General features: G+C 34.1%; 3 protein-coding genes and 1 non-coding gene across 12 annotated transcripts; 1 reads left to right on the plus strand and 3 right to left on the minus strand.

The window, feature by feature from the left end:
- Window positions 1-24,982: 24,982 nt before the first annotated feature.
- Window positions 24,983-25,384, minus strand: LOC143248147 (uncharacterized). Its single transcript, XM_076496578.1, has one exon. The coding sequence runs from the start codon at window positions 25,382-25,384 to the stop codon at window positions 24,983-24,985; it is 402 nt and encodes a 133-aa protein (XP_076352693.1).
- A 3,208-nt stretch (window positions 25,385-28,592) lies between these two features.
- On the minus strand, window positions 28,593-28,672 carry TRNAL-UAG (transfer RNA leucine (anticodon UAG)). Its single transcript has one exon. It is a non-coding gene; the product is annotated as a tRNA-Leu (tRNA).
- Window positions 28,673-32,607: 3,935 nt separating this feature from the next.
- On the minus strand, window positions 32,608-90,334 carry LOC143249391 (glycogen phosphorylase-like). 2 transcript variants are annotated; one of them, XM_076499162.1, is made up of 19 exons: window positions 89,689-90,334; window positions 82,230-82,331; window positions 80,027-80,209; window positions 79,533-79,664; window positions 74,897-75,008; window positions 72,854-72,936; window positions 72,452-72,595; window positions 71,750-71,842; window positions 69,723-69,869; window positions 65,875-66,038; window positions 58,705-58,819; window positions 51,209-51,310; window positions 50,622-50,828; window positions 48,444-48,665; window positions 40,937-41,064; window positions 40,322-40,456; window positions 38,337-38,403; window positions 34,105-34,295; window positions 32,608-33,244 (listed from the first exon to the last, which is right to left on the minus strand). In XM_076499162.1, coding segments are annotated over exons 1-19 (2,574 nt in total). In that variant the 5' UTR covers window positions 89,935-90,334; the 3' UTR covers window positions 32,608-33,243. The 2 variants fall into 2 exon arrangements, with proteins under 2 accessions (XP_076355277.1, XP_076355276.1); XM_076499161.1 differs by having other exon boundaries at window positions 72,845-72,936.
- A 16,222-nt stretch (window positions 90,335-106,556) lies between these two features.
- Window positions 106,557-120,131, plus strand: LOC143249392 (serine/threonine-protein kinase PAK 3-like). Of its 8 annotated transcripts, none has more exons than XR_013027752.1 (9): window positions 106,557-106,821; window positions 107,474-107,590; window positions 109,106-109,209; window positions 109,832-109,861; window positions 114,241-114,437; window positions 114,747-114,884; window positions 116,534-116,633; window positions 117,371-119,033; window positions 119,626-120,131. XR_013027752.1 is itself a non-coding variant. In XM_076499167.1 (9 exons), exons 5-8 carry the CDS (start codon window positions 114,315-114,317, stop codon window positions 118,410-118,412), a joined length of 384 nt encoding a protein of 127 aa, XP_076355282.1. In that variant the 5' UTR covers window positions 106,557-106,821; window positions 107,474-107,590; window positions 109,106-109,209; window positions 109,832-109,861; window positions 114,241-114,314; the 3' UTR covers window positions 118,413-118,450; window positions 119,626-120,108. The 8 variants fall into 8 exon arrangements, 5 of the variants coding, with proteins under 5 accessions (XP_076355282.1, XP_076355281.1, XP_076355278.1 ...); XR_013027754.1 differs by having other exon boundaries at window positions 117,371-118,450; window positions 119,626-120,108; XR_013027753.1 differs by lacking the exon at window positions 119,626-120,131 and having other exon boundaries at window positions 117,371-118,450; window positions 118,837-119,619.
- Window positions 120,132-121,896: the final 1,765 nt, after the last annotated feature.

The following is a 121,896-nucleotide window of genomic DNA, read 5'->3' on the forward strand; positions in this document are numbered from 1 at the left end:
GTTCAGTATGTTGATATATATTGTGAAAATCTGCACTAGCCTGGTGATGATTATGTTGACAGCTACAATGATCAATCTGCACGAGCTTGATGTTGAGCATTTTGACAGCTAAGTGACCAATATACACTAGCCTGATGTTGACTATGCCAACAGCTAGAATGACTAATCTACAACTAAACTGGTGTGTCCTAACACAGGCTGTGCATCCTTCATGAGACTCAAGGCAATCTGAGCCCAGGTTCCCAAACCAGTTTACATAGCTAAAGCTGATCGACGACGCAGCCAAATCCTCGATAGCATTTACAATAAATCGAACACTAGCTGGAGATGAAATGTGAATATTTAGTGAACATGGTATATGATTTGTGAAGTATTTATGAGGTTTCATAATTGTTTCGCGAAAATTTTGAATCGGGTTTTTACTCTAAATCTGTCTCTTGCATTACTCTCTTCTGGATGAAAATAGAACTACGAGCGAAGGCATAGCAAGATTCAAGTAATCTTTCGTAATAACCGGGATGTATCTAATCAGGTAATGCTGAGCAACTTGTAAAATGTATTATAAGTGAGAAATATTTATTTGAATTTTATAACAGTCGTTTACTCAATGTTGTCAGTACTCTGAATTATAAGTAGACTTTGGACGTGTATTGATATTTTGAATTATTGTGTTTAAAGAGAACTATTGTTTAGTTACTAGTTCTCAAGAAAGATAAGATACCAAGATTTGTCCAACTTTAAAACGTGATTAATCGCACTTTCACCGTTCGAGCACCCCAACCGTTTGTTTTGTTTTTGTTTTGGAATTTCGCACAAAGATACTCGAGGGCTATCTGTGCTAGCCGTCTCTAATTTAGCAGTGTAAGACTAGAGGAAGGCAGCTAGTCATCACCGCCCACCGCCAATTCTTGGGCTACTCTTTTACCAACGAATAGTGGGATTGACCGTAACATTATAACGCCCCACGGCTGGGAGGTCGAAACATGTTTGGCGCGACGCGGTATACGAACCCGCGACCCACAGATTACGAGTCGTACGCGCATTATAGCTTGGCCATGCCGGGCCGCACCCTAACCGATACAAACACAAGGTCCATTTCGTCTTTATACACTATTATTTTGGTCAAAGTTTATTAAAGGCTTAACTAAAATACATGAGAGGTATCTGAAGGAAAATACGAGCAATATGGAAACCAAGTCTCATTAAAGTGAAAAAAAATAATGCTATTAATTCTTTCGGTGTCACGTCAGGTAGGAAGAATGAGTGACAGTATAATTGACTCTTATAATACATTAGAGTTTGGACTAAGATAACTCGTCGTCCAGAGCATGTTGCTGAGTTTCTGTTTTGTAAATAGAAATCATCTACATACATATATAATGTGTAATAATTGAAATGTTACTGTATTTTACCAAATATTAGTCTTATAAAGCACAGCGAAGATAGGTCACTTTATAGAGACTAAAGGTCAGTTTATATTATTGAATAGGGTAATATTAGTGCAGTGTGTTACGTCAATGCAGGTTGTGCCATGTTAGCCAGGCACGAATGGAAGGTCAATATCATAAAAATGATGAATATATATATAACTGTATAATGTTGTAACGTCAAAGCTACTTAGATTAAACTTTTACATTTTCGTGTTAATATCTGGAGTCATTCTGGAACGAAAAAGGATAATTTACATACATTTATTTACTAATTTTTTTGTGATGGTTATGAGGTAAGTCAAATTGACAAACCCCATATCAAAATGATAGAGAAAATAACAGACAAAATATAAAGTTGTATGAAAAGAAACATTTGAAATGCATTTTAAAGGTTTTATAGATTACACAAATAATATTTGAGATTCTTGAAGAATTGTATTTCATTCATAATATTAAAATCATTTCGCTCTGGCACTAGTAGCAAAATATCCCCGATATTTTCACCAACAAATATTTAGTAAACGTACTTCATTAAATAGTCTGATTTTGGGTACAAAAAATAAACAAACTTGTAAGCTTTACTGAAAATTTGCCAAATATTGTGAAGGTGCACAGACTGCATCAAAAGGTATGGTATAAATATTTAACTCGGATAAAATATACCGAGCCCGTCGCGAAAGCGTTAAGAGCTGTTTACCATTACAGTTATGAAGCAAAATCAACTACTGCATTAGCGTTAAGTCTATTTCATAATTTAGGTTCTTCCTCTAGAGGAACTTATCTTATATTGCACTATTTTCTGGTTTGTTAGTCGCCATTTGTACGGAATGTTTGTACATGGTATCAATTTTGTTTTAAGTCTTTTTTAGAGTTAACATAGTTAGAAGGTGTCTGTAATGCCTCTAAAATTTAAAGCGTTAATTTTAACACTGTATTAATAAAGTGTTTCTCATCTGTTGATAATTGTTTGTTCTTAGTGCTAAGATATGTAATACCCTCCCTACACTTTGTCCACTGTAGGGAATCGAACATCCGATTTTAGCCTTTTAACCATAATTATGATTTCACTCCGAATTCTATGCAGTAGGTAAAATTAGAGAAACCGAGCACTGTATTTATTTATAAATAGCTATTTGTGTTTTCCCTCATTGCTGGCCTCCCGCTAGTATATAATTATTCTGTGACACTAGTAGTATTATTTGTTCACGCTGCATCTTCAATGCATGTGAGGTTTCAGTTTGTAGGATAAGAAAGAACAGTTTACACTTGAAATATATTCCTTTCATTAGATTTTGAAACAACGTATGAGTAACATTAATTTTTTTTCATTTAATGTTTATATGAATTGTCAGTTACAAATCAGTGTTCTAGAATTTACTTATATAAAACTCACGCTTCATTACAGCCCAATATATTCTATGGAGATATTAATATATGTAAGGAAATTTTCAGACTTAACAAGTATCACACATACTGAAATATTTGTTAACAAAACTTCAAGACACATTAATATACTGTTTAGGAAAACATTTTAGTTTTATAAAATACTCACATTTACACACCTAGGTTAGTTTCATGATAAATTACACCTCATGAATATCAAGTCCTAACAGTCTGAATAACTAATACAAGTTTCCACTTGCATATATTATATAAAACTGTTTAATCATAGCCCAATATACTATCATTGATATATGCAAGTGAAATTACAGAGTTAACAAAGTATTACATATTTTGGAAAAAATTACTTAAAACCTTCAAGGTATATAAAATATACTATTTACAAAACATCTTAGTTTATAAAATAATGACCAATACCCTTGTGTAATAACACCTAATTATATTTTTTATTCTATCATATTATTATCAAATATATTACCATGAACGAAACTTAAGGAACATTTCCAAAAGTCGTTTGAGCTATTATGATCGTGGACAGTTTCTTCATTTAGAAAATATTTTGCCTTTTTGCTGGACACTAGACCTTTTAACCCTTATATTATTTCTACTATATCGTTTAAGATTGACGTGTTTCACCTTCGCCTAATATGCTATCATCAATATATGTAAGTAAAATCTAAACTTGACAAGCATCACACATACTGAAAACACTTATTACCAAAACTTAAGTTAGACTGTTTCTTTATAACAAATTCACCTCAGGCTATCTGCTGAATCCAGCGAGTGGACTCTAACCCCTGATTTTAGTATTATAAATCCGTAGACTTACCGCTGTACCAGCGGGTGACGACTTAAGTTAGAAAAAAAGTGAATTTATCCAAGATTTATCATGCATAATGTGCATACATTCTGCTTTTAAAGCTTTGAAGAGCAAAACCTGTAAAATTCTTGACAAAATATTTCAACTTTGTTAAGCCTTACAATGAAAGATGTAGCCTGCAAATAAAGACGATTTTCCCACATTTTATAAATACATAACGTATACTTTTATCATTAGAAAATAAACTTTATATCCATAATAAGTTACAAATAAGTATAACTTCGAAGAATACAACCCAAATTGTAAAATGGATGGTACTGATATTTCTTTTGTGTCTAAACAATTACATTCTGAAGAAGTTAGATTATGTATAGATCTTGGCAAATTAAATTTGTAAACAACAGTAGTTTTAAAAACAAACATGTGAGTTCTAAATCGAAAACAGAAAATAAATTTCTAATATACTCTAAAATTTTGAAAATTTATGAACACACATTTACACTTTTGTATCATTATGTAAAGTGGAAGAATAAATAAATTTATTTTAATTGACTTTTAGGTTCAGTGACATAATAATGAAGAAATGATTTTGGTTGGGTTTTTAAATTATCTTAAGGGCAAATTGCGACGCCAACTCGATATCCTTTGATATTTTGGAATAAGACAAACTGAAATATGTATGAATTATAAAATAAGACTGCCAAGATTATATTAACTTTCATACAAGTCTATTGTATTTCAGTTACAATACATGACTTAATGACATGTGTTCACTAGTCATATGCCAGTCAATAACCTCAACTCGAGAATTAACCTGTTCTATTTGTCGTGCAATATTTGAACATAATGAAGACAGGAATTAATATATTTCTCTCGCATATAAGCACAAACAGCAGTTACTTTAACTGTGAGAATTGTATTCTGTTGATCAGTCAGAAAACGGTCTAAATGCTGTGATGTTACGTCACTCTATCATTGGAACATTTAGTACTGTTAATATAATAGTAGATGTTTTCAATAGAGTGATATATTTGTAAGTTCTGAGATCTTATGACTCGATTCGTAATCTGAGGGTCAAGAGTTCGAATTTCCTTCATACCAAATATGCTCGAACTTTCAGCGATGGGGCATTATAATGTCACAACTAATCCCACTATTCGTTTGTAAAAGAGTTGTCCAAGAGTTGGCGGTGGGTGGTGATGACTAGCTTATTTCCTTCTAGTCTTACGCTGTTAAATTAGAGACAGCTAGGGCAGATAGCCTTTGTGTAGCTTTGCGCAAAATTCAACGAAACAAACAAATAAATAATGATCAAATACCGAGATTATTCTGATTAAGTTATTATTATTTCTGCCATATAACATAATAATGGAATTTTAATTTTATATTTTAAAATGTAACACTCTTATAAGATTTAAGAAAATTAGTAAAGTTCATTGTAGTAAGATAAAAGCCATAACACATTATTACATAACAGTTCCGTTACTGTCATAAAAAATCATGTTCTCATATTAGAGACGGAACAGTGTCTAGTAGGAATGATACGAATGTTACACATTTTTATACTAATGTTGTGATAATCAATAAAACTTAGTAAATAGGTGTATAAAGTGGAGCTAATTGCTAATGCTTGAGACCACTGGCAGTCTTTCTTCTCCCCTATTTTGTGTGACGAAGGTGACATGTAAAATACGGCCTGAAACATTTTCTTATGGGAGACAACCTAAATGATTATGCAGGGTAGCCGAACATGGTCACACAGTGGTACGAAAAACTGTGATCGTGTCAGCAGCGTTGCGACGGAAAGGATAAGAACCATAATCATAAAGAAATGATGCGAGACATCAATATCAAGAAGTTAAGAAAAGGATTAATCCCTTTCAATACAACTTTCTAATTTAACACATAAAAGCAGTGCTTTCTTTTATACGTTATTACAAGTGAGTTTCGTAACAGAATGCAGCATGTTGAATGTGGAAATTAAGTGATTATCGAGACATATATATATATATAAAGGAACTCTTTTTTTCAAATGTGTAGAAATTAAAAATACACGACACCATAGCCGAGCGGTCTAAGTAGCTGATTTAAAGCACCAATCCGAAAGAATGTGGGCTCGAATCCTACCGCTGCCATTCTTTCTTCATTATGCCACTTGTTAGATGAACAAGAAATGTGGGTAATAAATTTCGAAATAAGATATTTTTGGTGGGCCCAGTGGAAAAAGACTGTAAACTTTGTCGCCAAATAAACATAAAACAACTACCACATATCTAATGGTTTAGGTAAATCTCATCTGGACGCATAACATAGTGTTTCAATCCGTATTTTACTCGTCATCCTTCTTTACACAAAACAGTGTCATATTTTGGAGATTGCGATATGAAAAAAAAGATCAATTCATCACAACAGTGGTGCTGACAGTAAATATGTGCGTTTCTCTTATAGCAAAGCCACATCAGACTGTCTGCTGACCGTACGTCTCTGTTGGAACAAACTGGCATGCAATCTTTTACATCTATCTGTAGAATCGAACTTTCACGAAACCTAGCTTCAAAGAATGTGTTCCATGTGTAGAAGAATCACAAGAAGGCAGTTACAGCCACATTCTGTACACCACAAGTTTATTTTCTGTACCCAGATTTTAATGAAAGTGTAAAGATCAGTGAGTTAGGAAGGTACTAGAAACATTATTCAGTGTTTAGCAGAATTACTGCAAGAAAATCTTGCTCTTATTCTTACTCTCAAGGTTTTCTATAGAATCTCAACTTTATTTGGAACCATTAAGTGTAACATCACAATATTCCCGGAATTCTCCATATCTTTAAATACTGCGACGGTATTAGCGGCTTCTCAATCCGCGTTTTCCAATTTCCAATGAAACATTATTCCTCTATACTCAGTGTATAAATAATGACACGTTAATTAATAATAATGGAACAAAATGTAGGGTGTTGTAAATAACGAATATTTTGTCAAACTGTGTTGGCACACAGTCTGGTTGTGAATTCTACATGTTCCAGTTTTCTGCGTTTAGCTCACATTTACATAAACCTTTAGATATGTGGTAGTTGTCTCGTGTTTAATTGGCGACAATCGCTTGTAGCCTTGTTTTCCTGGCCCACCAAATATATTCTCCATCGTAATATTATAAACCACACTTCTTGTTCATCTGATTACTAGCATAATAAAGAAAAATGGCAGCGGTGGGATTCGAACCCAGCCCTTTCGGATTGGTGCCTGTGACCAGATTTTTTTTCTCTTTATTCATCTCACCTCAACGAGGGCGTATACACAGAAATACAACAAATAAAACAAATGTTAATGAATTAGCATGTAACAATATCTCAAGAGACCATCATGCTGAATATTACCACAAAGTAATAAAATTAGGTAAAAAAATAAAAGAGGTAATTGTGAACAGCAGGTTATCCACCAAATAGTACGGTGAACATTAAAAAAAACAAGAATCCAATGGATCTGGCATTGGCGACAAAAATATAAAGACAATGCAAATAAAGAAATAAAAACTTATCTTAACAAATCATATAAGAAATAACCTTCTTCACCTTGGGTTACCAAGATACCAGCATAAGAATACGCAGAATAAAGAAGCATTTAATGAGTTATGTAACAAACATCTATGATAATGGAGATAGATATGTTTATGTAAACGAACTTTAAACATGGAAATTAAATGAGTTTCGCGATGACTGGCCAAATGAACTGAACGAGCAGAACATATAACTTGTCGTGCCAAACAAGTAAGCAAACAGAAGATGTTCCAGCATCTCCTAGGTAACGAAGGATGAGATCCCACTAATTGGCATCTCCTCCAAACCCAGTTAGATATAGGACAACCAAAATAAAACGCCAATATTGCATATACATAGGACCACAAAGGCGTACAAAGGGACATAGGAAATACAGATGGTCGATGGTTTCCCTCGCCTGTGAACAGAAAGTGCACAACCCTGTGGGATGTCTGTCCATATGAACCAGCTTGACATTAGTGGTTATCGCCTACAACCACAGTAAATAATCCACAACACAAACATGAAAACCCACAAAAAAAGAATAAGTGATTTTGCGAATGAGTTTCTAATCTCCAGAAGGAACAATATCCCCTCAATAGAATGGAACAGGGACATAAGTAACAAGTAAACCCTTTAATAACCCACCAACTGCTTCAGGGATAACCCCTAAAAATGAACCCGGTTATCAGAGTGGCCCAGAAAATACAGGTCAACTACACGTGTGGTCGATGGTAGAGGAACCGGCTGGGTGGACAAAAACGCCAACCACTCCACAGGCAACGCCTCCTTGAGCATATTAAAATGTGAAACAATTGTACGGGCATTGGCCAACGTGTCAGCGTTCGTACACATTTCAATGACCGCCTTCACCGGAAGAAAACCTGGGAGCACCTCGTACAACAAATGTCGGACCTAAACCAAGCCTGCGTTAATAAATTCAGGAAAATAAAATGTTCGGTTCCGAACATCGACAATAGCAGGATTGAAAAACAGAGGTTCATCAAAACATGTGGGGAAAGAGGAGCTGGGACAAGCCCTTATCCCCAAGAAGAACCTTCCATGCATGAAACATTTCCTAAATATACAAAGGCAACAACCTCGCAAAACGTGGCAACATCCGGCACTGAAGAAACCGAAAGCCCAAACCGAGATTGCCACAACAAGAAAAAAGCCCAGAAAGAAGTTATCGCAGAGTGGAAGGACAAGAATCATCCAAACAACGCTGCAACAATTTCAAACGAAAAGCAAGTTTACGGACATTAACATCCACCAAATTGATACCCCCACAATCGTAACTCCAGATCAATATACCGTATGCCACTTTATGGATACTACCCCGCCAAATGAAATCCAGTATACATTTACGAAATCGAGCCTCAAACTGTGTTGGCAACGGGAGAATTTGCAATGGGTACCACAACACAGATGCCACCAAGGAGTTCAACACACGAGATTTACCCTGCCACATATCTTGCAGCATGACATCGAAATGGGTGTGAAGAACTATACCCATAATCCTAACAGGATCCTGGGAAATTCTCTATTCTCCCAGGACAAAGTCCGCAGAAGAGGCCAAACTCCCAACCCACAAACCCTGACTCTTGGTCCAGTTCATCCTCCCCCCAGTAGCTCTACCAAAAGTTTGGCATACGTCCAACACGTGCGGCAAAGAAATGGCGTCCCGTAATGTCAACGTGGAATCATCAACATGCTGATAAATAAGGGATGGCGTGGTGAGGAACACATCACCCCCAATACCAGTAATATGAACATTATGAGCTAACATATTTCGCAATGGTTCGACACTGAAAACGAAAAGTAAACCAGATATTGGACAGCCTTGTCGAATACCCCGAGTTACAGCAAAACCATTAGTGAGAAATCCATTAAACTTAACACAGCTAGAAATAGAAGTGTAGCAGAGACGAACCCAATGAACAAAAGTAGAGCCAAAACCCATACGCACAAGAAGTTGAAATTAATAGTCATGGGCAACCCGATCAAAGGCTTGCATCTGATCGAGCTTCAAAAAGATCCCACCTTTGCCAGTACGTGGTAAAGATTGCAATAGTAAAACGAGAGTTAACGGGGTATCAACAACGTCCCTTCCAGGTATACACCCGGATTAGTCAGCTGAAACTAAACTAGATATCACATTCGAAAGGCGTCGAGCCAGTACTTTGGCCAATAGCTTATACTCAGTACAAAGCAGCGTCAAAGGCCGGCTGTTAGCCGCCAACCGTCGATACCCCACTTTCGGGATAGGAACACAATTACCCCTGAACACATAGAATGGAGCAACTGTTGAGAGTGGAAAAGGTCAGACAAGACAGCAACAAAATCTTCAAAAAAGAGAGGTAGAAAACATTTGTAAAATTCCGACGCAAAACCATCCAGACCAGGAGATTTGCAATCGGTAAACTTTCAAGAGCAGCGAGGACTTCCGAAACCGTGAATGAAGCATCAAAACATATGAGCTTGTTCATGGGTGAAAGTTTTTTCAACAAAGGTGAGAACGAAATCGATATCGTCCTGCAGAACAATATCTTTAGTGTACAGTGCAGAATAATATTGATGCAGAACAGCAGCGATATCATCCACATCGGACACCTCCTCACCCCCATCAGTGAGCATGGATCGAAACTCAATTCTGCTCTGACGGACCTTTTCCATACGAAGAAAGTAAGAGGTAGACCTCTCACCCTCCTCAAAACAACGAATCCTCGCCCCTTCTATCGTGTCGTGATCCAAAGTCTCCAATTCAACTTCAAATTCATATAATTTTTCCTTAGACCTAGCAGGGTAACGTGACAATTTACGAAGCTCACGAGTAGTTGATGACGAAAGCTGACGTTTGCGAGATCGGGATGTCCGCGCTCTTTGAAGTGAATATCGCTGTTTAAGGGCACGGATCGCGCATTTCAATGTTGCAAACCAAGAAAGTTTATTAGTCCCATACACTGACCAACTACGACTTCTGGCTATTAACAGCGTTATGGCTTTCACATATTCGGCATCCTTCAACAGTTGATTATTAAAGTGCCAAAAAGTAGGACCTCTCACAATAGGCAACATAGTAAGTAGGTTCGAAGTTTAATAAAGCATGATCAGTAGCAGGAAACCACAATGCATGTAAACGTTGGATATTCCCCTGCAAGGTAGCTGAAAGCAAAACTTTATCAAGACGAGACGACATCAACTCACCATCAACAAAACGCTTCCACGTGAAACCAGGGTTTGTTCGCGATAAGAGTGAATGCGCATCATGTAAATCAAACTTAGTGAGGAACTGAACAAAAGCCGAACGACTGACATCACGGGAGAATCGAACAGGAAATCGATCTCGTGCCACATCCACCACACAATTAAAATCCCCTACAACCGCAATCCCGTGCAATCATCTAAAGTATAGGTTAAGGTTTGGAAAAAATCCCGTCGCTCGTAAATATCGCGAAGAGCATATACAGATGATAACTGGAAAGACAAAGTCTCGAAAGTTAATTTTAAAGTCAGCACCCGAACCACCCCATCAGAATTAACGAAAGTAGCATTATCCCTCAAAAACCGCTGCAACAAGATGGCTACCCCTTGTCGTCCAGTAGGAGAATTATTAACAAAAACAAGACCTTGCCAAAATATCAATACTACATCAAGAAAATCGTTAGTAAAAAACGTTTCCTGTAAACAAACAATATCAAAATGAGTAACAAAGTAATCCAGATAATAAGCTAGTTTGCCAACATTACGCAACCCATTACAATTCAATACTCCCACCCTGAGTAAATGTACCATGCAAAATACGAGAAAGAGGGACAAGAAGGCAAATTAAACTGATTCAAACACAGGAGTGAAAATAACAAAAGTAAAGAATTAAGTAAATATGCACAAAGTACAATAAAAAATGAAAGACCATACATACACTAAACTGAATCAACAAACTGGCACATAAAACTCATTTATGGCTGATCACCGCCTTCGCCTTTGCTCGAGATAACCGAAGTACTGGCATGTCCGACACTCGTTTTCGTCCACTGTCTTTCTTTGAGGAGTCTCCCGTATCCAACGCCACCACACTGGCATACTTCCAACGACGACGAAGAGGTAACTCCACATCGCCGGCGGTAAACTCACCACTAACCGTAAGCGGTGGGAAGTGACCATCGAAGCAGGGGGATGACTACTAGCCCGTTCCCTGGCCCCACCAGAAACCGTCGGTCGCCGAGAAGAAACATCCTCCACCACACTTTGAATAGCTGCAGCTTCCACTGAGTGGGGAACCTTCAAATCAACGCGTGGACGAACAGATAGTCTGTCAGCGTCATCTGGCACAGCACTAGAGTGAGCAGCCGTAACCTCTTCAGCGTCGTCACGAGAAGAAGGCTGAGGAACAACAAGCTTGTTACAACGTTGCCGGACGTGTCCTTGCCCATGACAATGACGGCAAATGAACTGGGTACAATCGCGATATAAATGATCCGCCCCCAAACATAAATTACACACTTCAGATTGGCGATCATGCTTCACCTCTAACAAAACAGCCTTGCCCAAAGGATCGAAAAACTTCACAACATAAGGCAAAGAGATACATTGTTCGCTAAATGATACACAAACATGGCGAATACCTAAATATATGCCTTCCATACAATAGGGCTTTTGACCTCACAAGCAAAATCCTTAAGTTTATTCAGTATAATATCATCATCAATATATTCCGGGACATCCATAAATGACACAGTAATAGTTCGTTTAGTTACACCATTAGCAGAACAATGTACCCCATTGACAACAAGACCAGCATCGATACCCAGGTCCACATCAGCAGGGGAGAACAAAAGTTTCCTCATAACCTTCCGACCTTGGAACAACAGCAGTAACCGATGCAGCACCAAACGTCGTAACAACAGCATGGATCACGTCCCCATGGCTTGAATTTGACGTTTCCACAAACACCGTGCGACGCATAACTTCTATAACCTTCTGGATGGATGAAGACATGTTCAAACAAATGGCAAAAATCACAAAAACTAGCAAAAAAATAACAACACGCACACTAGGCTTAGCTAAGAAACACACACTAAGTCTAACAGGAGCTCGAAAAACCACGTCTGCACTCGAGAACGAGAACCGGCGCTTTCCAAAATATTTCTTCCATAAAGGAAGAATAGCATCGGTGGGATTCGAACCCACGCCCTTTTGGACTGGTGCCTAAAACCAGCGATTTAGACCGCGCCGCCACGCTACCGTGTATTTTTGGTTTCTACACTTTTGGAAAAAGAGTTCATTTACAAGTAAAAACCTTTGTATATATATCTATGTATATCAATATCCATTTAATTTCCATATTCACCATAGTATATTCTGCGATGAAACACACTTGTAATAACGTATAAAAGAAACCGCTGGTTTTATGTGTCACATTAGAAAGGCGTATTGAAAGGGATTAATCCTTTTCTTAACTTATTGATACTGATGTCTCGAATCATTTCTTTATGATTATGATTCTTATCCTTTCCATCGCAACGCTACTGACACGATCACAGCTTTTCATACATCTCTGTGACCGTGTTCGGCTATCCTACACATTCATTTCGGTTGTCTCCCACAACAAAATGTTTCAATCCGTATTTTACTCGTCATCCTTCTTCACACAAAACAGTGTCATATCTTGGAGATTGCGATATGAAAAAAAATATCAATTCATCACAACAGTGGTGCTGACAGTATATATGTGCGATTTTCTTATAGCGAAGCCACATCACACTATATCCTAAACATACGTCTTTAAGAAAACAAACTGGCATTGCAAACTTCTTAGTTTATCCGTAGAATCAATCTTTCACGAAACCCAGCTTCAGAAAATGTGTTCCGTGTAAAGGAGAATCACGAGAAGGCAGTTACAGCCACATTCTGTACACCACAGGTTTATTTTCTGTGTCCAGGTTCTTAATGGAAGTGTAAAGATCAGTGAGTTAGGAAGGTACCAGAAACATTTTCCAGTGTTTAGCAGAATTACTGCAGTAAAACCTCGCTCTTATTTTTTACTCTCAAGGTTTTTTATAGAATCTCAACTAAAGATTTCCGGAGAGAAGGGTATTTACTGCATCATTTAATCTACTTACATCAGTATAGCAGTCGACAGCGTTTGTTTTGTTTTTTCTTGACGGTAGAGATAAATATATATTTAGATTTTATCGTGCTAGTTATCCGAAAGCAGAATTATGACAACAAGTCTTCATTTGCATTTCAGCGGGAGATATAAACCTTTTAAATATTATTCCATAAAACTGAAACAATACGTTAACACTTCATCTTGACAAAAGAAATATATGAAGGCAGTCAACACATGCAGTGAAGGACCTAAAGAAGGGTCCCTAAAGAAGTTGAGGATGATAAATGCTTATTTGGGTCTGGAATTAATTTGAAAAAAAAATCATACATTCCAAACTCTCCTATATTACTTCTGTTCCATGATTGAAATTAAATATTTTCAAACCTACATGATGCAAATACCGCAGATTTGAACCCCAACTTCTGTTTTATTTCAGATGAATATTATAGAGAGTGTGAGCACGTGATTTGATTTCCACGAAAATCGGTAATTTGTTTATCTCATATTTGAATTCGCAGTTTCATAAACTATTTAACGAGAAATCATATCGCGAATTACAATGTTCGTACAGCATATTTTAATTTTTAACGATACACCGTTTGACGTGATAGCAAATTTGCTATCGTAACCCATTTCTTAATAAAATGAGTTTACTTAGTATATTAGTATAGTGCCTTCAAACAAAAGTACGCAAATATATTTTCACTTTGTCTATTCAATACATTTTAACAATTATAATTAAATAACATCGAAACGCTTCAGTCGTTAGCATGAAGCAGTTATTGTCCGTAGTTTCTCTTTAAAAATCTTGAAACATTTTTTTATTATTGTTAGGAATATGAAAAATATCTATTTGACGAAAGAAGTAATTAATGAAAGAGATGTTTTAGTTCCAGTTATCTATTCTGACATGTACTGTCATTAATAATCGAGAAGTAATGTATCGTAGCGATAAAAGGCTGTACAACTGTTAGCGTTGATAGTTCAAGACAGATAAACTGTGTCTTTGTCATCAACTATTTTCATAAAACAAACCCTGCTACTCACATAGAAAATAACTTGCTTGGCTAAATAAAAACTTACTTCTATGTAAAACTAAATCAATGTCTTCAATTTGTACATCATTAGGAGATGATATATAAGAATGAACATAACTTGAAATAACAATCAGTTATTCCAACGAGTCGTTGAGACTACAAAATGGTAAATTGATTAATCAAGCATTACACAAGGGTTGAGTATATTATATTCAAACGGCTTTGGAGCCTCCCCACATTATAGTTTATATTGAGACACCCATTCTTGGATTTCTTTATGTTGCACTGTATCGTAATTTCCACTGTAAATGACTCTGGGGTGAAGCTGTCTTAACAAAAATATACCACTACTTCCTGCAGGTATGTCCAGGTGGTTAGGGTGCTCGAGTCGTAATATTGGGGTCACTGGTTCGAATCCTGGTCGCACCGAACATGCTCGCCCTTTCAACCATAGTGCCATTTTAATGTTACTGTCAATCTCACTATTCATCCAAAAGTTGGCGGTGGATGGTGATGATGTCTAGCTGCATTTCCTCTAGTCTTACACTGCTAAATTAGGGACGTTTATTGCAGATAACCCTCGTGTACCTTTGCGCGATATTCAAAACAAATAAACAAAAGATCGTACCGAACTCCACGTTCTGTTTTCGTATAAAGTACATGTAACATGAATACTCGTTTTCTTCTCCAGTTTCTTGAGGTACGACTGAAAACCTTATATTGGTGATCCCTGCCCAAATAAAGACGTGAATTTCTCTTATGCTTTGCATTGTCGTTTGAAACCATGAATAACTTTTTGTGACGATTCTCATCTGTTAGAAAACGTCGTACTTTGCTTAATGTGTGCTATTCTGTGTGTGAAAATAAGCACAAAGTTACTCAATGGGCTGTGTGTGCTCTGTTCACCAAGGTATCGAAGACCGGTTTCTGGCGTAGTAAACATACCGTTGTTCCATTGAGGGGTTAAAGGGTTTGTTAAACGGCACCCAAGTCCTAGATTTTATATATGTTTACAACCCTCCCTTACTAAAACAAATATGCTCCCAGTGTCACAGAGGGTGTCTATGGATTTAAACCTATATAAACCGTGTTTTGAACCGTGGTGGGCAGAGCACAGATGGCCCTTTGTGTAGCTTTGTGCTTAATTCCACTCAAACAAAACAAAAATCCTAATAATAGGTTGTCTGAGTGTCAATCAAGAACTAATCGATTACCTTCTTATTAAATTGTAAAAATGAAGGTTATAGCATGAAATGATTTATACATTTTACACAGAAGCCTTTGAAGCAATTCTTTGGGTTAATATCAAATATTTAGAATATTATATAAAACTCAATGACGAATGAAACAAATTTTGTTGACGAAGGTTAAGTTTGAAGTTAAGGCCAAAGCTACACAAAGGGTACCGAAATCTGCCCACCACGGGTATCGAAATCTGGTTTTTAGCGTTGTAAGTCCGCAGACATCCAGCCGTGCCTCTGGGGGCATAAAAATTGTTTATTTCCAAAGAAAAACAACAATTTTTTTAATTAGCTGTATATTTTAATAATGGTAAAACATGAATTTATTTGACTGTTTTGAGCACGATGAATCGAACCTTGGACTTAAGCATTGTAAGTCCGAAACCTTACTGTTCCACATGGGGACATGTGAAAACAGAATGCATATTAGTTGAACGAGCATGAGAACATGTTGTAACGCATTTTTAAACCAATGAAGATTTCTGGGGCACCTTAGAAGCGATTCAGTTTTTGTGACGTAACAAAGTAACCACCTAACGACGACTCCTGAAAGTTAACCTTTTCTGCTTTCCAGTGAAATATCTATACTCACATGCATTACTAAGTTTACAATTATTTTGCTTTTAAAGTACACTATGTTCATATAATATATATATTTCTTTTGATCCACGGAGGGTTAGCATAGATAACCCATTCTACAGCTTAAACTACAAACAAACAATATTTGATCCACATATTTTACAAGTTTACAAATATTTGAAAATCAAAGTTAACCAATATGTCTATATAATATATCTTTCTTTTGATCCACGGATTTTTGCACTGTAATGATGTCTCCTGTGTGTCTACGTGTAAAACAAATCCATTAATTCATAACAAATTTCAATTTGTCTCCCTTCCTCGAATATCGCCGTTTTGTATATTTTACTATAAAGAATAGTTAATTCTCAAATAAAAAATGACAGTTAAATATTTGTAACAACGGTATGCCAGTTATAAACAATGTTCAGTGGTTTGGAAATAAGTTTAAAATCTATGGTTGGAAAGAATGGAAAATTATTAAGGTTTTATAAATATTTTGTAATAAATAATTTAAATTACTGAAATAGATGTATTTTATAAATGAAATGGTTACATTTATTTTACGTTACGATCAAAAGAAGATGTTTGAGTTTGAAGGTTATCTGCAATCTATGAACATAAGTCTTAAATTTTATTTTGTCATTAAAGTGGTCACTTGTTCAGTGTATCAGTTATGGAGGGCCGACTTCAAGTAGATGTTCTTGACTCAGCTTGCTCTGCTTATACTTAAATAAGGTTGCCAATAAGTTAGATGGAGGTTTAATTGTCACCGAAATATTTGTTTATAGTTCTCGCTACGTCGTAATATTTATCTAAAGGATGGAGCATGGGTGTGTAATTAGAATAAAATTAACGTTGTTTCTGAACAATAACGTTCCTTGTTTCAGGATAGATCCTTAGAGCGGGTGGCATGTGCTCTCTGCGATTTCAATTATCATTTCTTTTCAGTTTTGCAGGGCAAGTGAGCTGATTACAAAGTATGTACAGAACTAATTCTGTCTATCATGATTTTACTTTTAAAATCTTAATTCATTGAGGGATAGCTGTTATGCCCAAGACTTGTTGCATGCGATAAATAGTAGTTAGTATTCAGACGTTAAGGGTTAAAGCACCCAACACTTTACCCCAAATTAGTCTTCCATAAAAAATGTCTCGTTATTCATTTGCATTTGTTGGATTATTTGTTAGATGGAATATCCTCAGCGCTTTTCAGTGATATGATCACAGAAATATTACTAAAAAAAATATACCATTTCTTCTGTATTGACAAACTATATAATGTAGTTTTACTTACATTTTCATTTACGAAACATCTAAACTTGAAATTTGTGTGAATTGAAAATAAACCATTATTCATAGTTCAACATTTTGGTTTTAGTTTTTGTACAAATCTTCTCTCTTAACACGGCCAAGTGGCACTCGACTCGACTCGGCACTTCATTAAATTCCTGTCCAAATAGTTTTACAGCAGTTTAAAACTTCTTTTCTTCCTTTAAAGATCTTTATTAGAATATCCTGATGTTACCATTCTCTTACTTGAATCTCAAGAGAAAACTAGCGTGAAAAAATTTACGTAAAACGAATCTTCTAGAAACCATATCAAGAATAGAAACTGTAAAATAACGTCTTCTGTTATTAGATCAATTCATACCTTTCACAATCATGTGTAATCCAATAAAATAATTTTTACTTACAGTTAAACATATCCTTTTGTCTTACTTTCACAAATGACATCAGTTGCTCTGGGGTAATTGGAACTTTTCCTTCGAGACTTCATATCAAGTTTTCTTAAACCTCGTTTATTGTGACTTCAACAAATATTTCACTGAGAGAGAGACGGTCATTCTAAAACTCATAGCTTTGTGTAAACAGGATTAGGAATTTCAATAAACAGGCGGTTTTTCTTCTCTTCAACGGAAACTGTCTATGTATATTATGAAATACCAATTGTAATTCCTATATTTAATAATTACTAAGTACAAATGACATAAGCGAGTCACCGTTTTAAAAATGTCTTAATTAATTTTAACTTTTGAAAAGCTATATAGAAGCTTTTCAAAATATATTCAACTTTAGCCTTTAATTACATTTCTGTAATTAAAAGTACGTGTTGTTTTTTCTGTATAATCTTAACGTTATAATTTAATTATATTAACTGGTTATAGTTTAATTTCATTATAAGAAGTATTTTATAAATTATTGTATCACCATAAGACTGATAACATGTTTTTACAAATGTGTTTTACTGGTACGATGCTAAGGTTTTGTATTTTATAAATAATGTTGGTGTGGTGTTTTTCAGTGTAGTTTTCACACAGTATAGACCTTAGTTTTGTGCCTGGTTTTTGAATAAATTAGGTATTAACTGGATTGTCATATTTTGTTAGTATTTTTTGCCAAATGTTGATTATTTTTCTGCTGATGTCGGGAATATATGATATGCAGCAGTGTATGGTTTCGTGATTTTTTTAATTTGTGGGATATATTTACTTTTGTTAGTTGATTTTGCTTTTTGTCTAGGTGTGTGTGTATAATGTTGTTTCGGTTTGTGGATGAAACTTGTTGATGTTGATGAAACATTGTATTATTTTGTCTAACTCGTTAATTTTATAAGGTGAGCATAGTTTTACGGCTGTTTTTATTTGGTTTCTCAGGCTATCTGCTGAATCCAGCGAGTGGACTCTAACCCCTGATTTTAGAATTATAAATCCGTAGACTTACCGCTGTACCAGCGGGTGACGACTTAAGTTAGAAAAAGTGAATTTATCCAAGATTTATCATGCATAATGTGCATACATTCTGCTTTTAAAGCTTTGAAGAGCAAAACCTGTAAAAATTCTTGACAAAATATTTCAACTTTGTTAAGCCTTACAATGAAAGATATAGCCTGCAAATAAAGACGATTTTCCCACATTTTATAAATACATAACGTATACTTTTATCATTAGACAATAAACTTTATATCCATAATAAGTTATAAATAAGTATAACTTCGAAGAATACAACCCAAATTGTAAAATGGATGGTACTGATATTTCTTTTTGTGTCTAAACAATTACATTCTGAAGAAGTTAGATTATGTATAGATCTTGGCAAATTAAATTTGTAAACAACAGTAGTTTTAAAAAACAAACATGTGAGTTCTAAATCGAAAACAGAAAATAAATTTCTAATATACTCTAAAATTTTGAAAATTTATGAATACACATTTACACTTTTGTATCATTATGTAAAGTGGAAGAATAAATAAATTTATTTTAATTGACTTTTAGGTTCAGTGACATAATAATGAAGAAATGATTTTGGTTGTGTTTTTAAACTTATCTTAAGGGCAAATTGCGACGCCAACTCGATATCCTTTGATATTTTGGAATAAGACAAACTGAAATATGTATAAATGATAAAATAAGACTGCCAAGAATATATTAGCTTTCATACAAGTCTATTGTATTTCAGTTACAATACATGACTTAATGACATGTGTTCACTAGTCATATGCCAGTCAATAACCTCAACTCGAGAATTAACCTGTTTTATTTGTCGTGCAATATTTGAACATAATGAAGACAGGAATTAATATATTTCTCTCGCATATAAGCACAAACAGCAGTTACTTTAACTGTGAGAATTGTATTCTGTTGATCAGTCAGAAAACGGTCTAAATGCTATGATGTTACGTCACTCTATCATTGGAACATTTAGTACTGTTAATATAATAGTAGATGTTTTCAATAGAGTGATATATTTGTAAGTTCTGGGACCTTATGACAAGATGTGTATTCTAAACGAAAAAGACATATCTGCCTTTTTACATGAAGTTAATTCGTAAGGAACATTCATGTAAATTCGCACAAAAAAATTATGTCAGACATTCACCAACATGATTAAATCTCCAAAGATTACTATTCAAATAGCTCCAGCGGTTAAGACACTCGATTCGTAATCTGAGGGTCACGGGTTCGAATTTTCTTCATACCAAATATGCTCGAACTTTCAGCGATGGGGGCATTATAATGTCACAACTAATCCCACTGTTCGTTTGTAAAAGAGTTGTCCAAGAGTTGGCGGTGGGTGGTGATGACTAGCTTATTTCCTTCTAGTTTAACGCTGTTAAATTAGAGACGGCTAGGGCAGATAGCCTTTGTGTAGCTTTGCGCAAAATTCAACGAAACAAACAAATAAATAATGATCAAATACCGAGATTATCCTTATTAAGTTATTATTATTTCTACCATATAACATAATAATGGAATTTTAATTTTATATTTTAATATGTAACACTCTTATAAGATTTAAGAAAATTAGTAAAGTTCATTGTAGTAAGATAAAAGCCATATCACATTAAAGACGGAACAGTGTCTAGTAGGAATGATACGAATGTTACACATTTTTATACTAATTTTGTGATAATCAATAAAACTTAGTAAATAGGTGTATAAAGTGGAGCTAATTGCTAATGCAGTATCTATTTCTATTAGCGAGAACACTGATGGGCCTGTGTTTGACAGCAGCCTCGAGATCTCTTGCACAGACTGCCTGTGAAATGTAAACAAGCATTCTTTTCATGAGTAAGGAAATTTCCTTTTATAACATACAAAGTCAGAAACAAAATTGAGTTTAGTCTATTAAATGTACAACAAAATCCTGAGTTGGAGAAATGTCCGTATACATTAGAATGATAGTGATAACATTTCTTTAAAAAAACACTTTTACCGACTCTTTATTACGGACTTTCTTTCTGGACTGTATGCACTTTGTGACTCACGTCGTTGTTGACGAGACCTTCTGTAAGGTACGTGAGTTCATTGAGTTGAGTGGAAATGTAAGAACGTCTCCCGTCAAAACACGATATCAGTCACCAGTGTTATATCATTTGTTAGGTTATTTAATTCTAGGTGTTGCATTCCAAACCATTACACTGCCTTCCCAAGCTTCATGATGGGTGCTATGCATTGAGGTTACCCTCTTTCTCCTTTGTTCCGTGGAGATACAACCGATCGTTTCGATCTAGATATTTTAAATTTGGACTCATATGTCCATAATACCCTTTTCCAATCATCAACAGTCCAGTTTTTGTACTATTTTCAGCATATTTCAGTCTCGTGAAAATATTTGGAGATCGAAATAAAGGTTTTTCACTGCCACACAACCAAATATTCCACTCTCGTTGAGACTTCTTGATACTGTAGTTCTGGACACTTTTCTGTAATTTTGGTACATGGTTGTTCATCTCATGCTTGAGACCACTGGCAGTCTTCCTTCTCCCCTGTTTTGTGTAACGAAGGATGACATGTAAAATACGGCTTGAAACATTTTCTTGTGGGAGACAACCTAACTGATTATGCAGGGTAGCCGCACATGGTCACACAGTGGTACGAAAAACTGTGATCGTGTCAGCAGCGTTCCGACGGAAAGGATAAGAACCATAATCATAAAGAAATGATTCGAGACATCAGTGTCAATAAGTTAAGAAAAGGATTAATCCCTTTCAATACAACTTTCTAATTTAACACATAAAAGCAGTGCTTTCTTTTATACGTTATTACAAGTGAGTTTCGTAACAGAATACAGCATGTTGAATGTGGAAATTAAGTGATTATCGAGACACATGTATATATAAAGGAACTCTTTTTTTCAAATGTGTAGAAACTAAAAATACACGACAGCATAGCTGAGCGGTCTAAGTAGCTGATTTAAAGCACCAATCCGAAAGAACGTGTGTTCGAATCCCACCGCTGCCATTCTTTCTTTATTATGCCACTTATTAGATGAACAAGAAATGTGGGCAATATATTTCAAAACAAGATATTTTTGGTGGGCCCAGTGGAAAAAGACTGTAAACTTTGTCGCCAAATAAACATGAAACAACTACCACATATCTAAAGGTTTAGGTAAATCTCATCTGGACGCATAACAAAGTGTTTCAATCCGTATATTACACGTCATCCTTCTTTACACAAAAGAGTGTCATATCTTGGAGATTGCGATATGAAAAAAAAGATCAATTCAACACAACAGTGGTACTGACAGTAAATATGTGCGTTTTTCTAATAGCAAAGCCACATCAGAATCTATGCTGACCGTACGTCTCTGTTGGAACAAACTGGCATGCAATCTTTTAAATCTATCTGTAGAATCGAACTTTCACGAAACCTAGCTTCAAAAAATGTGTTCCATGTGTAGAAGCATCACAAGAAGGCAGTTACAGCCACTTTCTATACACCACAAGTTTATTTTCTGTGCCCAGATTTTTAATGGAAGTGTAAAGATCAGTGAATTAGGAAGGTACTAGAAACATTATCCAGTGTTTAGCAGAATTACTGCAGGAACATCTCGCTCTTATTCTTACTCTCAAGGTTTTCTATAGAATCTCAACTTTATTTGGAACCATTAATTGTAACATCACGATATTCCCGGAATTCTCCATATCTTTAAATACTGCGACGGTATTAGCGGCTTCTCTATCCGCGTTTTCCAATTTCCAATGAAACATTATTCCTCTATACTCAGTGTATAAATAATGACACGTTAATTAATAATAATGGAAAAAAACGTAGGGTGTTGTAAATAACGAATATTTTGTCAAACTGTGTTGGCACACAGTCTGGTTGTGAATTCTACATGTTCCAGTTTTCTGTGTTTAGCTCACATTTACATAAACCTTTAGATATGTGGTAGCTGTCTCGTGTTTAATTGGCGACAATCGCTTGTAGCCTTGTTTTCCTGGCCCACCAAATATATTCTCCATCGTAATATTATAAACCACACTTCTTGTTCATCTGATTACTAGCATAATAAAGAAAGAATGGCAGCGGTGGGATTCGAACCCACGCCCTTTCGGATTGGTGCCTAAGACCAGCTTTTTTTTTCTCTTTATTCATCCCACCTCAACGAGGTGGTATACACAGAAATACAACAAATAAAACACATGTTAATGAATTAGCATGTAATAATAACTCAAGAGATCATCATGCTAAAAATTACCACAAAGTTAATAAAATTAGGTAAAAAATAAAAGAGGTAATTGTGAACAGCAGGTGATCCACCAAATAGTACGGTGAACATTAACAAAACAAGAAACCAATGGATCTGGCATTGGCGACAAAAATATAAAGACAATGCAAATAAAGAAATAACAACATATCTTAACAAATCATATAAGAAATAACCTTGTGCACCTTGGGTTACCAAGATACCAGCATAAGAATACGCAGAATAAAGAAGCATTTAGTGAGTTATGTAACAAACATCTATGATAATGGAGATAGATATGTTTATGTACACGTACTTTAAACATGGAAATTAAATGAATTTCGCGATGACTGGCCAAATGAACTGAACGAGCAGAACATATAACTTGTCGTGCCAAACTAGTAAGCAAACAGAAGATGTTCCAGCATCTCCTAGGTAACGAAGGATGAGATCCCACTAATTGGCATCTCCTCCAAACCCAGTTAGATATAGGACAACCAAAATAAAACGCCAATAATGCATATACATAGGACCACAAAGGCTGTACAAATGGACATAGGAAAAACAGATGGTCAATGGTTTCCCTCGCCTGTGAACAGAAAGTGAACAACCCTGTGGGATGTCTGTCCATATAAACCAGCTTGACATTACTGGTTATCGCCCACAACCACAGTAAATAATCCACAACACAAATATGAAAACCCACAAAAGAAGAATAAGTGATTTTGCGAATGAGTTTCTAATCTCCAGAAGGAACAATATCCCCTCAATAGAATGGAGCAGGGACATGAGTAACAAGTAAACTCTTTAAATAACCCACCAACTGCTTCAGCTATAACCCCTAAAAATGAACCCGGTTAGCAGAGTGGCCCAGAAAATACAGGTCAACTACACGTGTGGTCGGTGGTAGAGGAGCCGGCTGGGTGGACAAAAACGCCAACCAGTCCACAGGCAACGCCTCCTTAAGCATATTAAAATGTGAAACAATTGTACGGACATTGGCCAACGTGTCAGCGTTCGTACACATTTCAATGACCGCCTTCACCGGAAGAAAACCTGGGAGCACCTCGTACAACAAATGTCGGACCTAAACCAAGCCTGCGTTAATAAATTCAGGAAAATAAAATATTCGGTTCCGAACATCGACAATAGCAGGATTGAAAAACAGAGGTTCATCAAAAACATGTGGGGAAAAAGGAGCTGGGACAAGCCCTTTATCCCCAAGAAGAACCTTCCATGCATGAAACATTTCCTGAATATACAAAGGCAACAACCTCACAAAACGTGGCAACATCCGGCACTGAAGAACCCGAAAGCCCAAAGCGAGATTGCCACAACAAGAAAAAAGCCCAGAAAGAAGTTATTGCAGAGTGGAAGGACAAGAATCATCCAAACAACGCTGCAACAATTTCAAACGAAAAGCAAGTTTACGGACATTAACTTCCACCAAATTGATAACCCCACAATCGTAACTCCAGATCAAAATACCGTATGCCACTTTATGGATACCACCCCGCCAAATAAAATCCAGTATACATTTACGAAACCGAGCCTCAAACTGTGTTGGCAACGGGAGAATTTGCAATGGGTACCACAACACAGATGCCACCAAGGAGTTCACCACAAGAGATGATTTACCCTTAAGCGACAAAGAACGAAATTGCCAGGACACCAAGATACGAGATACCCTGCGCAAAACACCCTGCCACATATCTTGCAGGATGACATCAAAATGGGAGTGAAAAACTATACCCAAAATCCTAACAGGATCCTGGGAAATTCTCAATTCTCCCAGGACAAAGTTCGCAGAAGAGGCCAAACTCCCAACCCACAAACCCTGACTCTTGGTCCAGTTCATCCTCCCCCCAGAAGCTCTACCAAAAGTTTGGCATACGTCCAACACGTGCGGCAAGGAAATGGCGTTCGTAATGTCAACGTGGAATCATCAACATGCTGATAAATAAGGGATGGCGTGTTAAGGAACACATCACCCCCAATACCAGTAATATGAACATTATGAGCTAACATATTGCGCAATGGTTCGACACTGAAAACGTAAAGTAAAGCAGACATTGGACAGCCTTGTCGAATACCCCGAGTTACAGCAATACCATTAGTGAGAAATCCATTAAACTTAACACAGCTAGAAATAGAAGTGTAGCAGAGACGAACCCAATGAACAAAAGTAGAGCCAAAACCCATACGCACAAGAAGTTGAAATAAATAGTCATGGACAACCCGATCAAAGGCTTGCATCTGATCGAGCTTCAAAAAGATTCCACCCTGGCCGGTACGTGCTAAAGACTGCAAGAGCAAAACAAGTGTTAACGGAGTATCAGCAACGTCCCGTCCAGGTATACACCCGGATTGGTCAGCTGAAACTAAACTAGATATCACAGTCGAAAGGCGTCGAGCTAGTACTTTGGCCAATAGCTTATAGTCAGTACAAAGCAACGTTAAAGGCCGGCTGTTAGCCGCCAACCGTCGATACCCCCCTTTCGGGATAGGAACACAATTACCCCTGAACACATAGAATGGAGCAACTGTTGAGAGTGGAAAAGGTCAGACAAGACAGCAACAAAATCTGCAACTGTTGAGAGTGGAAAAGGTCAGACAAGACAGCAACAAAATCTGCAACAAAAAGAGGTAGAAAACATTTGTAAAATTCCGACGTAAAACCATCCAGACCAGGAGATTTGCCAATCGGTAAACTTTCAAGAGCAGCGAGAACTTCCGAAACCGTGAATGGAGCATCACACATATGAGCTTGTTCATGGGTGAGAGTTTTATCAACAAAGGTGAGAACGAAATCGATATCGTCCTGCATAACAATATCTTTAGTGTACAGTGCAGAATAATATTGATGTAGAACTGCAGCGATATCATCCACATCGGACACCTCCACACCCCATCAGTGAGCATGGATCGAAACTCAATTCTGCTCTGACGGACCTTTTCCATACGAAGAAAGTAAGAGGTAGACCTCCCACCCTCCTCAAAACAACGAATCCTCGCCCCTTCTATCGTGTCGTGATCCAAAGTCTCCAATTCAACTTCAAATTCATATAATTTTTCCTTAGACCTACCAGGGTAACGTGACAATTTACGAAGCTCACAAGTAGTTGATGACACAAGCTGACGTTTACGAGATCGGAATGTCCGCGCTCTTAGAAGCGAATATCGCTGGGTAGCACGGATCGCGCATTTCAATGTTGCAAACCAAGAAAGTTTATTAGTCCCATACACAAACCAACTACGACTTCTGGCTATTAACAGCGTAATGGCTTTCACATATTCGGCATCCCTCAACAGCTGATTATTAAAGTGCCAAAAAGTAGGACCTCTGACAATAGGCAACATAGTAAATAGGTTCAAAGTTTAATAAAGGATGATCAGTAGCAGGAAACCACAACATATGTAAACGTTGGATATTCCCCTGCAAGGTAGCTGAAAGCAAAACCTTATCAAGACGAGACAACATCAACTCACCATCAACAAAACGCTTCCACGTGAAACCAGGGTTAGTTGGCGATAAGAGTGAATGCGCATCAAGTAAATCAAACTTAGTGAGGAACTGAACAAAAGCCGAACGACTGGCATCACGGGAGAAACGAACAGAAAATCGATCTCGTGCCACATCCACCACACAATTAAAATCCCCTACAACCGCAATCCCGTGCAATCATCTAAAGTATAGGTTAAGGTTTGGAAAAAATCCCTTCGCTCGTAAATATCGCGAAGAGCATATACAGATGATAACTGGAAAAACAAAGTCTCGAAAGTTAATTTTAAAGTCAGCACCCAACCCACCCCATCAGAATTAACGAAAGTAACATTATCCCTCAAAAACCGCTGCAACAAGATGGCAACCCCTTGTCGTCCAGTAAGAGAATTATTAACAAAAACAAGACGTTGCCAAAATTTCAATACTACATCAAGAAAATCGTTAGTAAAAAACGTTTCCTGTAAACAAACAACATCAAAATGAGTAACAAAGTAATCCAGACAATAAGCCAGTTTGCCAACATTACGCAACCCATTACAATTCAATACTCCCACCCTGAGTAAATGTACCATGCAAAATACGAAAAAAGAGGGACAAGAAGGCAAATTAAACTGACTCAAACACAGGAGTGACAATAACAAAAGTAAAGAATTAAGTATGTATGCACAAAGTACAATAAAAAATGAAAGACCATACATACACTAAACTGAATCAACAAACTGACACAAAAAACTCATTTATGGCTGATACACCGCCTTCGCCTTTGCCCGAGATAACCGAAGTACTGGCATGTCCGACACTCGTTTTCGTCCACTGCCTTTCTTTGAGGAGTCTCCCGTATCCATCGCCACCACACTGGCATACTTCCAACGACGACGAAGAGGTACCTCCACATCGCCGACGGTACACTCAACACTAACCGTAAGCGGTGGGAAGTGACTATCGAACTTACGTCCTCCAGCAGGGGGATGACTACTAGCCCGTTCCCTGGCCCCACCAGAAACCGTCGGTCGCCGAGAAGAAACATCCTTCACCACACTTTGAATAGCTGCAGCCTCCACTGAGTGGGGAACCTTCAAATCAACGCGTGGACGAACAGATAGTCTGTCAGCGTCATCTGGCACAGCACTAGAGTGAGCAGCCGTAACCACTTCAGCGTCGTCACGAGAAGAAGGCCGAGGAACAACAAGCTTGGGACAACGTTGCCGGACGTGTCCTTGCACATGACAATAACGGCAAATGAACTGGGGACAATCGCGATATAAATGATCCGCCCCCCAAACATAAATTACACACTTTAGATTGGCGATCATGCTTCACCTCTAACAAAACAGCCTTGCCCAAAGGATCGAAAAACTTCACAACATAAGGCAAAGAGATACATTGCTCGCTAAATGATACACAAACATGGTGAATACCGAAATATATGCCTTCCATACAATAGGGCTTTTGACCTCACAAGCAAAATCCTTAAGTTTACTCAGTATAATATCATCATCAATATATTCCGGGACATCCATAAATGACACAGTAATAGTTCGTTTAGTTACACCATTAGCAGAACAATGTACCCCATTGACAACAAGACCAGCATCGATACCCAGGTCCACATCAGCAGGGAGAACAAAAGTTACCTCATAACCTTCCGACCTTGGAACAACATACAGTAACCGATGCAGCACCAAACGTCGTAACAACAGCATGGATCACGTCCCCATGGCTTGAATTTGACGTTTCCACAAACACCGTGCGACTCATAACTTCTATAACCTTCTGGATGGATGAAGACATGTTCAAACAAATGGCAAAAAGCACAAAAACTAGCAAAAAAATAACAACACGCGCACTAGGCTTAGCTAAGAAACACACACTAAGTCAAACAGGAGCTCGAAAAAACCACGTCTGCACTCGAGAACGAGAACCGGCGCTTTCCAAAATATTTCTTCCATAAAGAAAGAATGGCAGCGGTGGGATTCGAACCCACGCCCTTTCGGACTGGTGCCTAAAACCAGCGCCTTAGACCGCTCGGCCACGCTACCGTGTATTTTTGGTTTCTACACTTTTGGAAAAAGAGTTCATTTACAAGTAAAAACCTTTGTATATATATCAATATTCACTTAATTTCCACATTCAACATACTCTATTCTGTTACAAAACAAACTTGTAATAACGTATAATGAAACCACTGCTTTTATGTATTAAATTAGAAAGATGTATTGAAAGGGATTAATCCTTTTCTTAACTTATTGATACTGATGTCTCGAATCATTTCTTTATGATTATGGTTCTTATCCTTTCTGTCGCAACGCTGCTGACACGATCACTGTTTTTCGTACCACTGTGTGATTGTGTTCGGCTATCCTACACAATCATTTAAGTTGTCTCCCACAACAAAATGTTTCAAGTTGTATTTTACACGTCATCCTTCTTTACACAAAACAATGTCATATCTTGGAGATTGCGATATGAAAAAAAAGATCAATTCATCACAACAGTGGTGCTGACAGTAAATATGTGCGTTTTTCTTATAGCAAAGCCACATCAGACTGTCTGCTGACCGTACGTCTTTAAGAGAACAAACTGGCATTGCAAACTTCTTAGTTTATCCGTAGAATCAAACTTTCACGAAACCTAGCTTCAGAAAATGTGTTCCGTGTGAAGAAGAATCACGAGAAGGCAGTTACAGCCACATTCTGTACACCACAAGTATATTTTCTGTGCCCAGGTTCTTAATGGAAGTGTAAAGATCAGTGAGTTAGGAAGGTACCAGAAACATTATCCAGTGTTTAGCAGAATTACTGCAGGAAAACCTCTTATTTTTACTCTCAAAGTTTTCTATGGAGTCTCAACTGAAGATTTGCAGAGGGAAGGGTATTTACAACAACATTTAATCTACTTACATCAGTATAGTAGTCGATAAGTTTTTTTTTTTTTTATGGACGGTAGAGAGAAATATATCTTTAGATTTTATCGTGCTAGTTACACCAAAGCAGAATAATGAGAACACGTCTTGAGTTGCATTTCAGCGGGAGATATAAACCATTTAAATATAATTCGGAAAAACAGAAACAATACATTAACACTTCATCTCACCCACCCAATGTAGTTTCTGATGACACCATTCCACCATGGACCACCTAATGCAATTTGAAATGTCGATCAAAGAAACTATCTCAAGCGACATCTTGTGTATGTTCTCTATGACCTTGAGAAGGATTATGATACTATGTAGACGTACGGCATTTTTCGATACCTCCACTCATAAGGGCTTCAGGCCATTTACCCACTTTATCAAAAAATTTTTATGAAGTGGCGATTCCAAGTTCATGTGAGCTTGACGATCCTCTGTTCTTTTCCACAGGAACTTGAAGTCTATCAGAGCTGTTTCTTAAGTGTCACACCTTTTAGTGTGAAATATTAATGCCATCACCACAGCTTTGAACTGCCCTGAATTATTTATTGAAGTTGACCATAGCAAACGGTTTTACCTTTTCTTTCTCTAATACCGTTTGCAAGCACTTTTGTTGCCAACGGCACATTCCCTCGATCCTGAGCTCCACCTTAGTAATGTTATGCTTCCCCTGATCCCTGAAATAAAATCACTTGGAGCTTATCTTTGACCATAGATAACCTTCCTCCGACACATCCTGTGTTCATGGCTTGGCTCCACGCCAGTTTGCAGTCAATTTGGAGTGAGCAACGTGATAACAAGCTTTTCCACATCAAAACCTTCTATTGTTCTTTTGTCGTCTTGTTTTCGTAAGGATCAGAAAACAAGTTGTCCTGCCTAGGCTACGCACTGGTCACAATTTGAAACTGATCGTTTTCTCTTGTTTGAGCCTAGTGAACTCACGAGTGACAAGTCACAATAACCCACATTTTACTGTCGTGCCGTCTTTAAGACTCGAAACGACGGGACCATTTTAAGACATGTTTTTCCACGTGTTTACCACTGACGCCAGATTGTCATTAGCGATGTTCACAATGTCCACCTTACTTGTATTTTAAATTTTTAAGGGCCATGGCCTTTCTAATTCTATTTAAGATTTGTATTCAAAATTTGGCCAGTTATATTTTAACTTGATTTTTTTTACATGTTTTAACAATTTTACTTTTCTCTTTTTACTGGTTATATGGCGCAGATAGCACCAATAAACGCTAAAACAACAACTAACCTGGCGCTATCACTGCATATAGAGACTACGGTCCTGTATTAAATGCTCGGCGCTGCGACAGTTGGCAGTGGATTTGAAGTGCGCAATGTAATAACAAGCTTTTTCAAATTAAACCTTCTATTGCTTTTTAACCGTCTTGTTTCCATAAGTATAGGAAGGAGGAAGTTGTCCTGGCTAGGCTACGCAATTATCAGTTTTTAACTCATTGTTTTTTCTTATCTGAATATGATGTACCAATGTGTGTGGCCTTTATGACACCCGAGTCACAACAACCTACATTTTACTGTCGTGCCGCTGTTAAAACTCAGAATGACAGTGACAATCTGAGAATCAGGGTTCGAATCCCCATCACACTAAACATGCTCGTCCTTTCAGCCGTGGGGGTATTATAATATAACAGTCAATCCCACTATTCCTCGGTAAAAGAGTAACCCAAAAGATGGCGATGACTAGTTGCTTTCCCTCTAGTCTTATACTGCTAAATTAGGGCAGATAGCCATTGTGCATCTTTGCGTGAAATTCAAAAACAACAAAACGACAGCATCATTTTAGACATGTTTTTTTCACCAGTTTACCCCTGACACTCTACACCTAATATGCGTTTTTAAATTAAGGGTCAATGGCTTTTTTAATTATATTTATGTTTTTCCCCGCTTTTTTAAGTTTCTTTAATTTTTTCGGTTTTTCTACCGGTTGTTTGGAGCAGATAGCCCAATTGCTTTGCACCAATAAAAGCCAACCAATCAAAGAAAGCATTCCAAAAAAAGTTTGAAAAACACTAGAAGAAAACTAATTGTGCAAACTCTCACTAGGAAAGTATACATTTAAGCTTGCAAGTGCCAAATAAAAATCGTTGTAACAAACTCAACAGTTAATGAGCTTCTAAAGCCTTTCTAGAAGAGGTCCTATGTTTATACCTTCATCACTTTAACAAGACAAATTTGAAGTGACAGTCACTTGAGAATTCATTATAACATTCAATATCCTTTTTAAACAAAATCTAAGGTAGAACATAACCCAAGTTTCTTTGACTAATACAAATATCAGTAAACTGAACTTAATGAAATGTTAATATGTCTATTCAAGAGAATACTCACAAAAATAATGAAGTTTTTTCAGGTGCAAGTACTTAAAGGAAGTTGCTATGCATACAACTTGCCCTCTTATCGGTGAAGGGATATTGTTGCATGATGATGTCTTCATGTATTAGCTCACTTCATGATAAATACATGAACTTTAGGTGATAGTTAGCTTAAGGTTAGTGACATACAAGTCTCCTAAGCAGACACATGAGGGATATAGCTATTGTATAAAGGAATGAGGTATCTTTTTGAAGCTGGACATAAGAACTTTCATGTTCAATGTTGTGTCTGAGGCATAAGCTGCAGTTACTACTAATCTGCAAACAAGGTTTAGCTTCTCTGTTGTTATCAGATCAACTTTTCACATTGAAATTTGAAAACGTGGAGTTTGACCATAAGTTTAATCTTAAATTACACTAAAACCTTTACTCTTTATAGACCTACTGCTGACTTTCATGGTAAACAAGTGTCTTAGGTCACTAAGGAATTTCTTGTAATTGGTATTTTAAATATATACAAGTTTTTTTGCATTTTATTCAGTTTGTCCACGTTCGTTCATGATCACATCCCATCAATAAAGTGTGCCATACGAAGATATAATTTCATGAAAGTTTCTCAAAAATATTTTAGCTCATTGAGAACTTCCTGAGTTATACCATTAATTTTCTAATGTTTCCACACAAATGATAATAAACACTGCTGTTATATAATACATAATTTCTGGGGTATTATATTACCTTTATTTTCCTGAATCTTTGATGTACAGTTTAGTGCTACATTCACAGAAGCTGGCTTACTCCTTGACATTAAGTTTCAAAATTTTAATGACATATATTTTGTAACTACCTGCAAAATATCAAGTAATACCTTGATATATCCAGCATTTCAAGTAATGGGAAGAATAACGATTTTTAGTAAGGACAACCATCAGCTAACATCAAAAGTGGAACAGCCAAAGGGATGTATAAAAAAAAATTGTTGTTGTAGACAGAGAATCATAGACTTAAACTTCCTAAGAAACATCATTTGCATCAGTTTTATGAATTATAAATACACATAAAATAAAGTTGAAACAACAAACGTTAAAATGTTTTCTTAAAAAATAAAAGTAAAGCTTCTTCCTACAGTGAAACAACAATAACAATAACAACTTTGTAGTTTTTTGTGGCACTTTAAATTAATTCAGCTAAATCACCATAGCCAAACTAGTAGCCACAAGATCTCTTTCAAATGGTCATAAATAATAAAATCTATCATTATACAGGAAAACAAAATAAAACTACTTAAAACATCATATAAATTGGAATACTGTGAAAATGATGATCCTGTATATGCTAAAGAAACTCCTGCTCACCTGTAGGAGAAAAAAAAATACTTGCAACATTGACTGAAGTTTGTAACATATGAGTACAATATCTAAAAAGTTGTATCAGATTTTTATTTAAATTTTTACAGCAACACACTGTTTAAACCAGATTAAATGTTAAGAACTCAACTAAAATCAGTTCAATGGCCCTAAAATAAACTTTCGAACTAATTTACTAGATTCAACAAGACATTAAGGAAAAGAGCTAATTCTATTGAAACATCTGATTTATTTGTCTTTATACAGTTTCAATCTTAATGTTACCACAATGTTGCTTAGTATAGGAAATGGGAAAAACCTTTTTTAAGACCTCAAGAGTAAGATTTAATATGTGATGACTTACAATATTAATTATCTGTGAACCATCTAACTATAGAAATGTCAGGAGAAAAATACAATTCAATATAATTTATCAAATTTTAAATGTTTTGCATATTACTGACTGCAGACAAATAAATCCACACACAAAATAATGGTCACAGTTATAAGAAAACAACAAGTCCCATTTTGCACCTTACTTTATAAGCTCATATGGAAATATTTCAAACTAGTTGAAAAAAATCAATCTACTCATGATATCACAGCAGCTTCATTCATGTGATTTTATTGTTTAAATTAATACTTTATCTGATTCCAATGCCCCCCCCAAAAAAAAAAAATTCCATACCAACATATTATAGTATACAAACTTCATCTTTCTGATAAATAACCTCATGAAAAAAAGAATCACAAATTAGTGCATTTTTTAGAAAACAGTAAAACATTTAAAGATTCTGCAATGATTGAAAAACAACATATTATTGCCCACTTCAAAGGTAGTATTTTCTGACATTGTCAAAATTCCTTACTACTTCTTGTCATTAACTTTTTTTTCTGTGGAATTATCTTCTTCTTTGGGTTCATGAGGTGCAGGAAGTTTTTCCCAACTTGGTTCCACCCCCCAGATCTCCCTAGCATATTCACAAATGGTGCGATCACTAGAGAACTTGCCAGAGGAAGCAATGTTATTGATGGCCATCTTTGTCCACTCTTCTGTGTTCTATGGCACAATGAACAAAATGAAAATTTATCTATATTATCCAATAATTCCAATTAAGTCAATAAAAACTATTCTCACACCCCAAAACATTCATATGACAATATGTTATGCAATTTATAAATGCTATAATTTTCATATACTAAAAATATATTTCCACTCACAAGATTAGCTGTTCTATTCTGAGAACATTCATTTCTGCCCTCTATAAGCAAACTTTTTATTAATCATGCCACAAGCCTTCTGTACCTTCACCCTGCTTGTTGGTACCAAGTGATTCCCATGTGTTTATCATGTGCCTCTCTACAGAACTACCACCTTGAAGTTTGGCAGAAAACAGAAGCCCTGGAAACGAGTATGATGGAAAAGTGGCAAGTTGGAAGGGAGGAAAATACCTATTGGAAGTGTTTCCAGTATAGAAAAAGTGTAACTTCCTATACAGTATTTCTCTCCACTTCCATGATTAGTTAGAATCCCACATTGATGAGAAAAAGGAACTGGTGTGAGGGAAAAACAGATGTACCTCCTAGAAGCATCTGAAGGATACCTCTGTGGTTGAGAGAGTCAGATCCAAAGACCTAAAGAAGGGAACTGCACCACCTCTGATCCATGTACACTCTTTGCCCAATTGTGGATTGGATAAGAAATCTGGGCAAAAAAGGAGAGGAGCACACCTGTGTTGGGAAGAATGAAGTTGGAAAGTGATTGTAACTATGGAAAGGTATATGGTAAGTCAATCACACAATAAGAAAAGTGGGTAAACGAGGCTGCATCCCATGATGTAGAGTGGGGAAGGGGAGGCAGATCATACTCGGTAAGTCAACTACATCTAAAACCTCCTTGCCTCCATGGCTGACCAATCCCAGTGGCTTGGAATGGGTAAGTCATAAGGACTCTATATACTCCATTAGAAGAAAACAGGGTCTGTGAATGCATTTGAGAGCCTGTAGAAATATAGACACCCAAGACAGTGCAATGGGTCATCACAAAACCCTATTTTGAAAAGCAGACCAATCAAGGCCTTGCAGGAATTGGTAGTTGTCCCCTTCTGCTGTACAGATAAAGTATGTAGGCAGTACAGTCTGAGATGGGCTTAATTATGAAGCAAATGTCATGAATTTATTCATCTGCAAGCAATCTTGTAAAACACCCCATCTCAAAAGTGAGCATGCAAAGCCAGGAAAAGGAAAGAGCTAGTCAGCATTGCTTACAGTGTGCATTTACAATTAAAGAATACCTGGTCAGGCACTACTCACCACAGAGCTTGATCCATGTAATAAAGGTACGAAAAATGGGCCCCTGAAAGGTAAAAAAATATTAATAAAGACTTCCTCAGTGAAGTCTGCAGTACAGCCATAAGTGGAAGGCAAAAACCTGAGAAAGCCAAAACCATGATATTATGTAAATACTGCGAGAACGTGTGCTGATTGTAGGAGTTGCTCCAAAGGCCGACAGAGATGATAAGCAAGGGAAAAGATGAGGTGTCAGATTTGATGAGAGATAACAGCATAAAGCATGGTGGAAAGGGGACAAAGAGAAATAAGCCAAATGGATCAAACAACATCAATCTTGAGAAGGTTTATGACACTACATGGAGGTACACCATTTTGCAGGACCTCCATTCATATGGGTTGTGTGGCAAATTGCCCATTTTTATTCATAACTGTTTACTTGACAGATGATTCCAAGTCCATATGGATTTGACTCTTTCTGGTTCTTTTACACAGGAACTTGGAGTCCCTCAGAGCTGTGCTTTAAGTGTCACACCTTTAAGTATCAAAATCAATGCTATTATATGCCAACTTCTTCCTGCTGTTGCAAATGGACTTAATAACTTCCACATCTCATATCAGTCACTGAATGGCAGCTTCAGACTTCCCTCATTCACTTGTTAAAGAGAACAACAAAACCACAGCAAGCTGTTTAACCAATTTTTTTTTAAAACCTTTTGCATGCATTTTTGTCACCAAAGGGATCTACACCCCATTCCCTTGCTCCATTTCAGTGATGTTGTCCTTCCTGTTGTCACTGAAGCAAAGTTCTAGTAGTTCATCTTTGACTGTAAGCTCACTTTCATTTCTCATATAAAGCAGTTACATATCAAATGTACAAGGGCATTGAACATCTTCTATGTCCTCTCTTTCACCTCTTGGGGAGTGAATTGATGTTCTAGGTTCATGATCTCTTGTGTTTTCATTTGCTCCAAACTGGACTATGGGTCACTGGTTCTGCCAAGATGCCAAGATCTTCCTTGAAGATGCTAGACCACATTCATCATATAGGGTTTTGACTCTGCATGGAGGATTTTCACACTTCTCCAGTTCACAGTTTGTACACTAAGTTCCACAAATTCTTTATCCTCACTATTTGCAACATTCTTTACAGTATGCTGTTAAAGTTTGATCCTTATCACAGCTTTTCACCTGAGGTTGTGTCTTCTTTCCTTAGAGGGCTATACTCTTTTGGAATAGATGGTCTGCCATTCTTCCTTTTGGTTTGTCATTGGGTGGCATTGCTGTCTCCATTGATTAGCACATTCTCTACTGGCTCTGCAATTGCTTAGCATTAGTTCTCACTCTATTCTTATACATACTGAGAAATGGCTGGCCTATTTTTCTCTAACGCATATTTGTATCCAGTCTACCTGGATATCAGGCAACACTTGTATTCACGGGAACAAGCTTGCTGACACAACAGCTAAGAATAATTTGCTTTGGTACCGTTACCGCCGTGCCTATCCCATATATGGACTACAGTCCTGCACTGAAGGCTTGGCTTTGCACCATTTGGCATTAGACTTGGAGTGAGCAACATCATAACAAGCTTTTCCAGATCAAACCTTCTGGTGTTCTTTGGTCATCTTGTTTCCATACAGATTGGAAAGAGAAAGTTGTCCTAACTTAGTTATGCATTGGTCACAGTTTAATTCTTTATTTTTTTATCTGGAATTGATCCACTAACATGTAGCCTTTGTGACACTCAAGTCACAACAGTCCATGTTTCACTGTTGTGCTGTCTTTATAACCGTGAATGACAGCACCGTTTTAGACATGTCTTTTCTCTGTGTTTACCCCTGACACTGGACAGTGTCATTGGCAATTGTGACACTATCCAACTTCCTTGTGTTATTAACTTATTATGAACTATTGGCCTTTTTAATCAAAAATTTGGCTACTGTTTTGTTTTAACTTTATTTCTTTTTACATTATAATAATTTTACTTTTACATTTTTTACCTGTTGTTTGGTGCAGATAGCCCAGTTGCTTTGTGCCAATAAACACCAAATAACAACAACTTATTCAATCACAAACACAAATTAAGATTGAAAAACAGAAAAATATACAATTGGAAGCAGTGCCAAATGAGAAGAGATGGTTCAGTAAACTTGCACAGAGCTCTGGAGTTATATGCATCATGTGAATGTACTATGCTCCTTTACTGGAGAAATGAAGCATGATGATTTGCATAAGAGGCATGTTGGAATGATTTGATTCCAATAGGGGTGTGTGGAAGACTTGTGTAATAAAAAAAAGTTTGCATACAGGAGGCAGCAGCAAACTAGAATATAATAACCAATCTTGTGAATGGAGAGATGTACCCTATAAAAAATTTACATTGCTAAATTAATAAACTACTACACAATATTTAAATGTATATATTTACAGAAAATACCAGATGCTCCTCATTTTGTCTTTTTGAACTTCTTATTTCTTAAATAAAAGCATTTTCTTTAAATATTCTCTAAAGTTTTTAAAGAAAAAAGTAGTTGCATAATTCTTAAGACACTAATTGAAGCACAAACATAAACGTGTCTCTAATTCTGAAGAGATACATAGACTAGAAGGAAGGCAGCTAGTCAACACCACCTACTACCAACTTTCAAACAATGAATAGTGAGATTGAGTGTCACATTATAATGCCCCCAAAGCTCAAATTACAGGATTCAAGTCCATGACCTTCAGATTGCAAATTAAGTGTCCTAACCAAGCCTTGTATAAATATAACAGTATACCCAACATTATTGTTCAACAAAGAACAGCTTACCGTGTACATATCACTGACACGTTCTTGGCATTTGATGTAATCTTCATAATCAGCCAGTAAAAAGAACCTGTATAAAAAAATTCATTTGAACTTGTAGCAAGTTAAACAACTTTACGTTTTTGTAACATACTGTTAACTATACATAAAAGTAGTAAAACTAATTAAAGTGTAAAACCAAAGTTCAAATGATAACCTATAAAGAACATTAAGTTTCTAGTGATACTTCTTGATTTGTTTCCTTCTCACAATAGATATACTAAACTAAAATACAAGAAACTGAGCACAATTTACTAAATAGTGTCTAGTTTTCATTTTGCAGACTTCTTATAATTTGACTTAAGAGTTTCCATCATTTTGTATGTCACAAAATTCCCAACACTGTGATATTTGAGGGAGGGGCATAAAAATTACTTGTTTTTGTATTAGAATTTCACTTTTTCTTTTTTTATTATTGACAGAAAACTTCATTTTATACATATCTCAGTCTTGGTTGTTATTTGTTAAGATTTTCTTCTAAAGCATCATGTTTTTGAATGAAGTAATTACCACTTATAGTTATAAACTGTAACCACATAAATAAATAAATAACATATTTATCAGAATCCTGAGACCAAAGCTTTCAAATTAAAATCAGTGAATAAGGATTTTATAGAATATGACATCTGAGTATTTGCCAAGACTTACTATCCTCTCCAAACATAAGTTACCTAAATAAGCTTATCTGATATCATCACAGACGAAAACTTCCATACTTTTCAAAAAAATATATAGCTTAACAAACAATTTTCAGAAACAAAAAAGAACTATTAACCAATTTTCAAGTGGGTGGTTCCTTTGTTATTAATCACACTGATGTTAACAGTTTACAGTAAAGAGTTTACCCATTGATATATGAATTTTGCCTATAACTATTTTCAGTTGTTCTTCATTAGTAGTTGTCCCCACCCTCTTATGACCTCACAGCATGTGAAGTGAACAGAGACCTGTAATAAGAAACTGTCAGACTGAGAAAGAAAATGTACAACACATTCCATTGTTCTTTTGTACTGGAACTGGCCTAACACTTTTGAATAAAACCAGACATTACTTCTCACACTGATGTTAACAGTTTATAGTAAACTCTACCCATTGATACACGAATTTTGCCTATAACTATTTTCAAAGCTGTTCTTCATTAGTAGTTGTCCCCACCCTCTTATGACCTCACAGCATGTGAAGTGAACAGAGACCTGTAATAAGAAACTGTCAGACTGAGAAGGAAAATCAGAAGAAACAGCACCTGATTAACTGTACTTTCAAAGGATGATAATATCCTAGAAAATAAATAAATTTGTTTAGTATGGCCAGAAAAGACTTGTAAAAAAAAAATAATATTAAGCATGCTATTTGCAGGCAAGCCTTTCTAGAGCTATGCTGACAAATAAAGTTTGAACGTTTTTCTTTGAGAATTACACTAAACAAATGTTACAACATTACAAAATATCATTCTAAAATATTTTGAGTAAAAATTATTGAAATAAAATAATTACTTTTGCTTGCATTTTGAAAGCTGATATGAAGGGTGCACTCAACACTTTACTACTAACAACTAACTTTTCAGTACATTTAACAAGTTATTACTTAATTCAAACTGTTTAAATTCTCATCAACAACTAGTTTTAAAATGATATTAAAAACTGTTGTTCTTTTCATTTTATCTAAAATTACTGAAGAAGGATGAAGTTCCCCCTCAAAACAGGCTAACCTGAAAGATTGGCTCAAATAAATTAAATGCTTCTTGATGACGAAACATTACAAACAATTACATTCACTCAGCAAACAAATAAACTGAATGGGTAGAGACTTTTCAAACTTAAATGAATGAAAACAAAACAAACAATAACTAAGAGCTGAGAGAAAAAAAAATGTGTTTTTCTTCAATTTGAAATTAGATTTGTAATGGTTACATGTATTAAAATTTTGCTTTGACTAAAAGTACTTAATACCTGTCATGATTCAGGAGGACATTGGCTACATCTTTGAACTTGTCAGGACTGTGAGGGTTAAAGAAACCACTATTGATCTGATCAATACACTGTTTGAGCTCTGAATTCTTGTTGTAGTAATCCCAAGCATTGTACCTGTGATATGTAGGCATAAAAAATAATTAAGAGAGAGAAAATTTTATGTATCAATCTAATAAAATTCTAGAATCTTAAGTTACATCCAATTTTATTGAATCTAAACACTAATTATAAATTCCTCCTAAAGCAATTACTAGAGTATACAGTAAAAAATATGGCCTGATTGAGCTTTAATTAGGTTCCTTCAGCTTATCCAACTTCTCTGGCATTCAGAAAACAGTACAATAATGCATAGAGGCCAATCATTGAACCAAATCACTCTGCTAAGGTACACCCAAAGATAAGACAATCACTAGCATGAGACTAATGTAGTGGATTTATATTCAAGAAGCCTGTTTTTGAGATAACTTAAACCTTGTACCAACGATTTATGTTAATGCTTTGAAGCTGATATTCAACTGAATTACCAAGGTTCAAGTCTCAAGTAGAAAACTCCTATTGTGACCATTTTAGTAATCATACTTATTGCCAATTTACCCTTTTCTCTTCAGTTCTTCTACTTCTTCCACTGTCATGCCAAAAATGAAGATGTTCTCTGGTCCCATTTCTTCTCTCATTTCAATGTTTGCTCCATCTAATGTTCCACAAGTAAGAGCACCATTCAGCTGGTAGCAAACAAACAAAAGTAGTTTGTTTTAATTATTAAGTTATTTAAGTATTACATAACATATACAGAGAGTTACAAGGACAACATGGAAACAATTAGAATTTATTATCACTGACTAAAATGTCTGAAATAGGTGTAAAATTTCAAATGAATACCATAAACCATTAAAGTCAACAATACCTATGAAAAATAATAGCTCTTTTTTGTCTTGTTTCAATAATAAACAAAATTACATACTACAGTGCTGATTTTCAAAATTACATACTACAGTGCTGATTTTCAAAATTACATACTACAGTGCTGATTTTCAAAATTACATACTACAGTGCTGATTTTCAAAATTACATACTACAGTGCTGATTTTCAAAATTACATACTACAGTGCTGATTTTCAAAATTACATACTACAGTGCTGATTTTCAAAACATTTATTTGAAGGAAACTCCTTATCTACAAACATTTAATCCTGAAATAATGAACTGGGTCCAAACTAGACAAATATATTAAATGGTGAAATGAATACAACTAAAAGTAAAATAAATAAATTTTATTTTAATTGTGTTAGTTTTGCCTTTGCACTGCTAATGAATTAATTAAGTAATGGGTCTGTTAGGTTTCAGTGTTGAGAATAATAACAAAAGTCCACCTGTTAGTTTTGGGGTTAAGTAAACAAGGGTTGCAATCATATTAATCTCAGAATGTCCAAAGGAATCTAAACAGAACATATTTGATTCCTAATATCATGTGATTTACAAACAAGTTAGCAAAAAAAACATCACCAATATTATAACTGATACCACAAATTACTGGCATGCTTCCTATGTATTTTACAAAAAATTAAAGTAATTTGAATATAAAGGTACAATTAAAGGAAAACATTCTATAACAAAAAATCGTATTTTAACCACTGCAAAACAAAACAATGCCAGTACGTTATCATTTATGCATTTGCACTTAACAAATTAGCTCATAAATGTCACCCTATCTTCAAACATAAAACACAAAAATCAATGAATATTTATGAATCTAAGTTAGTTCTTTTGGTACATTTACAATTTTAAATGAAATAATAGCCACTTCATGTCATAACGCTATTACACAAATATGATATGTTTCACACTAACTTATTAGCAATAAAAACAGCAGTCTCAGACCTAATGATGTCATGCCCCATTTGGTTTAAGAATATCATGCAATAAAATAAGTATAACTTTTAAAAGCAACATACATAAAGAGTATTAGGATTAATAGTCATTTTGTTGTTTGGTTGTTTGATTTGGTGTTTTATAGCACAAAGCAGGTAGGCTATCTGCACCAAACATCCAGTAAAAAGTTAAAATTAAAGTAAATTTAGTAAAATTCATAAAAGGAAATTAAAGTAAAACAAAACAAAGTTAAAAAAAACATAAATAAATAGCATAAAACCAATGTTTACATCCAGTCTACAACATTAAGTGAAAAACTACAGTAATACAAGCTATAAAGAACTTTCTGTAGCATAATTGTAATTATCATAACTTGTCAGGAAGACTAACAGGTAAGTACAAAAACCACCATCAGTCACCTGAAGTTGGCCTTTCCAGTGCTGGTTCCGAGTTATTTGATGTTATGGCCATTTTCAAAAAATAAAGTAATAGAAGTTTTAAAAGACTCATAGCAAAATTTTAATAATAACTCGCCAGAATGACTAACAGGTAATTCAAACAGCAGCGTTAGTCACCTCAAGCTGGCCTTTCGAATCTTGTTTCGAGTTATTTAACATTAAGATCATTTTATAATTTGAAATCCAACGGGATGGACTTTGATTCTTAAAAGAGAATCACATTAAAAAAGATCTAATATATACATTAAAAAACTCAAATAGCATTAAAAAGATTAATAACCTTTAAAAAACTAAAAAAAACATTTCCAAGGTAGACAGTGTCACCATTACCAATAACACTGTCTAACGTTATGGACAAACCTTGGGACAGATCATATTTAAAATTGTACTGTCTTTGAGAGTTGTAACCACGGCAATAAAGTAAGATGTCGCTTATTGTGACCTACGTGTTACACAGACTACACACTGGTGCATCAGTTTCAGGTAAAAGAAAACAATGAGTTAAAAAACTGTGACCAATGTATAGTTAGAACAACTTCCTCTTTCCGATCCTTACATAAGCAAGACGGCCAAAATCCACTATAGGGTTTTATTTGGAAAAGCTTGTTTCTGCATTTCTTACTCCAAGTTGACAGCCAGCTGGCATGGAGCTGAGCCTTGAATACAGGACCACAGTCCATGTATGGAAAAAGCACAGCAGTGATAGTGCAAGAGCAAATAGAATTAGCTGTAGTGTCGGCCAACTCGTTCCTACGAATACCAACGTGGCCTGGTATCCAGAAAAATTGGATAGAAGTAGATGTTAATGAGAAATGGGCCAGTCGGTTTTGAATATCAGTGAGAACAGGGTGTGAACTAACGTAAAGCGATTCCATGGCCAGTAGAAAACTAAGCCAGTCAGTATAAATAGTGCAGTTTAAGTACTGCTTAGCTTCTATGTGATCCAAGGCATGAGAAATGGCATACAGTTCAGCAGTGAACACAGAAGCTGTAAAGGAGATTCTGCACACAATCACCAAACCACAATAAACCATGGCAGAGCCCACACAGTCACCTGATTTCAAACCATCTGTATAAATAGGAATGGAAAGATGGTTCAAAAGATGTTCAGGAAATAGCAGAAAGTATTTCCAATTGAGAGTGTCTGTTTTTCTCAGATGACTTAAAGACAGGTCACATTTAGGGACTGTAAGAAGCCAAGGTGGGATAGGCTGACCAGTGGATACAGCAATGTTATCCAAGGACAGACCCAATTCATCCAACTATGTCTGGATACAAAGGCCAAAAGGAGAAATGGTAGAATGTCTGTTCTGAAAACGTATGACCCAATGAAGAAGGAAAACACAACCCCAGGTAAGATGCTTTGGTAAGGAATGAAGTTTCGAAGCATGTAGTAAAGACATTTGAAAATGGCAGAGGTGCAGAGAAGGTTCATGAGACTATGTATAAGCTCTGAACTGGGGAAGTGTAGAAAGCCCCAATGCAGAGCCAAAGTCCTTGATGATGAATAGGGTCCAGCATCTTTATGGCCGATGGTCTGGCAGAGCCATAAACCATGTATCCATAGTCAAGTTTCGATTGAATAAGAGCACTATATATCTTTAGCATAGAACATCGATCCGCTCCCCAAGTGGTAGTATAGAAGACACAGAGGATGGCCAGTGCTCTTGTACATTTGACCCATAGCTACTTAATGTGTGGTATAAAGGTCAGCTTACGGTCAAAAATAAGCCCCAAGAACTTTGTCTCAAGGACCAGAAGCAGCACAACTTCACCGATACGGAGTTAAGGATCAGGGTGAATACCCCGTTGGCAGCAAAAATGCATACAAATGGTTTTAGAGACAGAGAAGTGAAAGCAGTTTGCTGTGGTCCACTTCAATAAACAACTGAAGGCAGTCTGTAGCTCCCGCTTATGTTTGACAACTGACATGAAATGTGAAAGTCATCGACACAGAGCCTGTTTGCAACAGTAAGAGGAAATTATTTAGTAATGGCATTAATTTTTATACTGAAATGTGTGACACTCCAAACAGCCCTGAGGGACTCTAAGTTCTTGTAGAAAAGAACGTCAAAGTGTTGAACCCACACAAACTTGGAATCTCCTGTCCATTAAAAAAATGTTAATAAAAATGGACAAGTGGCCACGTAACCCATACAAATGAAGATCTCATAAAATGCCATTCCTCCATAAGCCTTTTCAATGTCAAAGAATATTGATACAAGATGTTGTTGTTTGAGAAAGGCTTCTCTGACTGACATTTCAAGTCAAATCAGGTGGTCCATGGCGGAGTGCTGTTGTTGGAACCCACACTGGGTGGACAAAAGGAGGTTGTTTGATTCAAGGAAACAAACAAAACGAGCATTAACCACCCTCTCTAAGGTCTTACAGAGACAGCTCATCAAAGCAATTGGATGGTAGTTTGAAGGAATCTTGGGATCTTTCCGAGGCTTAGAGAAAGGCAGGACAATAGCCAGGCACCAGGTGTTTGGAAGAACATTCTCCTGCCCGATCTGGTTAAAAAAATCAGCAGAATAACAAGGGAAGCAGGAGATAGATGGTGCAGCATGCCATAGTGTACATCATCAGGTCTAACTGATGTACTGCCAGACCAATGAAGGATCAGTTTGAGTTCCATCAGTGTAAAGGGACAATTATAGTCATAGAGACAATCAGCTCGAAAGAAAAGAGATGATCGCTGTGTCCGAGTCTTGATGGCTAAGAAGGTGGAGAAAGAAGCAGAAGTTCTAGATACCCAGCAAAAGCTTTCACCTTGAGTACTGGCGATGCTCCAGGTATCAGCTACTTCCTGGCCATCAGAGAGCAAGACTGAGAGGGGGACAGAATTATATTGCCCACTGACCTTTCGAATCTTGTCCCATATGACTTTGGAACTGGCGGTAGAAGGCAGGATTTTACCATGGATGAGGATATAGTGGAAAATGTGGTTTTAGAAGGTTTTAGAAATATATTGAGCAGCTGCTTGTATAATACAGTCAGTTACTACTGCTACACAGTTGTCTATTGATGGATTACACACAATGGCAGGATAAAGTTCCGTGAAAGCAGTGAAAGAGGACCAGCTTGCATGATCCAGCTTCCATAGGGGGCACGTGGGTCGGGTGACATCGACCACGGCCAGTCTCTCTCAAAATTATAGGAAAATGATTACTGCCTCCTGGATTATTGTCAACCCTCCATGAAAAATGGGAGAATAATGAAGGGGAGCAAACTGAGAGATCAATAGCAGTAAAGGACTGACTAGGTGCATGAAAATAAGTAGAATAATCTGTACTGAAATGGGAAAGGTTGTGATCAGAGAGCATATGCTCTACAGAGCGACCCCTCCTATCAATATCAGCACTTCCCCAGAGGAAATGATGTCATTAAAGTCCCCCAGGATGAAAAAGGGAGATGGTAACTGTTCAATGAGAGCATCAAGGTCTGATTGATCAAATGTCTCTCTAGGCGACAGACAGAGAAAACCAACAGTGATGGTATGACCCAAGGAAACACGAATGGCTATGGCCTCCAATGGTGATTTGAGTGGCAAAGACAGGATGGGTACATGCTGATCAACCAACAGTGCCACCCCTCCATGCACTCATCCATCACACAGCCTGTCATTTCTGTACAAAGAAAACTGCCAAAAAGTGACTGTATTGACAAGTTTCAGAAATGTTTCCTGTAAGGAAAGACATACAGAATGGTAGGAAGCACTCAGTGTTTTGATGTCATCCAGATTAGAATGTAAACCTTAACAGTTCCATTGTATCAAGGTGGCCATTTTTATTTACATGTAGGCAAATTGGGTGAAGAATCCTTCTGGTTATGACCATGTCTTTTTTCCTTACTGTCCTTATTCGAGGGATGTCTATCGACCTCCATGGATTCTGCCCTGGGTCGATTGGGTAGGTCTTTGCTGTTGGAAGGGGATACCAGTGACTGAGAATGTAAATGAATGATCATTTTGCATCTTAATGTGTGAAAAGAAGATGTATCTGAGGAAATGACTGTACCTGGAACCAAAGGATGTGGATCTTGGGGTTTGTTGGAATGTATGCAAGAAACAGAGATAGGTGTTGAAGTTGCTTTATCAACTTTTTTAACCATGAAGGTCAAAAGACTTTTCATTTGTTTTGAGAACAATTTTTTGAAGGCACAGAGAAATCTGTCTGCACTCCCACTGTAGTTGTGGGATGAAGTGCAGCAGCATACATCTGAGATGAAGCACGTGGTGGACAACAACTTTCAAGCCTTAGGATAAGTAATGTTATGAATCATTTTCAAATGCTGCACCTCTTTTCCTTCCGTTCATTTAGAAGAATGAAAGTAGGAGGGGTGAGAGCCATTGCAATTGACATAATGAGGGTCCATTTCACACTTATAGGCATCATGGTCCTTGCCACTGCAATAAGCACACATCAGGGAACCACAACATGATGTCTTTGAGTGACCAAACCACTGACACTGGAAACATCGAGAGGATTTGGAATGTATGGCTGTACCCTGCAATTAAGATAACCTGCCTTGATGGCGGCAGGTGGAAGTGGTGATGTAAATATCAGAAGGAGGATATTGGTTGGCACTGTAATTCCTTCTTTGCAAATGGAGATATGCCTCATTGCAGAAACTCCTTGAGTGGAGAAACCAGCGAGAATCTCTGACTCGGGGGTGTTCTTCAAATCCCTCTCAACAATAACTCCTCATGATTAATTCAAAGTAGCATAACGTATAACCTTAAGAGATATATCCTTAATTGCCTTTGAATGCGAGAGGAGTTCACTGTGTTGAGATGTAGATGTTTCCACCAATATGTCACCAGACTGAAGCTTCTTTAATGATTTTGGAGAGCCAACAGGTCCCTTCAGTCCCTTCTGAATGAAAAAGGGAGACATTTGCCTCATAGGTTTGTCTGAAAGAGAATGTAGGATGAGAAAATAAGGTAAAACAGGTGTTACATATGTTGAAAATTGCTGCTCAAAATCTTCAAGATGTGGTCATTCACCTATGGACTGTTTTTTCACTATTTCATTTAAGATTTTATTTGGAGGATCCATAATAAAAAAAGGGAAATTTCAGTGTCCACTAACACCACCCACCATGGAGCCCTACGAGGGGACGCACTACAATGTCAAACAAGGACACTGCAGCAATGCCAGGGTTTTGTGAGCACTATACCCAAACACCAGCATCAGATACAATGTCCACAACACCTGTTGAAAATATCCAATACTGGTACTTGGTTGACCCTAGCCCAAGTGGACTAGCCAATTGACCCATCCCAAGACTGCCCATCTACAGGAATTCATGGATTGGACTCCTCAACCATCAGGATCCTCTCCTCCCCTTCATGGGTTGCCACGCATGGCAAACACATGGGTGGATGTTTAGATCCCAGAGGAGGTAAACTGAAAAAACAAAACCTTGCCTGGGAGATTTTTTTTTTTTACTTTATCCAAAATAAGTACTAGTAAAACTGCCAACAGCACAAAATTTTAAACCTGAACATTTCAGTTATAATCTAAAGATGTAAGTGATTAGAGGGGGAAATGGAATCTTAAAGCATAAAGAATGGTTTTTTAAACTTGTTATAGTAGCTTCACAAAAACCACAACATACATTGTTGGCAAAGATTAAGTTATACTCACAAAAAAAAACTTGAATACCACAGATGCACTGTTAAGTTTCATCTAAATCTTAAATATCCTATTTTCAGTTCTGATATGTAAACAAACAAACATTAAAAACCATAAGGCTTTGTTAATTCTTACCATGAACTTCATGTTTCCAGTTCCTGAGGCTTCAGTGCCAGCAGTGGAAATCTGTTGACTAAGGTCAGCAGCTGGGATGATCTTCTCTGCCAGGGTAACTCTGTAATTCTCTAGATAGACAATCTTCAGCTTGTCACCCACAACAGGATCATTATTCACTACACGAGCCACAGTACAGATTAACCGGATGATTTGTTTTGCCATATAATATCCTGGAGCAGCCTAAAATGTATTGTTATTAAATATTTAGTAATTTTAATTGAAGAAAATCTAATATGTGTATATGAAAAAAATAAAATTTTGTGCTGTTTATTCTTTATTTTAATTAATGGTAGTGTAACATTTCATAAAACAGTAGTTATTAACATGAGTGTGGTCGTATTTACTCCAATATATCCCTAATCTTCATTAACATTTTCCCAGATTTTTATAGCAGTGCATAAATTAGAATTGCTTGATGCATATGCTCTCTTCTGTATATAGTTAGTTATTTATTACACTTATACAGACTATTTTTAGACTCCATCTTACCCCTCTCCCTCAAACAAATTATCAATAAATTCAATAAATATTATCAAAATAAAAAAACTCCAAGCAGACTAGGCCATAGTACAAACATTATGTTTTTATTTTGAAAATTGCTATCAAGTGAATGACTGAGAAAATAAATTTTTTAAACTTTCAAAATTAATTTCCAAGAACCAGGTTTATGTTAAATGTTAGATCGTTGCTTACTGATACACTATTTGAAACGTATTTAAAATACTTTGACCGTGAAGTTTTTTTTATAAGTTTACGTGTTTGCTTCAACCCTTTTGCCACAGATGTACTTTACTGTGCATGACACAAAGTTTTAATGTCTTACATTCAAAACTTTATTAAACTACTTTTGTTCATGTTACACCAATAAGTATAGCATAAAATCTTAGCTTATAATCCATATCTTAATAGTATACAAGTTTTAAGTTATTAATTCTATAAGAAAATATTACCTATATTAGATTTATGTTCTTTAGTGCATTATTTAATTAAATAAAAATTATCTAGTGCTTTACTTCCATTAGTAATTTAAAAAGTGTCACTAGCAATCAAGAGGATGAAAGAAGTTTGGATAAGTATCTTATTTCATCTTTTTCATGTTTATTCTTTATTTATTATTATAAAAGTAATTAAAATTTAAAAATAGAGGTTTTATTTGGTTAATTAAGATTAAATTAGTTAAAATGAATGATAATAATATAATAAAAATATTTCACAAGGCACACATATGAGCAGCTGGTAGGTAATGTAATTTGATAGCATAATATGAGCTGCACATTCCCCAAGTGATTTACAACATATAATGATGTGAATAGTAGTTAGGTGCATTTCAAATGGCAATAAAACTTAATTATAAATAGATGTATACTGTTACAAGCTTAAAGGTACTTGCAATAAATGAGAATAATTTCATGTTACAATATGAAGTCATTCTAGAAAGAAATAAAATCAGTAATTTAGATTTATTTAGATTTTTGTGTGTGTGTGTGTGTTAAGAGGTTGATCAAACTGACTGATTCTGTTCAAAGATAAAGTAGAAAAATATAAAATTTTGCTGAAAACATTTGAAATTATATTTAAGAGGTTTTAGGGATTACATAAAGGAAAACTGATTTGAGGAAAAATATTTTTAATATTAATGTGAAAATTACTTTTAACATGGACTATTCAAAACAAATACTCAATATATTCTTTGACAAATCTTTACTTTAGTTTATTAAAATATTTAATTAAAAATATGATTTATTTTGGATGTGAGATTTTCAAATTTTATTAAAATATACACACTACATTGAAAGTTAGAAGTATTAAATCTATAAAATTATTAAACAACTACAAAGAGGTCATGTAATCAGTTAAATTGACCAAGCCCATGCTCAGAGAGTTAATGAACATTCACACAACAGTTGATCTGTCCTCTATCCACCATAGGGATCTGAACCTCAGATTTTAGCTTTTGTAAGCCCATACACCTTACTGTTGCCTGACTGGGGGGATTAAACAGAAAAAAAGGAACTATATAATTTAAATAAGACTGAAAACTTTAATAAAGGTCTTTACATTAAAAATTTAATGATTTTTTGCTACATAGGCACATATTTTGACATTCCTCATACTGAAGAATTACACAACACAAACCTTTCCTCCAATCATCACAGTCCTTGGTACAAATGGAGCTGATGGGTTACGCTTAATACGGTTGTACATGGTTATAAAGTGAAGACAGTTGAGAAGTTGCCTCTTGTACTCATGAATCCTCTTAACCTGAATATCAAACATTGAAGCTGTATTGATAATAATTCCATATTCCTTCTGGATGTAGGAAGCTAGCTTCATCTTGTTCTCCTGGATATACACAAATGATTAAATTCATGATTTTTTGGTCCTTCTATTTTAAATCCAAATATTAAATGTTTCCTACAATTACTTCAACAAATTTGGTGTAAATAAAATACTTTTTATACTGTCTACAAAACTTCCTACGTGGTGAAGATAAGTATTCATATTAAAATATTAATGTTAACTGCAGTATAGCTTCAAGTATCACATACTTCTATTACTCAAATAAGATTACTTTTAATTATTGTGTGCCAAATGTATATAATATATACTGCAGTAATATTGGTATTGTGTTCAGTGTAAATTTCTATACACTTTACAAAGACAGTCATTTTATTGCTGCTTTAATGTAACACAGCGCTTACAATTTAATGTAAACACTATACCTGTTTAACAGTTTGGATGGTGCGCCTGAAGCCACGATCATTTACAAAGGAAGCCAATTTCTTAAGTTCATCCAAGTGGGTCAACCAACTTTCTCCAATACGCTGCAAAAATTATTTAATCTTATAAATGAAGCAAAAAGACAGTTTAAGTTCTTATAGTAAACTTTCCAACAATAATCTCTTGTTTTGAACATATCGTATTTGGACAGCATCTTACTGATATGATATGTACGTGAAACATTTTTTCTATGTTTTGTTTTAAAAAAAAAGAAATCATTTGTGTGGTAGAATTGGGTTGTGCAATATTCTGTATAATAAATTCAACAGAGCCACAAAGTAGCATGTATGATAAAATTACAAATAATTGTAGAAAATAAAAAAATGTATCTTCTATCATAGTTAAATAAATAACTATCTCTTCATATTAATACTGGAAATAAGAACATGTACTTAGCAGTGAAAAAATAGAGGCAAGTTTAATTCTACAGCTGATTTTAACCTTTTCAGAGCATCAAATTTTCTTTAAAATGGACTATGTTATTTTTCAGAAAACCAAAAGAGTTAACATACAATATGAAACTGACCCATTTTTCCAGTTGAAAGTACAGTATATATGCATTATTTGGAGAGTAAGAAATATAAGTACATTTGAAAAGTTTGTACATTCTGTGCTCTGTTCATTAATGTGAGGATTGTCCAAAATGTTTGTTGCTCAGCCTAAAAAAACAAAAACAAAACACAAATGCATGATTTCTTCTAACAGATATTAAGTCTTTTCAAGGTGTATTTCTGTACATGGTGAGGGGACTTCCCAGAGAAGATTTTGTACTGGGATCTAAACATTTACCAACGTATTTGTTGTGTGTGGCATTCTGTGAAGGGTAGGAGAGGATCCTGATGGTTTAGAAGTATCACTTAATGTGTCACTCAATATTGATGACACTTTGACACTTCATTTTGGCCTTAAATTCCTGTAAATGGGTGGCTTTGGAATAGCTCCCCTAAAGATTATTCAGTTGGTCCTTTTGGGCAAAGGTCAACTAAGTAGCAGTATTGGATATTCTCAACATGTGTTCTGAACATTGTGTCTGATGCTGGTGCTTGGGTATAGTGCACACAAAACCCTGAAATAGAGCTTTATGGTGGTTGGAGACATTGAACAATGAATTTTCTTCATTTCTTATAGGTCCCAACACTGGTGACCCCCAAAAAATTAAATCATTAACTGATAAGCAACCATGCTTGGAGGAATCTGATCTCCAATTCCCACCTCCTACTGTTTCTGTATCTTGGTTTTCATTCTTCATTCTTTGACTGAGAAATAATTAAAATAAATGTCTCTCTCTCTTTTTTTACCCAGAAAGGATTAGAGAAATTTGTTGGCTCTCCAAAGTCAGTAAAGAAGTTACATTTAAGGGACATCTTGGTGGAAACATTTACACCTAAACACATCAAACTCCTAACTTTGAAGGCCTCTGAGAATATACCTATTGAAGTTACTTCCCATAATACTTTACACTCCTTCAGGAAAGTGATCACTGAGAAGCATTTAAGATACATCCCTTTGTGATTAAACTTTGTTCATTGATCAAATATTTTGTGTTTAAAAGAAAATGACACTGCAAGAAATCTGCTGTGACATAGAAGCAATATTAGGAGATGGTGCTTTGGCATATTCAACAGAGAAAAACTAGTGTACTGAGTTTAATCCTTAAACAGTAGGAATGTTGCAGCATCAATTAATAATGGCTACTGTTTAAGGGTTTAGCACAGTAAACAATCGTGAAGATTCTCCAAGGTCAGGTCAGCTGTCAACATCAACCACAATGAAAACTGTATATAAAATTCATGGTCTGATTACACTATGCAACAAATTTTTACTTTTTTTTGTTCCTGGGCAGGAAGTGTTATTTCCCAATTGCTTATGCCTATAGTAAATGGAAAAGACCTATTTTTCTCTTCAAACTTTGCTTTTGTGACCTGGATAACGAAATTTTCAAATTTTCCCATTTTCCAGAACATTCCAGGTAGATTCAGTGCTGAGTAGCTGACAGAGAATTTTCTCGAACTTACAAGAATTTTCAAGAACTTTCTAGAATGTTGTAGGACTTACAAGAATTTTCTAGAATTCTCCATAGTAATATATATACAGGGGCTCCCCACTCACCACTTCAGTTTAGTTCTTCCTGCCTAAGTGAACATATAGACCTATTTGATTTTATCAGAGATGGCATCAAGAAGCTGCAAGCATTCTTCAGATGCATTCTGCTATGTATGTCGCCAATTTATCAAGATAAGAGTGAAAAGGTACTCTGTGACAGCATCTACTAAAATTTGTGAAGCCTACAAGGCATATTTTGGCATGCCTGTTGGGGATCAAGACAAACCCTGGGCATCTCATTTTATCTGTGAGCACTGAGAAAAAACTCTAGAAGATTTTGCTTGAATTTTAATAACATTTTGCTTGCTTGAATAGTAAGATTTTATATTATGCAAATTTTAGACCTTTTAAAATTTAGCTCTCTTTTTTTAATTTCCAATAGTATAGAAAAAATATCACATATAAAATATATTGCATGAGCCTCTTACACATTAGTTGTGGATGAAACAAATTTATTCCTCATAATAACAATTTTATTTTGCTCTTTCGCAGGATGGTACAGAGGGGAAAAGCGAGACATGAAGTTCACTATTCCAAGAATTTGGTGTGAACCCACTGATCACTCAAGCAATGGTGGACCCTTCCAAACATTGGGCTGGCAAGAATGCATCTGCTATCATATATCCGGACCCTACATCATCCATTGCCCCAGTGCCACACTGCCCTGAGCTCCCTGTACCCACTCCGCCAGAGAGAAAGCACCCATCCTCAGAAAGAGCAGGAAATCAGAAGAGGAGGTAGACGTTGAAGATCCAGATTACAAATTCAGTGGTGCAGCTGGTAAAAGAAACCCATATTACCCCAACCAAAGAGACCTCAATGACTTGATCAGAGATCTTGGTCTAACAAAGTTGAATGCCGAGACTATATTTAGAGGCTGATATGTGGAAGTGATTTACATTACAGTTGCAAATCTCAAAAAACTACTCACTTCTAAACATTTTTGTATAACTATATGTAAATCGTGATTCATATTTTGTTTTATTCAGACCTTATGTAAATGAAAATGTGCAAATTTGCCCGTTTTTACGTAGAAAATAGGTTAATTTCTAAATTTCATTATCCAGGTTACAAAAGCAAAGTTTGAAAGGAATAATGGCCATTTTCTGTACTTTTACAACATAAGCAATTAAGAAATAACACATACTATCCAGGAACAAAATTTGTGTTATATAGTGTTATGTATGATAAAAGAACTGCTTTTAGGAAGACAGAGGAGGAAGTGGTATAAGTACTGTAGCAAGCATTTTGAGTGACAGTCTTGACATGAGTAAAGTTAGTGCCAGATGAATTCCAAAAGTTTTGTCACTTGAGCAGAAATGGATCTGAGTTGTTGAAAGTCAACACCTACTCCAAAGGTCTCAATAAATTCATAACTATGGATAAAACATAGGTTTACTATTTTGACATAGTTAGAAAAAAATGCAAATTTTGCAATGAAAACACCCAAGTTCACCCATCTCAAAGAAGTTCAAGTCAAAATCTTCTGCTGGGAAGGTCATGGCATAAATTTTTTGGATGTCACAAACATTTTACCAATTATTTATTTGGAAAGAGGTCAAACTGTTATAGGAGATTACTATGCATCCTAATCAACAATCTGTATCAAGAAATTATTAGGTTGTCCAAAAATAAATGTTGTTTTTGAACTGCAGAGTTTGGCAAAGTATAAACCAGTGTTGTAAAACATGCTTTAATCAAAGTAAACACTGTTTGCTTCAACACAATTTTGCCATGTAACAAAACTGTTTATGGCCCTGGTGTAGAAATCAGAGTTTCTATGGTCAGTGAACTCCCTGAAACAATCTTATGTAGCTGCCTAGTTTTGAAAGCATTTATTGTTCAAAAAGTTGTCAAAGAGCTTGAAAAAATGAAAAACTGTAGGGAAAAGGTTTGGAGGATAAGGTGGATGAGGCAAAACCTTGATTCCCAATTTGTTCAATTTTTAGAGCATCATCCTTGACAGGTCTCGTGATGTTGATTTTATTGATCTTCAGTCAGCTCATGCAGAACCCACTTATCCAACTTTTTTGTCATTACAATTACACTCAGGTGGTTGGCAATGCTTGATTTGCTTGTGCCTAGCATTTCTGCAAGCTCATGTACTGTTGTGCGAGGGTCTGTCTCAACTGCTTCCCTTAATATGTTTTCATCCAAAAATGGGTTCCTTTCACAACCTTCGTGATCTTCAAGACTTTCACCTCCATGTTGAAACCTTTGGAACCAGCACTGAACTGTACATTCAGTAACAGATCTATGCCCAAATGCCTGGTTGATGTTCCATGTAGTTTCCGTAGCTTTTTGTCTGAGTTTGAAATCATAGAGGAAAATCAGACAAAAGTCCTTCTTGTCCATGCTGCACTGGGGATTGCAAAACTTACTCTGAGTAGAGTTGGAACAGCAGACAATTAAGACACCTTGTAAGTGATAAATATTGGATTAAACCAACTTAATATTCAGCTTCTAAATGTCACTGTGATAATTCTGAAATTTATTTCTGAACAATCTTATAGAAAAAAGAGAATTCCTCTAAAAAGGTGAACTCTTTCTTTCATCATGGCAATGCGCCAGTTCACAAATTGGATGTTGCTTTGAACATTTTCCATAATACTGGCTTTGAATTACTCAACCACCCCTTAGTCACAGGATTTAATTCCAAGTAACTTTTTTTTCTTCTCCAATCTTATAATCTATTTGAAAGGTCACAGATTTCAAAGTGATTATGAAAATTTCCAAGTTAAGCATCTCTTCTGTGAAGTCATTTTAGTGCCTACTAACTAGCTTACAACACACTAATGCACAGCAATGCTAATAGTTAAGACAGGTGACCTGTTCAGGTGGTCTTTGGCTGTGTCTTAAGACTATCCTTGAAGCTTCCAAAATTCACTCTCGTAACTTACTTATACAATGCAAATAACTTACCCTTTCTAAAAATTAGGTTAAATGCACTACCTGAGAAATACTAGAAATTATCAGAAACAAGAAATAATCTCACCACTGCCATTCACACCATATATCATGTGCACTGCACAAAACAGCATCACCATACAACATGTACTGTGCCCAAACACAAACAACATAACACTATTTTTCTAGGCTAAGGGCAAGTTAATAATGTTATGATTTTGCCTTACAGATAGGGCACAGGACAGGTAGATTTTTCAGTGACTGTCCTGTGAAAGTGGGATTTTTTGAAATACTCACATTTTTTCCACTCACAGCAAATTCTTGGCATAGAATTTATAGATCCCTATCACTACGAAATAGGACAATTTAAGCCTATGTTTATGCTTACGTGTTTCCTTTTTCTTACCACCAATATCAAACTATTTGGTACTATCAATCCTGTTTCTGTTTATATGTAAGAACATGTGCATGTGTATATATGTATGCACATGTCTGGATGTTTGGTACACATTCTCAACACCAACCATCAACTCCCACATCTCTTTCCATCACATCTGCTTTGCCTCATTTTGTTACTTCTTTGCATTGGCCACACATTTTAGAAACCAGGAAAGTAAAAGGAACAACATCTAAAATCATAGTAACAAAGCAACTTCAATATTCTGTGACAAATCCATAGGAGAATGTAAACATTCTTTAACACCCCAGATGGGAAAGAATGCCTCTAACATTCCTTCACGTTGAATACCTGTTGCAGTTTTTGTTTTGTTTGTTTGTTTCAAGGAAAAAAAACAACAAAAAACCCTGAAAATACATACATAATTACCAAACTAAAAAAATTAGGAACTACAAAATATTTTTACATACAAAAGATGGATATTTATGAACGTCTTTCATACTGAACTGATCGGACTTGCTTTAGCCCTTTCATGGTACAGTGTTTTTTTTTTGTTATGATAGAATAGGTTTTACTCCTTAATTTTAAAATCCCTACAACAGGTTATTTATGTTTTCATGGAGAATCCTTTGTTTTGTGATACCATACTGATTAATATTTTAGTAGCATTCAAAACTCACTTGCACAAAATTTTTAGGCCTTCTGGTTTTAGTTATGTGACCTGTTTTAATATATGTAACATGCAGCACATACTTTGCAGAGATTTATCATTCAAAACCTATTTGTGATAAATGCTGGGGATTCTACAACATATTCTGCTTTGCTTTTTTTTTTTTTTTCTGGAATGATAAGGAAGGAAACCTCCAGTAGAAGTATAAACATAGCTATCCTGTTTATCATTACCTGTCTTATCATTTAGTCAGAATGGTTTATATTACAGTCTTTTATTTCTTTATTTATTTTTGAAGTTTATGCAAAACAACTATCTGTGCTAGCCATCCATAATTTAGCAGTGAAAGACTACAGGGAAAACAGCTAGTTATCACCAACTCTTGTGCTACACTTTCACCAACAAATAGTGGAACTGATTGTCACATTATAATGCTGAAATGGTGAGCGTGTTTGGTGAAACAGGGATTCAAACCTGTGACCCTCAGGTTACAAGTTGAACTTCTTAACCACCTGGGCATGCCTAGTTTATGTTACAGTAATGCCAACTCAAAGTGCTTCAAAAGAAATATATAATTAGAGGTAAAGCAGTAAATATGAGAGAAATTCCAGGATTTATTTCAAAAGTGCTATTAAATTATATTACCCTGTCGAAGATATGCAGTAGTGATATGCACAACATATAATGCAATCATTAAAACACACAGCGTGTATGTGTGTCTGTAGATATATATATAAGCACTGAAAGTTTTTAGTAAAACCATTGTTAAACCTAGTGTGTGTGTGTGTGTGTGTATATATATATATATATATATATATAAAAGCACTGAAAAGTTTTCAGTAAAATCAATTGTTAAACCCAGTCATTACCTTAAAGTCATGAGGGAAATTATTTTTGTTAATAGACCCCAAATGCGCTAGGAATATTCCATCTACCAGACAAAATCTAAATGCCAATGTTAAGATAATCAACAAATATGGAAATGAATTTAGGATATGGAGTTGTTGGATGAAAAGAGTTTATTTACTTAATAAATCCAAATCAGGAGTTGAAACATTGTGGGTGTAAGCACTCAACTCTCTGTATTTATGCTTATTTTATATTGAGTTCATAACTTTTTATAATGCTGATTTTAATCAGCTATTAACAATTAATATAATTAATGTAATTAATAGTATTAAAGCTATTATATATACAGAATGTATACTTAAAGGACTGAGAAAAATGAAACAAATTATGAAGAATTTAAAAATATAAACAACTTCTAAAAGCTCTTGGCAAAAAAAAAAACATCATACATAAATAATATAAAAGTACAAGTTTGTACAATTCTAACCTACTAGTGCAAACAGGCTACTTACATCAACAATAGCATCAGCAAGTCCAGGATTACAGAGTGCAAGCCACCGACGAGGTGTTATTCCATTAGTTTTATTCTGAAACTTCTCAGGATTCATTTCATAGAAGTCCTTAAAACTGAAGAACATTGGTATATGTTACAGAAAAATACCTCCATTTGTGTGAATTATTTTCTCAACCTAATTTTAACTTTTCTTATTAGAGCACAAACAAATAATAATAAATAATAACAATAAGCAATTTCCATTGATGTACTTCTCTGTCATTAGTTTATAATATTATTCATTCTAGTTAATATCCAAATCAGAATTAGTTCACACTGAAATTTAAACATTATGATCAGTTTGCAGAACATACCACTGGTTCTATAATACTGCCATAGTTTAGCAATATGTCACCTATACATACATTTAATTCAAGTTTATATGTTTAACCACCAAAAATTGGGTAAACTGACAATTTAGGAATGTTTCCACCAAAATATCACAACTGGCTACATTTCAGATATTTATATTTTACTTTTAGTTTGGCTACTTTAGCTGTTTAACTGTACAAAAATTAAAATACTAAATAAACAATTTTGAAATAACATTTGTATGTATAATCATGACACTCTCACAAATTCATTTTTATGATTCCAACAGTTACATTTTCTACAAATTACTGTGAACAGATAAAACTTCATTTGTTACTATTTCATTTATTCATTAGTAAAACAGCCAAATAACAATACATCACTGATAAATAACAATACTTGTCTAATGTCAAGTACTTAGCCTTTAGAAATTTCATTCAGGCTTTATTTCTCTACAAAATATTTATAGACATTAGCAACTAATGTGTTCAGAGGATAGCAAAACTTCACAATAAAAAAGATAATGATATTTAAGATAAACAACATAGTTTATTTGTAACATAGGGGGACACAGATAAACATTTTGGAATTCAACAAATTCCATTTTCAGTTTCTAAAGCAGAATAATTCCTATGTAAATAATTAAATCACATTGTTGCAATAATCAAAACTTAAAACACACTGAATGTGGAAGAGTAATAAACATTTTTAAAAATGTGCAATTTAAAATAAAACTACCTGTTATTCAGTGTTGGTGAAAGTTGCTTAATGCAGAGAGTTTCTTTAATCAGTAATTCTAGATCAGTGTTGGCCTTATAAAGAATACTAAAATGTGATATGTTTGGGTTTTCTTTCTTCAATATGTTGTTGTACACATGAATCACAGAAGTTACTTAACTTTTTTTCTGTGTGTTTTCATGGAACTCCCATATTTTCATTGACTAACTTGTAGTTAACATTTGGTTTTGCCAATAAACACACAGGAATTTCAGTGAAAAACATAAAAGAATGATATAATTCGGTGTCCCCTTATGTTATAAATAAACAATGTTGCTTATCTAAATATATTTACCATTTTTACTGTGGAATCTTGAGATAATTTAAGTCACAATTATTCATATTAATTTAATTTTTAAGCTACATTTGCAGCTGTACAATAAAAGTTAGGAAGATACCAAAAATAATCATTGTTAGGTTTCTTAAAGTTATTGGATAAATTTCCAACTTCCTTTTAAGTAGAACTGAAATCATGATGTCATTAAATTATAATTATTTTTTTCAATTAATAATGTACTAAAAGTTTATTTTTTGCAATAAAGCATAAGCAACAAATATAGTAAATTGTTTTGTAGATCATTTTGGTAATTAAAAAAAGTTTAAAAACAACTGTACCACAGATAACTAGAAAACAAAGTTAAAAACTGATACAAGTTAAAAGAGGTTAAAAATAATGATATTAGTAAAATTTTTATATTTCAACTTAAGCCAAAGTTTAAGTTGAAACATACAAATTCTACTAATATCTTGAAACAAGTATTTGTCATGTACAATGAAACCTCGTTGGTATGGACAACTGGGAGTATCCAAAATACAGATTATTTTTTGTATAGAAAAATCTTCACTATATGAAGTTTCAATAACCTCTGTATGCATAATCTAAATCTAAAGTTAATATTTTTTTAAAGCTGAAAATGTATTTCTGATAGGTACTTACCCTCCCACCTCACCCAAAGCTCTTTCAATCCTGTGTCTGAGGGCAAAACTGAATTGGCAGGCACCAATACATTGAGGAAAGAGACATACAGCAGTTCAGTGCTGTATAACTATGACATACCATTGATAAACCCAGAAAGTCAAGTGTGCAAGAGATAACAGACCCATACATGTATGTGCCAAGTATAAACTAGAATGTGTTAAATGCATTCCATCTGAGCAAAACATCCAGTGGAAATAGTCTTGTATAAGATACTGTGCTCAACAAATGCAGTCCTTCCAGGCATAAAACATCCACGGAAAGTGCCCTAGATGTGTAGGGTTATGATCAAAGAATTAAAGGTATGACTGTAATCATGAAGGTTTTAATAACCAGCCCATTGTCAACATACATGTCATACTTCCTCCATATATGTAGCAGGAAGCAGTATTGAACACAGTGATAATGAGTCACACTATGGTGCCTGAAAAAAACTAAATAAATATATGTGGCTAAGGCTGAAGGACTGTGAATTGTATATGAATAGGCCAAGTACAGTCCACCTGGGCAAGAAACACATGCAAGGCATTTCCACTCAATAAGTGTGGTTCACCTGGACAACATTCAAGGCAAAACCTCTTGGATACATTTGATTAGGCCAAGTGCAGTCTGCCTGGGCAAAAAATAGCTCGGGGAGACACCTTGAATTAAAACAGATTATTCCAAGTCCAGTCCATCCTGGCACAAAATATACAGTGGAACTGCCCTACATAAGAAATGTTTTTATCAACAAATGCAGTCTGCCCAAGCAAAAACATCCAGAAGCACCATAGATCTTGAATGTTATGTCCTTGTATAATCGTTGCTTGGTATAACAATAAGTATAACAATGATAGCCATCTTCTCACTGAATGGGTATACATAATCAATTAAGTGATTTTGTTTGTTGTAAAAACAATAAAACCCATTCAAGGGAAAAAAAACCTCCTAGTCCACCACTCCAGTGACTGGTAATCAGAAATAGCAAGGACTATTATGCTTCACTAGAAGAGAAAGTGGGCATACATGTTGGGAAATCTGGAGGAATGACATACCCAAGACTGTGCAATGGGTGTTTGCAATTCCCTATTTTCTAAAGCAGATAGATCCTGATTATAGAAATTACAGGACAGTATGGATGGGCAGAAATCCCCATCTGCTTTACTCCTTCAAGTCCATGAATGATGGCCTCACATATATACATATACCACCAGACAAGCTGCCAGTGTTCTTACAGAAACACTCATGTCAACAGTAGTGAGCCATATCGGAGTATTCATAATTAGTGCCAATATGATATTAAGTAACAAGTTGACTTACCCAGTCAAAGGCAAACAGATGTATAAAATCACCACAGGAGGAAGACACAGCTAGGTCATGCAGATAATGTGCAACAAATGTATTGAGGGTTGACCACATAACAGCCTGAATGGTCATCTCCAAAGACCAGCAGATTCAAGCAGCTACAGATATAGTTATGTTATAAATTTGTTGTGAAGAAACAGTGCTCAGATAGTGACCTTCCAATGGACAAATCAGAATGCACCAGTTTTTTGAGTTCATGAACCCAGCAATGTGAGGGAAAAGGGTGACATATCATGGGAAACAGGAGGATTCCATGGAACAAATAGACAAGAAACAGAATCACAAAAAGAGACAGTATGAACTGCAAAACATTGTAGGGACAAAGAAGTCAATCCAGATCTGAGCAGAAGTACAAGTGGGAAATGGAAGCTAAGGAAATAGGAGCAGCCAATGTTTTGTAAAGGAAGTCCCAATCTGGATAAAAGATATCACAAAGGGAATAGTAAAGGATGCAGGAAACATTAGTGATATAAACATAGGAACAAAGATGACCTTAAGCCAGGAAGAAGAGGAAATAGGTCTTAAGGGAAAGCTGATACAAGAAGCATGTTGTAAACAGGTGCAAAGGAAGAACCAAATAGGGCTTGAAGGACAAAACTGAGATCTAAACCCAGTAGAATCAATGAATGTGACAAATGGACCAAACGAAAGAAATAAAAATAACCTGGTAGGAAAAGGCCATCTGAAAATTGGGAGATACAGAAGGTGTTGAGAGGACAGTCCTTTAATTATAAACAGATGACACAGATAAATTCTGATCAAACAAAGAAGTGAAGAGCTGGAACAGAAAGCCAGTATGAGTGGAAGCCATGGCAAATGGACCAATGTCTGAAGGTAGACCAATGCCTCTGGTACACAGACAGGGAGGAATATGAAATGGTAAGGAAAAGTAATGATATTACACAAGGGGTGAATCCCTAAGTTGAGGCAAGGGATCAAACGAAATCCACATGTGAAGATGGAGTCTGGTTGCATTAAGATGAACAACATCCAAAAGGAGTGACTGGGGTAGAGGTAATGGCAAGGGTTATTATTCCAGTAAGGGCCAGAGTAGAAGGAACCAAGTCTGAGATGGCTAATATGGAGCAACCAGAAAAACACAATAAACAGTGATCTGTATAAGGAAAATAACTCTGGGGAATAGTCTGACTGGAGGACAGGCATATAGATGAGTATCCCCTCAAATCTTGGCTGAACACATCATATACCCCACAGATATGATGTGGAGAACTGGAAACCAAAAGGAAGTGACCCTAGTTAAGAACACACCCACTACAATACCTGAGGATGAAGGGACCACTCCATGGGAAGAACCTGGAGTACCAGATAAGCATTTAGCCTCAAGATTAATAACTCCAGGAAAATGACACACTAGAATCATCATTTTGAGGTCATGAGCCCAGTACAGGAAATTTAGAATCTGAAAACACTTGTCTTTCCTCTTGCTTGATAATACAGTTAATGACAGTGAAATTGTGAGGTTAAACCATAACCACCCTCCCCTACAGAAGTAGGAAGAAATGATAGAAGGCCCAACAAACTGCTAAAAATTCTAGGATGTTGATACATAAAGTATCCTCCTTGACTGACCACCAACAAGGTATCTCTAAGAAATAGAGGGGAAGGCCCTTCAACCCAACAAAAATACATCTGCAGACAAATGAGACTCATGACTAAGTGAAGGAATGGGAGCCCCCACTGTGGTGAATTCCCTGTTGAACCACCAAGCAAAGCCAGCCCTGATCCCAGGAGGAAGGGTGATGGAATGGTCCAGAGAGGAATTGTGGGAGAAGCTTTACTAAAGGGAACACATGTATGCCCAACTCAAAGGAAAGAGAACTTTCAAAGAAGCCAACATCCCCAAAAGAGATAGAACCTCTTGCACAGTGAGAGAAGAAGGTACAACCTTTATGACTGCCTGCTCCATATTCCTGAGCCAAAGTGGAGAAGACTGGGCCCAACTGAGACAGGAATTGAAGAGAATCCCTAAATACATAATATATTGCCTGGAGATAATAGGGAACTTCTCCAATGTTATGAGACACCAGTCACAAGCAGCTTCTTCAACAAGTGGATGTGAATTACTGACTAGGCATGCAACAAAGCAAGCAGTAGCCAGTCATCCATATAATATGTTCAAAGACCTAGTAAGTGAAGGTGATGTGCAAAAGAGCATATCCACTAAAGTAAGAAGTAAAACTCCATTATAAAATGAGGTGTTTCCACACAGGTATTCAGGACAGATATATGATGGGTCTTCAATCTCCTGTCTTTTTGGGATAACAAACAAATGGAAGTAAAATTCCAGTTAAATGGGAACCACCCATTTGATAGCTCCTTTGTTTAAGAGGCCTCAAACATACTTGGCTAGATAACTGAATAAGGTACAATCCCAAGGTGGAAAAGGAGAGGGGAACTGGAACTGAAGGCAAATACCCTCTAACAGAACCCGTAGAATCTACTGATTTGTAGTGAAGTAACAAAATGAGTAAAAACTCTATTAACCTGGCTCCCACCTGACCTCTGATGGATTGCAAACAGGAAAACTGAGAGTAAGAGACAGATAGTGGAAGAATAAAGAGCATGAAGAACAAAAAACAGTGAAGGCTGAGCAGGAAAATGTAGGGCAAGACAAAAAAGAGACCTGGGATGACAAAGTAACTTCACCACATCAACCATAAACTCCAATGCCCAAAGACAAACCCCACAAAAAACAACACTTATTAAAGAAACAGAGCCCGACAAAGATCCTAAAACAGTAGAGAAAGCTAAGTGTGCTAGTATAGATGGCACAGTATGACTGGTGAAGAGTTGTCACAAAATCATCACATTAGTAAATGGCCTAAAACCAATGGGTTATAAAAAAACTGGTGTGCTAATAGCAAAAATTCTTTTACCAATTCTTAGAGGGCAGATCAGGATCGAGATAGCTTTGTGTGAGAGTAGGGAAGTCCATTTCAGAACATATATTTCTTACAATAAACATTTTCTATAAATACATGATTCAGTAATACAAGAGGACTTCATGAAAATCAAATAGGCAGTCAACAAGAACAGGAAATAAGGTGGTAATTACTAACCATATATTAGTTACACTCATGATGTATTGGTTTATGACATTTTTTTTATCAAACTTTATGATAGGGATGTACATATAAACTGTAACAGATACGGAAATGTCAGTGATACTTATTTTACAGTCAAATCAAAGTGCTTCAAAACAAATTCACCTATAAATGTAAGCATCCTTCAAATGCATTGACTGTTTATATAAGTAAATACTACTTTGTATTTGGTATTCTGTGAGTAAGCTATTGACTTCAACAAAATGATGACTTATGTAAAGAAAATTATATATGTTACTTTTACTACACAATCTGTATAACCACTGACAATGTATAAAATAATAAACTGATCAGTTTATTTATTTCTTTAACAATTGCACACCCACCCTTAACAGTTTGCACCATTTCACTTGTTGATCAATAACACATGCTGTTAATAATGTTAATTGCATATGAAGTGACAGATTAAACTCTTCAAGCGTCTCAATAATCCAAGTATACTTTATTACAAGGATTACTGACTGTTATTGTATTCATATAATATAATATATCAAAAAACTAACATTTACTATAAAATAGTTTGCAGACAAAAACAATAATCCCACATGTATACATCTAAGAATTCCAAGCATTTCTTGCTAAAGATAAAACTCACATATCTTTCTTCAAAATATCAGAATGAAGTTGGGCCACACCATTCACAGCATGAGAACCAACAATAGCTAAGTGAGCCATGTTGATGCGTTTTTCGCCTTCTTCTTCTACTAGTGACATACGTCGTAGCCGGTCAATGTCACCGGAAAATCTTTTGGTGACTTCCTGTATAAGAATAAACACAAAAACATTCTTTTAAAACAATTAATTAAAAACATTACTTGGATTTGTACAAATAAAGTTACCTTAATTCACACAATTATTTTCACATCAGCATTTTCAATCTTCATTGTACTTTAAATCATTTAGTAGAAATATTATCTTACACAATATTAAATAAATGAATTTAATCTAAAATTTAGTTCATCATGAAGTAGTATTTTGTAACAGAATTACAATTTTATTTCTATTTGAAACATAAACAATTTTAATTAGAAAAACTATGTCAAATATTGTTTGGTTCACAGTAAAATGAAGAACATTGGCAAGTAAGCATAAACAAAAGTTTTTAGAATGGTTTCACTTTTCTCCATATTACTGTGTTTGCATGTGCCATACTGTTTAGTTGTAGTTCTCCTTTTACTTTTGGAGAGTTGAAATGGCCAAATTAATTATTTCTTGATTGAAATTAATGTAAATCTAAATTAATACAAATTTCTCTCTGTTTTCAATGTAAGTTTGTTTATCTGAAGTCAATTTAAAGTCTTGGTTGCTTTTAGAACAGTCATTTCCCAATGGCAATTTGTGTATGTTTAGAGAAATCTTGAATTGAAGCAATTTAAGAAATCAGTGACTAGTTTTAACTATCTCAGAAGTGAGTTTGTAGTCCTCTTTCCAGAACACAGTGTTGGTGACTCTCTTGAAGGTGCTTTTAAAACTTAGCACAAACACTGCATGTCTAAACATGATATAATACAAATTAAAAGACTATCACAGGTAAGAAATAACAGTAAAAGTTTGGCCACAAATGGAGACAAAAATGATAAATTGTAAAAATAAGTTTCACCTAAACTTATTGTAAACTACTTTACCATATGATACATGTTAGAATCAGCATTTAGTGCTAATGTTATATAATGTTACTGAATGATAACACAGCTCTTAGTAATTAAGAAATGAATTACAATAAAAAAATGTGACTGATTCAGAAGACAAAGCTAGATATCAAACACCTCCTCAAAGCAAGGAAAATTTGAATATTTCTTGTATTTTCTTATATACTATATTAAAAATTAATGTGTTGTACATTTTCTTACTCTGTTTACACTATATGTAAGTCATGTTTCTCATGACCTAAATGATACTTTCAGGAAAATGATTTCCTAAAAGAGCAAATTCTATAGATCTGTTATACAATAAAAGATTCAGCAAGTTAAGTTACACAGTTGCACAGAGTTTCAATAAAACTAACTGATTTTCTACTGCAAAATATATGAATTAGACACTTAAGCGTGATACACAATGAAAATAACCTTTATTCGTTACACTAGCACAATGTGTGTACTTGAGTTGGACAACAGACAAACAGTCACCCTAACTGGAGTTAGAAACTGATTAAACTGGCTCTACTCTACTTCCTCAAAACTAATTTATAAAATGTTATATTCATTTAAAATGTTCCAGACTGTTTGAATCTCATATTACTTATTTGATTTGTAATATAAGACTTATACAGAACAAGTAGTACTATCCACATGAAAAGTCATTCCCATTCAAATATAATTAAGACTGTAACCTCAATATATCACTTGATTTAATACTGAAGGATAATGATATCAACCTTAACACAAGGTGTAGTTATACAGCTATATCTAACACATGTTAGATATCTTCAAGGTGTTATCTTCAAGGGAATCATGAAGAATAAAGGTAGCTAGAATAAAATCAACTTTCTTGACCATGTGTTATGTAAGAACTGTGCATACTTAGAATAAAAACTTTTTAAAAGATTACTTTATTAAGATATGAAGATAGCCTGATATCCTTGCATTACACACTGGTTTTAAGAAGCTTGCGATTAAGAAGTAGAATAAATGGGGAAAAATAGTTACTTGTAGTTAGAACAACAGAAGGAAAAACTCACTGGACCTATAATATGATTGGTAACAAATTGGAGGAACCAAGAACTATGTTCCAGCTCATGTCCTAATATTCAGAGACTGTTCTTCTAAAATCAAGTTGTTTTAATATGTTGATTTCAGATTTTCAGTGTGTTGAAGAATGAACTTTTAAAAATTCTTAACATTTTGCCAGACACGTCCAAGACGGTAAGTTCTGCCAAAAAGTATTTTTATGTCAAAGTTAAGTTACATGGAACTCTCATATTCTTACCTATTACATTTTGACATGCAGGAAGTAATAACTTGCCTGGTATAGCATTTCACTTTGTGATCTAAACAAACTTTCTTTGTTCTTCAATTTTACTCTTGCATACCACAAATTACAGAACAAACTTTATTAAGGTGTAAAAATAACCTGGATCAAAAATTTTTGAATTCAGTAAAATATGTACAGCTCATAAAGATATGTAATGTTCAGTTTGGTGACAGCATTGCTGGATAATAAACACGTTTTTAAGGAGTTAGGCCTAAATTATTGCCAAACTCATTTTTTAAATTTTTGTAATAAGATTTCATTTTGTAATTTGAGAGCAAAAGATATATTTTGGATAGAAAATGTAATTATGTCAATAGATCTGATAAAGAAAGGCACTGTAGAGTATCATTTTAAAAATTAAGAATTCATAAATATACTAAGTGTAATATCAAAACAGATTCTTCACAAAAATTAAATTAGTCTTTGGAGCATTTTTCTAAATTGCATGTACCTGAGAAAGTATGATAGCCATGGTACTGGTGCACTGATATGCAAACTTTGTTTTTTAAAGAAATTACCCCTTGTGCATCCTGAATAAAATTATTGGGAATTGTATTATACTACAAAATTAGGTTAAGATTAATAAAATTTTCATTTGTAAAATATATCTGATTAGGGTGTAAAATAAAGATGCTATAGTTAAGACATACTTGGAATTTTATTTTCACCCTGAAATTGGCTGTTAGGGTGACAACGTCCTTTCGTATTTTGGGTATTACACAAATGTTTAATAAACTTCCAATCTTTTAAATATATTTGAGCCTGGAATCAAGGTCTCTTTACTTTACCTGACTTTCCTACCTCCCACTCATTTTATTTGTATTTCCTCAATGAATTTGTTAATTCCAAATCCTCTTTTTTTTATTTTAAATGCCAAGAAAATATCCAGACTCAGGTTACCAACAACACTAATAAAATCCACAAACACATGACTACACATGTACCATTTATCATACCTTGAAATGTTACTCCAAACAACTGTGTTAATACTTAATTTAATACTGGAAAAGTTTAAAAGACCATATATTCAGAATCATAAGAGATGCTACCTCTGAAAAAATGAATTACCAAAGTATTACAAGCGAGTCTATCTATGAGTCTATATGAGAAAACAATAGTATTTTTCTTAACACAACTCATTAATCCAAAATAGAAAAAGAAAGAAAAGAAATCCCAACACTAGCACTTAATTAGCATATCTACATACTCTACAGAAACAAAAAAAATTGATTTTATAATAATAGTAGAGTAACCAAAAACTTACCTGAATGGCAAAATACTCAGCTATATTAATTAATTTACTAGATTCATAGATGAAAAAAAAGATAATTTACATAATGTTTTTCATCTTTTAACACAGTAACTATTAACTTCTTGAATTAATGAAACAATAATTTCTTTCTTAAGTCAGCTAGTACACATTTTAATTTGTTTGATTAATTAATTGAAAACAAAGGTACAATTTGAGCTTACTTCCAGATGGCGGGCATTAATTTCATAAATAATTTGTAGGTGACGAGGTAGTATTCTTTCTAGCAGATGCACAGGCCAGCGTTCCAGGGCTTCAGGCAAAACAGTGTGGTTAGTGTAGGCACAGGTTTTGCAGCTAATTTCCCATGCCTAAAAATACAGTTTAACAAGTAAATATTTTAATATAATGTCATTAGAAATAAAGAAATAAAACAAAAATATAAATATAAAAATATAACTTGAAGATGACCTAAGGCTGAAATGTTGTTCTGTACTTTATTTTAAGTATAGTTTTAATACCCATACCAACTACCTTGAAAATATATTTTAACTTCAAGTGGGTTTCTCATCATCATGAAAAATATAATGGCTGCAGTATCCTTATTTTCCATTTTTAAATTAAAGAAAAAAACAGAAAAAATTGTTTTAATAAAAAGAAAGACAATTAAAAAATAATGCATTTATGGTAGTTATTATAATAAAATTAAGAGAATACAGTAGATAGCCATCCATTTTGATGGTTCAACTTGATAAAAAAAAGAGCATGATACAGATTACAAACAGTTAACTAAACACTATTTCATGTATTTCCTGCATGTACAAACACAGTTGAATTTTAAGGTTCAAAAGGCAAATAACTGAAATAAAATACTTTGCTTAATTAGACACATGTTAACAGTATTTAGCAGTAATAAAAAGTAATCAAAGGTTGAATATCTATTATAACAATGAACTTTAAAGAACTAGATAAAATACAGCAAATTCAGTTCATCAGTCTGTGAAATTAAGTTTAATACAGGGTGTTCAAAAAGTCACTGTGCACTTATATATTTATTAACAGACATGTTTCAATATAGAATACAGGAGGTAAATATGAATGACAATTATAAACAATGTTGCAAGTGACCCCCATTGGCATCAATACAGGCCTGGATTATTCTTATTTTGTTTCTAAACACCACTATCAGTTGCTGGCTTGAAACAGACTGAATAAAATATGATTAGAAAACTACACAGTGACTTTCCAAACACACTATGTAAAGCATTTTGCATGTAAAATGTTACAAATTATTCTGGTTTTTCTTCCTTATATAATATTCATATAATTTACTTAATAGTTACTTCTAAAGTCACATCCACAGGAATTTTTATATATTTTAAAGATAATCTAGTTCTAAATTCCTCAGATTTGAAATCAACCCTTTCCATTACTGCATTAGTTCTTGCAGAAAGAATTCAACGTATATTTAATTAACTTGTATTGCAATCAAAACTTCCATAAAATAGTGATTAACATATAATACCTTACTCTGTCTGTAATTCATATTAGTTAGAGTAAAATATTGTTTAAGCCATTTTTAAAAAAAATATTGTCCACATAGTTTTTTGTTGATGTGAGCTCACATTTTTTCTATTTTACATTATTTTAGACTTTCATTACCCAATAACACACATCCTTCACACTACAATGGTAACAGGAATAGCAAAAACAACCCTTGAAAAGTATGTAATTAGCTTAATTTCTTATTACATCTCATTTAATACATAAAGCTGTAAAAATTATTTTGAAAAAAACAAAACAAAAAATTTAAACACAGTTTAATGCATTGTTTATACAACTGAGGTTTCCAAAAACAGTCCCTTAATCAGTTTACATAGCTGTCAGGGTTTATCTGTTAAAAAATAATACCCTAATCTGGTGCTTTGAATGTTAGAAGTAATTTAAAAAAACGTTTTTGATATGTAGAGGCATCAACTGTTTTTTATTACATTATACTTGTATTATGACATACATACATTTAACAGCAGGATTTCCAGGATGTCATAAAAACGTCTTTTGAAGTAAAAGTTCAGGTCTTCTAAAAATTGACCAGAAATCATTGACTAGCTTAAGTTTTGCACAGCCCTTATAATTTTAATTAATTAATAAATCAGATTACAAAACTTTAACTTGCTACATGCCAAATTTTCAAATTAACAAAACTTCATTAATGTAAAAAATCTACCAAAATTGGATAACCAAAATTTACCTTATCCCAAGTCAAGTCTTCTACATCAATTAGGATCCTCATTAGCTCAGGAATAGCTAAGGCAGGATGTGTATCATTTAACTGAATAGCCACCTAAAATAAGGAATAAAAATTAGAAATTAACAGAGCAATTATCTTTCTTGCATAAATCTTTAAAAAGCACATTTTCAGACAGAGAATCCTTAAAAAACAAATTTAAGTTTTTTGAAAACAGGTATGCAAAATATTTTCACTATGTTTACTTTTGTAGTCATAATGTTTGAATAAAATAATAATTTACAAAAAATAGTATATACACTATCCATCACAAAAGAACACAATAAAAACTTTAAAAGTTTTCATAGTTCCAACATGCATAAAATATAAATTTAAAATATATTTAAGAAAATAACATTTTTATAACAAAACTTTATTATGTCATTTAAGTAAATAGAAGTTTCATTCATTATTCACAGCTAACAATAAGCTGCATTGATATATAACATCACTTTTTGGAGCTGTTGTCATTTATTTTAACACAAAAAATGGAAATGAAATATCCCAAAACTAAAAATCTAGCATTCTTATGCCTGTGTATAACTACTATTGAAAGTAATGAAATTCAAATCCAATTTTGTCAGTGTATGTTGTATAATGATGTATTTCCTTCTTGGTAAACTATACTTTTAACCACTGCAAGTGATCTGAGTTTTAAGTTTTAACCTTTTCTGGGAAGGTTTCAAAGGAGGTGCGAACAGGATCTCTGCTTCCAAACTTTGAGGACTTAAAGCGACGAATAATGTCTTGAAGTGTGGCAGCAACCATAAAGTATTCTTGCTTCAAACGTAGTTCTTTTCCTTCAAAGAACTAATTCAAAACAAATTATAAAGTTTAATATTGTAAAATGCTAGTATTTATTTCACTCAGTATCTGCCCACCATTATGACAATCATTTCAAAGTTTGAAAATGGGCAATGTCAGTATTTATAATTAATTAATTACAAAACATTTTGCTTTGCTAAACTATTTCACTAGGTTTTATATCCAGTTACTGATATAATTTATCTATGGTTAACAAACTTAACAAAGTCAGGTTGAAAATAATAAATTACATACAATTCTTACATTATCATTAGGATAAAGCACCCTAGAAATATTTTCTGCAAGGTTTCTATCACAGACTGCTTGAATGTAGTCACCATCATTGACTGCAAGAGAAAAAGTTAGGAAATTACATAAACTTTTTATAATTAAAAAAAAAGATTATAATACTGCAAAGTTTCTAAATCTGCCTTTCTTTTGATCTTAAGAATACATATTCTACTAACGTTTAATAAATCCCAAAATAAAAATTGTTTCAGGTCAAAAAACAACCTTATCTGTGGTCAAATGCACTGAAAACACAAAAATACAATACTATAAATTATCATAAAAAAACCTATGAGCAAATACATAAAACACAGAAATACGGTGTTTCTGAGTTGAAAATCACAGGAAAGAGATGAATTGAACAATTGAACTTTGCCCAAAGAGTGATAGAATAATATGAAAAGTATATATGGTACAGAATTAAGACTGAAGGACTACAATTATTCATGAAAATTCCTATGAATCACTAATATTAATGTTGCAGGAATAAAAATGAATTTATACTAATCACTGAGTGCAAAATTCTAATTACCTGCTGAAGACAAAGGTACAATAAATTAATGTGTGTGCTTCTACAACTGAGAGTTAACATGTCTGTATGTTCACTATTACATTAAAGATGCATAAGACTTTTACACATGTTGTATAGGAACAAAAATTATTTTCTTTCATTGGTCAAGATCAGGTAAATTTATGCCAGTCAAGAAATGTAGATAACTGACTGGATGACATAAAATGATTAAATCAACTGTCAATAAGCTCATGGCTGCCATCTTGTTTCAAACTCTCACCTAAATTAAAGCATAACAATTAAATCACACATTACTTCAAGAAGCAGCACTGAAATGTTCATTTCACAGTTTTTGTTCAATAGATACATTATTTCCTAGTGAGACTGAGATGCAAACATAACATGAATAGGTAAAATCCATAATTCTCACATACATTGAAATTATTGTATCTATTAGTTTGAGTAGTATGATCAGTTATGCACCCAAGCCTAAAATAAGGAGTGAAAGCCTCAAAAGTAAAGGTCTAATAATTGTTTCTCTCTTGATAGTTACATATGACAAAGAATTTACAAATGCTTGGAAATGTTATCTGAACACTTTCCATTTGATATACAAATTAATCATTTCAAGTGTTTTTTTCTAATGCATACTTCACTGCTGTTCTCATAGACACAAGTGCTTGCTTGTAAATTAGGATGAAATAAATGGTATTTTAAAAATATAAAACAAATAAATTTTAAATGCTTAATGAAAAAAAAAGCCAATGAAATTTCCAAGTCTTATCTGTTTTCATATTCCAAGATCAGAATAAATGAAAATCATGCCTGAACCCTAGAGCAACTCTTAGGAGCATTTACTCAAATAGTTGTTCCAGATACATGACTGAGGAAATCTAAGTTCAGCAGTTTTATTAAAACAGTATGTAATTAAAAGGAAAAATCTGTATTGTACTTTCACCTCACTTTCAAAGCATTCAGCTCCAAAACTAAAAAAGTGCACTGAAAGTTCTGTTAAGAAAAAAGTCTCTATTTCTGGTTGATCACTTTCAGAAAACTAGCCAAACAATCTCATTTTATTTGATAGCATTTTTAATGTGTTGTTTCCAGATCTTATTCTGACCCCCAAAAGAAAAAAAAAAATTAAAATGTTTTGTCCAAAGGACATCTTTATTATTTTTGTTTGTCCACTCAACATCAGAAGGAGCAATAATGGGGTAATCCATTATTGTTTAGGCTTGAGCTTATCATTGCAATTTTGATCTTTCTCAATTTCTTTTATGGATTGATCTTATTTTGAAATCATTATATTTATTCCTATTACAAACTGTAGGGTACAAATGCATGTCAAAAAGGCTTTCTGACAATGACTAGTCAGGATATGGTTAAGAAGGAAGTAATATGCAGGATTTGGACATAGAAGAAAGAATATTAGAAATGTTTTAATGCATGAAACATAAAAACTGAGCAAGTCCCATTGTTCTGCATAACACTAAATTGGGTCTACTTACAAAATCTCAAATTGAAACTGTTTGGAGATTTAGATGACCACAGACGCATGGTGTTAACAACATTATTACGGAAACCTGGAATAGGACTGTCATAAGGCATGGCAAACACAATCTGAAACAGTGAGTGAAATTAGTAAGAAAAAAAAATCACTCCTTTGTTATGTTTTGTGATGTTAAAAAAATAGTTAAAATTCTTCACACTACTAATTAGTAAAGCAAGCAATGAAACACGTCGCATATTACCATCAACCTCAGTCATCTGGTGCAATGTAAGCTCCGATGGTAACTCTACTTACGTAAATGTAGAACTGGGCAAGTCAATCAATTAACTGCGAGAATTCATTACTTTAGTTAGTGTCTCATAAAGTAATTAATTAATATCATGAAAGTAATCAACTAACTGAAGTTAGTTTTTGATTATTGCCATTTATGATTATTCCACCAATTATGTATTCTCAAGATGGCTGGTATGGGTATTAGCACTTTAATTAAAATAAAAACAACCTTTGTTAACCTGAAGATGACCTAAGAAAGTTGCAACACTGTTCTGTACTTTATTTTAATTAAAGTCCTAATACCCATACCAGCTGTCTTGAGAATACATTTTCACTTCAAGTAAGTTTCTCATCATCACAAATTCCAGCAATTAATTAATTGAAATTACAGTCACAGATTGTTAGAAAAATGAAAAAATTAATTGTCCTGGTTATTACTAGTTGTAATTATTTCAACAATCAATTGACCAAAATTATGATTAATGTAACTGCCACAAAAATAATGAACTAACTGAAATAGGGTTTCCAATTATTCCAACTATTCAATTAATCAAAATCTAACCATTATTTTTGTTCATTGTCAAGCACTAAACTATATAATTGGGGTTACATTGTGATTTAGGGATTTTAGGTTTAATTCTCATTGCCACTAAACAAGTAGAAAAGACAAGGGACAATGGACTCATCTTCAAAGTTTTACCATTACAGTCAAAAGATAGAAAAGTCCCCACAGTCAAATTTTTGAAGGCTTTAATATTTGTAAAGTTAGTTTAAGAAATACGACAAAATTGCAATTACATATACTCTATAAAAGTAAATTTTTGGTTGACCCTGACAACACTGTCCCATGGGATGTCTGCAAGGTTACGTCAGTCTCTTTTAATTACCTGCTGCTGTTATAACTGGCAGGTGGCAACAGGTTGATCACAGTCACACTGTGTCAAGGCTTGAAGATGTGGGCAAGACTATGCCAATCTCTTGGACGACCTGAGTGAAAATTGCTATCTCCAGTGTCCAAGAAGCCTCTGCAGTAGCAATGTTTTACAATATTTAGCTATAAAGTATGTATCTAGAAGTTTGTAAAGCTGCTGATACATCTGACAACTTTTACTCAAACTGAAAATAAGTAATATTATGTAGTGCAAAAATAAAACTTGTAGATTCATATAAATATGTTGAAAGAATAAAGAAAGAATTACATTAATCATTTTCTAGGAAGGAAGCAAGATTTTCCAGTCAATTGTTTCAGCCCATTATCTAACAACCTAAGTTCATGTATTTAATACAATATTACAATTAAAAACAAAAGGTATTACAATTTGTAAACAATTAATCTTCTTCATTTGCAGGGTATAAAACAATACTTTTAGTTGTTACAGAAGTAACTAATGATTTCTAGGTACTTCAGGGTCACCATAAGTGTAGTAAGATGCTATTATGAGCTATCTAAAGACCAAAGATCGAGATGAGTTCTTCAGGATTAAAAGTATTTCATTGACACCTTAGATACTATCATTATACAATTTGATTCAATATTTCAGTTAATGAATTTAGTTTCACACAGATTTATGGTTAACCAGTGCTAGTTACAAAATAGTAGAAAAGCCCATATAACTGCTCTGGCACAACAATCAGGAGATTAGTACCAAGCTTTTCCATATCTTTTTCTGATTAGTTTTATGTATGGATATTTTGAAAGCAACATATAGACCCTTATTATTTGTAATTCTAGTATTATGTCATATCATCAAGTTTTTCTGGTATATATCCTGCTTCACTGCAATTTCTAATACTGCCAATGACGTACATTTCATATGAAAAAGATTCTTTTCCAAATAAAAATGATCAAGGATTACATGAGAAATTTAATGAATCAAGAAAGGCTAAAATTACTGACATTACAATTATATTACAGCCACACACTAAGATGAATGTAGTTACAGTTTGTAAGAACTTTACACAAAAGTGTGTAATCATAGTTTTAACGAGGAATAAACTGTGCCTTCCAAAAATGTAGATCTTTGGATAAGCATAGCTCCTTTCTAAAGTTTTCCTTGGGGGTCCCAAATATTGTAGCTATGCCAATGGTTCACATCAATGTTTTATTGATTTTAAATCTAAAAAGAAACCTCCACTGACACTTCTTGTATTAAATGTTCAGATGATGTATTTATAAAATTACGTAACACAAAATACATCACATGTACTATGATATAAAATGTAAATGATGTATCGAAAAATTCCCAACACCAGAGACGTTTTAATATCTACAATAATAGTACAATGGGTACTATTTTTTAACAGCTTCCTCACACTGTTAAAAGTATTCATGCAATTATACTATCTAATTAACTTTTTAGTGATTAATAACTTGATGAATGAACCAGTCATGTTTTAATCTGGAGTATATGTTCTCAAAAAACATGTAATTGACATTAGTGTAGGTGCTTTAACAATTTGGAATACATCTCACTTTCAAAAGACTATCTTAATAGATTACATGCATAAGTCTAGTATGTTACACAGATTTTCTTGTTACTTTTCTATAATGAAATTAAAAACTTTTCAGGATGGACAACGAAAATATCAAGTTTCAAAGGTTTAAATTTTTGTAATTATAAGATACATATGAATACATTAGATTCACACTTATCAATTAAGCAGTTTCCTTTAAGTACATTCCATTTCAACTGAAATACGTTTTCATAAAGAACCAATTATGCAATGTAAGTATCTTGAAAACTATATTAGTATTTTCTATACATAAAGTTGTGAATTTCAAAGTATTCTTAATGCTATAAGCTATATAAAATACACTCCAAATACTAAATTACATTTAACTCTTAGATGAAATGGTTTAACTTTCAGCATTAAACCATGATCCAGCAGTATTAATTTTACTGTAGGCTGAGCTTATCTTTATACTTATTTCCATATCACTGAAACCAAAATATGTAAAGTTTTAGTTTTAAGTAATATTTATATATTCCAAAAAATTACAAATTTACCATACGATTTCAAAATGATCTGTAAACACAGTTTTAGACTTTTTACGGTTTATTATGTGGACTTACAGACTCTACTTTTACGGTGCAGTTTACAAATAACCAATTAAGTTAAGTCAGTGAAAGATGCGATACAATTCTAATTTCTTGATAGATGTTTCTTGGAATATCTTCCTGGAGTATACTAAGATCTGCTAAAAAACATGTTAATATATCTTGTACCTATTTAAAATTGTCTGAATCTGTTCATAATATTTTGCCTATACTATGAAACATTCTTCAAAGAATTTTAAGCACAAACAATTAGTTAAAGTGTTTAAAACTACATTTATTTTGATAAACAAATCCAATTTTGAAGATTGTAACTCTGTATATGTTACAAGTCATGAACTGAATTAAGCTACAAATTGTCTTTACAATTAACATTATAAAACGTCAATAATGTTTAGAGGTAAAAAAACGTCTTCCTCTTAGTTATGTAATTTAAACATCATATTATAAGAAAGAAAATATAATCCAAAAGCATATGAGCACCTGCAATGAAGCACTATTTGAACAACCAGACATACATTCATGAACACACATACACGTGTATCTATTATACCACATACTGAATCAAAATTTCTAATATGATGCTTTATCTTCCTCCAAAAACTTTCTTTCACCTCTAATATAAAATGTATCTTTTGAAGCATAATGCACTTTAATTGAGAATCTGCCTTTAGCATTATCATGCTTGCTTCTCATTAGTATGTCACAATTCCATGGGCTTCCATGTTGCTTCCATTAAATCAGTATCCAAGCAGTGTCCTTTACATACCTTACCAATGATTCCTTAAACTATCTTGATATTAAACCTTCCAAAAACATCAGATGAATGCTTTCAGTTGAGATTATCAGGTCAAATTTATTTTTGTGTTTGTTTGGATCCAAAATCCAATAAAAGAGTGCAGTTTAGTGGGCATTTCTACTTCACCTTAATGAATGACCTCTTTATGGTCTCCAGTTATGATGTTTAATAATTGACCTCATATTCTTGAAAGACAGTGTAGTACTGACTGTCTCTTAACCAAACGTATCTGATTGCATTGAATAGAGAAACCCAATATGAAACAAATAAAGAACAAAAAGTGATTTCCACAACTGTTCTTCAGCACTGCCTAGATTCTGACCCATTTATCTTGTATAAACTACAGAGAAATTCATCATGTATCCCTTTCAAGGGAGAATAGAAAAGATTCTATTACTAGAGAATTTTGTTATGTAGAGTAATAAAGAGAAATTTTCAATTTTGATGCCAACGATAAAGTGAAAATTTAAAAGCAAAGCACATCTTAAAAATGGCTTTAGATTTACCTGTGTATCCACCCACTTTGCTCTGCCACCTGCATATTCCACCCGTCCATAGAAATTAACAGGCAGCATGTACTCTGGTCTAGCCTTTTCCCATGGATTACCAAACCTTAGCCAATCATCTGGTTCTTCCACCTGAAAAATGTTAATACTTTTGGTCTTACTTTCATTACTAGCATTTGGATATTAAAAATAAGGCATTTAACAGTTCAAAATAGCTTAGAAAAAGAGATTCTGTTAACTATAAAATCTAAGTGTGTGTAGCTTTCTTCTGTTTAAAATCAAGAGGTCAAAATTTCTGTTGCAACAACCTTAGTATTGCTTTAGCAATACCTTCTCACCACAGTCTTAATACAAAAATAGTCTCATTTGTGTATTTCACAGAAATAATAACTGATCTGAAAGATCATTATAACATTTTGCAGCCATATAAACAGAACAAAACAAAAAACAATAATTTTGAATGGAACAATAACAAGAAAGATTCGTATACATACTTGTTCCCCATTTTTTATTTTCTGTGCAAAAATTCCATATTCATATCTTATTCCATACCCATAAGCAGCCAAACCCAGTGTTGCCATGGAATCAAGAAAACATGCAGCTAAACGGCCAAGGCCTCCATTGCCAAGTCCAGCATCTTCCTCAATATCTTCAAGATCTTCAATATCTAGCCCTAACTGAGGAAACAAATGAATCATTAAATATCTCTGGTTTCATGTATATTTGTGAAAGATTTGATGAGAAAATTGCAGACAAATTTCTACTCATGTTAAAGAATACAACAAATACCCTTATCATGTTTAAGAACACACGGCTAAGTTCAGTAATTTGTTACAAACTGATAATATTGAAATTCTGAACAAAAAAAATAAAGAAAACCTTATTAATTACACAGTGTATGAACTGCAAATGAATAAGTTTCTGACATTAAGTTATAGCTTTTCTAACCCTGTTCATACTTCATAACTGTTGAATTGTTGTACACGTTTTTTCTAAGCTCACTTTACAACATTTAACATTTCAGTTATTTCAACCTAATAAAAGTAAATTTAACATAGAATTATACATTGCATATATATGTTATTCCGTTTGATATTTCAAATTGTTCTGATGTAGATTATTTTTACATATAAAACGATATTAACATTCTTAAACCTGCAATTTTATCAACCAACTCATGTATAACCAAATATAGAAGTATACATATTTCTGTCCTAACTAATAAGTCACAATCAGTTACTATACATCTTAGGTTCCATTTTAAATGTTACTGTTTCCTGTTCAATGATATATATTTTGTTTCTATCTTTTATTAGAGTTATTTGCCCATAATTTTCATCTATGCCTGGTTAGCTAACCATTGTTAAGCTCAACCAATCAAATACATCCATTCTTTATTTTTCCTATTTCCTAAATTATAAGTTCACTCACTGTAACTGAAGTGCCTGATGATACCAGGTTCACCTGGTGAAAAGAAGTAACAGCACAAATAATACTCTGTTTATCCAATAATAAGTAAGGATGTTTAGCTGGTACATTACAGAACTTCTGTAGGAATGTTTATATTGACTGAATACAGTAATGTTTCATCAGTGACTAAAGTCATGTTTTTAAGAACAAAAACAAACATTCAGAAGCTATGTATTATATATAAACTTAATAGAATCTTCTGAAATCTTAATGCATTTCAAACACATTTTAAATAGAGGATGTCCAAAATGTCCAGTTCTAGGTTAACATTTTATTACAACAAAGTCAAAAGAGCTAGAATTGTGCAGTTTTTTTTTAGATTTACAGACTGTAACTGGAGCATACAGTTGCTAATGGCTGAAGCTTGAAAAAAAAAAAAAAAAAAAAAGATGTCTGCTACACAGGAGAAAGCTCAATATGATATCTGGTTTGATGTTAAGACCAGTAACAACTGTTCAACAGAATATTACTGCCATCAGTATGGCAAGGATACTCCCTCCAAACCCAGCATTAGGACGTGGTTTCACAAGTTTCATGAGACAAGAAGTGTGAACGACTTACCTCAAAGTATACATCCAGGTGTTTCTGAAGAAACCAATGCTATTGTCCAGGAAATATTCCAACGCAACCCTAGAACATTTAGTTGTTATGGTTCAAGTGAACTCCAGCTACCAAAGTCAACAGTACACAAAGTACTACCTAAAAGATTGCATTTTTAAACTTCCTCCTGTATCGTCACCCTCTTCATTCCAACTTCAATCGTTAGCAATTGTACACCCCAATTACAATCACTAAATTAAGAAAAAACACTTCATAATTTAAGCAACAAAGAGCAAAAAACTTCATAATTCTACATCTTTTGATTTTGTTCTAACAAACTTTTAAAACTGGAACAGGACTTTGTGGACACCCTGAAAACTGATGCATCAAACATATCATGAGAAAATATAATAACTTTTAAATATACTATGCCTCTTTCCATGAAGTATAAATATCTCAGATTAAAATACTCTGTTTATAAAAAAAAAAAAAAAACAAATAAAAGCATTATACTCTAACAGATTTAAATATGGGACCAAATATTATGAATAATGAGATTCTTTAAGTAGAATACATTTCACAATATATGATTGAATGCACAAAAATATAACAAAGAAAAACTTGTTAAGTTATAACTTAAACTCAACACATTACTCAAAAACCAAAAATATCACAGAATATAGTCACCTGATACATGGCCTCATCACAAGCTCCCTGAATGCCAATGTTAAGCATTGTATTGCTCAATGTTCTTCCCATGTAATACTCCAATGACAGATAGTAGACTCGCTATAGAGGGGAAAATTTTCTGTTCAAAAGGACTATATTAAAAGTACAAAAATGGCTTTAACAAGGATCTCACTTATGAAATAATACACTGACTCAGCCCTGTGGAATTTGGCATAAATTTCTTAGAAGTGTCATAAATTACAGTTTTTTAAATTCTTGTTCTATTACTAATACCTTGCCCTCTGCTTTCCATCTGTTAAATAATCTTCCAGCAGTCTCTTTTACACACATTAATTTTAAAGTCCTTCCCCACATGAAAGATAATATTACTGAGATATTATCTTAATTCATTAACATCATTATATATACAGCACAAATAACTTAAGTTGTGGTAAAGAAAACAGATCTGTAAATTTTGATAAAAAGGTTAGGAAAAAAGTTATACTACAAATAATTAAAATACCTTTTTATTTAACCCAATGTTTAATCTTTACAGTTTCATATGGGTTAGTACATACAACTGTTTGATATTACTGGCTATCAAAATTTCAGCATTTAATTTCAAGTAAATATTTTGCGATTGTTAAGAAAATACAATAGCTTATCTGTTACTCATTTATTTAAACGATGATATTCATTGGGAAATCCAGTCATATGAAATATTAATCACACTTAAAAAACAAAAAAAAGTATTTACATTGAATATTTATTGTTTACTTTTCAATCTCGGGAGTCATGCTAGTTACAAAATTGAATTCTTACAAGTTCTTCTATTAAAATTCAAGAGATAAAATTTTAGTTCTCTCTTTCTTTGGGCCCAGCATGATCAAGTGGGTTAAAGCGTTTGACTCGTAACCGGAGGGTCATGGGTTCAAATCCCCATCACACCAAACATGCTTGCCCTTTCAGCCATGGGAACATTATAATGTGGCAATCAATCCCACTATTTGTTGGTAAAAGAGTAACCCAAGAATTGACAGTGGATGGTGATGACTAGCTGCCTTCCCTCTAATCTTGCACTGCTAAAGTAGGAACAGCTAGCGCATATAGCCCTCGAGTAGCTTTGTGAGAAATTCAAAAAAGAAACAAACAAACAAACTCTCTCTTTATCTGGATTTGGGTAATCATATGCACCCTGGAAGGTCAGGTACACTTTAACCTCTTCATTCTTCCTTTACTTGCATGATCATCCAGTGCAGGTTGGTGTGGCTACTGCTTTAGGGTCAGAGTAAACCCAAAGCTGACCTTTTTCAGGGTAATGTCCATGTACTATTTTTGTACATTTATAGATATTTGGCCTATCAGTGGGAATTCTGGTTTAATCGTGGCCTTTCTTCAATTATACTCCCTTATATATATAATATATATATATATATGTATTATTACATTTTTATTGTGTGTGCGTGTATGTGTTTAAAGTATATATTGATCGGGGGAGAGATGTTTAGGGCTATCTTCATCATGTATGCAGTACTCGTCTAGTTTGAATAATCATTTTTCATCCAATTTTTATCAAAATACGTTACTGTACTATGTAGGAGTCTATCTACTATAGTCGGTATGTTTGAATATTTGTGTATGAATTTAGATGATGTGGTTCTGGGAACTCTGTATGTTGTTGTGAGGAGTGTGTTTTGTATTGTTTACAAACTGGTTGTCATTATTTTGTCACTTACAGTTATCCATGCTGTAGCTGCATAGTCAATTACTAGTCTAACATTAATTTACTTTCATCGTCATTAGAAAAACGTGTATTCTTTTATTATGCATATGAAACTACCACCTTGTAAATTATTAAATAATATTAATGTGTAAAAATGTTATTTATTAATGATAGAAGAATTTTTAACACCTATTCGAAGGTGTTAATAATCCAACTCATATCATGACATACGCACGTTCCAAAGTAGTTCTCGTACACTAAAAATATTATCATAATTATAAAGAAGCTAGGCCCAGTGTAGCAGTCTAGAATGCGTCTTATCCACGCATGCGTTACGTAGAGTTTCCAGGAGGTTCTTTTTCCCGAAACGAAGAAATCACGACACGAAGACAACGACACTGCAGCTCAGGGAATGAATATTGATCCACAATGCAGTACAAAATGTTAGTGTGGCGCTGTACTATTTATATTATTTTTTTATAAAACGGCACAAGGTGGTTTAACCCATACAGCTTCTTTATCTTTTCATTGATGTGGTTAGTTACTATGAGACTATTAAACTCTTAAACATATCCACAAGAACTTACTATTTATATAGCAGTATTTTCATATATTGTACATTTGTTGTTTGTTTTTCAATTCCGCGCAGGCCCGGCATGGCCTAGCGCGTAAGGCGTGCGACTCGTAATCCGAGGGTCGCGGGTTCGCGCCCGCGTCGCGCTAAACATGCTCGCCCTCCCAGCCGTGGGGGTGTATAATGTGACGGTCAATCCCACTATTCGTTGGTAAAAGAGTAGCCCAAGAGTTGGCGGTGGGTGGTGATGACTAGCTGCCTTCCCTCTAGTCTTACACTGCTAAATTAGGGACGGCTAGCACAGATAGCCCTCAAGTAGCTTTGTGCGAAATTTCCAAACAAAAACAATTCCGCGCAAACTACACCAGGGCGATCTGCGCTAGCCGTCCCTAAGTTAGCAATGAAAGATCAGAGGGAAGACAGCTAATCATCGCCAACTCTTGGACTGCTCTTTTACCAACAAATAGTGGGCCTGACCATAAATTATACATCTCCCCGTTTGAAAGTACAAGCATGCTTGGTGTGATGGGGACTCGAACCTGCGGCCCCCAGATAATGTTATATATTTATTCAAACGATTTATCACATGTTCACATGTATTTTCATTACTTACCCTCGTGTATTTTCATATGTATCACGTTAAAAGTATTGTTGTTAAAATATATATTAACTACGGAATGTCTAATTCAAAATAAAACTTGTGTAAAAATTCTGTAATTATTAGAAAAAACAAAAGCAATTTATTTGCAGTTTATTTATTTTTCTTGTGATACTATTTATAAAATCCAATACTCGTGGAAGTAAAGTACACGCTATTTAAAGATATAAAAAAAATGTTCTTGCCATCCTTTACCGCCATTAATTTACGCAATGACAGAATAAAAACTGTATTGTTGACTTTTTCATATTTAGTATCAGAACAATTTTAGTAATATGAGGTCAAAAACTTGACTACACACATGGCCCAGCTTGGTTAGGTGGTTAAAGAGTTTGACTTCCTGTCGCACCAAACATACTTGACCCTTTAGCCACGACGGGCGATATAAAGTTACGATCAATCCCACTATTCGTTAGTAAAAGAGTAGCTCAAGAGCTGGCAGTGGGTGGTAATGACCAGCTGCCTTCCCTCTAGTCTTACATTACCAAATTAGGGACGGCTAACGCAGATAGCCCTCATGTTGATTTGCGCGAAATTCAATAAACATCTCTCCCATATCATAGCAAAAATCGAAACCCCAAGTTTTGTTTCGTTTGTTTAAAATTAAGCGCACAGTTACACAATGGGCTATCTGTCCTCTGCCCACCACAGGTATCGAAACCTACATCGTATGTCCATAGACATACCACTGGAGGGCCCCAAATTATTGCGTTACCCTGAAGCTTTTCGCAGAGAAAGTTTGCTATCATAAAATATGTCCAATGATTAGGCCTAAGATCTGAACAAACGAAAGTTTTAATAACCAGCTTCATATAAAATGCTTGAAATCTAAGTTCTTGAAACTTGTAATTAGTTCAATATTAATATACCCCTTTTTATCATTTGAATTTATGAAGTTAATTGTAGATTATAAAAGTGGTTAAATATGGGGAAATAAAACCTATATATAAATAAATATACACAGATAGATAGATATACGATACAAATGTACAATTAACGCTACGACAAGTCAAATATAGGAATGTATTTGCATTTACTTTTAAAATACTGCTGACACAATTCTACACTACTGACCGAGGGAAGGCAGCCACTCAGAAAAGCCCTTCTACCCAGGCTAAGGGACTTACTATCACTCTTATAACACACCCACAACTTAAGGTATGGGGAATATCCTTTGGTACCTCTCGTTGACTATACAATTGATATATCCCCACCCATTAGTTTTGCGCTACTCCCCAACCGCAAACGTGCTGCTCTTGCTTGCTTTTTGCTTACCTAAACATTTCGAGAAGAAATTATTAACAACATAATTTTTATTATTATTTATGCATCAGTGTTAAATAACCTTTATTCCAGTGTGGGAGTAAAAGAAATCATTTTCTGAGTGCCCCCAGATGAGTTCAAACCCAAACTTTCAGTTTGGGGCAGAACGTTTATAATCATAATTACTGTCATGCCTTTTGTTTTGTGTTTTGGTATCTCCTAGATGCTAACTTGGTTCGTCAGCTTCTTAATAAATGAAATAACTGAACAAGATCCAACAGTGCCTAGGACGTTTAATTCATTACTTGTTATTATTTAAAAATCATATTACTCCTGATATATTGAAATAAATATTAGACCACGAAAATTAAATTACCATAGCAGTCTGTGTGTTACACAACGTGGAAACACCATTATTTCCCAGTTCTGTATTATTTTGGAATATTTTTGTTGTTGTTTTTCGTCAAAGAGCGCGCAACTACGGGTCTACAGGGCCTAACGGTTAAGGCACTTGACTCGCAACCTGCGAGTATCACTGCAGGTACAAAGGCTCAAGACTTATTTGAGATCCTTGACACTTTTACGCGTGAAAACAACGTAGACTAGACTAAATACGTTGGCGACTGTACCCATGGTGGTCGCTCTATGTTCGGCTGTCATACGAAGTAAAGCCCTTGATGCACTGTTGACCCATTGCATAATCCACAGGGAAGCCCTTGCGTCAAAGCACCTGAGTCCTCCACTGAACCTAGTCCTGGAAGGTGTATTGAAAGTAGTGAACTTTATAAAAACTCGGCCACAGAAGGCGAGGTTTTAAAAACAAACAAACTGTATGAGGATATGCGATCTGAGAACACATTTTTGTTCTACTACTGTAGCTCGCGATGGCTCTCCTGTGGGAATGTACTGTCCCGTGTGTTCAAATCATGACAGGAAATTTACTCTTATCTTAAAGAAGAAGAACACGAATGTGCTAAAATCTTCTTGGATACTGACTTTTTGTAAAAATTAACATACCTGTGCGATCTCTTCGAAAAATTGAATGTGTTGAATCTCTCTCTGCAGGGAAGCAAACACGGAGAAGGTTTCAGCCTTCAGAAAAAAGTTACTACTATGGACAAGAAAAATGAATGAAGATGATGGCAAAGACTGTTTCCCCCTGTTGCACAGTTTGTTACATCCAATGAAGTTGATTTGACACACGAACTAAAACCTGTTTTTGAGGAACACCTAACAATCTCAGTGACTGTTTTGAAAATTACTTTCCAGAAAATATGGAGAAGTCTCCATGGATCCAAGACCCATTCAAGGCTAAATGTCCCATCTGAATTTACATCTGCAGAAGAAAATCTTATTGAGCTGTCTTGTGACAAAACTTTAAAAATAAAATTTGGCAGCATGAAACTAACTAAATTTTGTAAAAGATGAATATCCACTGCTAAGTGCTAAAGCTCAGCGAATCCTAATTCAATTTGCGACGTCATATCTCTGCAAGTTGGTTTTTCGGCGGTTGCTGTAATAAAAGCAAGTACCTCGCCAAAATCAATGTGGAATAGGAAATGAAAATGGTGGTGTCCAATCTGATTCCAAGGTTTGAGAAGCTGTGCAGTGCTCAAAAGGCGCACACATCCCATTAGTAATTGTGGTTATTTAAAATTGGAATAAAAAATAGTTTTTACATTCAGTTTACGTGTATTATTCTGTAAAACGGATACTAAGTTGTTTTTAGGACATAAATATTTATTAAGTATTGAGCTAACTATTTAATAAACTGAACTGTTTGGTTTTTCTTTTGCCTAGGGTCGCCGTGAAAAATTGCTGAGACACTAAGGGCGCGTGAACCAAAAAAGTTTGAAATACGCTGCTCTAGTCTATCACTGCTAAATTATGGACGACTAGCGCAGGACTACACACAATTAAAGACTGAAAAACCACAAAGAATTTCATTGAAATTTATCTAAAAATTAGTCAAAAATATAATTTAATTTACGAATACTATATAATGATTATTTGTTACTGCTGTTAGTTTGTTTTGAATTTCGCGCAGAGCTACACGGCCCAGATGTAGAACTAAATCTATGACTAGACAACAAACGAATGATAAGTATTTATGGTTTAAATTAAGCTTAAAAAGATGACTTCGTAATTATGTATGATAGTGCTTGTTGCCTTTTTTTTTTTTTGCCTAACGTGGCCAGGTGGTTAGGGCACTCGACTCGTAATCTGAGGATCAGGGGTTCGAATCCCCGTCGCACCAAACATGCTCGCCCCTTCAGCCGTGGGGGGCGTTATAATGTGATCGTCAATCCCACTATTCGTTGGTAAAAGAGTAGCCCAAAAGTTGGCGGTGAGTGGTGATGATTCGCTGCCTTCCTTTTAGTCTTACACTGCTAAATTAGGAACGGCTACAGCAAATAGCCCTCCAAAAGCTTTACGCGAAATTAAAACAAAAAAAAAAGTTCTACATCTTTTGTGCCAACAAATTTCAGTAACAAAGACAACAAAGTTTAACTAAATAATACTTTGAAACTAATATAAAAAAGAAATGTGTTTGTTTGTGTGTAAAAAATACAAAGCTACACAATAAGTTATCTGTGCGCTGCTCACCATGGGTATCGAAACCCTGTTTCTAGGTTTGTAAGTCCACAGACATACCGCTGTGCTACTGTGGGCGGCGAAGAGAAAATGATACTGAAACATTACGTTTAATCTTAATAACACTAAGTAATACTTACTAGTAATAGCACTACTAACACTAATAGTATAGGTCTTTGAAAACATAAGTAACATTAGTCCAAGTACTAGTAGCACTGATACTATAGTATTATTATATTCTTATTAATAAACAGTACTTGTACAGAATTTCCGCAGTAACATATCGAATGTTAGGAACGCATCCATTTCTAGTAATTTAGTTGATAACTCACGGATATTACAGTTCTTGTTCATGATGTCAATTATAATATCTTCATCGTCATTACAGTTACACTTGTTTATGGATTAAATAAGTTAGAAATTTAAAAGTAAAATACTGAGTTATCAACTAAACTACTACAAATGGATGTGTCTCTAATATTTGATATGTTACTAGGGAAATTCTTGTACAAGTACCTAATATCTCGAAGTAGTACTAAGTAGTTGCAGAAATTTTGGCTATTGCACATTAACAAATGACTAACACTTACAGGTTGACTTTTGCCTAAAATTAATTAAAAATCAAAAGCATTTAGTCGGACATAAGTAAGTTAAACTGGCATACCTTTGGATCTTTTTCGTAATAGTACTGTTGTGTTCTAATCCACCGGCTCACCAGATGATCCCTTACGGTATGGGCTAATGCAAAAAAGTAATCTCTTGGAGTGGCAACATTACGATCTTTTACGAGTGTATAGTGCAGATGACGGTTAAACGTTTTCTTCACGTTCGTAACGTTTTCAACTTGTGCTATTCCCCTAACACTAATCTGCTTTCTTCTCTCATGATCAGACTGTGGAATGGCTGACATTTCAAATAACTAAAGAAATGTCAAAACAAAGTCTGTTCTTAATTAACAGCGAAAGAGTTTCTGATGTTAGATCGCGAACTTCAATAGCAATACACACAATATTTCACGCAGTCGACGTTATTTCAGTCTGCGATTGGCGTTTTCCACCAACACCGCTGTAGCCGCAGCTCATCCACGGTCAGTGAAGGTCGCGCGTGCGTAAAACCTAGTAATCTTCTGCTTTAAGCTAAAGATATATGAAAAGCAAATACTTTAAAATATATAATATATGTTACATTAATTATCTTAAGATTGATTATTATTAAAATACCTCCAAGTGGTACAACAGTGTGCCTGCGGATTCCCACCGCAAGAAATCGACTTTCGATAGGCGTGGTGAACAAAGCACAGATAGCGCAGTGTGTAGCTTTGTACTTAATTACAAACAATTATTGAAATAAAGTTTGTTAATTTTTCAGACAATTGTTTACATTTTCTGTATCATGTTTTCAGCTATATTTTTGTTTAATTGTTTAATTTTTATTTGATAACACATTTAGAAATAAAAGTCAATGATTTATTGTAAAAGTTATAGTTAAAAATTATATATCTAATTGGGTGGGTCCTATAATGACTAGTTTTGACCCTACTATGAAATTCACTCAGTGGAACAGATATGTGATTATCTGGCATGTACAAATGGCACAATCACCCTCGTTTACGTTATCATGGTATTATTAGGAGAAAAACTGCCAAGCTGGCTTTATAATTTAGCTTCGAATGTGCGAGATTATAAATACAGTTTGCCAATGAAGAAGAGAGGTCTACTTTTCGAGAACGCTCGAGTTATAGGAAGTTGCATATCTTTTTGCTATAAATATAAGACATCTGTGAAGATTACAGAGTTGTTTCAAAAAGTAACTAGGAAGTCAGCCATGGGTGTAGTTTTATCAAAATAAAGAGTGGAAGCACTCAATACATTTTCGTGGAATATTTATATTTTTGATTGCTATCGCTCTTACTGAATTGTATTTTACAAGAAACTTGTTTTTCTTAGATTATTTAATTAATGTCTTTGTAACATAGGCCTACAACAGCTTGAGGTAGAGTGCAAATGTTAGTGTTTGTAGAAACATGAAAGGAAACGTTCTCTTTTTTATGAATAATTTAAAAGAAACTGCCAAAGAAAACTAAACGTTAAAACATTATTTTTGTAACGTGCAGAATGCACAACTATACTGAGTATGAAGCATGAGTGTGAAGTGAAAACATACGTAGAGAGGTGAAATGTTTATCTCTACAATGTCCATGTTACGTTGTCATCAGAAACTTGGTTGTCAGTGCTACAAGAGCTACAACTCCACCTCGACATACTAGTCATACCATTATTAAAATGTCCGGAAACACTGTGAGAGTCATTGCGAAATGTATTAGATTTGATGGCACTATGAATAGAGGTGTTGAGTGATTGATCATTTGTGACAACATATTTATTTTTTTATGCTCTAACTAAATGTACATACCACATTTGTTTTCATACATGTGTCTTTTGTTCTATTGCATGGTATGGAACGACTATGGTAGTATACACATCTACTCAATGTTAAAGTAGAGTCCACTTGTGTGTGAATGACTAGTTTTGGGAAGGAAATCAATATACTTTCCATCCCTTTATTGAAAATCAGGTTTGTTTGTTTTTTGTTTACTTAAGCACAAAGCCACACAATGGGCTATCTATACTCTGCCTACCACAGGCATCAAAACCCAGTTTTTAGTGTTATCAGTTCATATACATATTGCTCTGCCGCTAGGATGACAAACATATAACAGACATCATTAAAACCTATCTAAAGCGGAATCGCACGAGACCGAGTAAAATTTCCAACTTAAGCAGATTTTCCGGCTTAAGTAGCGAACATGCATTTCCTTAATTATATACAATTTTTGAGTGGAATGTTATACTTGTCTGACTCAAGGGAAGTAAGACGTTTGTGAACAAAGTTATCATACTGTTTATGCTATATTTTTTAGAATAAGAAAAAAAAATAGGCATTCAAAATATACATAAGTACACAAAATCTAAATCAAATTTATTTGAAGAAAGTGTCCAGTTTCAACTGTTTCATTTTTTTTAATGGGCTTTCTCATGCGGTTAAAAAAGAACGCAAATTCTACGGCCTTTTCATGATGTTTATTTACACCCTTAAATTTTGCATATAATTTGATAGCGTTAATATAACTTAACATTTGTGATGAAGTAGGAATTTCTATTTCTTCACTATCTGTCTCAATAATTCCTGGTGGTTTCTGGGTGGCTCTCTACTCTCTACTACTTTCCAGTTTTCTCATTTCTATTATGTTTTTTCCTACCCACTCCTTACTGTGCTTTTACATTTCTTTCATCCTTCTTATTCCTCTAACCTCTAACTGTGACTTCAATTTTGTCCTCCATGTCTTTGCCATTCCTTCCACTGACCCTTTGGCATCCTGTTCCTTATAATACTATCTTTCCTTTAAACCATATTTTTTCCTTTGGTCATTAACATTTACTGATTTTTGTATTATGTTTCATTGTTTGATATTCTTTTCTAGCTGGATCATACTTTCATCTCTGAAATGTCTGTGGCACATAAGTGTGGTGATGTATTCACACCTATATATCTTCCATTTATTTCTCTCTATTCTTTATACAGATCCTGATCACCTCTTCTATCCTGTCTTGGATTTTATTTTTATTTGGCTTGCACTTCTCCCTTTTGTGGTTCTCAATCCCATTTCTTCTTTTCATGGAATCTTTCATTCACTCTTGATCGTTCTTCCTTTACTCTCACTAGATGGCTCTATCAAGTTACATGTTAAAATTATTCTTCATTGGATGGTGGTACATGTCAGCACTTCCAGGTACCTTCCCATCACATTTGTCATCTTATTCTTTGAATGCCCACTTCTTTCATTTATTAGAGGAGATTGTTTGCATTATCATGTGGATAATCTCTCACACATTTTGGGTTGTTTCTTCTTTGTTGGGCTATGAACTACCTCCAGTCACTATTCTGCACACTTTATAACTTCTCTGATGAGGTTTTTATTTTTTTTAACCATGTTTTTCCAGGACTGTCACATTTTTAAATTCCACTAAGTGGCAAATATTGCCTGTCAAAGTATATTTATACAAAACCTGAACAGATCAGGGCCATTCTAACTTGATATAGCACTCAACCATAAGATAGGATGTCCCGCAAGACAGCTTGAGGCATCTTCGCAGTGCTTATCATCATAAACAAGGCCTTATTCAGACTGTTTTCACTTATGAGTTATTGTAAGTAAAGTAGTCAGGGAATTCCTTCTTATCATTCTCACTGCTTAGTTTAAAACCCAATGCTAGCTTGCTTTTAAAAACAGAATTTTCATGGCACCCACTACACTGTCTTATAGTGATGCAGTCCTCCAGTCTCTTCAATGAATTTTTATCCCCCTTTTTAATTTCAGTGAAGCATGGAAGGCCTTGCCAGTTACTAGTTCCTAGTTGAAGGTATGATGTACTATGGAAGCTGCTTCCTGAATTGACCAGTTCCATTCACTAGAGAATAGGATGGTGGCATTCAATTAATATAGTGTAGTTCCCTCTCTGACTTGCTTTTTCTTCTCCCACTACTGCCCAAATGTCAGGCTCCTAGGTGGTATGGTATTGAACTAGCTCAGGACCACCCAATATAAGTCCTCCTTTATTTGTAATTTGGATGTTAAGTTTCCATACTGCCTCACTGGGGCTGAGGTGAAAATAGTAGGAATCCTCCATCTATATTGGCTAAAGAGTCAAGTTGCCAGTGACACCTAGTTTTGGGCTGTAGATTACTTATCATGTACAATTGGACATATCATAGCCACACTACACATTTAGCTCTTCTGTAAACCTGATGCAGGTTCTGGACTGCGCTTGTATATTCGGCCCATTCTTGCAACACTTCCCTTCTTTTCTAAGCAAAGAGTGTACCCTGGTACAGACAAGGTATGGTCTCTCACAGGTTTGCTTCTATACTGTTCCATTTGCGTAAAAATTTGCACTGGTCTCTTTACTACTTCATCATAAGATTCTAGCTGTATATGAGAAGAGATTATCTATCATATCAAAAGCTAACATTTTTCAACAGTAAATATCTATTTCTAATACATACTCATCTCACCTCACACTTCCCACGCTTCCTCCAAGCTTTCAGTGCATTTTATTTTGTTGCCTAAATTTGATGTGATGATTGAACAATTATTATAGAGAGGGTAGCTGCACTAGTAGTCAATATTGTATGCCTATTTATGAAAGCTTGCTGCATGTAAATGAGCATGCAACAATGCAGCAATATAACGTGGAAATGTGTGAGATTAGCTGATTAGCTATAATAAATACATTTTCATTGTTGGAAAATCCTAAATTGTATAGATTCTGTAAGCAAAAAAAAAGCTTCAAATAACTTTTGTCTTACCACATTATGTTTTGTTGCACCCTCATTGTGTTTGTAAATTCCATGTTATTTTAAGCCTAGCATTCTTTATTAATATTTTAATTTCTATATAAGAACTATAACATTTGGCTAGAATATTAAACTTTGGAAGGTCATGTTCACTATTTTCACTACAGATTGAGAAAAACAGTTTTTTGAAAACTGTTACTTTCTTATCTGTTGTTGTGTGTCAAGTTCAAATATATATGTATGTAAATTGGAATATGATGTGTCCTAGTTTTTCTTCTGGACAAAAAAAGTTACATAATTACTATATGTAATATCTGTGGGGTTTTTAATCAATATTACTTCACTTTATAGTTATCCAAATTAATTTAGGAATTTGAATAATTTTATGATATTTCGGCAAAACCATTATTTCTTATTATTCAGCAGACCAACAGTTTGATGATTGTATATATATATATATGTTAAAGATTTCTTTTTCACCAGAGGTGAAGTTTAAAAGATAATTTATTATGTAAAGGCTTAATGCATTCCTTGATTAGCTGTTCCCTTTTGCTGTGGGCTACAGTTTTGCCTATTTAAGGCTCATCAGCATAGCTTGGGTTATCAAACCAAAGAAATACCATTAAGCCTCTTATAATGGTGAAACAGACTGAAATCCTCATAGATATTATACATACTTTGTCATTATATTTCTTTGGTTTGCTGACCCAAGCTGTGATGACAAGACTTGGGTAGGCAAAACAAAATACAATGAATATCCACTTAAGTACTTATATATATATATATCTGAACTGGACACACAATAACAAATAAGAAGGGTTTCTTGTAGCTTTGGGGTTAATTTTCATATTCATTTATGTGGATGTTGGAATTGCTTCTGTAGATTCATTAAGTTGTAGTGTAAATTCACTTCTAAGTTATCATTGTAATAATTTAGAACATTAATTATTTCAATTTTTTCAGTATTGTTATTGAAACATGTGCAAGTAGGAATATCTTTGTTTAACAAAATTGATTGTATATCTCAGTCTTTGTTAAATAAATGTTTTCACCTACTGCTCATCTTACACTGGTGCCTTTTTATGATCAACCTGAAATAATTTGAACATTTCTCTTTTATGTATTTTCACTTATAACTTTACATATGCAGCTCATGTGAAAATACTGCAGCAAAAGAAAAATTACAAATTATTTGTAAAGGATTGTTAAATACTAAATTAAATTAAGAGTTGGAAGTTTGTAATGGTAAAAGAAATGGTAAAAAAAAATCTCTGAATCAGATTCTTTATAATGATTCGTAACTCATCTGAGTGAATGTTATATGAAAAGTGAACAAAAACACAGACTACAAACAGCTCCCTTGTATAGTTCTTGCTCTATAATGTGTAGGTTATAAATTACAAGGTTCTTTTGTTAGAGAAGTTGTTGTTAAACATTATTATAAGGCTTAGTGAATTTATATTTTAGATTGTACACAAGAAGAAAACTTTGAATTAGACTTTAATCATTTGAGATTATTATATTCTTTTATGATGGAAAAGTTTATTCTGGGGCTTCATTTTTAAAATTAGAAAGAGAAAATCAGACATCTATAGCTCACAAGTATAAAAAATCACTTTTTATCATTTTTGTAATTATTAGTAATATATACAAATGTATTTTATGCATTTTACTGATATAAAACTAGCGGAATTCATTTATAAATACCTGTTTGATTTTAATTTGAATATGTTATACTGGTTGTGTTATGTTTGATGTTGATAGTAAATTTTGTGTTCCAAAGAAACATTTCAATTTGTTGTTTCATGTTTTACATTTCCCTGATATTATAGTAGTAGCTATTGCTATTAATACCCATGTAATGTGTAATATACATGTTTTTATAATGGTTTTCAATTTTTCAGAGAAATATTTAAAAATGAGGTTGAAAAAAAATAGAGACTTCTACAGATGTTCCAAGTATATAACATAAATTGATATTCCAGCTTGGCATGATTACTACAGAATTAAATACCTGCAGAATAACAATAGTATGTAAATATAATGCCAAAATTACAAAGTACAAATGGTTGAAGAAATAGCTGTATTTGTTTATACCTATGCAAGAGATGGTTTGAGAAATACAAAAGCATTTTTTTTCTGTATTGATACTTATTAAAATATTGTACTTTAAGAAAAAAGCACCAAGGTGTAATGGATTTTTGATTCTTAAATTTATAAAATTTAAAGTGCATTAAAAACAACATAACCAGATCATACCTTTATTCTTTTAAATATTGATTATGGAGCTGCTTATAATTTTAAAAAAGGCTAAGTATATAACTTTAGGTATATTTTTTCAAACTAAATGTATATCATAAAGAAATCCAGAAGTAAAATTTATTTAAAAAATAACTTATTTTTAAGATATTGTAATTTAATATTTGCAAGTTAGCTGGTTCCATCATCATTTAATTTATTCTTAAAAGGTTTTTGAACTTTTTATAAACATGTATCTGGTTGGATACCATTTTTCATTAAAAAAATTGTTAAAAAGTTAGAAGAAGAAAGTCTGAATTTTTAATACATAATTCATTTAAGTTTTTCATAATGTCAATACGTTTTACAGGAAACCACTTGAAAGCGATGAAAAATTAAGTTATCATTATTTCTTACTTAGATGTGCAAGCATCTCTTGACACATAATAATTACATATATTACAATATCATTATACACATACTTCTATTAATTTTAACCTGATAAACCTGATACTACATGTCTAATGATGATGTCATTTTGTTACTAGCCAAGTTCAAAGAGTAGTATGGGTTTGAAAATAAATATTAAAATTGAATGTTTGGCATTTTGTAACTCATATTTTTACTTTTATGGATGTCCAAATTACTTTCTTTTCTAAGGATTTGGTGTGTCCTGTGAATATTCTCTGCTGTAGAATGTGTTTCAAGAGGAGTTTGTTATGGGTAATTGTATTAAAGGCACTTCTTTTTTTCAAGTTTTTAAACTATTCAGTATTACAGCCAAGCACTTAATTTGGCTAACTGATTATTACCTGTGAGCGCCATATAATATAATAATTTAATCACAGTTATGATTAAATTGATTGATGTTGTGAAACTAATCAACTAACTGAAATTAGTAATTCCAATTATTACTGTTTTTGATTAATTCAAGGTGATAATTATTAAATAGTTGAACGAAATTGATTGATGAGCCTGAAGATTGATCATTTAACAAATTCTGTTAGTCATTTAGTTGTATCCAATATGAAAGGTTCCACCTGAAGGTGATATTCACTAATCTGTAATTAAAACTATGTCTTGTCATTGATGAAAACACATTAAGATTTTCTCATTCAATCATACTGACTTTAGTTGGATTGTGTATACTTCATGGTTCAGTTTTTTATGCAATTTCTAATGGCTTTATGTTACTTTATGAGTTTTCTCTGCTTTCTCCATAGTAGCTCAGGAACTTCAACCATAATAATTATACTTATATATATTCTATACATTGGGATACTCTAGAAGACTTATAGCTCCAAGTCTCATAAGTTTGTTTTTTTTCTATACTTAAGCCAATGAAGAATTACATGATGTAAATTTAAAGCATTATCTAACATTGTTCTCCATCATAGAAGGTCCTACAACAAAGGAACAAGGAAAAGATGTTTGTAATATGCAAACAACACATTTAAATTAAATGAACTGTGCATAATACTAAGCCTATTCTGGAGCAACTAGTTTAGATTCAGTGACTAATTATTCATGGATTCAAAGCTAAAGCATACATTTACATTCTTCCACAAGTTAAGAAACAAATGAAACAAAGTCTGCCTAACTTTAAACAAGTAGAAGTATGCAATGATAGTGCTTACACAAATGTTTGTACTTTGCCCAGTATATAGATATATTTATATATAATAATTTTTAAGAAATTTTTGCAAAAATACATTTTAAGAAAGAAACTGTAGTATTTAAAATGTAAATATAATATACAAGTACACTTTCTGTTATTCATGCATAGATATTTTCTTTAAAACACATTATTGGTAGTTTGTTAAATAAGTCCCTTGGTGGGGCAGTAGTAAATTTAGATTTATATGGCTAAAATGTGAACCTGACGATGACCGAAGAAGTTCGAAACGTTGTTTGCTCCTCTACATAAAAATTTTCTTAACCCAAACCAGCTACTTTTGCACATATATTTTTCACTGGCATAAGACTTTCTATTAATCCATATAAAGTAAGTTTGTAGTATATATCAGTTATGTATTTAAAGTACCCTGTTAATTTTAAGGTATTCTTTAAATTGTATTGAGCTTTGACAAGTTGCTTTAGGTTAAGGTAAACAAACACCAGTATAAGACAGTTTTCTAGTATTAATTTTGCTTACTTAATATATTGCTTAAATCACTATTTCCAACTTTAAGATCCCCCATGACATCAAATATTATGATCATGATGACTTCACACCCAGTGAATCTTAAGAAATAGAGTAACTTATGTTTAGTTTCCAGTTTTGTTCTCTTTATAACCATTCCCTATACTAAATGTAAAATATATCATTTGCTTAGGCACATTTTAAATATTAAGGTAATTTGGAAGGGGACATGATTGCATGTTCTGTGCCTCTCCTGAAACCATGGGCACTAGTTTGAGAATTACTTGTGAAAATCATGTCTTGATAGTTGCTGTTTCTGAGCTGCTACATTTAATTCACTGAAATATTCAAATTAATTTATTATTGTTTGTAGGTTAAATGCAATGCAAAATTTAGATTGTTATTTAAACTTGATGACTTCATAACACTGAAAGAATTACTGCTAAATAAAGCTATTCAGTTGTACTAATTTCAATAACATACTTGTATTCTGCACGCAGCAGCTTCAGGAATTTCTAAACAAAGAACAGATTTCTGTTGAATCAGATAGTGGCTGTTAAAGCAGACTGGAGAGATGTCTGTGTGTCTCACAATTTTAGTCGGACCATAGTCCTATAATCCAATTATTTATGTTATTGACTGCTATCATTATACATATTCAAGGGAGATAAGCTCCCACCTTATACAAATTAATACAGATGTATGTACTATCTTTCAAACTGAATAGCACCTGTGTCCCCAAAGAAGTGTCATGCTACAGAAACAGGGTCAAGTATATATAAAGTTCTTTCTGAATAGTCATTTTAGTATGTAATCTTTATCTGAAAAAGGGCATCAAAAACGTGTATGACTTTTTACATCTGTTTACAAGATCATCTACAAGCAAAATGCTTGCACCAAAAGTTTGACAATTCTATTTAAATATACTTAAATAATAATATATTATTTTCTAGTGAAAAATAGTAGCTCAACTGTGACAGTTTTATATAGTTGTTTGTGTTTCATCTGTTCCTTATACAAATTTTCTGCACTAGCTCGAACATACAAAGAAATAAAGAACTAAGGTGTTTGTATGGTTTTCCTGCATAATATTAAATACTCTATATCCAAGTTGTTACTTAATAGACCATGTCAATACTAAATGATACCACCAAATATGGATCCATGTAACTTAACTGTCTGCTATACAAGCTGATTATATAGGGTGGCCCGTAAGTCCATACCCATCCATATATCTTATGTATCCAGTGTATCTGTGTGGTGTCACCAGTATTCTTGCGCTCATGTACCCACGTACTTGTCACAATACGCTCTTTAAGTGTAAATGGGCTTACATTGGCCATATTTCTCTGAAAAAAATAAACAAATTTATAATACATGCATAATTGAATATAACATAACAACATATGGATGGGTAGGGACTTACAGGCCACCCTGTATGCTATATAGCCTAATTCAGCAGTAGTCGGTGTTATAATTTCCTTATTTGATTGGAGTATGTAAGGATTATTGAAAATGCCTGCCTTGTGATACATAGTCTTTGGTGTATATGTAGTTATTTTTTTTATGCAATTGCTATTTTTCTCTGTATAATACATTATGCTATTTGTCTTTAGTGATATTTTCTTAATCATTATTGCTAGGTGATAAAATTTTCAATAAAAAACATAAACTGATAAAACTAAAATAGAAATTGGTAAGAATAATGACCCAATGTAAATTACCAATGCTCACTTATATATAAAGGATTCAAATAAGAGTGGACAAGAATCTACATCAGAGGTTGCAAATTAATTAACCCACATCATATGTCCAAAGTAGCTCATTATTAGTACAGTTTTGACATTTGATAGTCAAACGATTTGCACCCTATAAATGGAATATGCAGTAATAGTTGAAAGTACATGGATATGTGTGGCTGTTTTATTCTGCACTTTGTAATTGATTTCATCCTTTGGTACAGAAACAATATAAGACTAAAAGTGAAAAATAACACCTTAAAATGTTATCTGAGTTTGTAAGCATGTTGTTCTCATGTAAACATTGTCAAATATGGCTTTTACTTACTTCTGATGAAATTCATAAATGTGTTGAAAATTACAACAAATAGTTTTTTCTTTATTAGAGGAATTAAACATCCAAAAATGACTTTTCTCCATGACTTTTACATTTACATTTACAAATTGAAAGACTATATTATCAATATGTGTTAATAAACTTGACCCCCTCGGTGTGGATTCCTGTATGTGGTAAGGGGACCTCACAGTCAAGGTTCTGTTCTTTCAGTTTACTTTCTCTGGAATCCATACATCCACCAATGTGTTTGTTATGCTTGGTGACCTGTGATGGGGAGGAGAGGATCCTGTTGGTTGAGGGGTCCAACCCCAACAAATGAATTCCTGTAGAGGTGTGACTCCCCTAGGGTCAGTCGGCTGATCCACTTGGGCTAAGGTCAACCAAGTACCAGTGTTGGATGTTCTCAGTAGGTGTTATGGACATTGAATCTGATGTTAGTGTGTGGGTATAGTGCTCACAAAACCGTGGCATTGCTGCAGTGCCCTTGTTTGTCATTGTAGTGCATCCCCTGGTATCACTCCATGGTGGGTGGAATCAGTGGGCACAAAGATTTCCCTTTTTTATTATGGATCCTCTAAATAAAACCTTAAGTAAAATAGTGAAAAAACAGTTAATAGGAAAACGACCACGTCTTGAATTTTCTGAGCAGTAATCTTCAATATCTGTGCCACCTGTTGTACCTCATTTTCTTATCGTACATTCTCTTTCAGACAAACCTTCAGGGCAAATGTCTCCCTTTTTTATTTAGAACGGACTGGAGGGACTTGTTGGCTCTCCAAAGTCAGTAAAGAAGCTTCAATCTGGTGACATATTGGTGGAAACATCCATATCTCAACATAGTGAATTCCTCTTGCATTCAGAGTCAATTGGGGATATACCTATTGAGGTTACACCTCACACTACTTTGAATTTATCATGAGGAGTTATTGTAGAGAAAGATTTGAAGAACATCCCCGAGTGAGAGATTCTCGCTGGTTTCTCCACTTGCAAAGATGGAACTACGATGCCAACCAATATCCTCGTTCTGACATTTACATCACCACGTCCACCTGCCACCATCAAGGCAGTTTATCTTAATTGCAGGGTACAGCCATACATTCCAAACCCTCTCCAATGTTTCCAGTGTCATAGGTTTGGTTGCTCAAAGACGTCATGTCATGGTTTCCTGACATGTGCTCATTGTGGTGACAAGGACCATGATGCCTATGAATGTGAAACAGACCCTCATTGCATCAATTGCAATGGCTCTCACCCATCCTACTTTCATGCTTGCCCTAAATGGTTGGAAGAAAAAGAGGTGCAGCATTTGAAAACAATTCATAACATTACTTATCCTGAGGCTCGAAAGTTGCTGTCCACCACTTCATCTTGGATGTATGTTGCTACACTTCATTCCACAATTACAGTGGGACTGTGCCTCCAAAAGAATTGTTCTCAAAACAAATGAAAAGTCTTTTGACCTCTATGGTTAAAAAAGTGATGAATTAACTTCAGCACCCATCTCTGTCCCTTACATACATTTCAGCAAACTCCAAGATCCACATCCTTTGGTTCTGGGTACAGGCATATCCTCGGATGCATCTTCTTCTCCCACATCAAGATGCAAAACAATCATTCATTCATGTCCTCAGTCACTGAAATCCCCTTCCCACAGCAAAGACCTGACCAATCGACCCAAGGCAGGATCCATGGAGGTCGATAAACCTCCCTCAAATAAGGACAATAAGGAGAAAAAAGTGGTCATAAACAGAAGGGTTCTCCACCCAATTTGCCAACACATAAATAAAAATGGCCACCTTGATACAATGGAACTGTCAAGGTTTAAGTTCTAATCTGGATGACATCAAAACACTGATTGCTTCCTAACATTCTGTATGCCTTTCCTTACAGGTAACATTTCTGAAACCTGCCAATACAGTCACCTTTTGGCAGCTTTCTTTGTACAGAAATGACAGGTTGTGTGATGGACGAGTGCATGGGGTGGGGGGTGGCACTGTTGGTTGATCAGCATGTGCCCACCCTGTCTTTGCCACTCGACACACCCTTGGAGGTCGTAGCCATTCGTGTTTCCTTGGGTCATACCATCACTGTTTGTTCTCTCTACCTGTCGCCTGGAGAGACATTATATCAATCAGACCTTGATGCTCTCACTGAACAGTTACCATCTCCCTTTTTCATCCTGGGGGACTTTAATGGACATCATCCCCTCTGTGGAAGTGCTGTTATTGATAGGAGGAGTCGCTCTATAGAGCGTATGCTCTCTGATCACAACCTTTCTCATTTCAATACTATTTTTCTACTTATTTTCATGCACCTAGTCAGTCCTTTACTACTATTGATCTCTCAGTTTGCTCCCCTTCATTATTCTCTCATTTTTCATAGAGGGTTGACAATAATCCATGAGGCAGTAATCATTTTCCTATAATTTTGAGAGAGACTGGTTGTTGATGCCATCTGATCCGCATGCTCTGGTGGAAGCTGGATCACGCAAACTGGCCCTCTTTCACTGGTCTCGCAGAACTTGATCCCGCCATCGTCTGTAAGCCATCAATAGACGACTGTGTGGCAGCAGTAACTGACTATATTATAGAAGCAGCTGCTCAATTTATTCCTAAAACCTTGACAGGTTTTCCACTATATCTTCATCCATAGTGGAATCCTGACTCCCACATGGCATGGAAGGCTGGCCTGGGATACTTTCCATAGATATCCCACACTCTCAAACTGCATCACTTTCCAGTGGGCCCATGCACATGCTTGGTGGGTAAGAAGGAATCTTGGAGTAAGTTCACAACCAGCATATCTTCTACCACCAGTTCCAAAGTCCTATATGATAAGATTTGAAATGTCAGTGGGCAATATAATTCTGTCTCCCTCTCAATCTTGCTCTCTGATGGCCAGGAAGTAGCTGATACCTGGAGCATCGCCAGTACTCAAGGTGAAAGCTTTTGCTGGGTATCTAGAACTTCTGCTTCTTTCTCCACCTTCTTAGCCATCAAGACTCGGACACAGCGATCATCTCTTTTCTTTCGAGCTGATTGTTTCTATGACTATAATTGTCCCTTTACACTGATGGAACTCAAACTGATCCTTCATTGGTCTGGCAGTACATCAGTTAGACCTGATGATGTACACTATGGCATGCTGCGCCATCTATCTCCTGCTTCCCTTGTTATTCTTCTGATTTTTTTAACCAGATCGGGCAGGAGAATGTTCTTCCAAACACCTGGTGCCTGGCTATTGTCCTGCCTTTCTCTAAGCCTCGGAAAGATCCCAAGATTCCTTCAAACTACCATCCAATTGCTTTGATGAGCTGTCTCTGTAAGATCTTAGAGAGGGTGGTTAATGCTCATCTTGTTTGTTTCCTCGAATCAGACAACCTCCTCTCGCCCACCCAGTGTGGGTTCTGATGACAGTGCTTTACCATGGACCACCTGATTCGCCTTGAAACGTCAATCAGACAAGCCTTTCTGAAATGGCAACATCTTGTATCAATATTCTTTGACATTGAAAAGGCTTATGATATAATACGGAGGTATTATGGCATTTTGTGAGACCTCCATATATATGGGTTACGTGGCCATTTACCCATTTTTATTAAAAGGTTTTTAATGGACAAGAGATTCCAAGCTTGTGTTGGTTTTGACACTTTTTAGTTCTTTACTAAAGGAACTTGGAGTCCCTCAGAGCTGTGTTTTGAGTGTCAGACTTTTCAGTATAAAAATTAATGCCATCACTGAACAAATCTCTCTCACTGTTGCAGACGTGCTCTATGTCGACGACTTTCACATCTCATGTCAGTCGTCAAACATGAGGTATATTGAGTAGCAGCTACACACTGCCCTCAATTGTTTACTGAAGTGGACGACAGCAAACGGCTTTAACTTCTCTCTCTCTAAAACCGTTTGCCTGCACTTTTGTTGCCAATGGGGTATTCACCCTGATTCTGATCTCCTTATCAATGAAGTTATGCTGCCTGTAGTCCCTGAGATAAAGTTCTTGGGGTTTATCTTTGACCATAAGCTGACATTTATACCACACATCAACCAGCTACAGGTCAAATGTACAAGAGCACTGAACATCTTCCGTGTCCTCTCTTCCACCACTTGGGAAGCGGATTGATGTTCGATGTTGAAGATATATCGTGATCTTATTCGATCGAAATTCGACTATGGATCACTGGTCTATGGTTCTGCTAGACCCTTGGCCTTGAAGATGCTGGACCCCATTCATCATCAGGGACTTCAGTTCTGTACTGGGGCTTTCCGCACTTCCCAGGTCCAGAACTGATACACAGAGTCCCATGAACCTCCTATACACCTTCGCTGTTTACAACTGTCTTTACTGTATGTTTCGAAACTTCTATCATTACCACAACATCCCACCTGGGATTGTGTTTTCCTTCCTTGGTGGGCTATGCTTTTTCAGAATAGATTATCTGCCATTGTTTCTTTTAGCCTTCATATCCAGGTCCAGTTGGATGAATTGGGTCTGTCCTTGGATATCGTTTCTGTTTTCACTGTCAGTTCATCCTACCATCCCTTTTTACAATTCCTAAATGTGACCTTTCTTTAGGTCATCTGATAAAAGCAGATACTACCGATTAGAAGTACAGTCTGTTATTTGCTGAACATATTTCGAACCATCCTTCCATTCCAATGGTTCCAAATAAGGTAACTCTGTAGGCTCTGCCATGGTTGGTTGCGATTCGGTGGTTGCACACAAAATCCCCTCTACAGCTTCTGCGTTTACTGCTGAACTGTACGCCATATCTCTTGCCCTTTGTCATACTGGAGCTAAGCAGTACTCCAACTGCACTGTTTATACTGACTCACTTAGTTCTCTACTGACCCTGGAATTGCTTCACGCTGGCTCACACCCTGTTCTCGCTGATATTCAAAACCGACTGGCCCATTTCTCATAAAAATAAAAACTGGATACCAGGCCATGTTGGTATTCGTGGGAACAGGCTCACCAACACCACAGCTAAATCTGTCTGCTCTGGCACTATCATTGCTGTGTCTGTTCCATACATGTAGTATGGTCCTATATTCAAGGCTCGGCTTTGTGTCAGTTAGCAGTTAACTTGGAGTTAGCAATGTGACAACAAGCTTTTCCAAATGAAACCCTCTATTGGACTTTGGCTGTCTTGCTTCCATAAGGATCAGAAACAGGAAGTCCTAACTAGACTATACATTGGTCACAGTATTTAACTCATCATTTTCTTTTATATGGGACTGATGCACCAATGTGTTATCTGTGTGACACATTTTAGTGTCTTGCCATCATTACAACTGTCGATGACGACAGGGGCGTAGATTTTTTACACCCGATGGGGGGAATAATTTTTGCAATTACTTGAGTGGACTGTTCAATTTGCAAATTGGTAATCTGATTACATGAATCTGAAAGCTGTAAACATGCAGTCACAGAGTAATCTTGTTGCTACGATACTTGCATATATATTTAGGCCTACTGACTGATACTTACGAACTATCGCTTAGATCGAAAAGCTTAGAAGCACGCCTATATTAAAGATGTACATATGTAGAATTACAATTATGTAATTCTATTGGTAAGAACACGAGAATCACAAGAACAAACACACAATTTGTAGGCCTGTGATGCAATAAAACAATTCAAGAGACCAAACTGTAGGGGGGGATGATTTAAGCACCATACCACCCACCTAAAATGAAGGAGGGGATGTATACCCCCCAGGATCTACGCCCCTGGATGACGGCGCCATTTTAAACATATTTTGTCCCATTGTTTAGCATAACATTAGACAGTGTCATTGGCAATGGGTAACACTGTCCACCTTACAAATGTATTTTAATGCTATTTAAGTTTTTTAATTTGTAAATTAGACATTTTTAATGTGATTCTCTTTTAGGAATAAAAGTATTATTAGTTTGATTTGAAATTAGAAAATGGCTGTAATGTTAAATAACTCGAAACTAGGACTGGAAAGGCCAACTTCAGGTGACTAATGCTAATGTGTGAACTCACCTGTTAATCATTCTGGCGAGTTATGATAATTAAAATTTAGAAAAAAGAAAGCCCTTTACAACTTGTATTACTGCAGTTTCTCTCTTACTGCTGTGAACTATATATAAAAATTGGATCTAATGCTATTTTTGTTTTTAATTCAAAAATTAAGCTTTGTTTTATCTTAATTCCTTTTAACGAATTTTAATAATTTTACTTTAATTTTAACTTTTTATCACATGTTTGGCACAGATAGCCTAGTTGCTTTGCACCATAAAATGCCAAACCAACCAACAAACAGTCAGTAAACTTGGCAAGAAATTGTAGTTTGTAGCTCATTTTTATGCTATCTAAGTTTCAGTTCTTCATTTAAAAAGACATACAGAAATAAGAATAATCATTTTTCTCTGTCACATGACATCCATGCTCTGATTTTTAAAGTTTTTTTTTATTAAAACTTTTTACATTTTATTATCTTTGTAAGACTTTTCTAAATGTTCTTATCATTTTACACCTGTAGCCACATTTTAAACAATACAGAGTACTGGATAAAATACATTTATTTTATAATTTATTTGTTTTTTTTTAGTTCAGACTTTTTTATTATGTAGTAAAATACTTGTCTTATTTCTCTTATTGGCTGTAGTTACTGATGTCATACTTAAAGCAGCTAATTCTGACCTGCTAGAAGAATGTATTGCTTGAGGAGGATGTGATACTGCTGATGCCAAAATTACAGGAGGTTACATGTTACCTGCAAAGTGTAAGATATATACTTTGTCTCTGAAATGTGTTACATTTAAAAAATTGATTTTTTTCATTAATTACCTTTTCCTTATAAAAGAAAAAAGTTTTAAACATTAATTTGAAACAGTTGAATGTAAACTTTACAAAAATGTGGTTATTTCACTTAACTTCATAATTCAATCTTGTTTGAATGAAGCATTATAAAAAAAGAGATTACACTCTGTTATAAGGTGATTGTGTTTCAATATCAGAAGATTGTTTAAAAATGGATATCCGAAACATATATATGTTTGTTATAACTAAAAACAAGCCAAAACAAAAATAAATTACAAATGAAAAAATACTGCACTAATTGAAAGGATCCCAGAATACAAGCTATGATGTGAGATGTAAAAGGTACCCTAGGTTTTAGAAGTAACTAAGAAGTAGGACCCATATTATGGTGGGGATACACCATTTATCAGTCTTAACTTCCATTTGCCAGTCTCACATAAAGAAATAAAATAAAGGAACAGCAATAGAAATAATAGATAGAAAAATATAAATTAGGAGAGAGATGTGGGTGCTCAAGCCCACAATGTCCCACATCTATATCACTCTTCACTGTCTGCAGACATTTGTGGGAAGGTGACTGCTCTCCAAAATAAAGAAGAATAAAAAATTAATGAAAAGTAAAGTTAAATAAACTTACCTCTTGAAGTTAGCACACCAGTCTTCATAATGGTATAAAAGCACTAATTTGTAGCCCAGTAAATGAATTATACTAGTATGAAGAGTCCCTTCCAGTTATCTAAATTAACTAGTATAGCTCTCAACCACCACACATTTATTAAGTCTACTGTAACTATCATGCTTTAAACAAGTCTTTATATGCAGCAAGGTGTGTAAGGGTAGGAATATAACTTTTATACATCAAATATTTGTTTTCACAAGGATATAAGCACCACACCTTTAGCTTCTTGTTCACAGTCATTTAACTGAACTTAGTAGAAATCTTAGCACTGCATTTATGACTTACTGACAAATTTGTTTGTTTTTGTTTCAGGATTTAAAGGATTTGGATGGTCTACCTTTATGAGAAAATTCTTTAAATTTACAAATATTTTATTTTTTGTCAGGACAGTATCGCATTAATCATGAATTAGCCCATAAATTTAACTAATTTCTATTTATAATTATCATTTGAGAAATAGTTACATATTTGTCTTTATTTTATATTGAACACAGTGATTCTTCATCTTGTTTTATTCATGCCTATTTAACTTGCATCTCGCTATTGTTATCATTGGCTAGATTCACAAATCCATTTGTCAGCATTCTTATTGATGACATTAACACTGCATTATATATACAGACATACATGAATGATACCTGAAACAGTGATGGAAAGGTTATGAATGAAAAAAACAAAATTTTCAAGGAAAAAGTCAATATATATGTGTGTGCTTGTGTGAATCCACATTATGATCTTATATTAATATCTAACTTTTATTGACACTGTTCTGTCATCATTGTTTCTTTTTAAATGTAGATATAATTCATGCAGTTGGGCCAGCTGTTGAAGACCCTAATGGACTTCGTAGCAGTTACCTCAAGTCATTAGATTGGTTATTAGAAAATAAACTTTAAAGTATAGTAAGTTGTCATTCTATTAGTAAAATGATACACAAAAGATAAATATATTCACTCTCTTTCTCCTACTGCCCAAAATTCGTGCAAACAAGCATCATGAATGCCTTGTATATATACAATATTAAATTTTATTTTGAGATAACTATGGTGTTATCTTTAAAATGTATCTTTCTCATGACTTTAGTTATTAAAAAATAAACTTCAATGTGTAGTAAGTTGTGACTCTGTTACTAGAATGATATAAAAATGCTTATTTTGTCTGGTTCCTTTCAACCACCCAGTATTGTTTTCATAGACAGCTTTCCACTATGGACTACCTGGTTTGTCTTAAAACATTGATGATGGAAGTCTTTCTCAATAGGGAGCATTTTATATTGATCTTCTTTACACACCTGTACATTAATAAATCTACTAATTACAGGAGAATAAGGAATGCTGTAAAATTTACCAAAATATTAAAAATAATTCATAGTTTTGGGTAATATTATAAAGTTTCATTCATTTAATCACAGTTATTTGTGTTTTAATGCTGCTATATTTTATAAGACTGCAAAGTAAGTCAGCTTAGCTAGTTAAAAATGGGTTAAGAATTGTTATAAGTTTAATCTTTTCCTTCAATTTACAGGCCTTTCTTGTGTCTCCACTGGACTTAATGGTAGGGTAATATTAAAATATATTTAAAAGATTTTGGTTTCTAGAAGCATTATCCTAGTGTATCCATAGTTTAACATTTAAAACAATGTATAAATTATCAGATTTCATACCAACAAAACTGTAAGGCTACATGTTATATTTGGTTAATTTTTTTTTTTCTGTTGTTTGTCAGCCTTTATTATCATTGGTATTGTCATTAGGAAGGAATTTGTAACATCAATTAGCATATTATAAATTTTGTAACTCAAGTTAAATCTCTCCAATTAAATTTGTTTCCAATTATGAAAAATGGACTTAAAATATGAAGTGTCTTAAATTATTTTTTAAAAGGTAAGAAAATAATGTTTGATTTAACTTGTGTAGGAAATATTTTGAAATGCTCCTTTTTAGTGTTTTGTGTACTTTTGGGGTTACTGACTGTGAATGTTGCATAGAGAAGCATCAGTTGTTAAGAAATTAATAGATGGTGAAAAAGGATATTAACTTGCACTTTGGCTTAAACTATTTGTAGATGTTTGATGTTAGAATATTTTGTGTTATTTCATGAATACAAAATTGTTAAAAAACAAAATATTATTTATGAAGGCTGCTGAAAGAAATCTTCCAAAAATAACATAGTTTAAAGTTTAAATGTAATAATTAATTGGTCAACAAATTTCAGTTTCATGATAATAAAGCTAAGTGTATTATGATCTAGATGTTTCTAAAATGTTGTCAAAAGCATATGTTTTAGAAAAAAACATTTGTTTTTAATAAGTTGAAATTAGTCTTAAACTCTAGAATAAATCATTTTATTACTTCATTTCAGCTTTTGCCCTTTTTTCAAAGTATAATGTTTTGTCTGTGTAGTAAGAATAACAAACAGTTATTAAAGGAGAAAACTTTAACAATTCAATTTCAAACAGAGTGTCTTATTAGGTCAAGTACTATTGTTGTTTAATGATGTTAATAGGAAGTAAAGTAGAAACAAAATTAAAGCTGGACAAAGCAATAAAATAATTACCAGGACAGAAACACTAGGTTGATAAGTTAATTCAAAGCAAGTATAAATTCAAATTAGAATATGAGAGAATAGAAAAAGAAAACTGAAAGTGACCATCCTTTGTGTTTGTTTATTTGTGGTTTAAGTAACGCAATGAGAAAAGTTTTTTTTGCTTTTTGTCGATGAAGCTGTGACATTTAAGTAAATATTTTATTGAAGAGGGTGGGTGTAACTTTGTTGTACATGATGTTGTGTTACATAATATTTTTATAGTAGTTTTCTTATCAGTGTGTTATAATCTAACTTCTCCAAAGTGTCCTTTTATTGTTTTAGCAGTGTATCTTTCAGAGAATTCTTTATACTTGAGTCATATATGATATTTTTAATAAACTGTGTGCCAGTAAACCAGTTTTCTGACAATTGTCATTCAAGTGCTGAAATTCGTGATAAAAACTCAAACAACAGACTAGATATATTACAAACAATTTATTTAGAAAACATAAAAAATAATTTACAAAATACTGAAAGTAATATTGGATGTTTAAGAAAGAAGTAGAAGCTATTATAAAGAGTTTTAGAAGTCACCAAAATCTTTTTACATGACAAAAAGTAAATTTGAATAACTTGCACTGGCATGTGATGGACTTTTAAGTATGTCATGCAGCAATACCTTATTAATGAAATATATCTCCAGAACAAAAAGCACATTTACAGAACATGTTTACATATTCCATTTGTAGATTACATTCAGTCTATGATATTTCTTTGCAAATTTTTTCTATAATAGTGTTATAAAAATTACCTTGATTTTTTAACTTGTGAAGTCAAGCAAGATATGCAACCTAAATATTGTTGCCATTGAACTTCTGCACATGTACTAGCTGTCATGCTATTTCAGTGCAGCATGACTTGCATGGAGTTACCAATGGCTAGTGGTGATATTACTCCAGAAAAGAGGATAGTGCTGTGAGTGCATGGTTATGTATGCAGAATTTGCATAGTATGATGTGATTGAGAGTAGGAATGCAGAGCTCTTTCAGTATGAGATGAGAATGCTACCACAGAGCAAAGAACTTAGCAATAAACAAATGATAAAATAATAATAATAATAATGAAATTAATAATAAGTATAAAAGGCACAATTCTTTGTATGATATTATTGCTATATTTTTAGTTTTCTTATTAGTCAAGCAATGCATACCACTGCAATTTACCAAGCTAAAAAAAACTAAAGATCTCATTTGAAGTAAACACCAGTGATGAAATAAAGAAATAAAGAAAGAGAACCACTTTAAAGATGAAACTACTTCCAACTAGTAAATACTTTATTAGAAATATTGAAAACAAGTTTAGTGAGCCTTCAATAATAATATAAATAACATTTTTTTACCTAGTTGGTTAAACTTGAGCTTGTTATATATATTATTTACCAAAGGTACATAAATCTCATATAATAACCATTATTTCTATATGCAGTTGTTCCACTCAGATCCTTTTGTACCTCTTAGAGAAGTCTGTTACTACAGATCGTTCGTTCACTCTTCATAACTACAAAAATGTTCAAACACATATAACCATTTGATCAAACCATCTTCTGTTCTGTTTATTTTACATAATTTTCAGCAGTATTCTGGCTTGTTTTATTTCATTTGAACATTATGTTAACAATAGTACTTTACCATGTAGATAATATTTTATTCTATGTTTAAAATTATATTATTAAAATGTTCTTTAATAACAATTTGTTCTTCTTACAACATTCAAACAAAATGCTATGCCTTGAAAAAAGACAGAAATAGGTATGTAAGTAATAAACTGTTTTATTATGGAGTTTTAATTGCATTTGTATAACTCTTCACATAATCTAATGATAACCTGTGAAAACCCACTTAGGCCTAGCATGGCGAGGTGGTTAAGGCACTCAACCCATAATGTGAGGGTCGTGGATTCAAATCGTCATCACACCAAACATGCTCACCCTTTCAGCTGTGAGGACATTATAATGTGATGGTCAATCCCACTATTCATTGGTAAAAGAGTAACCCAAGAGTTGACGGTGAGTGGTGATGACTGGCTGCCTTTCCCGTTAAATTAGGGATGACTAGTGCAGATAGCCCTCATGTAGCTTTGTGCGAAATTCCAAAACCAAATCAAACCCACTCATAAGTTCAATCAACTAGTTGTCTGTTCAAAGCTTTACTTGCTGTATGTGACTATCACTAAAGCTATGGTTGACAAAAGCAGTGTTAAAAAACGTATGAAGGTGTTTTTTTGTGTTCTTTGAATATAGTTTCAATTTTTCTGCATGCTTCCTCAATATAGAAGTAATGGCAGTTGTTGCATTGTATTTTATAAATTATGTTGGTGGTGTATTTGTCAGTGTAGTTTTTACATAGTATGTATTTTAGTTTTGTACCTGGTTTTTGAGTAATTTTGGTGTTTACTGGAATGTTGTGTTTTGTTATAAGTTTTTTCTAAATGTTGGTTATCTTTTTCTGATGTTGGGAACATATGGTATGCAACACTATAAGATTTTGTAGTTTGTTGTATCTTGGGATTTATTGTTGTTGGTCTAAGTGTGTGTGTATAATTTTTTCCATGGTTTTTTGAGGAAATTTGTTGATGTTGATGAAGTGTTGTTTTATTTTGTTGATTTCATTGTCAATTTTATCGGGTGAGAATAGTTTCATGGTTGTGTTTATAAACTGCAAATCAAATTAACACAAGATAACCATAAAAAAACTCTCAGATACTAAGGAGGATACGTCATTTGCATCTGTGTACAGGAATACATACTCTAGAACAAGAGGAAACTTCCAAAGCCTGATAATATTTTGTGATCTATACAGGACAAGATGTTGATGTGAATTGGTAACATTACCTAAATGTAGTTATATTTCTTATAGAAATCCTTAAGTTTAACAACTGAGAGCTAACAATTGCTGGTTAAAAATACTGCATAGTTGACATAAAATATTTATTTATTTATGATCATCAGTTTATCTTTCACACCTATATTCAGTTTTCAGTCTTAATTTTACAAGATTTATTAACAAATTACGAGGAATGTGGAAAATGAACTACAACTGTATTTAACTTGAGTTATAATATCGAATGAAAAGCTTGTTTGTTTTTGTATTACAGGATATAAAAGATAGATTAGAAGTGCTGTTTCTCACATAGCTTTAATCTTAACCCACAATGGAGAAACTGAGAACATTGGAAAAGCATAAAACAATATCTGTACTTAATTTATGTTTATAACACATTTCAAGCCAATATTTTATCTATTTTCCATGTTTAAACCATAACTATAGTGTTTAATTGTATTTTAAACTTTTTAACAACAGCTACTTTATTGATATGACAACTTTCTTTTGGTTCTTTCCATCACACAGGTGATTTTGCACTATGTGCAAAAATATCCAAAGAACGAAACAAAAGGACATCTCTAGTTGGGACTCCTAATTGGATGGTTCCTGAAATTGTAAGAGGAAAAGAGTATGGGCCTAAAGTTGACGTATGGTCACTAGGTATCACAGCAAGTGAAATGTTAAATGGTAGCCCTCCTTATTATGACAAAGATCCTGATGTGGTAAGTGCTGGCAATCAGTACTTAGAACTAAAGAGTGAAAGTAGATTGAATATGAGTTTTTTCTTATTTGAATGTCTCCCATTTTTCTTCTATGTAAGTTGTTTACGTTTTAAAAATCATAAAAGCATTGAATTAGACAGATGATTAAAGACTTTGGTACAGCAATAGTATAATATTTGGATTTAATAAATCTAAGTGAATAAAATTATGGTATTTTAATAATTTGGATGCATTAATGCTTTGCTTTAATATTTTGTGTTGTTAAAGCTAGGTTATTGATTTAGTCATCAAGTCACAATCCTTTTTCAGGTAATAGATTTAATAGCAACAAACAGGAAACCAAACATCAAATATACAGATTACCTGTCTTCAGTGTTTAAAGATTTCCTGGATAGATGCGTAGAATTTGATGAAGATAAAAGATACAGTGCTTCTGAACTCTTAAAGGTATGGTAAAAAGTACTGTTATTTTACTAGATTGTTTTGTTTTGTTTTGAACCTATTATCTTACAATGTTCATCTTACAATCTGAGAGGTTCATCTTAATATGGCACCATCTGATAGTTTCATATTTGTTTATTTCATAATAGCCATAACTCTGTACAGTATCAACTTTTATTAGTGAAAAATGGAGTATTTTTTACTTCCCTAACCAACATTTACTTAAATATTTTTACTTTGTAAAAACGTCTTGTTACATTTAATCCCATCCATTCACATTTACTTTAGTTGATTTCTTAGAGGTAAAAGTGTTTTAACTTGATAGTAGTGCCAAAGTTATAAAGATGAAAATGCTGGATTTTATTTTCAGATACTTTTAATTGAAAAAAATAAATTTGTGTTTTACTATATTGAATGGCTTATCAAAGAGACAGTTCTCTATTTATATTTTCATGACAAAAGTTGTTTCATTTTTAGCATTTTCCCTTGTCTTTATTCAGATATAAACATGATGTACATTGTAATCTACTTAGTAAAAAACAACTCTCTCATAAATTGATTAAGGTACAACTTGTTTTTCCCAGTAAGAGTCACTTACCTGTTTGAGGTATTTCCATAAATTTTTAGAATTACAAATGTTTTTGTTACTTTAACAGTTCATAGTTTGATAATCTCACATATCTAATATTTATAAAATAAGCACGTTGTGAAGAATTGCATATCTGCCATAAGAAAAACCACTTGTCAATTCATGTTGCTGTGAATGAAATATACCATATGATGTCTTGAAAAGGAAGTTACACTGGAGCCTTAGCAATTAGTCTATCTCATATCATATGATCAAGAGTGGTATGATTTTGTGATGTAAATCCTTACAGAATAGAATAATTTATATACATCTGTATAAGTATTAATGTCACAAAGATATATGATTCTTTGATTATTTTGAATACTTTGCTGGATACATGAGAACATGGAGCATGGTTGTTTATATCATGTTTGAGATGAGTGGCAGTCTTCCTTCTGTTCATAAAGCCATGATGTTCCTTTTTTTTTTTACATTTACTAATTTACCTCTTTTGGTTTCACAGTATAGGTGAACTTGACAGTGTTTGGGAAGTGATTTGAGTTTATATTTCATCAAAGTTTGGAGAGTGTGACCAGTATTACGTAAAGCAAACTTCCTGCTCTGCTTATTGTTCTCTATGCTTTGTGGACCATGGCAGAAGAAGAAAACTTAATACATAGTGTTAATTATGTTCTTATCAACGTTTATATCTATATTGCGTACAAATTGAATTATTCTTGCATATACTAGTATCCTATGTTAGTTGTATAGTTAAGACACTACATGGGGTACAATGGCAAGTATTTTTGGCTCTAAGTTTGATCAGTGTGTTCCTCTATGCAAAACCCTTATGATATGTCCTTGGTACAAGTAGAGGGAATTTTGAAAAGTAACTATTTTCACATGGGTTCATTCAGTGTTGAAATTTTACAATGAGTAATGGCAATGAAGAATACAATGAAAGGAATGACAAAATATTCTCTTGTCCTAACACAGTAAAATCATCTGTTTAACAAAAGTCTTTATTCCACATTATACACATTTTGTTAAACAGATGTCTTTTTTGTTTTTGTAATTTCTCACACAGCATCCATTCATGGATCTAGCAGAAGAGTGGAAACTTTACAAACCCCTCATAGTAACAGCAGCAAAATGTGTAGAAGAAATTATTAATAGATCAGAACCAGGTATCCCAATATATTACTAATGTATAATGCTAACTTATCATCATATTAACTAAACTTACTTATATCATGTTAATGTTAATTTAGTAAAAGTAAACAAATATGTAGTGTTGTTAAAAACCAAAAACAAATCCTAGTTAGTTCCAGTAGTAGCTGGGAGTTGATGTCCTTGTGACGTTATTTTATACTTTGTACACTGTGAATCAACTATTAAATGATAATATTACTATTATAGATAATGATAATGAAAATTGTTTTCAAGTTTGCAGTCTCGATTAGTTTTTGTTATTAATAGTTCAAACAATCTTAATTACTGCAAAGATTGAAGATTTAGAGAAATAGAGAGGCTTGTTTAATTGGCTAAATGGGAATTATGAAATAAAAAAAACTATAAGAAATAAGGTTTGCTGAATTTTTGAATATTATTAATATGAATTTCTGTAATTACATTTAAAATAACCAAAATGTTAGGATTATGGAAGGGATTTTTAGGGGTGATACAGAAAAAACTAACATTTACTGATTATGGAATTGTTAATAAACTCTACATTTTCTAGATATAATTTTATTTTAATTCTTGAATAGTAGACAGCTGTAAGAGATTATAAACTTTTTTTTGATGGAGGCAATACAAACTGTCCAGATATGTATGTACATATTTGTCTTGCTTGAGCAATGAGAAGAGTTTTTGGAAGTCTGAGATGTTTAGGATTGTCAAGGAGTGTGTGTTTTTCTTATAGCAGAGCCACATTGGGCTATCTGCTGAGTCCACCGAGGGGAATCGAACCCCTCATTTTACCGTTTTAAATTCGTAGACTCACAGCTGAACCAGCGAGGGACGATTGTCAAGGAAACGGATGTTATTGAAGCATCATTTTAGTTCGTACTTGATAATAAGAAAAGTAAGATTAGGTTACACAAGTGTAAACTTTGGCATGGTAAGAGTCATCTTTTGCTAATACAATTTTATTTCTTTAGAAGGGTGGTTGGTCTTTGAACGTTTTTCATTCAAATGTGATATATGTAATTTATTAATGGATCTGAATTGAGGACTTGATAAATATATTAATCATATTTATTGAATTTGAGTATTTTTTCCTCACTTTATAAATTAGTGTTGTAAATTGGATGGCCTAGATGATTCAACAGGTTCCCATGTTGTCCTTCAAGTATTTATATGTATTAATAAGAATCGTTACTAAAGTCTGTTGTGTTAATTCATGTGCATAGTGATGTCATTACTGTTATGAATTCAAAGTATCAGTAAGAGCACCTTATTTATTTGATTTATTGCTTTAATTATGGTGTCAAGCTTATTTGAACCTTATGCTATTTTTGTGTAAAAATCCAAAAGAAATACAGAGGTTTATTTCATACAGTTTATTCCATTTCTCCAACATGTTTGAAAATTATTGAGAAAATATCAATAAAATAAGATAGGAATTCTGCATAAACAACATTTAGTTATTGTGTAGAGTATGATTTCGATAAAAAATGTTTTGTTGGTTAATTGTCATTACAGACAAAACCATATAATGGGATATCTGTAGTAGTTTTAAGTGGTTTATATATTGGTTTGTATAATTGAACAAAGAAGGTACACACACGAATAGATGCATAAATACATTTTATTAACTGTAATAAAATATTGAGACTATAAATATCCAATTATTTAACATACACATGATGCAAATTTATCTTCAAAGCAAGATCTGATAGTTATGAAGAATTAACTATAATTCTCATAAGTTTATTGCAGGTCCTGAAGACTGTGGCATCTGAAATTGTATCCACTTTTTAGAAGGTCAACAAAAACTTGTGTAAGTCACAAAACTGTTGCACTTGTTTATTAGCTTATAAGCATCACTGTTATCAAAACACAACATGAACAACCCGTGGAAATACTTAGGACAATTGTTACTGCAATAATATTAAACAATGAAGAGCATCATAAATTATTACTAAATTATTACATCATAATAAGTACAAATTAAGGCAAGTTAAAAGGATAAAAGTTAGGTTTTATCTTGACAAAAGGCCAATTTTGGTACTATAGTGTAATTTCACCATGAAATGTACTTTAAATATCTTATAAAATTGTTTTTTTCTTAAATTCCTATGATATAGTTTTGTTTTTGTATTTCTAAAATGTTAAAGTTGTGTAGTATTATCTTCTTATCTAACAACTAGTAAATCATCTTTCCAGGTAGATAGCTTCATGGCCAATAGAATTTGAAATCTTTATTCCAGTGTACTTAATGGTCTTCCTTCTTTGGTGGTTGTCTGGCCAATATCGAGGATCGAGAGCAGAACCGGCCATTGTAGCAATTACTAGAATATCGAACCTTGACAACTGTATCACAGTTAGAGGGATAAAAAGGGCTGTTTGTGCATTCGGGAGAAGTTAGTGATTCTGTAATAGAAATACTTAGAGCCAAACTTATTAGTTATTTAAATATCGAAACACAATTGTACAGGGCCTTCACTAAAGTGGTGGGAATGCAACAGAGGCTTTTACAGAAATCCTCTGAAACACAAAAATTCAAAAATAAAAAAACCCTGTGCCATTTCTCTGCACTGATCTTCTTCCCGAGACTACAATTTTTAATATTATATATTCTAAAAATTAATATTTAGGATACAATCAAAAGTAAGCGTGGCATATTTTATGTTTTGTTAAGAGTCCTTTAAAACTTATAAGTATTTGTTTGAAAAGTATGTAACATTTGATTTGAATTACCGGTTTTATGTAAAATAACTTCATGAAAAATTATAATTGTAATTACAAATCATATTTGAACTCGACTTTTGAACCTGATTTTATATGTTAATGAAATATATATGGACCAAGTTAAGACACGTTTTAAAAGAGTCACAGATTTTAATTTTACAATTAGACCCCCAAATTTTACTAACTAGCTTGCAGCTGTATATGGTACAGTGACTTTAGTGTTTTATATTAGAACTAATTTTGATCGTAATATCTATGTTACAGCTCGTGTCTCCATGTCCAGTCATGATCTACCAGACAACAATACATTTCTACGATAGTTCGTCAGTTTAAAATACCAAAAGTTCTGTCGTAGTTCTGTTATGTTCAAAACAAACCACGTGTACCATTTGGTTTTCTGGTTTTCATAATCCAATTAATATACAAATACGACTGCTTATTAGCACAGAAATCCCTTGGCACCGGGTTTGGTGATTCAACTGTTATGTCCTCCAATTTATTGACACAAATCCTTATGTTATTAATAACCTGCTTGAGATATACAACGGCAATATGGGAAATGTGACTGCAAGCCTTATCTTGGAGAACCAATAATACACTGATGACCTCGATTTTGGACATAATTTTCGTTTGTTTATATTATGTGCAGTTGCATATTCAAGATTGTTTCAATATAAAATACTGAGCTTTTTGTGCGATTTATTTAAAAATCATCCAGAAAAATAACAACTGCAGTGTATTCAAGGATGTAATAAATGTAATAAAAAAAATTGTTTGTTTGTGTTTAAAATTTCATGCAAAGCTACACCTATCTGCGCTAGCGCCCCCTAAGTTACCAGTGTAATACAAGCGGATAGGTAGGTAGTCATCACCATCCACCGCCAACTCTTGGGTTGTTATTTTAGCAACATTATACCGCCCCACACGTTTGAAATGGTGAGCTTGTTTAGTGTGATGGGGATTCGAATTCGCGCCTCTTATATTTAGAGTGGAACGCCCTAAACACCTTGCCGCGCCGGGTCCAACTGTGAGCGATAGGCTTATTTGATATAGAAAAATATCATTCTTTTGCAATTCTGAGTAACGTTATTGATTGTTCAGCCATAATTTTAAATCGCTATTTGAGGAAGGACAAATGTTTATAACATCATTCCAGATCATGGCAATCTTATATTTGTTTTTAATTTCCCACCAAGTTACACGAGGTCTATCTGCGCTAGCCGTCCCTAATTTTGCATTGTAAGACAAAAGGGAAGGCAATTGGTCCTCACCACCCACCGCCAACTCTTGGGCTGCTCTTTTACCAACGAATAGTGGGATGAATCGAACATCATAACGCACTCATAGCTGAAAGGACGAGCATTTTTGGTGCTACTAGGATTCGAACCAGCGACCATCAGATTACGAGTCGAACGATTTAACCTACGTGGCCATGCCGGGCCTAGGCAATAGCTAACTCTAATCAATACAATATGATTACTACATACAGTGATACGAATCATCAATAAATAAATCGAGCAGTATATATAAATAAAGCACACTTAGACATAACATATTTTTATACGTACATTTTTGAGGAGTAAATAAAAGTAAATGTGAGAAAAGAAGACTCGATTAATTTACTTCTCGTTGAAAGTGCCACCTGTTCGGACTATCTCCCAGATATCTGACGGGCAATTGCTATATTTCTCTCTACACTTTCCAGAGTCTTGCCAGATACTGTCTAACACTGCTGCATTTCGGTAATCAGTCGCTAACCAACTGCTCGTTTGATCTCGTAGCGATCTAATGTGAAATCCGAGAAATAATGATAATTAAAATGTCGTGATTTACATCAGATCAACAAAATGGCTCAGATTATCTTTTCTATTTTAATATTTAATAATTAAATCACTAAAAAATACAATTTTTAACATATATTAGCCTATCTTAAACATTTGTTAATGGTACTGGCAGGTTCATGAGGACCAAATTTTTAGTATGTGTCTGTGATGTGTTGGCGATAAATTTCAACAATGAACACAGTACAAAATCCTCTTATTTTAAAATAACATGTTCAAAACAAGTCAAACTTGAGTACAAAATTTCGTTACATAATTTTTTTCCACAGTTGAATCCAGAGCTTTAAATAATTATCTTTTTGTCAAAGTAAAGTTCAATTATTTTAGAACACAATTTACAAGGTAAATTATTTCTTCTCTATTATAACAATACAGTCAATAATAAATTAACTTACGTTACTCCCTGGGTTAACAGTTGAATCCAGAGCTTTAAATAATTATATTTTACATTAAAAATCCACACAGGTTGGTCCAATTACTCTAGAATCCAATTAACAAAATTAATGATTCTTCTCCATTTCTGTTGTTACAAAACAAATTGTGAGCCTTTCATTTTAGATATCTCTCGTTGTGGCTAAACTGACAATCACACAATCTAACTTCATTTTCACAGTGAAATTTGTGTCATTTCACAAACTTAGATTTTTCTAACTTACTTTAACTTCTTCCTTGCACGTGTTTATAACATGCAATG

The sequence above is a fragment of the Tachypleus tridentatus genome, chromosome 4 (genome assembly GCF_004210375.1).
Source record: "Tachypleus tridentatus isolate NWPU-2018 chromosome 4, ASM421037v1, whole genome shotgun sequence".
NCBI classification, from domain to species: Eukaryota; Metazoa; Arthropoda; class Merostomata; order Xiphosura; family Limulidae; genus Tachypleus; species Tachypleus tridentatus.

What these genes read in the sequence shown, in the direction of transcription:
- LOC143249391 (XM_076499161.1), bottom strand. Translation starts at nt 89,934, where the DNA reads ATGTCAGCCATTCCACAGTCTGATCATGAGAGAAGAAAGCAGATTAGT. An exon ending in ATTACGAAAAAGATCCAAAG is followed by an intron (nt 82,332 to 89,688) that starts GTATGCCAGTTT and finishes TCCCCTCTATAG; the next exon opens with CGAGTCTACTATCTGTCATT. An exon ending in TTGAAACCTTCCCAGAAAAG is followed by an intron (nt 71,843 to 72,451) that starts GTTAAAACTTAA and finishes TCCTTATTTTAG; the next exon opens with GTGGCTATTCAGTTAAATGA.
- LOC143248147 (XM_076496578.1), bottom strand. Translation starts at nt 25,384, where the DNA reads ATGCAAGCCTTTGATCGGGTTGTCCATGACTATTTATTTCAACTTCTT.
- LOC143249392 (XM_076499163.1), top strand. Translation starts at nt 114,315, where the DNA reads ATGGTTCCTGAAATTGTAAGAGGAAAAGAGTATGGGCCTAAAGTTGAC. An exon ending in ATGACAAAGATCCTGATGTG is followed by an intron (nt 114,438 to 114,746) that starts GTAAGTGCTGGC and finishes ATCCTTTTTCAG; the next exon opens with GTAATAGATTTAATAGCAAC. An exon ending in TATTAATAGATCAGAACCAG is followed by an intron (nt 116,634 to 117,370) that starts GTATCCCAATAT and finishes TTTTTCTTATAG; the next exon opens with CAGAGCCACATTGGGCTATC.